The 130322-nt window shown below is 45.2% G+C and overlaps 2 protein-coding genes across 3 annotated transcripts; one reads left to right on the top strand and one right to left on the bottom strand.

Moving 5' to 3' along the window:
• Positions 1–27271: 27271 nt before the first annotated feature.
• On the bottom strand, positions 27272–62290 carry SRD5A1 (steroid 5 alpha-reductase 1). Its single transcript, XM_069492770.1, has 5 exons — positions 62004–62290; positions 45340–45506; positions 41899–42000; positions 34298–34448; positions 27272–27338 (listed from the first exon to the last, which is right to left on the bottom strand). The coding sequence occupies exons 1-5, from the start codon at positions 62288–62290 to the stop codon at positions 27272–27274; spliced, it is 774 nt and encodes a 257-aa protein (XP_069348871.1).
• Positions 62291–62829: 539 nt separating this feature from the next.
• NSUN2 (NOP2/Sun RNA methyltransferase 2) lies at positions 62830–90476 on the top strand. 2 transcript variants are annotated; one of them, XM_069492822.1, is made up of 19 exons: positions 62830–62966; positions 63090–63247; positions 63835–63939; positions 68692–68797; positions 71238–71309; positions 72179–72263; positions 73773–73965; positions 76064–76138; positions 77079–77209; positions 79707–79780; positions 80402–80532; positions 80920–81016; positions 82842–83026; positions 83359–83451; positions 84250–84385; positions 85250–85330; positions 85559–85697; positions 86892–86931; positions 89527–90476. In XM_069492822.1, the coding sequence occupies exons 1-19, from the start codon at positions 62871–62873 to the stop codon at positions 89867–89869; spliced, it is 2340 nt and encodes a 779-aa protein (XP_069348923.1). In that variant the 5' UTR covers positions 62830–62870; the 3' UTR covers positions 89870–90476. The 2 variants fall into 2 exon arrangements, with proteins under 2 accessions (XP_069348923.1, XP_069348924.1); XM_069492823.1 differs by lacking the exon at positions 63835–63939.
• The last annotated feature ends 39846 nt before the right edge of the window (positions 90477–130322 follow it).

The following is a 130322-nucleotide window of genomic DNA, read 5'->3' as shown; positions in this document are numbered from 1 at the left end:
CCCTGAGGGAGGCTGGAAAGTGTGGTCCAGCTGACCTCACAGAACAAAATGGAGCTGGGTCTGGCAAACACACAGCGCTGACTCTGCCACAAAATGTTTAGGAGGTAAAATCATCGGGACTCTATAATTGATTCAGCGTGGAGGAAGGAGTGAGGAAAGACTTCAGGGCTTCCAGGTTTCCACCGAGGAGGCTGGGACAGGATGCCTTAGATGGCAAACACAGGAGCCACTGCCTTAGCAAGTAAGATGATGGGTTTATGTTAAAAGCACCACAGAACACTTAACATTTACCACCTGTTCGACTATGTGACCTGCAATCCATTTATCAGAGAAATTTATTAGTATGTATTTTTTTAAATGGATATAATTTACAATGTAAAAGGACAAATAATGTGAAACAGAAAAATCCTTGTTTTTCAATATTTCTTTCTCACCTAGTAAGTTTTCAATATTCCTTTCTCACCTCCCTTCTTTAGTTCTCCTTGCTCTGTGGCTTTGGCCTAAAGCAACAAGCAGCAGTAGTTGCTGAGTGTTCCTGTTGCACAGCAGACTCTGCAGGCATCGCCACCCCTGGACACTCCCTGTGGCTTCAGTCGTCCTGAGTTTGCCAGCTGAGGTCATTGGCACCCCAGTACCAAACCTTACTGCCACCAGCACAAGGAGTTAGTAAGCTGGGTCTCCGTACAGGGAAGCAGTCCCAGGTAAATAAACCCAGAATGTCCATCTCAGGGAAAGTTTGCTGAACTTTCCCTCTGTTTTAAGAGCCTTTCAACAGGGCACGCAGCCCATTCTCAAATTTAGATCGTTTTTTTTTTTTTTTTTAAGAACAGGGTCTGTGGAGCCAACTTGCCTGACTTCGCAGTCATTCTGCCATTTCCTGGTATGACCTTGGGCGAGCTGATTAGTCCTGCTGGCCTCAGTCCCCCATCTGCAGAAAGGGGACAGTAGGTGTAACTCGTGCTTAGGATTATGAGAGGATGAAAAGAATTCACATCCATGGTGTGCTTACAAGAGTGACCAGCTCATCGTACCCATCCTATGTGTGTGTTAGCAGCTGTTACTTCCCTGTGGTTCTTCAAGAAGCTGGAGTTTTCTTCAGTCTTCTTGCCTTCTCCTTTTTGCTGCTTCTAACTGAGGAGAAGAGCAGTCAGTGGCATCTGCTCTCGATTTAGACCCCAACTTCCCCATTAATGGAAGAGAATAGCTTTCCAGCTCCCCAGCTCTAATGAACTAATTAATTTTTCTATTTCTCTGGCTGTTCTCTGTTCCCTGCCAAGCCCTGTGGGTATCTGTTTTGTTCATTTGTTCAAGCTGGGACTTTGAGAGGTAGGCTGGGGGCAGCTCTATTTCCAGTAATTGCTAAAGCACACACTGGAGGCTTTAGCATCCGTACGTGATGTCTACCGACCAGAGACAACAGCAGCCTCCCAGGACACCGAAGGGAAACCACCACAGACCTGTGCGCCTGCTCCCCAGGCCAGGCCTCCGTGTCCCCACAGTAGGAAGGTGAAGACCTGGAGATTTGTGGGTCTGGTGATCAAGATTACTCTGTGTTTGTGTGGCAAGGTCAGTCACCGGGTGGGGGCCGAGTCGGGGTGGGGACTGGGTTAGGAAGCTCTGGCAGGAGGAGGTGGGAGCTGGGGTTGGGTGGCCAGTAGGAGTCAGGTTCAGCACAGATTTTGAAGTAGAGCCATCGGGACCAACTGAGGAATGGGCAGAGTGTCCACTGGGTCAGTGGCCTGAGGTGGGGGACGCTGGGAGGAGCAGGAAGCATCTCTTTAGGGAATGTTAGTTCTGAGGCATCCCTTGTGTCCCTGGGGAGATGTCCAGGGGACGGCTGGACACACAGGTCTGCATGTAGGAGAGGAGCTGGTCTGGAACGGCCCGTCAGGGAGCGAGCCCTGCACGGCTGGCATGTGGCTGGCATTTAGCGGGACCGCACTGGCTGAGCTCACAGGGGCGGGGGGAGGGGTGTGGACAGTGCAGGGGGTGGGGGAGCTTGTCATTTGTCTCTGTGAATTAGCTGTGTGACAATTTAAACCTGTTTAAAGTTCCGAGTAGGTCTGAGGCATGTGTTGTACTTTTTCAAGGCCCTATTCAATAAAATATTTGAGTAATTACCACACTCGGGAAACTGGCCCAAGTCCACTAGGGCCTAAAAATAGCAAGTTTACAGACCTGTGGATTCTTTTCTCATGACAGCAAGGCCTAGCACACCCGCCGGGCAGCCCGGGAGGCTCAGGCCCCCCCTTAGAGACACAGACAGAGGCTGGACACGGGGCCTTGCTGGCCGAGACCTTTCCAGTGAATTCTGCGCTGCCAGGAGGACAGAAGTAGGCGATGACTGGTGCTCCACTGGTCCGCCAACGGGCTCCTTGTTGAGAAAAATGCTCCTGGTAATTTCACTTTCCTTCTGAATTTCAACCGTTACACCAACGACGGCTAGAGACACCCATCACAGAGGGCACAACGGTACAAACAGATGGCAGGTGCAAGAGGCAGGTTCTAGACCCAGGGGGCCGCCCTGAAAATGAGTGACCAAGGGAATCCTTTCCTGAGGTTTCGAGTCCTGTGAACGATGCCTCCGTACATCCCTCGCCAATCACTGGCTGTGGAAAGGGAGTGCCACCACCAGCAGAGAAATGGTCACAAGTACCCATACTTAGGAAAAGACTATAGGCAAGGACATTGTTCACTGCTGTTGTCCATTCATTTATTTCCTTGAATTGCAGGAGTGTTTAATTTTAGCTGTGAAATGTCTCCATGCAGCTGAGAGAAGGTGGTTTATTCCGTGGGAGTTTGAGGGCCTCCACTCTGGGTGCAGACTCTGGTTTACAATTGTGTTTCAGGATTTTGGTATTCAGAGGAGAGAGGCCAGGAAAACAAATTCTACACAGGGGAGCTTGCCGGAGGTTTCTTACTGCCCTGGACTCGCCATGTTGCACTCGTTTCTGCTCGAGCACACACGTGGAAGGAGGACAGTGCCTTTGGGGTGGGACTGAGGCCACCCATCTAGCATCACAGTAAGCCCCACCAGCCTTTCTGGAAGGTGGGAGGGTGGCCACCACATTTGAAAGAACACCGCAGCCCAAGGCATGCTTTGCTTGGCCTACACTATGTTGTTTAAAAATGTTACGTATGAAACTCTTTATCAGTCAGCTCTTGCTCATTTATGCCGCAGTAACAAACAGCCCCCACATCTCAGTGTCCTATAGGAATGACACAGTACACATCCTCAGTGGCCCTTCTCCCTGGCGATACTCCATATCCTGTCATCTTTACTGCAGGACCCAGGCTGGAGTAGCAGCCCATCTCAGTCCCATGCAGTGGCCCTCAAGACTCTGCGGGGATATGACGATGTCTCAAAGTGTGTCTCACCAGCCGAAGCAATGCCCGGAGCCCTGTGAGCCTCGTGGTGGAGGGTGGGCTGTGTGGTCCTCTGACAGGTCAGACACAGAACAAACGGGAATAACTGGGGGACTCTCATATCATCTTCCACAATTCCTCTGCATAAAGGATGCCTCTCCCGGGGACATGCCTTGTCCCTGCGACTCTGTCTCACCACTGGCCCAGACCACACATAATGGTCTGAGTTGACACCTGAGTTTGCAGCCCCTGAACTAAAAAATTCAGTGCTGCCTGCTGCTTCAGTTTGGCTAACTTTTCCACACAGCCACTAACAAGTCCATTGCTTTTTATCATAAAATGTTTAAGAATAGGCTGGGCTCATGCCTGTAATCCTAGCACTCTGGGAGGCTGGGGCGGGAGGATCACTTGAGGTCAGGAGTTTGAGACCAGCCTGAGCAAGAGTGGGACCGCATCTCTACTGAAAATGGAAAAATTAGCCGGGCATAGTAGCATGTACCTAGCTACTCTAGAGACTGAGGTAGGAGGATTACTTGAGCCCAGGAGTTTGAGGTTGCAGTGAGCTATGATGATGCCACTGCAGTCTAGCCCAGTCAACAGAATGAGACTGTCTCAAAAAAAAGAAAGAAAGGAAAAAAAGAATGGTGGATATTCTGATTTCAAGATATCTGGAAAGAAGAACAAAAACATTTCAAAACTGTCAAAATGTTGCCTTGTCTTTGTGGCTGACTCTGTTCTTAGATGGATACATACATCCACTCATGTATTTATTATTCAGTTATTTGACAAATCTATGTGGAGTTCTTCCCACATGTTGGGTGAAGGATGGATGGCAATAAACAGAAACCCACCTGAGTGTGCCTCCCCTCCTGAATGAGGACTTGGGGTCACTCACCCCAGTCCCCAACATCGTTCTTGTACCTATGAGTAGGCACAAAGGCAAGTTGTTCAGAGCAGGTGGTAAATGTTCTGTGTAAAAACTTTCAGCGTTAGCAACATTGCATGCCACGGCTAGAGAGCGAGCCAACAGCGGGGACATGGACTTTGTGTTTGTCATCAGTTCTCTAGGAAAGGGTTCCTAAAGAGTAGGGACAGCAGAGAGACGCACCATTGGCACAGACTGCCGTTCACACTGTGCAAGCGACTGTTTTTCATTCAGGGTGTGTTCTCCACGGCCCCTTCCTCGCCGCCTGCAGTCCGGCCCCTGACTACAGACCTCCGTGGGTCTCTTTGTCAGTGTTCCACTCTCTCCTCCTCTGCTTTCCTCTCCAGGTCCCGGTTTTGCCCCCACCTCACTGGCACTCTACCCACAGCCACCTGAGCCCCTTCAGAGCCTTGGCTGCACCTGCTCCCATGCTGCAGGGCTGAGCCCTGTCCTCTCTGCCCCGGGAAAGCTGTCTGTGAGCCGCTCAGCAACCTCACTCCCAGTCACCCCTGAGATCTGGCTCAGCCATGCTCTGGGAAGCCTCTCTTCTGTCCCTGGTCCTTTGACACATGATCAGGTCACTGTGGATTTACTCACTTATGTTCGTGCATTAGCTGCCCATCCCTGGGGACAGGGACAATGCCAACCCCTGGCCACTCTTGTATGGCAGAGCTCAGCAGAGGGCTGGCAGAGAGCCACGTACATAGTGATTGACTGAATAAAAGAGCTGACACTCGAGATCCTCCCCAGCCGGACCTCAGCCTCCAGACCAGCCCTATGTTCAGCCACTCACCGCGTGCTGAAGCCTGTGATCTATCAGGATCGGTTTGCTCACGGCCCCTCCAAGAGCTTTCTTGTCTCTGACCTATGGCTCAGGTGCGCCACTTGCCGGAGGCTCCCTCCCAGGACAGCCCAAGCCTTCCAGGCCCAGGTCGGACCAAAGCTGCTGTAAAGCTTCCCTGGCCTCGTGAACCCAAAGGGATGGAATTAGGAGGTAGAGATTTACAGTAATTGTGGAAATCACTGTGGTGATTTTGAAAATGAATGATAGGGCTTCTCTTATTGCTTGGAATTATGTTCTCTTACATTTTTTAATTTTTCACTCTTTTGCTCAATGTCCAAAATGAAGTATAGGCTTCATCACCATAGGAGCCTTGCCTCTCAGAATGTAAGCCCTCTCCTGGACCAGCTCTGTGCCCTGCAGGCAGGAGACGGTGGTTTAACATGTGCTGGCGGGGCTGGGGTTTGCCTGCCTGCCTCTCCACTCCCTGTAATTCACAGGTGGGGCGAAAGTCCTCGGGGGTTGCAGCAGGGTCCCTGACACCACAGAGGAGAGACGTTCCAGCAGCGATTGGGTCTTTAAAACAACTGTGAGAACTAGTTAGTCCCAAACTAAATGAGAGGGACATTATTCACCTCCACATACTCCAAACAATAAAAGGATGAGGCTGAGGATAAGAAAAGCTTTCAAGACTGTAAATATTTAAGGAGCAATCACTCAATGCCCACTCTGGGCCAGCCCACTTTCAGGAAAAGATCAACCTAGAGCACAAGAGACAAAGGTTTTTCACACCTGTGAAATGTAAGCATTATTAAATAAAAATCAAAAGATTGAAATGGGCTGCTTAAGTAGGAAAGCCATACTCACGAGCTTAAGACTTCCAAAGAAACTCATGTAATATACAAGATATATTCCATTTACTTTATTTTCATCTTCAGCTCAATCGCATAACTTTTCAAAAATTCACTCCCCTTCCTTTTGAAGTGGAACATGTGCTTTTCTACTGGAATGATACTTTTCATCATAAAGTTAGAGAGAATGTCTTGGCTCAGTTTTTTTTTTTTTCCAGAGAAGTTGACTCTTTGCAAGACGAGGCACTCAACATATTTTAGAGACACAGATCATAGCATGTGTTTTCCAGAAGGCACACAGCTCTTGGAGGGAGGCCACAGAAACTTTCACCTCTTTCTTTCCCACTAATTTCTAGAGATGAGATGGTGAAGTCTGGAGTGTCATAGGAGACATGTGCATAAATGCTGTAATGATATTGTTAATAAAGGCTCCTTTAGTGACAGATGAATCAATTTCAAGTCTAACACATTGATGGCCACACTAGAAAAAACAATTCTTTTCCTTGGGGCCACAGTGTTTTATTACGAAAATAGAATAAAAACTTTGAAAACAAAATGGCCCTATGTAATTTAATGAAAAATTTGTTATTTTTTATTTTTTTCTGTGTGTGAGTTATATGCAGCTTGAAAAATAGTTCATGTGGGTCCCAAGGTAAAGAGACAGTGAGTTACGCATGCTTCACGAGGTCCCGGGCTCAAAACTAGTGTGAGTTAAATAGAACCCACATGGCAGTTAATGGGCTAAACAATATAATGACAAACCATGGGGGGGTGGTTCTCAAATTATTTCAGGGGGAGATAGAAAGCTCTATTCCAATAGTATTGCATTTGCAAAATGCCTAAAGCAAACAAGACAGGCTGCCCAGAGAAAGGCATTTCCAGAATTCAGATTTTTAAAATAGCTATGAACAATTATTGCCAACACTAGCACATTATTTATATTCTGCTAAAGTTTTTTAAAACTACACAAGTTTAAATTCAAATTGCAACCTGTTAGGACCTAAAGTTTCCTGATATCTAAACTGTGACTTGCAATTTCATAGAAGAGAAATATTATATTTATGGTAAACTTAAGCCCATTACTGGAAAAATCTTTTAAATCTGTCAGTTTTTTATGAGAGAATAATTTGAAGGCAAAATGTGTATACTGTTTTCAACTAGTGGATCATGAAACATAAGACAATGGTTCAATTGGTTAGTATGATATTTTAAGAATAATGATCAACCAAAGTGAAGGGAAGAGCTATTCATAGAATGCTTTATCTGACTGTGAGTCATACTTAGAATTTCCTCACCGGATCAAATATATATATTCATTTCTATTCCTGTGTTTATATTTTACATTTAAAACTTTAATGCATTTGAATTCTTTTTTTTTGTATAAAACATGAGGTAGGAAATCTAATTTATTTTTTCTAAATAATTAATCATTCCAATATATTTCTCCAATTATTGGGGTGATGACATAAGAAATTATTATAAACACTTGAGTATGTTTCTAAAGCTTCTATTCTGTTCTAGTGATTTGTCCAGTCCTTGAACAGAAAAATACTGTTTTAATTATTAGATTATAAATTGGTATGTTTACTATCTAGTAAGGTGGGAGAGGTGCCCCTCCTCCAAAATTAAATGTTATTTTACCAAAAAAAATCATCTGTATATTCCAGCAAGTTCCAGCATTGTTCCAGACTGATCTTAGAATAACTCTAGTAAGTTAAAAAAACAAAAATCCAGTAGAGTTCTTTAAATTTAAATATATTGTATTGTCTTCTTAGATTCTACAAATTAATTTTATCAAATTGTAGCAAATATATAGAAGAATTAATACAAGTCTCCTATCTAGAAGAATTCTATCTTCACTTATTCAAAAATTTTCTGTCTTGAAGTAAAGTGCTAATTACTTCACAGTGACTCTGCACATTTTTTAAGTTTATTGCCAGTAACTTTATACTTTTTTATTGAAAATATGTAGATTTTTTAGCTAGTTATTGTGGCTATGCTGGAAAGATATTGATTTCTGTGTATGGGATTGCTAACCAACCATCCAATTAGAATTTATTATTAATTCAAGTCGTTTTAATCAATTGATTCCCTTCGGTTTTTCAGCTAGATAATCAAATCACCTGTAAAGACAAATAATATAGTCTCCTACTTTGCTGTATGCAGCTTCACGGTTTTCTCATCCTATTTCATTGCCTAAAATCATTAGACAATGCAAATGCAAATCAATGAGGAACTATAGCAGGGATAGTTGGCATTTTCTCTTGTTCTTGATTTTAATGGGAGTACCCACATTTTTTATTGTTATATATACTTTAGTTGCTGGTTTCCAGCAGATTATTAGATTATTAAGAAGATGACATTCTATTCCTAGTTCTAGAAGCTTTTTAAAATTCAGAAATGAATATTATCAAATACCTTTTTTATATTTATCAAAATATCCTATAGCCTTTCTCCCTTGACTTATTTATTTATTCAAGAATTATAGAACAGCTACATTTATGTTGAATGACCTTCGCATTCAAGAAATAAAATCTGCTTGGGCATGGTATATTATTACTAGAATCTACTACTAGACAATACACATTAATATTTTATTAAAGTTTTCACATCTATAAGTGATACTCTTAGGAAGTTTAAATAGTGTCATTTGTTCCTTGAAGATTGCATGATAATAATTTATAAAATTATCTGACAACTGCCAACCCCCAAAACTCTGAAGATAGATTTTGGATAAATTTGAAATTTTCAAGAGCTCTTTCCTGGTATTTTTCATCAGATCCATTTATATTATTTGCATCTGTCTAACAAAACATCCATTTCCTCAGGGTTTTCAAGTTTATACAGCATAAAGTTCTATTTCTGTCTATTTTATTTGTATTTCTAAACAGCTTTTGCCTTTTGTTTTGAAGCAATCTTTTTTTGGTAACTGAAGACTCATTACAATTATGTATTAATTATGAACCGCACAATTTAACAATATAAAATGTTCTTCTCTGCTCTATTTGCTCTCTTTGCCTTATGTGCCAGTCAGAGTTCTGTCGGAAACACAGAGCCATTATTAGAATTAAGGAAACACAGGACTTATTCTAGAAAGTCCAGCTCACAGGTGCGGGAGGAGCTAATGGAGGGAAGGTCTGGAAAGGGAGGCGAAGGGACAGAGAGACAGTCACTCGCCTGCTGGACTGAAGCAGGAGAGCAGGTGAACCAGTGGGAGCTTCACATCCGCCAGAGAAGTGGAACCCAAAGGGCAAGCACATGGTGAGCTCTAGGGAAACTGATGCCTCTGGGGGATGTTGCCTCCGAGTGACTGCCACCTGTGCATGTCCACAGCCACATGTCTGGTGGTGGCCTGGGGACACAGTTGGTCAGCAGGGCCAGCAGTAAGGTGAGTTGGATTCAGAGAGGGGCAAATGAAGACAAGCTAGGGTCTGCCAATTTTCTCTGCATTTGTCTATCATCATATCTGACCAGAACAACCTAAGATAGTGACTTTTTCCTTCTAAGGCTAATGACTTCCACCTTCCAAACTATGTACACTTCTCCTTTGGTCAACTATAGCCAGCACTATACAGAAAAGGGTGTTCTAGGAAAATGATATAGTTCTCAGTCTTCACCAAACACATAACACAAACCACATTGAGTCAAATTTTGTCTGATGCCAAATACACATTGAGTCATATTTTGTCGGATGTCAATTTGTAATTGCTAGTTTCATTTTGATGTTTTCCCAATATGCCTTGGAGCATATTTTGATACTGCTTAAATAGATTTTTTTCTGGTTTTAAAATAATAAGTTATCTAGATAGTCACTAATAGAAGAATGTACAACCAACATATTAATTTAAAAAAATAAAATGCTGCAAATATTTGACTAATCTATAAGAAGTCATGAAAAGATAAAAGAGGAACACAAAGCAGGTGGATCAAATAGAAATCAAACAGTAACACGGTAGATACAAACACAGCTTTATAAGTAATTACATTAAACATTAATGGTCTAAATACTCCAAGAAAAAGATTAGAAATGTCAGTTGAGGCTTTAAAGACGCAACTGTATGCTGCTTGCAAGAGACAGACTTTATAAATATCAGAACACAGAAAGGTTTGAATGTAAAAGGGTAAAATAAAATATGCCAGAAAAACCAAACCAACAGAAAACTATTATAGTGTACCTAAGCTAATACCAGACAAAGTTGACTTTAAGGCAAGAAGTGTTAATAGAGACAAATATTTGAAAATGTTAAAGGGATAAGTCCACTAAGAAGATATCATAAATCTTAATCTGTATGAATCTAATAACAGAACTTCAAAATATCTTAAAGTAAAATTGACAAAACATGAAGGACAGCCGGGCATGGTGGCTCATGCCTGTAATCCTAGCACTCTGGGAGGCTGAGGTGGGAGGATCACATTAGGTCAGGAGTTCAAGACCAGCCAGAGCAAGAGCCAGATCCCCATCTCTACTAAAAATAGAAAAAATTAACTGGGCGTGGTGGCACACACATGTAGTCCCAGCTACTCAGGAGGCTGAGGTTGCAGTGAGAAATGATGATGTCGCGGCACTCTAGCCCAGGTGACAGACCAAGACACTGTCCCAAAAATAAATAGAAGCAAAAAAAAACATGAAGGATAAATAGATGAATTCACATCCATAATGGTAGATTTTAACACATTAATTTCAAAGCAGATATAACAAGTAGACAATTTAAAGAGCACAATTAGCAAACTTGGCCTAATTACTATATATAAAATACTGCACTCTAAACCCACAATATATACATTTCTTTGTAATTGCATTTGAAGCATTTACCAAAAGTGATCATGGCTGGTCAATAAAGCAAGCCTCAAAAATTTCAAAACATTTAAATAACAAAGAGAATATTCTCTGAACATAGAGAAAGTAAGCTACAGGAAAAAAGAAACTGGAACATCCCTGGATATTCAAAAATTAAGCTATACAATTCTAACAAACCTATAGATAGAAGAAATCAGAAAGGGAATTAGAGAATATTTGGAACTAAATTATAATGACTATATGACATATCTAAATCTGATAAAGATTTTAAGTCATGCTTAAAAGGAAATTTCCTAAATATGAAATTCATATATTACAAAGAAAGAAAAGCTGAAAGTGAATTTGTTTTCTTCATAATCTCAAGATACTGGAAAAAGAATATCAAATCTAAAAAATAGAAGAATGCAATAAAAGTAAGAGCAGAAAGCAATGAAATAGAAAACAAATGTACAATAGAGATAATCAGCAAAGCAAAATGCTCATTTTTTGAAAACATTCATAAAATTGATTGATAAAAAGAAAAAAGAAAGGATAGATATAACCAATATCAGGAATGGAAACAGGGAAAATACTATACAACTTACAGCTGTCAATCTTACACAAACTCTTCTAGGGAATGAGGAAGAGGGGAGAGCTCCCAGGTCACTTTTGAGTTCAGCATAACCTTGTTACCAAAATCCATCAGAAATGCTACAAGAAAGGAAAATTATGGGCCAATCTCTCTTATGAATGTAGATGCAAAAATCCTAGATAAGACATTAGCTAAATCTAGCAATACACAAAGATAATAATACATCCGGTCTAATTTGAGTTTATTACAAGATTGGTTTAATGTTTGAAAGTCAATTTCTGTAACATAAAAAGTAGAAAATTATATGATCATCTGGAGAGAGGCATAAAAAAATAATCTTGTATTTAGTGAATTAATAAGCAGATAAAGAACTGAAACAGACCCAGGCAGATGTGGAATCTAGTAGATGAAAAGGGGTAGTATTTCAAATACCTGGGGAAAAGACAAACTATTGGCTCTTCTTTAAGGAAAAAAAAAAGTTATATTCCTATTTCTCAACACATACAAAAATTTCAAATGTACCAGAGATTAAAATATTGTTAAATGATACTATAAGGTTTAGATGTAATTATAGGGTATTTATTAGGCAATCTTTTTCTGATTGACTTCTGGGTTTAAAAAAGCCTTTCCTACCGCTAAGACATAAAAACATTTTCTTGGCAAAAGATACTAGGAAAATGTTAAAAGACAAACACAAAGAGGGAAAATATTTGCAACTTATCTGACATATAAGTAATATACTTAATATATAAAGAATCTATATCAATAAGAAAAAAGGGTGAACATTTCCAGTAGAAGAAAATGGGCAGAGAATGATGCTAACATTGTTGGTAGGGTGTGGGGAGGAGCTTGCTCTCTTGTGCTGCAATGAGTGTGGAGTGCGTCTGACAGCATCTACCAAACCGAGGCTGGTGGTCTCTCCTACAGACACCCAGCCACAAGGGGGCACAGTGACACAGATGTGGGTATTCCTTGCAACATCAGTTCGAACAGTGGAAATACAAAGAGAATAAGTATGCATACGTTGAGAGTAGACTAAATATAATATGTTCACCCATACAAAGAAATGCCATAAAGCCCTTTAAAAAGAAAATAATGCTAGAGGAATTAATATCAATGATATTCAGAAGATACAGAAAAACAATACTTTGTATGTTTTGTACAAATACATACTTTGAACCCATTTGTGTAAAAAAGAAACATACACACATGTGGTATAGAAAAATATTGGGTATATTGTTATTCTATTGCTGCTGAAACAAATTACCACAAACGTAGTGATTTAAAACCACATAAAATTATATCTTACAGTTTGGGAGGTCAGAAGTCCAAAGTAAGTTTCGCAGGGCTGAAGTCAGGTGTTGGTAAGGCTGCTTTGTCCCGGAGGCTCTGCAGAGAGAATCCCTTTGTCTTTTCCAGGTCCTAGTGGTCTGCACCCGTGGGCTTGTGGCCCCTTCCTCCACCTTCAAAGTGTGTCAGTCCCTCCCCTGCCTGCATCGTCACGTGGCCTTCTCTGAGTCTGACTCGCCTGCCTCCCTTATGGGACTGTGGTGACCACATTAGGCCCACCTAGATGATCCAGAACTGTCCTGTCTCAAGGTCCTTAACACAATCACATCTACAGGATCCCTTTGGCCACGGACGGTGACTTTCACAGGTTCCAGAGATGAGGAAGGGACATGTCTGAGGACATTACTCCACTGACCACAGTTAGGAAGAACTGTATAAACAAACCAGTGGCTATCTCAGAGGTGGGAGATTTGAAGTTGGGGGAGGTGCTTTAAACCCTCTCGTCGGGTTCTCTCTCTCCCTCTTCCTCCACCCTCAATGAGCACGCGTCATTTTTCTATAAAAAATATAAAACTCAAAAATATAAAAGGAATAGGAAACAGTAATGTAGCCCAGAGGCAGAGGTCTCGCAAATTTTCCAAACATCAGTGCAGAGAGCTCTTGGGTCGCTGAGAGGCAGAAGAGTTGGAGGAACAGCTGTTGGTCACCTAAGCGCGCTGTGAGCATGTGAGGGTGTGAGAGTGTGAGTGTGGGTGTGATCGAGTGTGAGCACGTGTGAATGTGGGTGTGTGGGTGTGAGCGTTTGCCTGTGTATGTTGCGGGGGGGGGGGTGTGAAGAAGAGGAGGAAATAGCTCCATTTAAGGAGCATCTTATTTTTCAAAAGCTAAAGTGAAAGTGATGGAGGGAGCATGATTACGTAATTAAGCGGTCCGGAAACAATGAGAAGCTTCTGCTGAGGCTTTTACACACTGTGCTCCTCGGTGACTCCAGATGGAAGGAGCATCCGCATTTCACAGGCAAGAATTGTGAGGCTCCGGCGGTTAAACGCTCTTCCCAAGATTTCAGATGTGAGCTCAAAGCCAGCCTCCTGCTACTCTGCAGCCCCCTCCATGCTGAGCATTTGCCCCGCTCCAGCCTCAAGGTCAGCTGCTCAGCTGTGCTGCATGTGCAGATGAAAGCTATCCACAGAGATGGGCACTTAAAACCTTAACAGACACACTTTTATCTCTTCTCTAAATTTCAGTTGTTAGCCTGTGTGATCTATTTTTGAATGTGTTCACATATGATAGCAATTCTCTTGAATTTGGTGTTTCTGCACCTGTCTTGCTGAAATGCTTTGTAGAATCCATAATGCTGTTTTATTAGGGAGCCTATACTGGTGGAAGACCCAGTGGCGCTGTCCATGGTGTTAAAACACCTTTCAGCTTACAATTTGGGAGTCACAGAAAAGACAATGCCTATTCTTCTAGAAAAAATCTGGTCATTTGCTGGCATAAATGTTGGTTGACCTTGACTCTTCACTTTGGACACCTAATGGCCTGAGCAGGGCAGGTGGGGCTAGGACAGCCCAGAAACGAAGGTTTGGGTGGGGCCCTGGCCTTGTAGAAAGACATTTCAGCATCCATGATGATTCTGCCGCAGAGCCAGTGTCAAGAACCACAAGCCCCAGGACCGAGGTTTTCTCGCCTCTGTCAACACACAGGCCTGGCTGTACCACTGGCCGAGAGCAAGAAATAGAAGCACCAGAAAGACAGCGTGCTCTTCCCAGATGAGAAATTTGATGTCACTGGGAAAGTTGGGCCCAGGCTGTTGAGTGCACCCGTCTGCTGACCTGGCCTTGGAGGTAACGGGAGGAGGGACACAGCTGGCTGACCCTGAGGACAGAAAGGACCTCCCATCACAATTGCTTGACCACAAAAACCTCCCAGGTATCCAACCCTGGACACCACACATGATAGCAAGTATCTACCAGAAAGTAAGAAAAACTTCTGGGTCAAAACTGTACTGATCTTCCCTTCAGTTCCATCAAGCTCGACCCGAACCCCTCAGTGTGGTCCCACTGGTCTGGCCCAGCCCCTCGCCAGCCGTCCACTCCAGAGGGCCAGGCTCCTCTTGCCTGGAGCACCCACTATTTCCCTTCTGGAAGCCCCACCAGGGTGGCTCCAGGCTGTCCTGCCTGTCCTGCCTTTGCCGTAATGTCGCCTTCTCGGAGAGGTCTTCTCTGACACTCTGTGCTACCCTCGTCTCAGTAAGTCCTCATGATCCCCGCTCTGCACCCTGTAATCACACATGTTTTCCCGGGTCCCAGCTCACTAGCTTCCCCCTCTAAGAGCTGCGTGTGAATAGGAACCTCTGCCGCTGACTCAGCAAAGAGGTCACGCAATCACTGGCGGTGGCCCGATTGGGAGGCAGCTTCCTTCAGGCATAAAGGCTCAGACGGTAAATGTACACCCAGCATGTCCCCGCTGCTTTAGTCAGTTTTCTGGTTCCTAAACATGCCTGAACTGATTTTTCAAAGCCCCTCAGCTAATTTAGAAGGTGTCTGACCTGCTCGCACCTGTAGTGGTGACTTTCCTCCTTTTCAGAAATGTTCAATGCCGTTGTTACTTGTTTGACTTTTAATAATTTTCTCCTAACTTGCTCAACGTCAAGCTGGATCCCAGGAGGAAAATGATTCCTGTAATGAAGGCACAGCATTGTCTCTGCCACTGGCCACCCTTCTGGTCACCAAATCCTTTATTTTTCTTCCCAAATAATAAAACATGTTCCTCCTCTGCCCAAGGGAGAGAATACAGGTGCCCATTCGGTCCCAGCATGCAGCTCCAGCCCAGGGTCTCTGAACTGCTCAGGTCTCTCCATGAGAAACAGATCAGCTCTCTTTGGTCTCGGCTGCTATGTCTCAGAGATACATTTTTGGCCACCCTGCTTCCCCAGTTTCCAGTGCTGGGCCAAGGATGGAACTGCATGAAGTCCCATGTTTGGAAAACAGAAGAATGAGAGTCTCACATCCATCTCTAGCCCATAGCTGCACTTGAGTCCTCTAGGACTGAGGTCCCCAACCCCCAGGCCATGGACTGGTACCAGTCTGTGGCCTGTTAGGGACCGGACCATAAAGCTCCGTGGCTCACCATCCCCTACACCCATCCATGGAAAAATTGTCATCCATGAAACTTAGGAACTGGGGGGCTGCACAGCAGGAGGTGACTGGCGGGTGAGCGAGTGAAGCTTCATCTGTACTTACAGCCACTCCCCATCACTCACATCACCACCTGAGCTCCGCCTCCTCCCACCCCTCCTGTCCATGGAAAAATTGCCTTCTATGAAACCAGTCCCTGCTGCCAAAAAGGTTAGGGACCACTGGTCTAGGGCAGGCAGGACAAGGTGTCCCTGCTGTGGACACTGGGGAAAATGAATAAACCCTGCACCTGCTCTGTGGGACCCTGTTGTTGAGGCCCCAGACTTCACCCTCTGGGGCCTTTTTCTTCCTTATTACTATCCCTGGTCACATAAGAATAGACATGGGGTAATGTGTTCTCCTTGGGGCAGTGAAGCTTTTGGAACTCACTTCCTGTTCAGGAAAGATTAAGTACTCAAAGATTGTTTTTAACTCCCAAGCAATCAAAGGATTTTTTTGTCCCAGACTCATGGTATTTTTGGCAGTACAATTGTCTCGGAAATTTAGTGACTTCTGATCGATTTGCTTCTAGTCAATTCCATGTATCAGTAACCATATCCAAAAACCTTTCCTGGACATTGCTATCTAATCTCCTTTGATTCCCTGTCTCCCTACCATTGTGTTCTTCTCTCGAAACATAATGGCAGCCTCTTTGAAGTCATCAGGCTTGAATAAAAAGTCTACAATTAGCTCAGAAAGTTCACTAGATCTTTGTCAGCTCAAATATTTTTTTATTCCCATATTTTACTCTCTGGGGACTAGAAGCAGTTACCCCTTGCAATCCTATAAGGCCCTAAATTTCTGGACTCTCCACTACCTTTGGCTTTCTGTTTACAAAATAGCCAATTATTTCTGAGCTCATCTCTTTCTTATATTTCTTGCCTTTCCAAACAGAATCAATTCCAATTAAGGCTGGGTGCATTGGTTCATGCCTCTAATCCTATCACTCTGGGAGGCTAAGGCAGGAGGATTGCTTGAGCTCAGGAGTTTGAGATCAGCCCAAGCAGGAGTGAGACTTCATCTCTACTACAAATAGAAAAATTAGCCAGGCATGGTGGTGCATGTCTGTAGTCCCAGCTACTTGGGAGGCTGAGGCAGGGGGATTGCTTGAGCCTAGGAGTGAGGTTGCATCGAGCTACGATGATGCCACTGCACTCTTCCTGGGGCAACAGACGGAGATTCTGTCTAAAAAAAAAATTCTAAAAAAACATGCTTCTAACATTCCATTTTCCAACAACCCCACCATGATCGTATTGTGATGCAATCTGCCTTCCAAGTCTCTGCAAGTGACCATTTTGCCAAATGTTTTGTCACTATATAACATAGATGCTCAGTCATCCAGCACACTATGTTTCTTGCCCAACTGCTAAGAAAATGACCACATATTTTTGTTACAGCAGGAACCTGCTTCAGAATACCAGTTTCTATAGTATTAAATAAATCATACTAGTTGTTGCAAATAACCCTCACAGTTTGTTGACTCAACAAAATAAAAGTTTATTTCTCACCCATCTGATGTCCAATGAGGATGTTCCAGTTAGGGTACCTCTTCCAGGCAGTGACACAGAGATCCAGGCTCCTCCTATCTTACTGCCATCCACAGCAAGTGACTCCAAATTTGCCACAGGAGGAGAAAGGATTAGGTGTGAGAGAGATTTTATGGGCTAGTCTGGAAATATAATGCATCACATTTGCCTACATTCCATCTTGGTCAGAATGAGTTTCATATACCTCTGTCGGGTACAGAGGGCTGATAACTGTCATCCTCCTGGGTGCCCAGGGAGAGAACTAACTGTTTGGCAATAATTAGAATTATTTGTGCCGGAACGATCAGTCTGAAGTGTCACTTGATTTCTTTGAAACTCCCAGGTAGAATCAGGCATGTTGTCCACATAATTTGTATCATGGCACCTACCACGCTGTAGTAGTGATTATTTTATTGTCTATGGGCCCATCAGGCACTGAGTCCATGAAGGTTAGGAACCGTCCGTCTTCATCTCTGTGGCAGCGGTGCAAGGCCCGTGCTGAGCGCTGAGCCCGTGCGTGTGGAGGCAACGCTGAGGTGGGAGAAAGGCCAGGCTTAGCGTGGATCTGGAGAGATTGTCCTCCTTGCAGAGTAGGATGAGGTTTCTTAATTAGCAAGGGAAAAATTAGAGGGTTTTAAATGACATGTTTTCTAATAAAAATGAAAGCACCATTACTCTCTTTTTCATTTATCCAAACGGGAAACGTTCCTCCTTCCAGCCCACATGCTTGGCATTCGCGTGGTAGTCTGGCATTTCCCAATGCACTATTTGCAACACAAAGAAAGTTCTCCGTAGAGGCTATTATTTATATATCTTTGAATAACATCTCTTGTCCTGAATGAAATTGTTACTTTTAATAGGAAAAAAAAAAGCCCCTAAAATACGGGCATTGGAAATTCTCAGGATCCAAGTTGCCATTCAGTCCTGGGAGGGTGACATGTGGGGTGTCTGTCCCCTGAAGATTTAGGATTGTGCTCCAAAGTTCCTCTATTCAAGGAGCCCAAGATAGAGCGCCTTCCTATTCAGGCAGAACTGTTTCCAATTAACTGATGGAAATATATAGAAATGAGGAACAATGGCCGTTTGTTTGCTATTACTCTAGGAAACAAAGGGCTCGTGAGGAGACTGCACTAAGGGATTCTGAACATCATCTGAGATGTCCCCTGGCTCCTAAGGACACTGCCTGTGGGTGTGGAGAAGGCTTCTTAGTGTCCTGGTCTGTCCTAGAGAACTGAGGGGACCGGCCACCAGGAGGCCAGATGTGCCACCTGCTGACAGGTGGAGGGGGACGTGCCACACCTGGAGGTGCCACCAGAGGTAAAGACATAAAGGTTTGTAGTTATCTAGACAGTTTTCTAGCATATGAAAGTGACTTATCTGAAAAATCCGAACACTGTGACAACTTTCTCATAGGTAGATGTAAAGTGTCTTGAAGCAGAATAACTTTTCATGGTTTGCCCCAAGGTGCCACCTGAGCTGGCTGCAGCTCTGAGGGCAGGCCCCTCTCACTAGTCCTCACTTTCTCCTCTGGTGGGGCCCAGATTTGGGGTGGGAGGGGATTAAATCATGAGGAGGGGTGGTTCATGTGGACTAAAACCTGCTTCCTGGGAACTTGAGCACTGGTTGCAGTCGACACACCTGCCTTGAGGAATCCATCCTACACAAAGGGACTGAGTAGCAGCTCACTGAGCTATTGGCCACCTTTACCAGGAGGCCGTGGAGCACAACCCGGGAAAACCAGAGTGTTGGAGGGTGAGGACCTCAGCAGCAGCACAACCCGGGAAAACCATAGCGTTGGAGGGTGGGGACCTCAGCAGCAAGGCTGCCAGAGCCTCCTTCCCCAGGTCTGTGGGCTGCAGGCTGAGTCCATCACACCAATGGAACTGGTTCTCAGTTGATTCATAGTGTTGATTAGAGTCCATCACCCTATGGGAACGGTTCTAGAAGTTCAGAAAAACTATTTTGCTGATTTATCAGTTTCATTTATTTTCTTCTGACAAGTTGGATTTTGAAATGACCTAAAGCAGCTAGGATAATGTGACCAGAGCACTCTATCGCCACGGGTTTAGAATAAACAGACAAAAGGCAGCCTTGTAATAAAAGTGGTCTGGTTCTTTGTGAGGGAAAATTGATGTCCTGACACATGGATATTTGTCTTGGCTGTTTTGAAAAGTTCTCTGTCCCCAGTCAATTGTGGTTTTCAAACAAAGCAATGCATTATACTCTTTATCATTGTATCGGTTATCTGTGGCTGCATAACAGCAGTACCACAAACGTAGAGCTGTAAAACAACATAACCTTGTTATCTCACAGGTTCTGTAGGTCAGGAGTCTGGCACAGCTCAGTTGAGTCCTCTGTTCAGGGTCTCAGCAGGCTTCAGTGAGGGTGTCAGCGGGGCTGTGCTCTCATCAGGGCTCGACCGGGGAAGGGGCTGCTTCCTCACCCTCATGTGGCCGTTGGCAGCCTTCAGCTCCTGTGGCTGTAGGAGTGGGGCCTCAGTTTCTTGCTGGGTCCACTGGAGACCACCCTGAGCTCCTTGCTGCACGGCCCTCTCCACAGGGAAGCTCAGAGTATGGCAGCTGGCTTCTAAGGAGCATCTCCTTGCAAGGTGGGTGTCACGGTCACAGTCATATGTGTCGTAATCACATACATCCTGTCACCTTTGCCAGGAGGAGGGAATCACAAAATTATGAATACCAGGAGTGGGGGACCACAGAGGCCACCATAGTTTCATTCTGCCGCAATAATACATCTTATAAAGATATTATATCTTTTACTTATCTGCAGAGAAATGTCACTCTAAGAGCATAAGATAAGTAGATGAAGGTGCTCATGGACTAAAAGCAAAATCCATGAGTGAAGACCATTTGGTAGCAGAGTATCTTTCTCATAAGTGGGTGATTTTAGTAGTATATGAGTGGAATTGAATGCATAATATTGGTACGTTCAATATGAGGGTGGAATGCACCAAGAATGCAAATATTATTTTTTAACATTTGTTAAGTATATCCATGCACAAAACAGTATCTGAGAACTTTCCAAATGTTATTCACTTAATGCTCACAACTGCCCCAGGTGGTCAATGCTATTATTATTCTTGTTTTGCAAATGAGGAAACTGAAACACAGAACATTTAGGTGACTTGTTCAAGGATGCACAGATATGAAACGGTGGAGCCAGGATTCAGGCCAGTGCTTTTAACTGCTCTGCATGTCATATCCCCCTACACTAAGTTGGGAGCTGAGGCCAGGGCTGTGAGAGGTGGGGGAGAGGTCTTCTCTAATTAATGGTTAATTCACATCCCCTGAAACTCAGAATCACTGGGCAGGTTGAGACATGAGGGAAGAACAAGGCAGTGATCTCACGGCAGGGGAAACGTTATATCAGGGCTGAGAGACTGTTCAGTTGCAGCAAGGAACAGCATGAAGATGTGTGGGCAGCGTGCCAGGTTCCCAGACATCTGGAGACAGAATGGCTCTGTTAGAACGAGACGTCTGTGCTATCCATGGGACAGAGGGGCCAGTTATCCGAGTGCTTAATCATGAGAACTTCAGCCACATGCCCAGGTTAAGATGGCATGGCACATTTTCTTGGGATGAATTTGGCTAAAGGCACTGAGAGGTGTGGCCTCAGAGGGCCAGCTCACCAGGGTCTTTCAAAACAGCCCCCAAAGGTCTTCAGAAAAAAAGCAAGATGTGCATTTAGCTCTTATGAATTCACCTTTTTATTTGCATCATATTTGATGTCTTCTCCCCCCAACCCAGTTGTTCTAAAATATACTTGAGTTTCTATACTACTGAATTTGATTGCTTTTGGAATCTGAATTGTGTAAAGGCTGGGTTCAAGTGAGTTTTTTTTGAGCTGAAAGTCTTTTTTCTGGCTCACGTTGGTGACTGCAAATCTCAGAGCACAGGTTGCACGTGGGCACCAGGGATGGGCTTGATCAGTAGGAACCGCCACGTCCACCACAAGGCTGGGTGGGGGACTGAGACCCTTCCGACATCCAGCCCTTAGCATTTCTCTTCTCTGATCCATAATGTTGAGAGGCTGTTACCCAGCACCACAGGAGGTCCTAGAGATGGGTTCAGTGGGGTAGAGTGATCCAACCTGCAGTCCCTAGATCCAGGGCAGAATTCCACCCCGGATCCACTGGAAGTGGAAGCCACCGGAGGAGTTTGGAAGGGAGGCACCATGATGAAGCCTGTGCTTGCTGCAAACAAGCAAGGGGGAAGCAGCTCCTTATGTCCTTGAGAGGCTGGAGGGCCGGGAATGTGTTGATCCATATCTGAAGAGGGGAGGCAAGCTTTGGTCATTATGATTGCCTGTGGTAGCAGTTATGGCTGTGTCAGATACCAGTGGGGACACAGTCCCTTCCCTTTGCCTTCTTTTTGTTTTTGTAATTTTCTTCCTACCTGACGTTATTTAAGTTGCTTATTTGTTTCTTACCTGTCACTCTACCTGGGCTGAGCCAATTTTGTCCTCCCATCTGCCCCCAGCACCCGGGACTGTGCTTGGCACATAGTAAGTGCACGAACCATGGGCCCTGGGGCTCTTGCTTTAAGGAGGAGATGGGTACAACAGTAAGCTCTTTGCCTTGCTGGGTTTTGGCTTTGGCTGCTGGCCGGGCTCTTCCTGCAGGTAGCAGAAGATGGGGCTAGAAGGAAGGAGAGAAATGGGCTGTTGGCTTCCAAGTGTTGTAGGTTTCGGGTAGCTGAGGGCGTGCACAGTGGCTTCTTCGAGGGAGGGGTCTGACAAGGAGGTGGTGTGAGTGGAAAGCAGGTCAAATGTGGGAAGAGAGGTGATGCTTGGCATCCCTGTAGTCCCCGCCAGGGAGAGGGCCAACTGCTACCAAGTCAAACCCCAGGAGGCTTTAGAATTGATCCTGAGGGCTATTGAAGGGGATTTTGAGTCAATAAAGGAAGGGGACCACCAGGGCTGATGGGAACGTGCTTGGTTTAAAACAAGGAAGGCGACTGGCAGTGGTAGCATGATTACTGTTTCGGACATACTGCCCGGTTCAGCCCACCATCGAGGCTTAACCACAAGGTTGAAGTTGGACATCAGAAAGAAGTCCAGCTAGGCAAGAGAGGCCCAACAGAGACGCCTGCCCTCGGAGCCCTGGGGTACAGTGGGGAGAGGGAGGAAGCTGGGGGGAGACCCTGGCCCAGGGTGGGGAAGAGTGTCAGACAGGCCAGGGGGCACAGTGGGGCAGGACTTTCGCCTCCATCACAGCCTGGAGCAGCCACCTCCCTCCCTGGCATGCCAGGCAGGATGGGGTCCGGGCTGTGAGGAAGCAGCAGGCCCACAAGTACTCACAGATGCCTGGGGACAGCTCGGAGGGAAGCTGAATTGTGGTATAGAGGCCAGTGACTCACCACGCCAGGCCAAGGACTGTGGGCTGGGACCCTGGGTGCGACAAGTTCCCAGAGAGCCCCAAGCCACGAGCGGGGGCTATAGAGGGGCACAGCGGGCCAGGAGCCAGCAGCCCTGACCATTTAGAGAGAGGCCAGACCCCGGTTCCCTGAGGAACAGCCTGAGGGCCTTTCCATGTGGAGCAGCCTCCTGCCCGGGACTGGCGTGTGATGGTGGACGGTGCCAGGGTCCCCAAGTTGAATTCCCTAGAGCTGGCCAAAAACCACAAAAAAAATTCCCAATAAGCTTTTTTTTTTTTTTTTTTTAAAGAAGTCTCCTTTCCAAATCACTGTAGATAGTAAACAAAAGAAGTTGCAAAAAACCAAATAATAAAAATAGAAAACATGATAAAAGAACATTTCAATGTAGTAGTAATCAGTAAAAGAATTTGAGCTCCCTTATTAAATGGCAAAGTCCATTTATTATGTTGTTAAAGACAACAAAGCAAATGACATTTAAAAACTTCAAATAGGAGATAGGCAAGGAAATACCAGATGACTTTAGCGAGAAAAAAAAGCAGTAAGACAATCTTCTTATCAAAGTAGAATTCAAGTCACGAAGCATTAAACAGGAAGATTATTTTATCTTGATAACAGGTATAGACTATGGGGTGGAAAGTTTTGCAAAGCAGCAATAGCAAAACATAAGGCAAAAACTATTAAGAGGAAAATTAGCTATGGAAGAAAAATAAGATTGTAGAGAATTTTAACACTATAATTAATATGTTTGAATTAGCAAAGAACAAACAGCATAAACCTTAAAAGGTAGTCTTGTTATTATTACAAAAGGTGATCAATCTTTCTTCAGGCTACAAAAGAAAACTCAAAATCCACACAGGAGAAACTTCACAGAAAATAATTTTTACTATATCCATACATGGGGAAAAAACCAAAAAATTTTAAATAAAAACCCTCCAAATGGATGAAAAGTAAAAAGCACCATCCTAAATGAAAATTATTTTCTTAAAAATATTTAGATCAAAGAAAACCTATGCAGTACAACTGGAAGTTATTTAGAATAACAACTATAGGAACATTATTAAGCATAACGAAATGTGGTCAGTGTTACTTAGAAAAAATATGCAGCCTCAAAACCTAAAAACTCTAGGTGAGGTGGTGCATGCCTGCAGTCCCAGCTACTTGGGAGGCTGAGGCAAGAGGATCTCAAGTTCAAGCCTACCCTGGGCAAAACAGTGAGACCCCCATCTCAATAAAATAAAATAAAATACAAAGAACAGAAAAAAGAAAGAAAGAAAAAGAAAAAATATCCTAAAACTGTGCTTGCTAAGAAAATAAACAAATGCAGTACTCCTTCTAAACAGTTATGAACAGCACAAAAATATCTACCCCAAATTAGAATAGATAGTAAGATAAAAGCAGAAATTAAAATATTAGGAAATACAAAGGACATTACAGTAGTCCCCCTTCATCTGAAGAAGAATCATTCCCAAACCCCCAGTGAATGTGTGAAACGCAGACAGTACCAAACCCTATATAGTCTATGTTTCTAAATTAGACACAGTAACAGATTTAATCACCTCTACTATTCAATATTGTTCTCAAAGTGTTTGCTAAGATAAGAAGCAAACAACAGCAAAACAAAAGTAACAGCTTCAATGTTGCAAAACATAACTTTAGGATATTTGCAAATAATTATGACCGCAAAGTTAGAAATCCTAAGAATAACAAAAAAAAAGTTGGAATCCATAAAATAATTTTAGAGCATAGCTGGAAACAACAAATACACAAACATGAACAGCTTTGGTCTCTCCTAGTTAAAAAATGTATCAGGGAACAAATTCTCATTCACAACAAACAAAACATCAAATATCCAAAAAAAACCTTAACAGAAATGTACAAGATTTATATAAAGAGATAGGAAGAGATCTGAAAGAGTATGTGAGACCGAAGATACAGGGAAGCAGATGTGAGGGCTGAAGACAATGGGATTGTGCAACGTTTGAGAGTGAAATGTTGATTCAGTACATTAACACCAATCATACACAACACGACTGAACTTTTAACTGTGATGTTATTAATTCCTTAATTATGCTAATTAACATAATTGAGTTATAGCTTTGAGGAAACAGAGGGCAGGCGGACCTAAGACAGACCAGGATTTCCTTCTATGTTAGTCATTCACTGGTTGTATTCTGGCAAAGCAGCGGGGGTGCATCCAGGCCTGAGTTAACCCGGACTTGTGCGCATGTGAGTTGTTCCAGCAAAAACGGGGCAGGGACAGAAGTCAGATTCACAGCGAGCATCTCTGGGGCTGAGATGAGGACCTCTACCTTCCTTCCCGCCAGGTCTGCCTTCCAGACCACAGGATCCCAAATCCATCAAGATTGGCTGTAACTTTTGAGGTTTTCTGAGGTGACCCAAACTATTATTTATTGCCTTAGTGTTTCAAGCAATTATTTGGTCAGAAAAAGGGCCCAAGTTCATATAAGAACAAACTGCAAAAGCATTGTTTTTCATTAAAGTGACATGCAGCCACACCACAAGAGGTTCTCTGTGCCAATTCTAAAACTGTAAGAGACTCTAAAAACCACAAATACACGCAATACAGTTTCCGTACGAAAACCACCAAGGGGAGGAGGGGGCTCCCGCAGGCTCTGGTCGGGGAGCTGAGCCGGGGAAGGGACAGGGAGGGCGGGAGACCTGAGGGGAGCTCTGGAGGTCCCGATGCAGATCACGAGGCACACCTGGGCTCCCCAAGTCCTCTCTTCTTTGTTTCCAGCCCCCACTTAAGAGTGGCGGGAACAGAGACAGCAACCGGGCAGCTGGCCCAGGTGGGAAGGGGCCTTTCCGACGTGTTAGATTTTCACAGTGGCCACGAGAGTCAGTGTCCTAGTTGGAGGTTTCTCCTCAGTGTCTTTACTTACGTAAGTAGCAAATTTTATTACTGCCACTTCTCTCCACGGGATGGCCAAACGACACAAAATCACAGGAGTTCATCACAAGATGCCGGGGGAAAATACACAGATGAGTCCAGAGAAAATTTAGAAACCTTTTCAAATAACCAGGTGAAAGAGTGAAAGGGGAAGGAGAGCAAAGGACAAAGCAGAAGTGACCATAAAGGCGCAGAAGGCAGGCGGGCCACCGAGAAGGGTCTTCCAGAGGGGTCCGAGAGCTTTGGTTTGAGTCCCTGCTCCGCTAAGGCGCTCACTGAAGCTGCAAGGATTTTCCCTAAGAGTGGCGAGGGCGGCCTCTTGATTCCATTTAGAACTTCCAAAGTGCCCACTGAAAAAGGCTTCCCACAGTCTCTGGGAGGTTATTTTCTGTTCTAATTGTGCTCGCAGACAGGCAAGTTTGAGACCCCAATTTGGCCAACTGGTTTTAAGATGATCCTGGTAATTTCTGTCCAGAGACCTAGGCAATTACAACTCCTCGGACCATAGGTTTTGCTCACAAAGCCCAGCTGGAGTGCCCGCAGGAACGAACTGAACGCACGTGCCCGCTGCGCTGCCCTGCTGACTCGGTGCCCCTCGAGGGAGCAGCACCTCAAAACCCTACAGACGGCTGAGTCCAGCCGGGAAGGCCTCCCACCCCAAGCCTGGGGCCGAAAGGAAGGTCCCCTGGGGCTTCTGAGTGAAGGGGGCCTACGAGGAAGGAATAAAGTCTCCGAGACCTCAACTAAAGTGTAGGAGAGTCGGAACTGGAAAGAACTTACTCTAGCTGCACTCCCCCCCAACCCCCCGACACACAGCGCTGAGCATACAGCTGAGATCAAGCGCCTCTTGTATGCACTCATGCTTTGGGCCGGGGGGGTGCTGGGAGGAAGGTTGGGTGTTGCTTCGAATCCGGCTTCTGACACCAAGGACGTAAACAAAAGTTCTCTGGAAAGGAATTGGGAGGAAAGACTATTCCAGTGAACAGTTTGCAAAGTGGGGACCTGTAGCCTGCGGTGTAAAATGAAGATGCATTCCACGGAACAAAGGCAGAGTTTGGCTTTTATAGAGAAACCTCCCATCCAGGTTCCCAATCAAGTCCACTGATGTGAACAAAGGATTCAAACGTGCTTAGCTCTGATGGATCGATACAGCTGAATCCTGGTTGGTAGATACAGCTGAAACTGAGCTCTCATTGGTCCCTACAGCTGAGTTCTGGACGTTCCAAAGTTGAACTAAGGTGAGAGTTTTGGGGGAACTCAGAGCACATGTGTGACTGCTAGGGAGCAAACAGCCGCTTTGCTCTATTTTAAATTTAGGCCCAGTTAGACGCTTGGGATCCATCTTGAAGGACGGGCTGTTTCAGGTTCACATTTGTTCATCCCATGGATGTCTGAAGTGCCGTCTTGTACACACTTAGCGATACGTAGCCAACAGAGGTAAATCTGACGTTAGACAAGTTATCAGCAGTAATCACCCAGAGCTACAAATCCCTGACCTGTTCAGCTGATTCCAGTCTGATTAGCCTATTATGTAGCTTACACATTTACTAGGAAAAAAAATTCCTAGAGCACATCTTGAAAACAATGAAGTGGCAGGAAAATTACAAAGATATAATTTATATAGACCCCAGAGAAACATCACTGAAAAGCTTCAAGTTGAAGATAATTTCATTGACAATGCACTTAAAACAAAAATGGAATTAAAATTTTTCTGAACTTTGGGTAATCTTCAAACTTCTTAAGGTACCACCTAAAATAAGAAAAAAAAAAATTTAAAAAGGAATAATTTCAGTACTTAGCCATTTAACAAATGCTAACAAAAGTGACAATATTTTTCATAATAAAAGGATACTGGGTTATTTTAAAAAGTAGTAATTTAAAACTTTAGTGCTTCATATAGTTTCATTTTGTCTATATCGTCAATAGTTAAATATATCTCATCATAAGTATGATTCAGAAGAAGGCCCCCATATAACTCATCTTTCTGTTGGGAAGGGAAATCACCGAAATTTGATAAAATGCTGATGCGCACGCTGTGGAGCGACCTTCCCAGACCCTGGCAGGTATGCGGACCAGAGGGAGGGCAGGACCACCTGGGTGTTTCTTGCTTATCGTCTGGTGGCCAAGAGTTTTCTCCAGGCCCCAGTGGAGAACCACCGGCCCAGCCCAGGGTCTGCAGAGGGGGCACCCGGTCACGTGTCAGGGGCTATCAAGCAGGGCTTAATGAGGATTCAGGAAAACCCGGGAAAATGCAGTCTGGCATCGTGCGTGATTTAGCCCTGAGCTCAAAACAAACAGGAACTTCAGTTTTGATATAAATTCCATCAACACGGGCACACTCACTCTCTGTGGGGTAACAGCCACCTGCTGTTCTCAGGCAAGTTTAACACTGTAATCCTCAAATAGAGAATCAGAACATGCTAGACTGCCAGGTTCACTTCATGTGCGGCTCTGTGCACCCCAAAAGGCATGCAATAACAATTCAGGACCTCTGGGTCAAGCGTCACCTCCCCTGGCCCAAGGCCCAGTGACAGCCCTGTGGCTCAGTGATGCGCGTGGAGATCACGAGGAACCGACGGCTAACAGCCCAAGTGGCGTGTGAAAGCGTGTCACAAACGTGTTCGTCTGTTAGTCACTGAAAGTGTTTACAGCCTTCTAGGGACCAGCACATCCGTCACATGCAAGCTCCCGAGAGCTTCCCGGTGAGTTGGCAGCGCTGGGTACCGCCAAAGGAGTTAGGAGATGAGCTGCTCTCTCCTAGAAACTGCCCACGGAAGGCGGACATGCTGGCCCCAGGAAGCGAGGGCGGAGCAAACGACAGCAGGAGTGCTTAGGATCAGCACACCCAAGACAGCAGGCAGAGACGGGAGGTAGGCCGGGTCGGGGACACTGTGAAGACTCCTCCCAAAGTGCTGGGCCGCAGGGCTGGGCTCCTCATCACATTTGAAAGGTCAGAGTGCTCTCACCCAATAAAGGTATATTCACCAAAGAGGTTAAATTTATTTCACAGAAACTGTTCTACAGGAATAAAATACACGTTAAATGACTAGAGTAAAATTTTCTTATTTAATCACTGAGATCACAGATTCACCTCAAGAAATTATATTTCACAATTTATAAATATGTATGTATAGATTTTTTTAAAAAAAGGGCAAACAGCATGAATTCTATTATTTGTCTCATTTATTTTTCTATACCTAGAATTAAAGCTGTCACTTGTGTGATCCTGAACAAGGTTGGGCATTGATTTTTTTTGCCTTGATTTTATTACTTCTGAGCCTGAACTGATGTCCCACAGCCTTTTTGTGGAAAGTCACATGACCCCTAATCATAGGACCTCACTTCCTGGCATCCAGGACATGCCAAGGCTGAGGGAACTATCCAAAGTGTTCTTCAGATTGGTTATTGCTTTTGTGACTCACAGACAGCTTAGTGTTCCCAGTTCCTCCAATGTCAAGTCTTCCTTGGGTGCACTTGTCATTGCTGTCATTGAACGGGCATTGACAAATCATGCTTTTGTATTTAAGTCTGATGAGTGGAGGACCATGAGAATAAGGAGGCATTTCATAAATACTCTTGCATGTCCTTATTTTTCTAAATCATTACACCATCAATCATGTCTTGAAGACACACTGAATTTGTTTTTAAAGTGACATAAGGGCCGGGTGCGGTGGCTCACGCCTGTAATCCTAGCACTCTGGGAGGCTGAGGCGGGCGGATCGTTTGAGCTCAGGAGTTCCAGACCAGCCTGAGCAAGAGCAAGACCCCGTCTCTACTACAAATACAAAGAAATTATATGGACAACTAAAAATATATAGAAAAAATTAGCCAGGCATGGTGGCACATGCCTGTAGTCCCAGCTACTAGGGAGGCAGAGGCAGGAGGATCGCTTGAGCCCAGGACTTTGAGGTTGCTGTGAGCTAGGCTGACACCACGGCACTCTAGCCCAGGCAACAGAGTGAGACTCTGTCTCAGAAAAAAACAAAAATAAAAACAAAAACAGTCTATGATTCTAAATCACATTATATAAAATTAAAAAGTGACATAAACTTAACAAACAGGTAGGCATTGCAATACTTTCTTATTTCAATGGAGGCTACCTTCAAATGCGGTCCTTATAGTTGGCCTCCAAGTTCAAGTACTTAGGCATGAACAAGCACATGTCTGTACCCAGACTCATTTCACAAAGCTTGTGCCATTGGTACATGGTTCTATTAAGTGAGCCTGGCCACTGGAAGCTGGTGAGGAAGAAAACATTCCTCTTAGAATTCCTTTAAATTCCACCCTTGAAAGAGAACATTTGTTAGTGATCCTGCACCGTTGATCCAATGTTCCCCAACTAGAGTTTAAACTGTCAATACAATCATTTAGGAATTTAAATACTAGTTATTCTAGAAAGAATTTCACTGTAGTACATTATTGTTTTTAGAACATTATAACAAGTCAAATATAGTGCAAAGAACAGCTCTGTGGAGTTTCTTTCACAATCAATTTATTTGATGGTTTAATTAGTTGGGTTCACGGAATTATTTTTTTAAAAAGAGTAGTTTTTTTATTTTGCCCTCAGCTTGTAAGTCCAGCATTTCTGAACACACTTCCATGAAACAAAATTGATTAATTCTTCGGGATTTAAAATTGTTTTCAATTTAAACAGCAAATGCCTGACAAAGAGCCCTTTCAACTCATAAATTCTTCTACAAAGAGTACCTTTGGGTTTTCATTAACAGAGACTTTCATTTAGAAAATGCAGTTATTTATTTTCCATTTCTATACATTTCATAATCAAATAGGAGAATTTTCCTATTTTCATTTGAGAAAACATCTTTACAACTGACTTAGTGTGCTCTTTTCCATCTTACTCTGATCCAATTTTTAAAAGTGTCAGTGTTATCTCATTTGTTTTTATTCCTGGAAATGAGCCATTATTAGCTTCTTCTCATCAAATATTAACAATGTAAATTAACAACATCTTCCCCCAAAGATGGTGACAGGCACACGAAGGTGGCCCTGGGTCCCTGTGCACTGGGCTGCCTAGGGCTGGCACAGTGCTGGGAGGAGGAGGAGGAAGAAGAAGAGGAGGAGGAGGAGGAGGAGGAAGGTTACCCAGGCACACGGACACAGGCGGGGCCGAGGTCAGCTGGTTCCTGCAGCCATTGCTATGGCATGAAACCTGCTTCTGTTTGAATTATTAGGTTGGTGCAAAAGTAATCGCAGTTTCAGACCGTGAATTTTAAATCATTATAACTAGGCTCAAATACATCTTTATTAATTGAAATAGAAACCATTACAATCAGCACATTTTTGCCAATGAAAAATAAGTTTGTTTATTACTGTAGCATAAAAATCCATGCTTCGGGATTCATCGAACTTTTTGAAAGCATTTTCTGCATCCTGCTGGTTGTAGAAGCGTTTTCCCTGCAAAAGGTTGTCGAGATGCTTGGAGAAGTGGTAGTTGCTTGGCGAGAGGTCAGGTGAATATGGCGGATGTGGTGAAACTTCACAGCCCAATTCATTCAACTTTTGAAGTGTTGGTTGTGCGACGTGTGGTCGGGTGTTGTCATGGAGAAGAATTGGGGCTTTTCTGCTGACCAATGCCAGCTGCAGGTGTTGTAGTTTTCGGCGCATCTCATTGATCTGCTGAGCAGACTTCTCAGAAGGAACGGTTTCGCTGGGATTCAGACAGCTGTGGTGGATCAGACCGGCAGCAGACCACCAAACAGTGACCATGACCTTTATTTGGTACAAGTTTGGCTTTGGGACGTGCTTTGGAGCTGCTTCTTGATCCAACCACTGAGCTGGTCGTTGCTGGTTGTCGTATAAAATCCACTTTGCATCACATCACAATCCGATCATGAAATGGTTCTTTGTTGTTGCGTATAAGAAGAGAAGACGACACTTCAAAAGGACGACTTTTTTGATTTTTGATCAGCTCATGAGGCATCCACTTATTGAGCTTCCTCACCTTTCCAAATTGCTTCAAATGCCAAAGAATGGGAGAATGGTGGCCCTTGAGTTCTTCGGCAACTTCTCATGTAGTTGTAAGAGGATCAGCTTTGATGATGCTCTCAGTTGGTCGTTGTCAACTTCTGATGGCCGCCACTGCACTCCTCATCTTCAAGGCTCTCGTCTCCTTTGCAAAACTCCTTGAGCCACCCCTGCACTGCACGTTCGTTGGCAGTTCCTGGGCCAAATGCGTTGTTGATGTGGCGAGTTGTCTCTGCTGCTTTACGACCCATTTTGAACTGGAATAAGAAAATCGCTTGAATTTGCTTTTTGTCTAACATCATTTCCATAGTCTAAAATAACCACAAAATAAACAGCAAGTAATAAGTCATTAGCAAAAAACCACAAAGTGAGAAATGTGTACTAAAATGATGTATAACATAACCTCATTTATTTAGGAATGTATTCTAATATCAAACAACAAATTTCAACGATGCTAAAACTACAATTACTTTTGCACCAAGCTTAATATTTTCTCAGCCTTTTTTATGTGTATTTAGTTTAAAGTGATAGCATATTATTTCGTCCAAGCCTGTGACAATGTCACCTAGCAGCGGAGAAAGTGGAAGGCTTCAGAAATCATGTGCGCTGCCTTTATTTCCTAAGATCCCATTTAAAATGGCTGGAAGCTGGTGGTCAGTTTCCTGCACCTGTGGGAACAAAGTACTGCCAGCAGGGTGGCTTAAAACCAGAGCCATTTATCCTCTCACGGTTCTGGAGGGCATAAGTCTGAAATCCAGATGGCACCAGGACCACGCTCCCCTGAAGGACGTTACACTTCTGTTTCTTCCAGCTCTGGTGGCTCCAGGTGTTCCTTGGCTTGTGGCAGCGTCACTCCAATCTCTGCCTCCATCTTCACGTGGCCTTCTCCCCCTGTGTCTTCACATGGCATTCTCCTCTGTGTGTGTCAGTGTCCAAATTTCCCCTTCTTATGAAGACTCCGGTCACATTGGAGTAGGTCCACCCTACTCCAGTACGACCTCACCCTGACTAATTAGCTCTGCAACAACCCCATGCCCTCCTAAGGTCCCACTCACAGGTACCTGAGCTAGGACTTCCACACATCCTTTTGGTGGGCACAGTTCAACCCAGAACAGCAAAGTCGTTCCTGACCTCTAGCGTCTCCTGCCGCCCTTGGGGTCATAACCCCTTTTCTGAGACCCTCTTTGCCTTTAGACCCCTCTGTCTTTTTCAGCAGCTTTGAGATTTAGACAGGTCGTGCTCTCTGGTCTAGCAATCTCCTCACTGCCTACGTGTAAAAATACCGAGCTCCCTGGCACAATGGAGTGTCTCAAAAAAGTGTAGGGCGTTTCTCTTAGGGATCTCGTTGGCTCTCACCCTTACACTATAATTTCTTCAAATATTGGCCAAACAGACATTCCAGATCTGGCCTTTCTCCTCCATTATCTCCAGCAACAATCCTTTGCATCTTCAAATCCATGGTGAGGCTGGGAAGTACACCTAGGTATTCTGCCTTGAAAAAGTCTGTACTTTTCCCACTATACCATGATATCAATCTATTCTTTTAGTTTTTTATCTCTGTCCTTGTTCCCAGAGGAGATGATAAACTCCACAAAGTAGGGCAGCGCTACACACTTCTGCACAGCTCATAGCATCAGCAGCACTGGAGATTTCCGCGAAACATCTCGAGTGGATGATCCCAGGAACGGGTGCGGTGCCCTCTAGTTCAGAGAACAGAAGCGATAAATGTGCACTCAAGGTCAACCTGGTTGCAAAGCCAAATTTCCATCGCTTGGCATCACGAGCACGTGCCAGCGTTAGGGCGGGTGAAGGACCGTGCCCACTTGCTGAGCTCTCTCCCTTCTCGATGGGATGTGCCTCCCAAGTGGTCTCACTTTGTTCCCAAACCTCAGTTTCCTCATCTATTGGATTAGAAAGATGTTCTGTAAATTTATTTCAGCTTTGACATCCTTTGATTTCTTTTATGAGTCTGTTGGTCAAATGGATCATAAGCTCTTTTGGGGCTCAGATAAAAGCTGAGCACCCCCTTTCTGGAAAACTGTGTTATTTCAGGGGGCACACAAAGCCTCTGTAGCCCATCAGGGACCCCAGCTCCAGAGCTGTGCCCAAGCCACCACACGGCCAGAGATCTCTTGCATGCGTGAGTGCCGGGAGCGACCTGACACTGGGATTTGCCTCCCGTTCCGGGACTCTGCTAACGGCGGCGTCCACAATTCCGCTCTCGCTCAGCCAGTGTTCTCAGTTTTAGCCAGCAATTTCCAACCCAGACCCCCAAATCCCCTGCTTGGTATTTAACTTGACCACTGACTCCAGCAGCATAAATCCAGAGAGGCTGAGGATGTGGCAGGGAAAACAACTGCGCCGATGTGGATGGGAAGATTCCCTACAGCTGGGTTATTCTACACACATTTGCTGGGTGCTGTACTTGTCCAGGGGAGGGGAACCTGCAGCCCTGGGGCCACATGTGGCCTTCTGGATCCTTGAGTGTGGCCTTTTGACCGGGTTCAAATTTTACAGAACAAACCCTTTGAACAAAGGGAATCGTTCTGCGAAGTTTGGATTTGGTCGAGGGACCACATGCGTCCCTGAGGCCACAGGTTTCCCACCTCTGACTGGGATTCAAAAATTTAAATTAATATTAGCATTTCAAAAATCTAACCTGAAAATTGTTATTACAAAGTCAAAGAACAAATTAAAAACATCAAAAGTATTTTTAGAACTTACTGGTGATGCTTCTGTGCTATGGGCAATAAAATACAAAACGTGAACAGAGCGAAAGCCCCGCCTTGGAGAGACCAGCTGGCGAGCGCATAGCCGCACCACTCCACGATCTCCCCAAAATAGTTGGCTGTAGTTACATATTCAAACAATCCTCCTGGAAGAAAACATAGACCAAAGTGGTGCATTTACTACAAAATGATACCTGGTGAAATAATGACTTAACAGATGCTAGTGAATGCTTACTAGGAGAACATAAATTCAGCTATGGAAAAATATAACCTTTATAGAATATTAATCAATGAGACATATTCAACATTACAAGTTTTACTACTCCATATCAAAAGTTCTGACAGCCCATTATACATTTATATTGCTACCTATTTATCTGAATACACAAACCTACAGTTACAGTGGAGGACTTTAACACGCCACTTCACCAGTTAACAGATCGTGCTGACAAAACCTAAGCAAGCACGCAGAATACAGAACGACTAACAAGGAGCCAGCTCAGTAAAACGGAGCTATATAGAACCCTAAAGCAACAATTCAAGAAAATGTTAATTTTCAAGCACAGATTTACTTGTTCATTCATTAAATCTTCACAAATGCATTGAGTCTGCATTATAGACTAGGCCCTGCCTAGGCACCTGGACAGACCTCCTCCCCACATCTAGAACCATAAATCCCAGCGCCATGAACAAGGAAGGCACAGAGCATGTGGAGGATGAGGGGGCAGGGCAGGGGTGGGGGAGGTCACCGTCACAGACAGAGTGGCTGGGAACGGCCCTCACTGCGCAGGTGAGGGTGGATCCAAGGCTGGCAGGTGAGGGTCGGCCAGCAGGTGTTGGGGGCAGGAGCACTCCAGGCAGGGAAAGGGCCACAGCAAAGGCCAGGACACTGCAAGGAGCAGGGGAGGGGCGGGAGGGGGCCCCTGGCAGAGAGGGAGGACAGGAGGCCCATCTTTGGGGGTCACCCTCAGGCTGTGGCTTTGGGGCTGGTGAAGGGTGTTGCTCAAGGGTGTTCTAGAGAGGCCTGGTGTGACCTGCTCCAGGTCCTAATGTGCCTCTCTGTCTGCCAAGCTGAGAATATTCTGTAGGCATATAAGGACGGAACTTTTTTTTTTTAAGTGATTACATAAAACCAATTTCAACAAATACTCCAGCACAGCACAGAGACTGCATCTCTAAACACACAGCAGGAGGGCTCTGGCTGGAGCTGAGCTGGTCTTCTTAGAAAGAAAGAAGATGGTTCTGCTGAGCCCAAGACAGCAAAGTACTTTTTCTTTTCATCTGAGGAAGGTACGGTACGTGGATGTTGGTGATAATCGAGTTCTCTACTTTACTGTAAGCTTGAAATAATTCACAGTTGCAAAATAATGCCAATATTCGCTGGTAAGTAAACTTTTTTATGATAAGATAAAATGTAAAAATATAAAACTTAATGCCAAATAAAGATAATGTCATTCATGTAGAATGTGTGGTCACTGTGCACCTGCAGAAACATCCACAAGGATGTGCCCCAAAGCATTCAATGCAGTGTTCCTTCTGAGCCGCGGGATTTAATCAGTCACACTTTGTTAGTTACTTGTTTCTGTAACTTTCTCAGTATTCTACAGAATTATGTCTTCATCATCTGTATCTCATCAGGACCTGGGCAGCTGCATCCCACAAGGGGAAAGACCTTTGCACTCTGCCATGCAAATGCCATGTTACCCCAAGACAGACGGCCTCGGGGCAGGGCTGGGGGTGGAGGCTGGGACAGCTGCCGCCTGGCTGCATCCTGCGCGGTGACCTTCCCTTCAGATGCCCGGCACGGAAAGCCTGTTATCTGGTGGAACCACAAGGGAGGGCTGGTGAGCACGTTATTAGTTAAGAAAACCTGCAGATGCCAATCTACTAAAAGATGTCCCCTTAACACATGGTTGGCTAAGAACAGCATATTACAAAACGAGGAAGCATAGTTGTCACACACAGGCCACAGCACTTGTCCTGTACCCCAGTTCAGCCTGCGTGTCCTGACAATCGGGCATCTTAACTCCCCATCTCTTTATTTCCACATCCATTCATGTTGTCACCTCCCTCCTTTATTTCTGAAAGACACCGCACGGCTGCGGGACTTAGACGGCAACCTGGGTGTGAGGAACCCTGAACCTGCCGAGGGAAAATGCCCCCTAAGATGAAGCTGCTTACAGCGCCGCCCTGAGCAGGGTCCTCTCAGAGCTCAGCAGCCACGTTCCCGCGCCACGGATGAATTCGGGCGAGGGACGTCAGGGATAGGTAACATTTTGGGCTTCCGTGTTCCTCGGGCATCTCACGGTGCTGGCCGTCGGGCCCTGGCACTGACTGGTGCCGCCAAGAATCTGACGAACTTTCCCTTCACAGTCACCAGCTGCACGGAGGAGTCTCATCACGGAGTGTCTCCCGGCGCACGGTGGGCTTTCAGTTGGTGGACCTGAGTCTTGTTTTACTTCACAAAAGCTTTCTTGAACTAGTTTTTAACGTATGTTCTGTCCCAATGCTTTGGGTTTCTTCTCCACCAACTTCCACGTGCACACGATGGGCCTCCCTACCCTGCCTTCTCCAGTCCAGCCATCGCTAAAGAATCTCTCGGGTTTCATTCTCTAACATGCTTTCTGTAGTGTCTCTCTTTTTCTCTCTCTCTTTTTTTCTTTTCTTTTCTTTTTTTTTTTTTTTTTTGGCCTTGAGTGCTTTTTGATTTAATGAGTGGAAACAAAGAATTTTTGAAGCAATTTCTTCCCTCAGGCTTATGAATTCCCATCTCGTCTTTACCCCAAGTCTGGCACCCTGTCCTACTGTCTGGGAGTCCCAGGCAAACTTCTGCACTTCACTGGGTTTGTCCTCAGACCTGCCGTGACACCCACGGCCAGAGAGGACCAGGGACATGCCCACGGGCAAGGAAGCTGGGTTCGTCCCTCGCTGCAGGAAGGAGGCTGCACACCGTGAGGAGCCCTGGTGGGGAGGAGGTCTCTCTACTGCGCAGCAAAAAGCTAAGTCGTGGTCTGCAGGTTCTTTCCGGGTGCTTTTTAGCTAATGGGCACAGACCCTGCAATCGCTTCATTCACATTTTAAAATTCATGTTGGAGTTTTGATTACAATTTTCCTCTGCTTTGTGTCACACGTTTTGCTGCTGTTTTGTCTTTCCCTGTAGGATGTCTGCACAGATGTTGTCATCATACCTTTTTTGTTCTTCAGGTTTGGAGAATACGTTGGATTAGAACAGAGAGCAGCCACTGACAGCAGGAAATGGAGGGAAAGGCCCCTCCAGTTCGGGTGCCCCTGATCTCTCTGCCACAGCCTGGTTTGGGAGGGCTCTCCTGCTGGGATCCTGCTTCTCAGGGGGTGCCCTCCCTTTTGCAAATGGTGTTTCTCAAATCTGCCACTCTCTCAGCTTCTGGCATTTTTGTATCTTTGCATCCTGCCTCCCCCGGGCTCGTGCCCTGTTCCTTCTCCGTCTGGCTCTCGACAGCTCCTCCATGGTCAGGATGTTCATTCCCAGAGGAGAGGCTGGGGTGGCGTGTGTGGACGCGCAAGGGTCTGTCCGCTGCACCACACGAGGGTGCCAGTCGGGAGGCGGGAGCCCTCAGCCAGCTCACGCTGGCTCTCTCCTTCTCATAACCACACGTGGGCAGTTTGCACTCAGCCCGCCACTGAGGAGGGCTTCTGTACCCGCCTGCTGGGGGTGAGGGTTTCCTGAAGGCTGCCCGGGCCTCCACTCTACTTTCTCTTCTCCACGTATCCTACTGCCGTGACTTCTGGAGGGTGTTCTGCTGACTCTAGGTTCTAAGTCCTAGTTTCAGTGATTTGAGATTTGCAGGGTTTTTGTTCATTTGTTTACTTTTGTTGCTATTCTCGTATGGTTTCTAGGAACATGAGAGGAAGGGTTCAAACTAACTGCCATGCACTTTCTCCATTGAAGTTTTAGATTTATCTGCCATATTTTCTTTAGATTTATCTACTGTATTTTTAGAAGCTCTATTGGTTTCTATTTTATATCTGCTTAGTGCTATGTATAGTATATTACTCCTTTGCTCATAATTGCAATACCTTCCTTTATAAAAGCATTTAAAGTACTCACTTTATAACCTGTTTCTATTAATTCTAAGATCGGAAATCTTTCAGAGTTAATTACGTTCTTACTCATGGTGCCATATTTCCTCGTGGGCTGCGTAACTCTGAGTGTGCCTCTTGTGTGGAGCATGGTCCACTGGATTCTGTGAGGCGCAAGGTGAAGACCAGGGATCTAGGCTTTCACTGGCCAGGTCAGTCCACCACCCCCTGGGCCCACGTGGAAATTAATTCATGGCTCCAGAGTGTTCAAACCACCCAAGTGGTACAGATTTGGGTTATAAGCCAGCATGAGGGTTGGCTGTTGGTCACCAATTCTCACCAGATGCTCTCTGTAGTGCACCACTCACTTAGATTTTTGTTCTCTGATGATTATTTCCTTTCTCGATAGTATGATGATGCATTTAAAAACATTTTCAAGAAATTTCATCCAACAGTTTAAATTGCTTTCAGAGGGAGGGTCAGCTAAGGCATGTATTCCAGATTACAGAAAGAGAACTATCAGATACTCCTCATAAACTATAAATTCTTCTTCATTCTCTCTTTCCAAACACAGATATAACTAGGGTTTCCACTTTGTTTAATAACCACTCAGCCAGAATTGGTTCTTTTATTATTCTAATAGAATGATGACAAGAGTGACTGCTATAAATAACTGTGACTTGGAGGGGGCAAGATGGCCAAGTACAACCCTCCAGCGATTGTCCCCCACAGGAACACCAAACCGAATAACTGTCCACGCAAGGAAGCACCTTTGTAAGAATCAAAAATCAGGTAAGTGATCACAGTACCTGGTTTTAACATTCTATCAAGGACAGAGGCGCGGCGGAGGGCAGGAGGGACAGTCTTGCATGGCCTATTCTACCCCTCCTCCCCTCCCAACAGTGACACCCCAACCCCCCAATCCCACCTCATGGAGAGAGAATCTCTGTGTGCCTGGGGAGGGAGAGAGAAGTGATTATGGGACTTTGTGCTGGAATTCAGGGTCACCATGCTGCAGGGGAACACAACACAGGGAAGAACTTTGCCCATGCAGGGAGCACTGAGACCAGCCCTGGCCAGAGGGGAATCCTCCACCCCAGTGGTAGGAACCTGAGTTCCTGCTAGCTCCAACACTGGCTGACTGAACTGGCCAGGGGCCCAGAATAAATTTGAAAGATAGGCCATAAGGACTGAAGTCCTAGGGCAAGTCCTTCTGCTGTGCTGGGTTGGGAGCCAGTGGACTTGGGGTGCAACACAGTGAGAGGCCAGCTGGGCAGCCAAGTGAGTGCCTGTGTCACCGCTCCCGCAACTCCAGGCAGTACGGCCTGGGGAGAGACTCCTTCTGCTTGGGGAAAGGAAAGGGAAGAGTATAGAGAACACTGTCTTGCAACTGGGGTACCAGCTCAGCCACAGTAAACTAAAGCACCAAGCAGACTCCTGAAGCCCCTGATTCTAGGCCTTAGCTCCTGGATGACATTTCTAGACCCACCCTGGGCCAGAAGGGAACCTGCTGTCCTACAGGGAAGGACCGAGTCCTGGATGAACCACATGCTGAGTAAAGAGTCCTTGGGCCTTGAATAAACACCAGCAGTAGCCAGGTACTAGTTGTCACCAGCCTTGGGCAAGACCTAGGACTGTGCTGGCTTCAGGTGTGACCCGGAGCAGTCCCAGCTGTGGTGACCATGGGAACTTGCATCACCCCTCGCCCAACTCCAGGCAGCCCAGCACAGAGAGTGAGACCCCCTCTATTTGGAGGACAGTGAGGGAACGAAATGAGAGACTTTGCCTGGTCATCCAGGGAATTCTCCTGGATCTTACCCAAGCCCACAAAGGTGGTCCCTCCAAATGTCTGCAAGGGCTACAGCATTACTGGGCCATGGTGCCCCCCGGGGCTGATATGCCTGAAGAGACCAGAGATTTAGGTCACAATGCTCCATTCTTTTTGAGGAAAGCCCCCTGAGGAAGGACAGGTGCAAACAAGCCCACACTGGGAAGGTCAGAGTAAGCACCAAACCTTCCGGCGCCCAGGCACAGGCATCAGGACATCCAGGACAACAAGACCTCGCCAGAGGAACTAAGTAAGGCACCAGCGACCAACTCCAGAGTGACGAGACACGAAACTTTCAGACAGAGAATTCAAAATAGCTATTTTCAGGAAGCTCAAAGAAATTCAAGATAACACAGAGAAGGATTCAGAATCATGTCAGAGAAATTTAACAAAGATTGAAATAGCAAAAAACAAACAAACAAATAAAAAAAACACAAGCAGAAATTCTAGAGGTGAAAAATTCAGCAGACAAACTGATAAATGCAGCTGTCTTTCAACAGCAGAATTGATCAAGCAGACAAAAGAATTAGTGAGCTTAAAGATAGGCTATATGAAAACACACAGAGGAGAATAAAGAAAAGAAAAAAAGAATGAAACACGCTTATATGACCTAGAAAATAGCCTCAAAAGGGTAAATCTAAGAATTATTGGCCTTAAAGAGGAGGTAGAGAGATTGGGGTAGAAAGTTTATTCAAAGAAATAATGACAGGGACCTTCCCAAACTTAGAGAAAAATATCAGTATACATGTACAAAAAGTTCATAGAACAGCAAGCAGATTTAATCCAAGTAAGACTACCTCTAGGTAATCTTATAATAAGCAAACTCCCAAAGGTCACAGATAAAGAAAAGATCCTAAAAGCAGCAAGAGAAAAGAAACAAATAACATGTAAAGAAGCTCTAATACATCTGGCAGCAGACTTCTCAGTGGAAACTTTATATGAGACGGTGGCATGACATGTTCAAAGTGTTGAATGAAAAAAACTTTCATCCCAGAATATTAAATACAGCAAAAACATCCTTAAAATATGAAGGAGAACTAAAGACTTTCCCAGATCAAAAAAAAAAAAAAAAACTGAGGAATTTTGTCAATGCCATACCTATCCTACAAGAAATCCTAAAGGGAGTTTTTTCAATCCAAAAGAAAAGGATATTAACAAACAGTAAGAAATCATCTAAAGATATAAAACTCACTGGTAACAGTAAGTATATAGATAAATACAGAATACTCTAACGCTGTAATCTCAGTGTGTAAACTATTCATATCTTGAATAGGAAGACTAAAAGAAAAACTTATCAAAAATAATAACAACTATTGAAGAGATATATAGTATAAAAAGATATAAACAGAAACAACAAAAAGTCAAAAAGTTGGGAAGGGGGATGGGATTAAAGTGTAGAGTTTTTTTAGTTTTCTCTGTCGGTTTTTTGTAATCAGAGTTAAGTTGTCATCAACTTATTATAAAATGATCGGTTATAAGATGTTATTTGCAAGCCTCATGGTAACCTCAAGTCAAAAATCCTACAAAAGATACACAAAAAGTAAAATGCAAGAAATCATATTACCAAAGAAAATCACTTTTACATAAAGGAAACTGAAAATTGGCAATAAATAAATACTATAATGCTATTTATTAGAGGTTGCAAAACTAAAATAGCAAGGCACCATGCAATGCAACTTTAAAATAAATTCTTCAATTTCAGTACATACCCCTGGGTATTTTGTATCCAGTCTCCCCTGGTTTTCTGAGATTCCTTAGGATATGATCTGAATGGATGTTTATCAGCATGCCTATTAACCACAAGACAAAACCTAAAGAAAAAAATACAAGATTGTTATGCTTAATGAATTACAAAATTTTAAGAGCCCAAGCCTGATGGAATAGTATTATTGTAATCCTTCAGATTCTAATTATCAGTACAACATATTAGCCATAACTGGTAGTAAAAATCATTAAGCACTGCTGTCAGGTGTGCCAAATAGGGCTTTGTTTTTCTAATAATACTAATAAATTATCTACTCCATTCAAAATACTTTAACCGGATGGCCACCGTCTGTTTTTAGGATGACAGGTATGAACAGAAATATGTCTTATGACTGGCACAAGGCTCCTTTCCCGGAGAGGTGTTGGCAGCCTCAGGGAGTCAGCACACCAGGTAGACTTTTCTCACAACAGCTGCACGAGGCAATGCTACCATCTCCACCTCTCAGGCAAGGAGAGGCACGGTACTAGTACTAGCTGCACACAGGCCCCTTGAGGGGCAGTAGCTGGTCTTCTTCTTTCATTCCAAGCTCGTTTGAACAAATTAATGCATGTCCATGCCTTCCCCACCACGGATCTCCTGGGATTTCGTCAATCAGCATTCCTTGGTCAGTTCTTCCTCCCCAGCTCCTGACAAGAATCTGTCACTGCCAGCTGCAGGGCTTCCCAGTCCCACAGCGCCCCAGTGGTTTCTCTCCCAGCCTCACAAACATTCAGGGGGTTTTCATCACTTAAAGCAGACTTCTAGGTATCACATCAATTAATTCCAACAAGAAAAGGCAAAACGCCACCACAGTGTTTTATAAAAGGAGGTTAATTTGATCATTTGTGAAAAGCAGATGGTGCTTAATGGTGGCATTCAATTCAATATCAAAGAAATGTAGTTTTAGGGTATCATTATTATTAATGATTCATCACTTATCCCAGTGACACTGAATAATTTTTCAGTTAGAGCAAGGGACAAGGACATGGAAAGCCTTCTGGCCTGCAGACAGGGTTTCAAGATTTTTTATTTTCCTGATTTCACCACTGCAAGCAGCTTTTTTTCCTAAGCAGTTCATATCAAATTTCATAAGCCACTTATTGGGTCCATAAATTTATCATTGATTTGCTACCTTTTTGGATTTCAGTATGTCCCCTTTAGGTGATATGGCTTCCAATATGAGGTTCTAGAAAGAATCATGTCTGAATAACATGCTTACTTTATTTTTCTTCTAGGGGACAAGTTCCCTTTACTGACTGGGTTGGAAGAAAGCCAGTATTTGTGTTTATCTAAGCTAAACATTTAATTCCATTTGTAGGGCTCTTAAAATCTTTGTATAAACTCTTTTAGATTAACCACTTTTACTGTTATAAAAATCTTTTGTTAGAATTTTATTATTATTTGCTTAGCTCTTCATGGTAATTATATAAATATAATTAATTACTCATGTGAGTGCATGTTTGTTTCCTCACGAAAACAATAAACTCTATGAAATAAATTTAACACAAAAAGGTAACCTAGTTTGTTTCCCAACTGGCATATTTTCATTTTCAAATCCTTCTGTTTAATTGCAGAGAAGCCAAGATGTGTGTATAAAATTTGTTGGTGTCTTGAGTTTTCGACCAGTTTCAAAGGCATCTCTAGGTGATGAGGTAGGTATGTCTGCAGAGCTGCTCTGAATGACATTTAAGTTCACAGACCAAAAGGATTCTGCTGCTGTTCATCTTAGAAATGATTCCTGTGAGAATCTGAAACCTTGAAAACCTATATCTTTTAGTTAAAAAAAAAAAAGAAAAGAAATTCCCCATCCTTTGATTCTCTGCCGCCCACCTTTGGGCACTCAGCTTGGAGAAGTGGTTGAAATCACCACTCTGTCGTTTCCTACATTTAGATCTGGGGACAGGTGTTTGACCCCTCTGACCTTTCATGTCTCATCTGAAAAGCATCATTTCTGCCCCAGAGAAAGTGGGGAGGCAAAAAGCGTGTGTTCTTCACAGGAACTGGAAAGCATGTTCTTTCTCTTCTTCTGATAGGTGAGGTGGAAGAAAATGAGGAAGTCAAAAAGCAGGTAAATCAACAAGATTTTGGGGGTACCATATGCTAAAAATAATTCAGTCTAGCATTTCACAGAGGCACAGATTTCTGGGGATAGAAAAGGTTCTTGAAACACTTTCTCAGACAACCTTCATTTCAGAGAGCAGGAACAGATTTCTCACTGTACCCATGCTCAGTTATGACGAGGGCACTGCTGCTGGAATACAATTTTAATTCACTGAAAAAATATGACTGAGAAATGTGAAAGTTTATAAATTCGTACACATAGAGAAAAAGCAAAATGAAATGTAAGGTCAATTTATGTAGCTTAAGGCGAAGCATTGCAGGGTAGTTTGAAAATTGGACAGACCAATTTCAGACTCTGAAAATGCTACCACGGGTGTGAGCTCCATCTGAATATGCTCTAATTTCTAAATGCTGGAAGGACTAAATAAATACAGAAGAGCCTACCTTAAAATTCCTCAGATTATGAATTTTTTTTTTTTTTTTTTTGACAGAGTCTCACTTTGTTGCCCAGGCTAGAGTGAGTGCCGTGGCGTCAGCCTAGCTCACAGCAACCTCAAACTCCTGGGCTCAAGCGATCCTCCTATCTCAGCCTCCCAAGTAGCTGGGACTACAGGCATGTGCCACTATGCCCGGCTAATTTTTCTATATATATATATTTTAGTTGTCCATATAATTTCTTTCTATTTTTAGTAGAGACGGGGTCTCGCTCTTGCTCAGGCTGGAGATTATGAATTTTTAACGCTCTCGCAAATATTTTCGACTGCTAATGTTTTATTTTCAATATTGCTCAGAACTTGTAAGGTTATAATTACTAGTTGAAAATGTACATTAATTCACATTAATTGACACAAGTAAAAAAAATTCAAAATCTTCACAAAACTAAAAGTTTATTCAAGTTCATATAATCGTAGAAACCTAATTGCATTGTTGGAAGATCACCCAGTCTGGCTTTTTCTCACGCCACAGAAGAAACTGCAGGAGATTCAGGGCGCGTCTTAGGCTATGTGGTCAGCGAGGCCCAAGTCTCCTGGGTCTTATTAAGAGTCACTGTTCCTTCTCCTGGAGCTTGTGGCTATTTTTAGGTTTTCAGTCTGAATAGGCATCTGTGCCTCAGGCCAGAGTGGGCGAAGGTGTCCTGCACCTGCATCGCCTCCCTGCCCCCACCCTGCCCTGCTGTGGGGCAGGACAGCCTGGCCCTCCTGCGGCTCTCTCCTCTGGGGAGCTTACAGACCGTCACAGACTCTGTTTGCTCAAGAAGTTTGAGCTTCCTACCTAGAAACTACTGGGACGTGAAGACAAAAGCGATGATTTGAATGTGGTGGAGTTTGTAGCCGTGGACACTCACCTATTAGGAAACGGGGGTCTGTCACCCAGTCATCAGCATACACTGCATATTGGCTCAAGTATCTGCTTTGCAAGTAGCCATTATAGGCGCAGAAAAAAAATGCTACTACACACGAATACAGCGGTGTCGGTTTTCCTCCTCGAATCAGAAATGGGAAGATCAATGACCTTCGGAAACAAGAAACAGAAACAAATTAAAAAAAAAAAAAAAGACTATCATTTCTGTAATTCTATTTTAAATGTCTTGGGGTTTTAGTCTTGCTTTCTTATACAAACGTCATCCTCAGGAACACTCGCGCTGATTTACTGTATCTTTGCTAAAAGCAGATTTCTAGATAAAGAATTAACCAGGTTTCAATAATGTACACCACGGCGCACAAACTCACGATTCTATTTACACAGAATACGAAACGGTACACTGAGCTACAGGAAACTGAAGGCTTCAAGAAGCTCTCACAGCTCCTACTATCCTAAACCCATCAACTGGCCCTAGTCTGAGCACTGCGATTTGGAGCACGCCATCGCACCATCCGTCGTCACCACCACCACCACGGCTCCCACTCCCTGAGCGCCGTCGCCGGAAAGGCCTCCCAGCTGCCTGGGCAGGAGGCGGTGTCACCCACATTAGACAGAGGATGAAATTAGGTCTCCATCTGAGTGGCTAAGTAAGCTACTCAATCTCACAGGGCCAGTGAGTGGCTGAGTTTAAATGTAAATCTGGGTAATACAAAGACCATGTTCTTTTCTTATACCACACTGGCTTAGATGTACCCTACTAACACCTAAAGAGAGAAAATAAAAGGACAAGAAATTAGAAACTTATAAAGAAAAAAGAATGCAAAATTTTATTTTGTGTTTGAATTTTTTTAATATCAATGTGGAATACATTGAAAGAGACTATAAATTCTACAAACCTTAAGAGGATAATAGGGAACCATCCTGAATAACTGTATGCCAATAAATTTGACAACTTGATGAAATAGGCAAAGTCCTTGAAAGATACAGATGAACAAAACCGACCCAAGAAGAGACAGACAACTTGAGTAGCACTGTATCAATGAAAGAAACTGAATTCAGACTTACGCAATCTAGAAGACGCAAAACTAGACTCGGAGGAGGGGATTAACTGCAAAGCTGCATGAAGGAGCCTTTTAGGGGAATATTACGCTGTTCTATATTTTGTTTGTAAAGTTGAAGGCCAGGCATGGTGGCTCATACCTGTAATCCCAGCACTTTGGGAAGTTGAGGTGGGAGGATTGCTTAAGGCCAGGAGTTTGAGACCAGCCTGAGCAACACAGCGAGATTCCATCTCTACAAAAACCTTAAGAAAATTAGCCAGGCACAGTAGTATGTGCCTATATAGTCCCAGCTATTCAGGAGGCTGAGGCAAGAGGATCCCTTGAGCACAGGAGTTTGAGGTTGCAGTGAGCTATCATGATACCACTGCTCTCCAGCCCAGGCAACAGAGTGAGACCTTGTATCCAAAAGACAAACAAAAACAAAAAAACAAAAAAGAAAATTGAACTTAGACTTATGAAATCCAGAAAAAGCAAAAATAGAGTCAGGAGAAGGGACTGGCCACAGAGCCACAGGGGAATTTTTTAGAGGAATACAGCTGTTCCGTATCTTGAGTTTGGTGATGATTACACAACTGTACATAATGACCAAATTCATCAAATTATAGACTTAAAATGAGTGAATTTTATTATTTGTAAATTATACTTCAATACCACATGAAAAATTTAAAAGCTTATTATTTGTTTTCATTCTAGCCATCTACTCCAGGGTCAAGCCATAATTGGTCATCAGTTGCTAATGTAACAGGAATAATAGTAGCACAATAATAGTAACACAATGTTGGCTATATATCCTCAATGTATTCTGTCATCAACAGCATCACTCAACTCCTTGGAAAACATTCACACGAATCAAAAGCAGTCTTCAAGGTTCCCACTGTGTTCAGGCCAGGTCCCCAAAGATGACTTCGTACAGGTGTAGAGCAAAGCACTTGTTGGACATTAAAGCATCCATTTGGCTGTTGTGTCATCAGTGAGGCAGTTATTGGCCGGGAAGCTGTAACGTTGGCAAACACCTGAGAAAGCACAAAGAACCCCAGCCGTTTTTCTCCGCATCTTGGAAACATGATTCAGACCAGGACAAGTAGTTGGAACAGTGAGCTGACATCTGGGATGCAGGCGCTCTGCAAATGTTTATACTGTCAACGTTTCCTGTGCAACAACTAGAATTTGGTCTTCACAAAAACAAGTGCGTGTTTCTTGGTCCAGTGTGGGCTCCTTAAAAATAGACCGAGACGTGACCTGTGGTGTTCAGGCAATGGTGTTCCCCTCGCCTCCCCTGGCATCTCAACCAGGACGGAAGAACTTGAGTTAGACCCAGAAGAAACAGAATTCAGGGCAGAGGATAGCAGGGTTTGTACTCTAAGTCCGAGTGTAGAGACTTGAGAAATATCAAGAGTAAATACTCCTGAAGTCAGCTTAGGGGGAAAGGGCATCAGTGTGAGAAAATTGAGAAAAGATTTCCCTGGGAGTTATAGTGCCAAGGAATTTTCCAGTAGGCAAACTACAGGACAGAGCTGAGAAAGTGTTAGAGTTCTCACTTTAAAGAAACACAGAAAAAAGAACAGGAAGTAAGAATTGTGGGGGATGCAAGGCCTGGATTTGGTTTGGAAAGATGTCTGCTAAAATATATAGTACTCAGTTCATAAGAGGTTGGGGCTGTTCACCTGAACAAAATCCATCCCAAATTCGATGCACGATAATAGGAAGGCAAAGTCAAAGAGAGGAAGGAAAAAATTAGGAAGCTTGGAATACACAGAATAGACACTAGAACAAGGTGGTCTAAGAAAGACTTCTGCACTGAATGTCACAGATTTTAAATAATTGACAAGTGAAGTGTCAAAGAAGTACTCTGAGGAAGCATCCTGTGTACGTGGTAGACTTTCCCTCCAGGATATGAGACCTCACTCTTTTGATCCATGTCCCCCGATTCAATTCCCACTTCTGGGCTGAATCTTGAACTGGTAAATGTTAGCTGGCACCTTGTAAAGGGGAAACCCAAACCTCTCTCTCGCTTTGTCTTTTTTTTTTCTTTTTTTTTGAGACAGAGTGTCGCTCTGTCGCCCAGGCTAGAGAGCTGTGCCATCAGCCTAGCTCACAGCAACCTCAAACTCCTGGGCTCAAGTGATCTTCCTGTGTCAGCCTCCCGAGTAGCTGGGACTACAGGAGTGCACCACCACACCTCGCTAATTTTTTCTATTTTCAGTAGAGACAGGGTTTCGCTCTTTTGCTAGCTGGTCTCCAACTCCTGAGCTCAGGCAATCCTCCCGCCTCGGCCTCCCAGAGTGCCAGCATTACAGGCGTGAGCCACCGCGCCCGGCCTCTCACTTTGCCTTCACATTCCTTTTCCTCGTCGGTCACTAATGTTCTGGGTCTGCGATGGCAATGTGAATCTAGATCGCCTGTTGGCAAACTGTGGCCCATGGGCCAAATCCAGTTTAACACCGGCTTTGATGTGAGCTAAGAATGGTTTTTATATTTTTAAATATTTGAAAAAAATCAAAATAGTATACTTTATAACACATGTAAATAACGTGAAATTCAAATTTCAGTGTCCATAAATACAGTCTTATTGGAACACAGCCATGGCGGTTTCTTCACGTGTTGTCTGTGGCTGCTCTCGTGCTGTGACAGCAGATCGCTGCAGGGGAGCCTGTGCGGGGCGTCAGTGACCGTCACTGCACCACCCATCTTACTGAATTTTATTATCAGTGCATACCCATCACGTCAAAACAAGAAAAGCGGACTTTGAAGCCACAGTGTAATATGGGTTATTTTGTTACTGAATCAAACGGCAAAGTATTCCTTAGTGTGCAATGACACTAGAGCTGTGTCCATAGAAAACAGAGGTTGCTATTAGGAGACTCAGCACCCGTCACAATATTCCCAACTCACAGGAAAGTGATGGGAAGAAAAATTAGAAAATTTAAAACAGAGGCTCATCACAGCAGAATTCCTTCACAGAAGAAATGAAAATGAAGCTGCAACCCAAGTGAGTTGTCAAGTGGCTCATTTGTTAGTGAAGCAAGGAAAGCTGTACATCAATAGTGAGTTAATTAACTGCAGCAGCCTAAGAGGCATGTCCAGAGGATATAAACTTAAGATGATCAGCCTTTCAGTGATAACAGTTGCTTGAAGAGTTAAAGGCACTGGGAGCAGTATCAACAGTCAATTAAGAAACAAGGCAAATTTTGCCTTGCAAAGCAGTCCTTGGCTCTTGGTGAGTCTAGGCATGTCAGTTGTTTATTCAAGGAGTCAAATGAAAGAAGGTTGAAGTGGCTGAAGAAATTAGGCTCTCTCAATAGTCTGTGTGGAACAACTACAGGTGAGAATGTTTTCAAAGAAGTTGAGAAAACACTAATTTAGTAGAATCCAAAGTGGAACCTACTAAGATGTTACAATTGATAGTGGTAAAAATGGATGGAACAGAAAAACCAAAAAATTACAAATTTACAAAGCTTGTGGAAATGTAAGGTGTTAAAAGCTATTTCTTGCATCAGAAAGTCCTTCCCAGAAAATCTACCATGTGTGATTGAGCCAATAGTGCCAACAGTGAATGTGACGGTCCCTCTCTTGGACTTAACTATTATCAGTTTTGCAACTTTTTGTCAGGAATAAGCTGACTATCCCGATTTGTCCTACCACGAAGCAGTTTGAGGGCTTGGTACAGTTTTCTTGCATTATTTTGAGCTCAGAGCTGAGATTTAAACTTTTCTGAACAAGAACTGCCCTCAACCACTATTACTGACTTCTGAAGGGCTTTGGAAAGTAGCTTTTGTCACAGACTTGATAATGCAGCCTAATAAATTCAACCTAAAATTAGAAGGCAAAACAGCACTTATGTGCAAAACTTATACTGTGTTAAAGTCATTTCAAATGACAACTAATATTGTTTGAATCAAAAGTCATGTCAAATTGCTTTAAACTTTCCATGCTGTTAAAATTTTAAAAAATGAGCTCTCCATTCTCACATACATTTGCAGTGGAAATAATTTCTAAGCTCAAACTAAAGCCCTAATGGTGTTTGTGAACCTGGATTTCCATACTTCAAAATCCATTTAACTGTGTAATTGAGAAGTTGTCACCTAATAGTGAATAGGAAGATGCTAATCTGCAATGTAATGACATACTGGAAAGCAAATACCCAGAGTAGAATCTAACAGAATCCCATGGCTACCTTCCATGTGATGCATATGCTCAATTAAAACCATATACTTATGGACTGATATCAACATTTGCATTTTCAAGGTAAAAAATACATAAAATCTCATTACAGAGAGGCACTAAGAGATGAGCATTTACAACAGATTTTGATGACAGGGAACATTGACTTTGAATCCCAATGAGTAGAGTGTTATTCCTTACCAAAAAAAGAATTCTATTCTTCTCATTAGACCTGTATTACAAAACTTGCACTAAGAATTATATTTTGAATTTAGTGACTGAAATTTTCGTGAAAATTTGTTCGCTCCTTACAAATACCTACACAGTGTCTTGGCTCACAAAGCTTAAGACATGCACTACATGGCTCTTTCCGGAAAAGGTCTGCTGACCGCTGGTCTGGGTTCAAACAGGTGTGTTGATTCTGGAGGCATCACTCTGACTTCCCCAGAGAGTGTCCTTGTGTGAGGCGCTGGCACCCGATCGCAGGCCGCTGCTGCAGACGGGGCTTGGCTGTGCTCTGGGGCGAAGGACGTGCTTCCGTGTGTCCACACTTACAGGAACACCCCTGCTTCTGCATATGCCATGGGGGAAACTGGAAGGTGTTCCCAAGGGACCTTGGGAGAAGGTTGGTCCCTCTCTGCGGTCTCACGAGAATGCTAGAAAAGTGGCGAGGCTGGAAGCTGGGCCCTACGCAGACCGAAACCCGTCTCTTCTGTTGCTCTCTGATCCCCGCCGTGAAGCAGGCAGCAGTGACCTGACGTCCTGCTGCCTGTGCCCCAAGACCTCGGTGGGGGGGGGAGGGTAAGGTCCTCCTTCCCCTCACTCCTTCCTGAGGGCTCTGACTTGGACCCAGCCTGCCATCGGCTCTGAGGACACACTGGCCTCCCAGCGGGGGGCGCTCTGCTCCCTTTTGGCAGCTTTTAGATGGTCTTTCTCCTTCTGGGTCAGTCCCTTTAGCGTCACTTCTCCTTGCTTGGAATCCACGGAACCGTGGTCAGCACAGGCTTTCCTGTGACTGGGGCCAACTGGAACCAGAATGGGGACGGGGAAGGCGGTTTCTAGGAATGGCTCTTATCGGAGTTTTCATCTAGACTTGTTAGGGTGTGAAGTCCACACTCGGGGGGCAGAAAGAATTCTCAGACAGTGATTAGGACACATAGAAGTAAAAGTTTATTTATTTTTCTGAGAAAGAGAGAGAGGCCACGGCACAGAGAGGGAGGAAAGTTGCTTGGTGCTTTTAAAGGGTAAATATGGCTTTTTTCCCTCTGCTCCAGCAGACTGATGACGAAACAGCTGTGTTGGGTTTTTCTGTTTCTCATGGAGCAGATTCATAGCAGATATTAGTTTCTTCTTTCTTCCTGATAGCGGGAGGCATCTGGTACTGTCTCTTCTCGAGGAGGCAGGGGAAGTTCGCACTCCTACTGTCCACTCAGAACTCTCTGAAGGCTGCTTAAACAATACTCAAAAACCTTTTTATACGCAGTGAATTTTTGATGATGGTCCATCAGATAGTCTACCCTTTCCTCCCCCTCCCAGAAACTTTCTTTCCTTTTGGAATGTGAATTGACCAGCTAGGATGAATGTTAATGAAGATTTTTATCTTCTTTTGTCTGTTCAGCTTCTTTTAATTGCTAGGTAGACATCTCTGTAGGAGAGGTATTTATGCTACTAACCTCAGAGGCAGGGTTTGTGCTACTCTAAGTGGCTGCCAGTTATAAATTTATTTTCTTGTTAGCCAGTTAGCGAGACTGTTCTTTCAAGATTCTAGAGGGACAACAGCACTTTACAGACCACAGTGGATCAGGCAGTTTATGAGAGTAAACTGATAGGGTCTCACTTAGGACACGGGGGCAGTCTCAACAGAAAAGGAGGTGGGCACACTGGCCTGGACACAAACCACTCATGGCCTACACTGCACAAGGGCCCAGGGTCCAGGCCACCGCAGTTACGACGGACACAGGTGTGCACAAGCCTTTTCTCCTACATTGTCTCATTCACACTAAAAATCACCCTTCCATATAGGAACTGTTGGAAATGACTGTTAACCCTCTTTGACAAAAGGTATTGAACCAGAAGTTGAAAATCTCTTAAGATGGAAACCATCTTTAAGAGAAACTAGGAAACACTGGGACTAAAAAGTACTTTACCAGGTAATGTGTTATATAAATCTATTTCTGTTCTGATAATGAGCTAAGGGATACAAAACAGTCAGGTCCCAGGGAGCTACACAGGAATTCTATTTGCCAACTAATCAGATGACATATAAAACTGAAATTGACACTTTGTTCTGCTGTGTTACAATTTTCGTATTTTATTTTCTTTCCATTCCATGTAAAGAAACAAGACTTATTTCATCGAGTTGTTCTTATTATCCATTGAAACTGCAAACCTTGGTGTCTGTAAGGCAACCAGGAATGTGGGACCTGTTTGATGATGGAGCTGAACCAAGAGTGTTAAGAAGCCAGAGTTTCTTTGGTGCTTTGACAGCCAAGACAATGGGCTGTCTCCTTCTGGTTGAGCTTACAAGCATAGACATAGCACAAAAGTGCTTCTGATACAGTGCCTGATAAAAGTGTTTCTCATAATCCTTAACCCTACACTAAATGCCTTTTTTTATACTTCAAAACTGTTGTCATTTTCCCAATTTTACAGATCAGAACATGGAGGCTCAGGGCGGGATGTGGCTGGTGGAGAGATCACACGTGAGGCAGTGGCGGGGAGTCAATGCCACCTTCCCAGGTGCCCCCACCACCACCACACCACGAGGACCCAGGGAGAAGTAGGAAGGCCTGGTCCATGGCATATTAAATAGTTGCTTGAAGTCTTTTGTATTAGGTGTTTCTATTATATGAGAAAAATATTGATGCTATTAAGTGCCAAAGTAAGTTACAAGATATCGTGTTTTTGTGTATCTTTATGCTTAGAAAAAGTTATCAAAAACTTATTAAGAACAATGAAAGAGATGGGGAAAAGATATACCAAAATATTGTCAACATTATCTCTAAGTGATGGAATTACAGGCAATTTTTATCTTCTTCCTTCGGTTCCTCTGTATTTTCCAAATTTTCTACAAGGAGCATGTATTTCAACTCTAAGTTCGTTTGCATGCCATACCGACATGCATCTTAAGTCCTGGCAGCTAACACATTCAGAACAGACTTGAAGCATGATTTGGAGAAATCAGATTTCCCGGGTTGATGACCTGTCACTGCTGATTGAAAAGGCTCAGCGATAATTGGGCAACATTAATAAACAGGCAAACACGGATCACGGATCATCCATCTAAGGAAAAAGAAAGCATCCTGAAGCACATAGGAAGAAAAATGGGTTACCGGAGGAGCTGTTGCTTTTGGATTTTCTTTTGTTTAGATAGTGACACGCCCAGTTTAATCTCTGAAACAGTAGGGGGTACTTGTGGGTGGGACTCGACCACACCCTGTATGATGAGTCAGTAGATGCAGTAAAAGGGTGTGCATACTGACTTCCCTGTCAGTTGGTGGCTCTTGCCCAGAAGGAACAAGCTGCAATGTGGTTTTTGGGTCCTGTGACCAGCTCTAGTTCCTCAGGAGAAGCACTCTAATGCCCCAGGTGGCAGGTGGGGCCCCGGAACTTCCAGGTGTGTCCTTATCTCCACCTCAGCAGGGGTGGTGGGGGAGTGAGGCCGGGCGGGTGGGGCTGGGTTGGGTGAGCCTGCCCTCAAGCTCCACAGATGCTTTTTGCAGGGGTCAAAGGTCTGTTCCCCACCTCTGGGCAAAGGTGCTAAAGAGGGGCTGAAGTGGCTCCACTCAACCAGAAAGTCTGCAGTGTGGAGGCAGTCTGGAGCAGGCCTCCTTCCTTTCCACCCTCCCCTATTCCTCGGTTTCTCCCAGGCCTTTGCCAGCAGTCAGGCCCTCAAGCCAGCTGAGCTCCCCCACGGCTGTGATGCAGGCCAGAGGTTCCCTGCCAGGATTCCAGCCTGAGAGGGGAGTGTGGCCCTCCTGTGGAAGGAGGGGTGCTCCACGAGCACACCACAGCTAGGACCCACACTGATCTGCCCCTGAAGGCACACACACCCCCAGACTAGTTCACAAATATTCCCTGTGTGCCTGCTGGGCAATGCAATTGAGACCTGGGGGTACAGGATCTGGCCAGTGGGCCCATCCCCAGGGCCTGGGAGATCAATCCCTGACCATGCCAGGGAGAAGCATGCTGGTCCCCAGCTAAAAAGTGGGCAAAAGACATGTACAGAAACTTTTCAAAAGAAGATAGACTAATGGCCAACAAACACGAAAAAATCCTCAACATCTCTAATCAGGGAAATGCAAATCAAAACCACAATGAGATATCACTTAACTCCAGTGAGAATGGCTTTTATCAAAAAGTCCCAAAACAACAAATGCTGGCATGGATGTGGAAAGACAGGAATACTCATTCACTGCTGGTGGGGCTGCAAACTTGTACACCCTCTATGGAAAGTAGTATGGAGACACTTCAAAGAGCTACAGGTAGAACTACCATATTTGACCCAGCAATCCCACTACTGGGTATTTACCCAAAGGAAAAAAAGACATTCTACATAAAAGACATCTACACACAAATGTTTATAGCAGCACAATTCACAATTGCAAAGATGTGGAAACAACCCAAGTGCCCATCAATATATGAGTGGATTAATAAAATGTGGTATATGTATACCATGGAGTTCTGCTCAGTCATTAAAAAAAATGGTGAACTAGCACCTCTTGTATTATCCTGGATGGAGCTGGAGACCATTCTTCTAAGTGAAGTATCACAGAATGGAAAAACAAGCACCACATGTACTCACCATTAAATTGGAAATAATCGATCAACACTTATGTGCACATACGGAAGTAACATTCATGGGAAATCAAACAGGTGGGAGTGGGGAAGAGGGGATGGGTAAATTCACACCTAAAGGGTACAACATACACTATCTGAGTGATGGGCACACTAATAACTTTGACTCAAATGGTACAAAAACTATCTATGTAACCAAAACATTTATACCCCGGTAATATTCTGAAATAAAAAAAAGTATGTCATAAAAAGAAAAAAATCTGAACTAAAAGTATGTTATTGACTTTCTAATGCATTAAATCATAACCACTTAATCACCCCCCCCCCAAAAAAAAGAGAAATGGATTACCAAGAAGAACAAAATCACCAGGGCTAGCCTACATGTCTGTTCTCACTTTCCGTGAAGTCTTTGGAGTGACCACAACAGAAAGACACCACAGACAGCTCTGAGCTTTTCACACTCCTAAGCAGCACTTGTGATTTCAAACCAGCAGGATAATTGCCGATACAGTATTAAACTCAATTAATTGGTAAATAACTGTTCATGTCCATCTGCTGGATGTCATCTGTTCAAAAGAGGAAAGACTCAAGGTAAAGTATTAATTCCAGAGAATCAAAATGCAAGCAATCACTTGGAATGACTACTCTTTAAACACTTAAAGTAAGATTTTTGGGTTTTGCGATTTTAGAAGCAAGATTTAATTCATATAGTAAACTAAAAAATTACCTCTTGAAATATCTTACCAACAAACTGGAATAACAATGCCTCAGTTTTCTTGCCATCACAAATAAGGCAATCATTCAGCAAATGGCTTGACTTGAAAAATAAAAGCAATTGGATATCATCTCTCAGGACAATCTATAGTGATGCACCCCTAAGTTAGGGAACAATTAAATATCTAATTTGGTAATTTAGGAGTAATTTAGGCCATGGGAAATTTAATTACATTTAAATGGTTAAAACTGAGTTGTTTTTTTTTCAAGGTCTCACTCCAGCCCAGGCTGGAGTGCAGCATTGTCATTATAGCTCACTGTAACCTCAAACTCTTGGAGCTCAAGCAATCCTCTTGCCTCAGCCTCCCAAGTAGCTGAGACTGCAGGCATGTGTGACTAGGCCTGGCTAATACTTTTATTTTTTGTAGAGACGGGGTCTCGCTATGTTGCCCAGGCTGGTCTTGAACTTCTGAACTCAAGTGATCCTCTTGCCTTGGCCTCCCAAAGTGCTGGGATTACAGGTGTGAGCCACTGCGACCAGCCTGGAGAGCAGTTAAGTTAAATAATTGACTTTATTACTTTTTCTCAACAATTTGAGACCACTGAAATCTATAGCACTTCCTAGATTTGGATGTATTCCTCTTGCTTGTCTTTCCTTCTGTAGAAGACTCTTTTGCAGTGATGACTAAATCACACAGATGCCAACAAAGCTGCATGCTTAAATAAGCACTTTGCTTTTTTAAAGCAACATTATGGTCACAATGAATTTTCACTTTTCATCATTCTACACTTTTGCATAGTTTTTCTTTTCTCAGATTATTTGAACCCACAAAGCAAGGGCCAAGGATCCAGTGCACCCTCCTTAAAAAAAATTAATTGGAAGGCCATTAGGCTGAGATGGTGCTTTGGGTCCTACATAAGCAAAACAAAACCCAACTCAGTGTAAACAGTAAAAGGAAACTTAGGCATAACCAATTAGAAACCACCAACTAACTTCCAACTAGAGATTTTACCAATCAGAAACTGCCAACTAACCTCCAACTAGAGATTTACCAATCAGAAACAACCAACTAACCTCCAACTGGAGACTTACCAATCAGAAACCGCAAACTAACCTCCAACTGGAGACTTACCAATCAGAAACCATGAACTAACCTCTATATCTGGGGACTTCCACTCTAACCAATCAAATATTTGTCTTCCTTGTGCAAACATCTTACAAAATAAGCTGTCCCCTCCAGGGAGCCAACACCTTTGTGGTTTGGCACTGATTCATGAATCTGTTTCCTCAAGTAAACTCCCTAAAATTTTAATGTGGCTAATTTTTATTTTTTAACATCCTTCATCCTCTCAGTTCCCTGCTATGTTTTGAACATGTCACATGACACATTTAAAAGTGAGGCTGGGCCAGGCCTCGCCCAAGAGACCATTGATAGAATTATGCAAGAGGAATGATGAATCAGAAGTAGGTGAGGGTCTCTGAGGCATCGTAATCAGGGATAACCACAGAAGCAAAACTGCACAGGCCACAGCTCTGGCTGAGCACAAACCTCGGGGCAGACGTTAGGAAGAGGGGGCCTTGTGGGCATCTGACGGCAGCACTCTGGGGCCACCTGGCAACTGGTCATAACAAAATGACCACTGAAGGCTCCCAGGGCAAGAAGTGCCTGGGGCTCTGGCCCTTTGTCTGTTAAATCAGTGGTCCCCAACCTTTTTGGCACCAGGGACTGGTTTCATGGAAGACAATTTTTCCACGGCCTGAGGGGGTGTGGCGGTTTCAGGATGATTCAAGTGCATTACATTTATTGTGCACTTTATTTCTATTATTACATTGTTAACTTCTCTGCTAATGATCATCTGTATTTGCAGCTGCCTCCCAGCGCTAGCCTCAGCCCCATCTCAGACCATCAGGCATTAGATTCCCATAAGAAGCGTGCTACCTACAATCCTCGCATGGGCAGTTTACGGTAGGAGTCACGCTCCTATGAGAATCTAATGCTACCGCTGATCTGACAGGAGGGGGAGACAGCTGGCGATGTGAGAGAAGAGAAGCGGCTGTAAATACAGATGAACTTCGCTCCGCCACTCACCTCCTGCTACGCAGCCCAGTTCTTAACAGGCCAGCCATGGACTGGTACCCGTCTGCAGCCCAGGGGCTGGGGTCTACAGTGTTAAATGGACCAGTGATGAAGAAATAACCCCCTGACTAATGAAGTCACTGCTGTGAGAGGGAAGGCATGATCTGTGAGCAAAGGCAATCCAGGAAATACTGGAACAGCCTGCTTGGCCAGAGAGAAAGCAGGGCATGAGGGCAGATGGTTGGCAGCCTGGAGAGCCCCACGGAGGGCCTCTGCCACACACATGCAGTCCTGAACTGATGCTGGTGACAACAGGAGCCTGCTGCCATGTCTAGCAAAGCAGAATTTAAAGGTGAGGGTAGGGAAAGAGCGTGGGGGCCAGGGGGAAGGGTGAGGAAGCCCAATAGGAACCAAAACCGGTGACTAGGACCAGCCCAGGGAGACAGAACAGAGGGCCAGGGAACACGATGAACACAGGTGAGGCAGAGGAGGGAGCATCACTGTGACCACAGTGTCAGACCTGGGTAACGAGGAGAGCAGAGAGCAAAGGTTGTAGGACAGAGTAAAGCACAAGCTTAGGCGGGCCCTTGGATGAGAAGGTGGGAGGCTAGGTAAGAGGCAGGAGAACGCACCTGCCTCAGGTAGCTGGCACCAAGCCAGATGATCTCCACGCTCAGGAAGACTGGGAACTGAGTGAGGAGACACTGCCTCTGCCCCCAAGACCCCACAGACTCCGGGACTAAAAGGAAGAGGCTTTAGCGCAGAAAGAAGGCAGGCAACTCCTATCCCTGCTCTGGGCCCTAAAGACATTCCTGAAAATGTCCTTTACCCTCCTTGGGGGAAACAGACAGGGCTGGGGCTTGCTCTGCATCAAGCTTTGCCCCGTTCCCCTCCCAGTGAGGCCGCCCTCCCCTCCCTGGCACTTTTGCCCCAAAGATCCTGCAGATTCCCCCGTAACCTTTTGCTCCTCCACTGATAGGGAATATCGTGTCTCTGTGTGCCCCGTACTACAGCAGGGCCATAAGTCAGTCCTCAGTGAATGTTTGCTGGACAAATACATAAAAACGTGCAGGTCTCCTCTATCTCACATGCAAACACAGCCTTCCTTTCCTTTTCCTTCCTCCTTGAGCTGACTGTTCCATCCTCATCATCCCCTGAACTGTCAGTTGCTCTGGGAACAGCTGAAGTCCTGCTGTCTTTGGGCCTCACTGTCTGTGGCAAACCCCTGGGGCTGGTCTGGTCCTCACTGCTCCCACGAGGGGCTCACACTCCTCAGGACAGGGCCCTGCCTCACTCCTTCTCAAGCCCGTGGCTCTGCATGCAGCAGGGGCTCTGTGGACACCTCTCAAGTTCGGCAAGGTACTACCCACTCGGCCTTGCCAGCACCTCCCCAAGCTCAGCTTTCTCCTGCCTCCCGCACAACTCCGGCTTGTGTTCACGCAGCCTTCTCTCTCGCTAGGTCTTGTATCATCTGCAGCTCCCCATGCTAACATGGGGCCCCACGCCATTCACAGGCCCTGCTGGGATGGTTTATCGCCAGCGGTAAATGCTGTTTCCACTCCGCTTCTCCTCCAAGTGCTCTAGGACTTAGGTCAAATGACTGTTTAATAAATTAGTTGCTTGAGTAGAATGGAAAATGTTTATCTTTTCTATTTAGAAAACTTAAATAGCCCCAAACCACACAGACTATGTGTACAGGAACATGTACAACTTAAAAAGCCCACCAGTTTTAAAAACTATACCTGACCTGGCAAACCATTCTGGAGTAGTTTTTAAGACCACTAGTCTGGGAATCAGTCTAGCCCCAGCAATCCCCCGTCCAACAGCCTTGGGTAGAACACCCACCTGCTGTGTCTCAGTGCTCTCACATGTACAAAATGATCTACTCAAGTTCTGTCACACCAGAGGTGCCTTTGGCCCTGTGGGAGGCTGCATTTGTTCTCCCACAAGTGAACCTGGGTACAATTAAACACGACGTGTTAAGTTTGAAAGTTTCAACTCAGGTTTTCAGACAAAACATTGTTTCCAATGCCACATCTTCATTGGCTTGGAGGGCTGGCGGCAGTGTCCACGGATGACCCACAAAGTACATGCATGGCTACGCACGCACAGCAGTGGAGAACGGTGCATTATTTATTGAGCATTCAGATGTGCCAGCACCATGCAAGCATTTAGGGAGTTGCCTTTGCTTAAAATGCATGCCAGACCCACAGGGTGGTACCATCACTATGCCCATTTTACAGGTGGGGAATGCCTGGTGCAGAGCAGCTTGGTTAACTTATCTGAGGTTGTGAGCGATGGAGTTGGGATGGCACCTAACGGTCTGACCCCAGAGCTTGCTTCTAGTCATTAGAAAAACAGACAGACACAGCTTCTGGATTATTGATGGAAAAATATATACAGATAGAAAGGTCTGAATGATATTCAAATGTCGGCAATGTTTGATCATCTTACAAAAAAAAAAAAATCCAGCACGCTGACTATTCCTTAAAGGTAAAGAGTTTCAGGTACACAGCATTCACTAAGCCTTTGTAAAGTGCCCACATAAAAGCAGAATGAGAACACTGACTACATCAGGTAGGTATAAGGTGCCAGTATCCAGGCAACTTATGTACTGAGAACTGGACTGGGTCCCAGACACCTGTTCTGGCACTGGAGCTGGGAAACCTGTTCTTTCTCCTTACTGGAATGTAAGATACAAGGAGAAAGAAGAGAGGCTTATAAACACACAATGAATCCTTCCTATGTCTCTAGAAAGTATGTGTTTTAAGGTGGTTCAACTTTCTCTGCTGCAGAGAGATGGTTTTTAAAACAGAACAAAAACAAAAGATTTAGAAGTCATCTTTAGGACTTCATTTGTTAAGGTTTAAGGTAGTTCCTTGGAAAGGCATTATGCAAGCCCTGGGGCTCCCTGCATTTTGTGGAGGTGAAAGACCCTGAAAGTGATCAAGCTTGCAGTGGGGAAACCACAAAGTAGGTTTAGGACACCAGGCTTCCAAGTTGCAGCTGAATCACTCCACCAGGAGAAAACAGCTCCACCAGTTCCACCACCAAAGATGCCGAAAGGAGCAAGGACAGAAAAGGAGCAATAATACACGATTGCAAGGCCCCACGCGGTGGCTCACGCCTGTAATCCCAGCACTCTGGGAGGCTGAAGCGCGCCGATGACTCGAGATCAGGAGTTAGAGACCAGCCTGAGCAAGAGCGAGACCCCGTCTCTACTAAAACATAGAAAGAAATGATCTGGACAGCTAAAAATATACAGAAAAAATTAGCGGGGCATGGTGGCACATGCCTGTACTCCCAGCTACTCGGGAGGCTGAAGCAGGAGGATTGCTTGAGCCCAGGAGTGTGAGGTTGCTGTGAGCTAGGCTGACGCCATGGCACTCTAGCCCGGGCAACAGAGTGAGACTCTGTCTCAAAAAAAAAAAAAAAAAAAAAAAATACACGATGGATAAGGTGATGTGAAACCAGCAGCATTCTACTTTGGACCCTGCAGTTTTGATCTGCCGAAACAAAACCAAGGTTTATTGTACAGCTAATACTTTCAAGATCAAAGTTTCACAAATTTCCTATCACTCCCTTTCAATCCTTTCTAACCGTCTCCCGCTTTTTCCCAGACTAATCCCTATTCATTTCTCAACTGAATCCCTGAGGGGGCACAGGGACAGCACACCCAGCCAGCGAGAGAAAAGGACCAGCAGAGAGGACGCCAAGGGGGGCGGGCAGGGGCGCAGGGCAGGAGGTGACCCCTGGGACAGGGCGCGGGGACCCTGGCGGGAGGCAAGCAGGGGACCAGGGCCAGGGCTGGGGGAGATGCGGGCGGCCGGCGTTACCGGTGCACGTAGTGGGCGATGAACATGGCCAGCAGGACGCGGTTGGGCGCGCTTCGCAGGCGCTCGGGCGACGCGCGGGCGCACTCGTACAGCGGCACGGCCAGCGAGGGCAGCTCCTGCACGGCCCAGGCGGCCCGCGCCGGCACACGGGGGCCAGAGCTCGGCGAGGAGTAGCGGCCGTAGGGCGAGCCCACGATCGAGAGGCTCGCGAAGCCCAGCAGGGCCAGCAGGCACTCCAGGTAGGCGAGCGCGTCCAGCGGGCGCTCCTGTTCCAGCGCCATCGCCATCGCCGCGGAGGGACGGCTCGCTCCATGCCCCGGTGCCCGCGACGGCCCACATATAGGGCGGCGGCGAGGGGCGGAGGCGCGGCTCCCTGATGCCCGCGAGCCTGCGACGCTCTAGCACCGCGCCGCGCCCAGACCCAGCCGGCCGGCCCTAGCATCGCGCGGGGCTGGGTGGGGCCGGACACCTGCGCGGGCGGGGCAGAGGCGGGGCCTGCCGCGAGCCCGCCCCCACCCGGCAGCCGGAGCCCCGCCCCGCGCCGCTCTGCGCACGCGCCGACCTCAGGCTGCCCGCAGAGTTGCCTGAGCCCGCGTGCGAGACCGGGTCGCTTAGCGCGGGGACGCCCTTGGGGCTGTTCCCTGGAGCTTTTTCCCCCCTCAGGGGTGTCCGCAATTTTCTGTCGCACGTTGTCTTCTGGGAGGGCGGATTGCGGTGCTTTTGGCTTAGTTCTCGAGGGTCCCTGCAGGCTCCTGAAAGGACCGGGCCCAGACGCGTGGGGGGCCTCGCGTTCCGGCCGGAAGTGGCGCACGCTGCCGGGCAGTGGCGGGCAGGTGTCTGCGAGCGGTCTGCGCGGCCGCGTGGGCCATGGGGCGGCGGTCGCGGGGTCGGCGGCTCCCGCAGCAGCAGCGGCCCGAGGGCACGGAGGACGGCCCCGAGGGCGGCGGGAAACGCGGCGAGGCGGTAGGAGCCGGGGGCGGCGGGCGGGCAGGGGACCCGCGTGTGCCTCCCCGACCCCGGGCCTGCGGGGCTGCGGCTGGGGGCAGCTCCTCGGGCCTCGGGGTACAACCCCCTTTTCTTCCTCAGGGCTGGGAAGGCGGGTATCCTGAGATCGTCAAGGAGAACAAGCTGTTCGAGCACTACTACCAGGAGCTCAAGATCGTGCCCGAGGGCGAGTGGGACCAGTTCATGGGCGCACTCAGGGAGCCCCTCCCGGCCACTTTAAGAATTACTGGTTATAAAAGGTAAGGGGGCTGTGCTTTCATTTTCTTGGGAATTAGGGCTAGGATGCCCCAGGTCAAAAGCGAGGTGGTTTTCTCCCAAGTTTTATAGTGCCAGTGAACCGTTGCATTTCAGCGATGTCGACTCAGCATTGAAGAGGGAGCACAGAAATCCTATGACATAGAGAAATATTGCAGGTGAAAGGTTAGAATCAGAAATGGAAATGCAATCAAAGAAAGGTTTGGATTCTGATTTTTAGTGAGCTGAGGATTTTACAAGAGAATTTGTAGAGCATTTATGACATCGAACGTGGATGAAATCGTCTGGTCTTTTTTTTCGGTCTTTATAGTTAAATTTTTGCAAATGAGTTGCAAGAAAGAATGAAACCGTAGGTATATTTAGAAGGGAAGAAATGCAGTTTTGTTTTTCTGGATCAAACAATGAAGATTCTTTAAATTTTGAAGTGATACAGTAAAAAGACAGTGACTAAAGAATGTCTTCGCTCTATGCAAAGTTGGATCTAGTTTTAAAACATTTGCAGTCTTAAAAAAGATACAGTGTATTAAATTAGCTTTTTAGATTAGTTTGAAACTTTCTTATTTTTTAATAGCCATGCAAAAGAGATTCTCCATTGCTTAAAGAACAAGTATTTCAAGGAATTGGAGGACTTGGAAGTGGACGGTCAGAAAGTTGAAGTTCCACAGCCACTGAGTTGGTACGTACCACCACACTTAATCATGTTGGGTTCCTTTTTTCCTTCTTTAAAAAAAAAAAAATTTTTATTTGATTTCACAAATAGATGCTGACAGACATGTTGGGTATTTCTTTGGAATATTAATCTCTGTCACATGAATATATTCCTTGTTACTGCATTTGCTGTTAACACAAAAGAGCCTGAATGTATTTCCAGATATCCTAATGTTCTTTTACCCAATGCTTTTATGGACATTACGATGGTATGCAAATTTTCATAGATATTTTACAGCTCTCTATTTGAGACACTAAGTTCAGTTAACTGTTCCCAGTAGATCCAGCCTCTTTCTCTCCTTGATATTACCACTTCTACCATCACCATGTTACAGCCTTTGTTTTCTCCCATCAAAACTTTTGCAGAATGTGTTCTCTACCTTCAGGAAAAGGACAGACTTAACCTGAGGAAAGATTGCCACAGTCTGCTGTCAGGTAGTCTCCTGGTAGTCTCAGTGCAGACTGGGCTGGTCCATGCAGTCTCCCACCACCTTAGCACCCAAGCACATTGCTGCTCTCAGTGCTGCCCTTTCTTTACCTGTCCCAGAGGTGTCCTCTGGGCTACCTGTTCCTCCTGGCCCAGTTCACCTGTCAGTTGTGTGAAGGTGATCCCTTGTGCCGGCAGCATAGGTGTCTTGTAAAGTAACTGGAGTACTCTGGAGGTGCCAAGCCCTGGGTTAATTTATACTTGTAGAAGTTGTTAAAACAAAAATTGTTATGGTTTCATATTTCAAAGTGCCAACGTTGAAGTATTGAGTTTTCAGAGTAAAAAATAAATGTTTTAAGTAACTTTTATAAAAAGATGAATTAAGCATTTTGCATTAACCCTTGAGGTTTTGGCCATTCAAGTGCATGGTGTTTGTTGTCTTACCTTTTTGTTTTATTTTTGCTGTTGTTGTTTTGAGACAGAGTCTCACTCTGTGCCCTGGGTAAAGTACAATGGCATCATTGTAGCTCACTGCAACCTCAAACTACTGGGCTGAAGCCCTCCTGAGCAGCTGGGACTGCAGGCGCTGGCCACCATGCCCAGCTAATTTTTCTATTTTTAGTAGAGACGGGGTCACACTCTTGCTTAGGCTGGTTTCAAGCTCCGGGCCTCAAGTTATCCTCCTGCCTCGGCCTCCATTACAGGTGTGAGCCATGACACCTAGCTTGTTATCTTACCTTTTTAGATGCCCTTTAGTGATTACAAACCAAGGTCAGGTTTTCATTAATCATGGATTACAGATTTGCTTGCTTTTTTTTCATTGGCCTTTTGGACTTTCAGTGTCCATATCACAGACCTGCATATGCACGGCACACATATTTTGAATAAGTGCTGACTGGCCAAGCACTAAATTGATACTCAGCCAAGATCAAAGCCAAATGTACCAAATTAATTTGTTTCTGGGATAAATTTGCAATTCTATTCCAAAAAAAAAAAAAATTCAATGATGGTTTTTTTTATGGCATATTCTAGTCAGATTTTGAAAGCTTGAAGGGTACAGTACAGGAAAGTAATTCAGGTGCTGGGGTTGCTGTCGGTGGTTACTAATTGTGTGTCTGCGGTAGTGAGGTCAGTGGGAAAGGAAGATGTTCAGCCTTTGGTTATGGAATTGCTGAGGTGAAGTGACCTTTACAGGATCAAGCTTTTCTTCTGAATAGTAATAACTAGGTTATAGACTTTGAAGATTTTGTTGATTGTACTGATGCTTGTGCACTGCTTAGAGTAGAGGCCATCTGGCATTGCCAAAAACAGGGTTATAGTTGTCCTTGGGTAACTTCTATTTTGTAGTTTAGCATATATTTGCTGCTTCACACAATCCCCTGAAAACATTTTTTCCTAATACCTTGTGTCTGTGCAGTGATGGGGTAAGAAAGACTTTCAAAATGAGATGTCTTTTTCCTCTGGTCTCAGCCAATAGGAGCATTTCAGCACACATCTGTAGGGCGGAGGTGCCCTCTCAAGGCCTGTCATTGAGATCATTTTCGTCTGCACGTTCCAGCAAACTATGAGAAACCATGGGTTGCTAATGAGTCTTGCTATTTTGTTGTTCTGCAAACTGCAGTTAAACTTTTTGGTTAGCCCTTTTTAACATATAACAGCTGCTTTTTCCATCTTGTTTGTTGAACATTATGTATGGGTACATGAGGAGGTGAGAGTCCTAAACCTCTTAGAAAGGCCCTGCAGATTGTCTTAGTTGAAGAATGAAAGTGAATCATTCTCTGCCGTCAGCCAGCATCTCTTATGCTATTTTTTGCTTTAATTTTCTGAACACACAGCTGAAGGAAATGAACAAAAACGTATGATTTGGGTTCCTGGCTTTTACCATTATCAATGATAGTTTCTTGACAGCTTTGTGCTATAAACATTTATTCATTCAAATTCACTTGTCAGTTGTGGGATACTCATAAATCTTTCAGCAAGCAAGTAAAGCAGAAACTTTCCAAGACTTCTAGTGGTTTTCTGTATTGTTCAAAATACAGAAATAGATCATGTAACATTCTTCCTAATCCTTTTGTATATAGTAGAACATAATTTGGGAAAGTATGTTTTGGAACTGCATTTTCTAGAAGAAATGTTATACTGTAGGACTATAGCTTGGGCAGATGTAATTTTTTCTTTCTTTCTATCCACTCAGAACACTAAGCTATTATCCTAAAGCACTTTTATTGATTTGACAAATCAATTGGTCAGAACACACCTTACTGACATTCTGTTCATGTGTTTTTTAATGTCTGGGTAGGTGATTTGTCATAGATCTTGTGTATGTTTACAAAGTTTTTATCCCCTTGAGAATTTTTGATACACAAAGGTGACAATGGTGCTTTTAATTTATCATCAAATAACTCCACATAGGACTTTTTCTTAAGACTCATGAGGTAAATTTGAATTCAATACCAAAAAATTAAATACAATTCTTCAAGATTGTTTTATTTGTTGTTAAAATCTACAGAGATTTTGCTAAACATTTATTGGCTCAAAAAAGATGAAGCTGTTCCTAAAGCTATATAAGAAACATCCTTTTTATTTAACTGTTAGTCTCTGTAGTTAACTATTTGAAAGTTATTAAATGTTTTTATTCATAAAATTAACATCTTTCACAATTATAAATACAGTAGGATTTTAATCCCATAGTAAATTTACATTTTAACTATTAGAAATTCATTCTGTAAGGCACATACGGAGATATTTGTTATATCTAGACTGCTTATGAAAATTCAGCTCTTTACAATAAGTCTATATGGCATGTTCATATTTGATAATATTTTTGGTGGTATGAGAAGGTGGTAACTTATGTGAAATCCTACTGTCATTGATCACAGAGAAGTTCAGGATTGCCAGAAATTATGTAAGAGCGAGCATTTGCTATTCACAGATAGTGGTTGCAGTGGCACGGCAGATTTTGCTCAATACTACCGTGAAAGCCAAATTTGAGTACATCCTACTGTTTGGCCCTAGCGAGGCCAAAAGGGTATTTCAAACTAAATTCTTTTTTATATGATTTTCTTTTGGCTTTATATTTTTCAAACAAGTTAAACATTGAAGAAAGAACCAGGAGTAGAAAATAGAATCAAAGCACTGGGACATTTAAAGAGTGACTATGAACAGATTCAGCCAGTTTAATCTTCATTATTTGGTAGAAAATACTTTTCAAATGTATCTTATAACATTATGACTCTTGAGCAGTGTCTTCAGTTCTTAAGGCCTAAGTTTGTTTCTGTCAAGTAATCACTCAAAAGTTTTAAAGCAGTCAAATGTATTTGTATTTCCCAAACATTCCAGTTTAATTTTCATCTATCCCACTCCAGCTACAATTTGATGCATGGAAACACTGTAACCTTCTTTGTTAAATTGAGCTTATTTTTATACCTCAGACTTAGTGCTAAAACTGCAGTAGGATTTATGGCCATGTGATGTGTTATGCTTAGCTTGTCGTTGGGTTAATTGGGCATAGTGCTGTGTGTCACATCGTATTCACTTGTGCAGGTGCAGGTTAGTGGATAAGTGCAGGCCAAGTTTGAAAACACATCCTTCCCAATCAAGGACATCATCATTTATAGAAAGTTCAAATATTAATATGTTCACAGAAGTGGCAGGAGATACTTTGTTCTTAGGTATATGTAGGTAACCATTAACCTAGGGGCTCAAATTAATGTATTAGTGGTTCCCAAGGTGGTTTTCTTGTTTGTTTTGGTATATAAAACCTTTTAGTACATTATTGAACTGGTTTGTTTTTAGTAATAGTGAAAAGTATGTTTTTTAAAAACTAATCAAATGTTTGTCAAGCACCCTGACAACTGTCCTCCTGCATCATGTTGATTCTGTGCAACCTGTATTTCCTTAACATTTAAGTGACTCATCATTTTACATCTTTTTTTTTTTTGTGATGACCTCTACACCATTGTTAACATACCATAGTGAAGAGCAGAGGAGTCTCTGCTTTTTCGTCTGATCGTGAACATTTCATCATTATAATTCTACAGTAATATCCTGTGCATGTGTCTCTTATAATCACTGTGGCTCTCCTGTCTCTGACTGGGCCCAGTGCAGTTAGAACCAAGCTCCTTTTCCCCCAAGGACATCACCGAGTGTTGCTGACTGTACTTGAGGATTGTGAATATGAGCGAGGAGAATCAATTTGAATGTCTCATTTGGTATATGACCTGTATAAGCAAGAAATTGTCAAGAGACCACTTTATATATAATCCAAACATGTTTTACTTTCTTATTGGTCAGGTATCCTGAAGAACTTGCCTGGCACACAAATTTAAGTCGAAAAATCTTAAGAAAATCTCCTCAGTTGGAAAAGTTTCATCAGTTTCTAGTTAGCGAAACGGAATCTGTAAGTAGATTTCTTTGGGTTTGTTGGTTTCCTTAAAGCTTTTCAGGCACAGAAGCATTGTGGTTGTCTTTTTATCGTACTTGTCACTGGACTGATGGGTAGACAAAACACACAGAAAAGACGAGTGTTCGCACCACCTTTAATTTCTGATCATTTGTATTACGTATCCGATATCTTGTTTGGCTTGTCTAATCATGCAGTTTATTAAGGGTATCAGTCACAATTGTCTGTCTGATCTATTGTTTCCTCTTACCGGTGGATTTGGGTGGCCGTAGAATTGGGGTGAGCACTGCACTTCGTTGGCAGGACATCGTTCAGGACAGCTACTTAGTCCGCTTTCATTTCCTCCTCAGGTGCACCTCCCAGGTGCCTGTCCTGCAGATAAAGTATTTATGTTTTTAAGGCCATGTTGGTGGATTATGGGATTTTTGTTTGTTTTTAATATATTTTATTAAAAGTGAGACTTGTGATTTTACTTTTTATCATCTCTGTTTTTTCTTGCCACGCGTTGCACCTGTACTTTGACAAAAAAACAGCACCCAGGCACAACTTTGATTCTCATGCGGCATCTGTTGTCACCGTCTCGGTTTCTTTGCCACCCCACATTTCTTCAGTGCAGTTCAGGTGCTGAACTTCTTACCTTTAACATCAAACCATCCCTAACAAAATAGCTATTTGCTCATATAATGAATATTTAAGTGAATGCCCATAGAGTTTGGATATTGTAAGCTTTTTCTTTGGAGCTCTTAATCTCACATTTAAAATCAGAGGTTTCCTCCTTCCTACTTTCTTATCTGTTAATACTTTCTAGGCAAGTAAACCTCTATGTGTCACCAGTTTATGGTTTTTTTTCTTTTCGCTCTGAACTTACAGAAATACTGTGCTTCCCATGTTTTTTCACCGAAGCCTTTAACTAATTTGGAAGTCGTTCCCCTCAGTGCTAATCTCAATTCTAAGCTCTTCCCAACCTGCAGCTGTTTCTTACCGCTGTGGCTTTCTGTGCGTTTCGGTAGCCTTTTAAACTGGGCTTCTGTTTGCCTAGCCTTTCCTTCCTGAACAGTAATAAGAACCAAGAACTAAGCCCTGCCACATACTCTGTACTTTGGCCAGCACAGGAAGAGATTCTCTTGCTCAGCTTTTAATCTAGATGGAAGGTCAAGTAAGGATAAACAAACTGTTAGAACAATTCAGGTTTGCACTTTGAATAGAGGAGAGGGTTTATGAGGGATAGTGTGATACACAGTGGGGGATCGGTTTGAAGAGCCAGGTTTTGGCACCTTGAAAGGGTGGAGGTGACGGGAATTTAGTGTGGATAGCAGTTGTAGGAAACCAATCTAGGTTTTTGATCAGGAGTCAGCATGATGAGAGCTTTCAAGATTAATGGTGACACCCTCTGGGTTATTCAAAGCTGGCTGCAAAACCTCTTCAGAGAGTGTTTGTAATCCGGTGACTAATTGCTGGAATGTCTAGGGCCTGACTTCCCCATCCTGCTTAATGCTTTAATTGAAAACTTGCATGGAAACCGAAGGCAAGCATATCAGAATCACATTATAACCCAAAAGCTTGGAGTCAGTGTGCCTAGTGAGTGACTCAAGATTCAAGTAGTCACTGTAGACTCGTTGCTGGCCAGAAACCCATGAAGTGAAACCTAGCAGAGATAAATGTAAAAGTCTGACTGTTAGATGCCTAAGTTTAAGGTGTGTCACGGCTGCTCAAGTACAAAAGGCTGGGGTTGTAGGGTCCTAATGGAGCAGAAGCCTCAGGCTTTGAGGCTGTTAGAATAGAGCTGTGATCCTGGCAAGTGCTGGGCCAGATCAGGAGAATTTTGTCTACCTCTGAACAGTTGTACCTTTTAACAGATGCCCTGGCCTGCTAGAGAAAATGTAGAGGACGGTTGATTGGTGAGGAATTCTAGGCAATGATGATCTGAAGAAGGAAATATGGGAGCACTGATTGATGTCTTTGTCTCTTTGAAAAGGCAGTTATGAGGAATAGAAAGTGGACGTGGGCTGTTTCTGAAAACAGAGGATGACTAAGAAATAGGTGCTAGAATTTTAGTCCAGGGAAAAACCACCTGGCGGTAACTTTCTGTCCTGTGCTAAGCTGATGCTCCCTGTTGCTGAAGGTGTTTAGACAGCCGTCTGCCTTGGAGAGGTGCTCATCCAGCTTCTGTGCGCTTACGATGGGGACTTGGGACTGTGCAAGTGTAAAATCCCTTTTCTTTTATAAAAGTCAGTGCCTGCAGTACGGTTTGATATTACTGGTTATGCTTGATTAGCCTTCAGATTGCTTTATCCATTAATACAAAATCTATCCTCATTTAATACAGTAGGAATTCTTTTGTTCCGTGTAAGATTATCTGGTCTTTTTCTGTTGCATTTGAAACAATGCTCAATATTAAAATTTTCTGGTTTTTTTATTGTTAATTTTTTTCCCCAAGGGAAATATCAGCCGTCAAGAAGCGGTTAGCATGATCCCACCGCTGCTGCTCAATGTCCAGCCTCATCACAAGGTAGCAAACTTTAACTAGAAACATGGGGTATATCAAGCAGAGTCCATAAGGAAAAGAAACATGGGGGTGGATAGTTTGTTAATCAGTTTTTGTTGGAACCATTTTTTCTTAATATAGTTAATCCTTTTTTTCCTTTTCACTTTGGATGAAGAATGATTTATGTTTTAGGTTCTTTTTTGCATTTTTATCCTACTTAATTTTTACAGTTTAGATAACTATTTTGTCCCTTTTTTTTTTCTCATCATACTTCCACTGTCTATAATATTTTGTCCCTTCTTAAAGTCTATTTATTTATTTACTATACAGATTATCTTCAGTGATTTTGATTGGCTAAATTAGCTTGACAATCATAGTGAACATCTGTTGAGAGCTTATTGTATTCCAAGCATTGTTCTTTGTTCTTTACGTTAATTAATTCATTTTATCATCTGCATAACGCTCTTAGGGTAGATACTGTCACCATCTCTATTTTTCCAGATGAGGAGAAGGAAGCAAAGAGAAGTGAAATAACTGACCCCGAGTTTCAGAGCTAAGAAGGGGCTGAGGTTTTGGCCCAGGTAGCTCTGTCCCATAGCATTATAACAATTCTTATTCATCTCTGAGTTTACTGTTTTCACTGGTTTCTAGTGCTATTCTGTTCCCATCTTCTTTGGAGACTGTACCTTTATCATTCTGTGATTTCAGGGACATTATATTAGGGAATCCCTAAAAGTAAAATATGTCATACAGTATAGATATATTCTATAAAGAAATGTATTTAGGTCTTAGACTAGAAATCAAAAGATTAGAATGACTCGTAAAATTTTTAAATTAAATGTAGAATATTTGATTTAAAAAAAACGTTAAATGTTTTCTTGCTTTATGAATAGATCCTAGATATGTGTGCAGCACCTGGCTCAAAGACCACACAATTAATTGAAATGCTACATGCCGACATGAACGTCCCTTTTCCAGGTATGCATTGGACTTGTTTTTAGAAGGGTAGGAATATTATTACTTTGGTTAGTTGTAGGCAAGCAAAAGATCCTAACATTGCCTGCTAATTGGGCCCTGAAGTCTCGTATGACAAGCAGATAGCTTTTCTGTCTACCACTAGTAGAACTAGATGTTTTTGTACACCATCATCAGTAGTTCTCAAACCAACACATTCGTACTTGCAGGGGTGGGGAAGCTATATTTTGTAATTATATTTTCTATAAAAGCAAATAATGTTTCCTTATCAAGCATACTTATAGAAGATAGACTTTGCAGCTTGAATTTTTAGTAGTAATAGTTCACTCCTTTCCCCCACCCTTTTTTCTTTTTTGGATTACTTACTGCCTTATGTGAGAAGCAGTAGAGCATAGTTTCTAAAAGGTGCTGTCAGAGTTCCTGGGTTCAGATCCCACCACCATTTAATAGGCACGTTATATGATGGTTTAAGACATCACATAAGGAATGGGATATCCGTGCTTAGCTTACAGGGATATAAGAGAGAAAATTGCTCAGAAAGTGGCAGCTGTTATTTTAATATCATCCATGTCCCTTTATAGGAATTCTTGAATTCCTGTCCTTAAGTGATCCTCAAGCTAGGACTACCGGCCTGAGCCACTGCATCCAGCTGTAGTGATTCTTTTAAGAAGTGGATACAAATACTCTCCATGGTGTTTTAGAGTCAGCCGTTAATTTCATCCTACTTTCTTTGTTCAAGCTGTCTGCTCTAGTTCTGTTTTAATGGACATAGTTGTTAGCTGTGTTTTTTAAAGCCCTCCTTTTTACATCATTCCAAGATAATGCCTTTGCTAGAAAGTCTTCTTTATTCTTCCCTGTTTTTAATTATTGTCTCTAGATTGGTGGTAAAGAGCCTTGATATCCAGCAGGAGTGATTTCTCCTCTTTATATTATTGGTGCTTTGCATTTCATGTTGTTTGGAAGCGTGACTTTGATCATCAATGTTGTAGGCATGTTTGCCTTTGTGCTGGGCGTGTGAGAGGAACCAGAAGAACAGAAATAGCACCCAGTGAACTTCCCAGCAGCAATTCTTAGCCTGGGAAGAGTCCCAGGGACAGCTTATACTTTTAGGTGCTGAGACCCCACCCCAGGAGTCTGATTCACAGATTGCAGCCCCAGCCCATGCTCAGTATTTTGAAACACTTGTCAGATGATTCTCTTTTCTGTGCCTTTCTCTCCTCACCCTCCTTTGTAATGAATAGTTACCAATAATAGAAGACATTTTGGGCACAGTATGAATAATTGTTGAACAAATGAATTTTGAGGTTTTGAAGTTTAAGTGTCCATAAAATCTATGCAGAGCTACCTAGTTCCTTTTTTTTTGAACTACTTAATGTATTTCTAGAAAATCTTGACCTTGGGTCTTAACTTTGGAGGATTTCTGTTTCTCACCTGCTGACTTAGAGGTTATATTTCAGGAAATGACTCCACTTATGCTGCATTTCACCTAACGGTACAATTTTATGTTCCCAGAGGGATTTGTTATCGCTAATGATGTGGACAACAAGCGCTGTTATCTGCTCGTTCATCAAGCCAAACGGTTAAGCAGTCCCTGCATCATGGTAGTAAACCATGACGCATCCAGTATACCCAGACTCCTGATAGATGTGGACGGAAGGAAAGAGATTCTCTTCTATGATCGAATTTTATGCGATGTCCCTTGCAGGTATTTATATTTTTAAGGGTTCAGAAAGCCAAAAATCCATTAAGGAAATCAAATCAAAATGAAGCTGCCTGTGAAAACGCATGCAATTGTACATATGAGTCTTGTGGCCACAGGTGTGGAGAAAGGTACTGAAGCCTAAACCACAGGATGCACACTCAGAGTTTTAGTAATAAACAGATCGGACATTGAGTACAGAACAAAGAGATTAAAAAATGGATGGTTTTTATAGTCTTGAGAAAGATAAAAGAAAATACCTGAGAGGAAGATAAAATCATAAACTCTCATTGTGGTGTATTTCAGGATATTATTGGTTGGAACAATTTGTGCATCCCAAGAATTTCTATTTGTTTTTCTAATAAGTACAGTACGTAAAACACTTTGTCATAGTATAAACATAAACACATTGAGTTTCACATTGTTTATAGTACAATGAACAAAATTCAAGAGTTCAGAGCTTTGAGAAACTTAGTTTACCTGTATTTTTATACCTTTCTTCAAATTTTACATGTAAGTTTTAGATATTTAGAGTTTATATATGAAAGAATTCCATGGTATGACTGAGTAACAGTTTTTCCAAAGAGAAAAGAAAAAACATAACTAAAGGCATCTATTCAGTTTCCAGACGTGGTGCATGGACGATGATGATCTCAGGTGTTAATACCTTTTGAACAGTATAAATTTGTTGAGACCAGAGTTCAAAAACTGCCACAAAACTTGTTAGCAATGAACACAAGGTTTAAATATGATACCTCATTATGGAAGAATTCCATTTTTTTTTTTTTTAAACAAGTGGCAGGTAGATTTACTGCTTGTAGCAGGACTCAGGTTGAAAATTTTAGCTGGTTGCACTGAATATGCCTTTGTTTAAAATACCCGAAAAATTCCTCTTTAAAGTAATATTTAAAATAGGCCAGGTAAGTTCTTTTTCCCCCCTAGGTTGCAATTTTCTTTTTTTTCTTCTTCTTCTTCTTCTTTTTTTTTTTTTTTTTGAGATAAGGTCTCTCTCTATTGCCCAAGGCCAGGGCCAATATGCAGTGCCATCATCATTGCTTGCTGCAACCTCAGACTCCTGGGCTCCAGTGATCCTCCTTGCCTTAGCCTCCCAAATTGCTGGGACTACAGACTCCAGCCACCACTCCCAGCTAATTTTTCTATTTTTGGTAGAGATGGGATCTCTCTTGTGCTTAGGCTGTAGGTTGCAATTTTCTGATTTTCCCTAAGGACCAATATTTTCCCACTCCTGTTTTCCTGTGATCAGAAAGATAACTCATTTTGTACGCCTGAGAATGGAATGACCTAGTGAGCAGTTCCTTGCAAGCTGAGGAAATTTCTCAAATTATGGTGTAGTTTCCCACCATATAAGCCTCTGGCATATAGCCAGGGACATCATTTAAAAGCAGGCATCATATCTCATAGGACGTTTCCATCCTGCTGACCTTGTACCTTAAGCACATGTGACTATGACCACCAAAGAAAATTAAACTTTACAGAGAAAGACAGAGGTTATCCCTGGAAAAACTGGGTAGATAAAATTAGACAAGGACAGAAGATTAACAATTTTAATCTTTATTATAAAATGTATAAGGAAATAGTTTCCATTAATAAAAACATGAGAATAACTTTCATTAAATAAAAGTAGAAAGTCAGAAATGTTTAATTATAGGAAAACTTTAGTAAAGAAATTAAATTAGCTTAATTGAATTTGCTGTGGAAAATTCTTTGAGTGTAAATTTATCATTATTCACATAGTTTTGATTAAAATGTCTTTGTTGATGAGGTTCTGTGCTCTAGTTCTGCAAATAAGTTTTGTAAGTATTTTTCCCAAGAGGAAGCAGATTAATATCTCTTTAGATGTTGAATGAGGTTTCTTGTTCATTGTTTTCTTTTTGACTGAAAATTGAAATATAATTAAAAAATATAAGGTGTTAGATTGTTCCTAAACTAGAAAGTTGATTGTGGTTTGTGAAAATTTAGATTATTTTCTAATTGATATTTATAATAATACCTGTTTTGTAATTTAGCTTACATATGACACATCTATTAAAATTGAATTGTCTACCTGTATAGAATTTTAAGTTCTTGAGTACTTACTTTCTAGTGGAGATGGCACTATGAGGAAAAACATTGATGTTTGGAAGAAGTGGACCACCTTGAATAGCTTGCAGCTACATGGGTAAGTCAAACTTTGTGACTGGTAACACTGCATGACAAGTAGATTAGTAAAGATTTATTGTTAGATTATGTAACTAAGCATTCAGATCTTCCAAGGCTCTGAACATCAGGGAGTGATAGTAAATGGCCACCTTCAGGGGTTTGCTTATATATCGGAAGTTGTTTTTAAAACTTTTCAAGAGTAGTAACTGCAAATTGTATTCATTTCAGATACACATTTATTAAAAATACTTTTTATGAAAATTTCTTGTAACATTTCAAATGTTTTTTTCATGAAATAATTCCTTAATGTCTTATTTATCTTTTTTCTTTGCAATTTTGTGCTTTTGTGTTCTTTGCCGAACATTTTGATTTCTTCTTAGAAATATTTTTTGATTGGCTTTTTTTATGATGGGGAAAACTTTGTAAGAAAATTTGGAAAATTCTTAAATGAAAAGAAAATCTCAAAATGGTGAAACTTCTATTAATGTTTTGTGTATTATGGCGTTTTTCTGTGTATAGGGATTTTTAAAATACTTTTTTTAAATAGATTTGATTGTTCTGTCGATAGAATTTTGTATTTTTGTTTTCATTTGACATGAAAAGTTGCAAGTTCTTGCAAGCAGGACTGTGCGTGATGTAAAGTGTGCAAGTATGGAAATTTTTAATAGTGAAATTCATCTAAAACGTTGAATTTAGTAATCAACTTTCTGCTTTGCTTGGTGACATATTGGGAGAGGTTAACCGAACTGTAAAGACAATTGTTTAAATAGATCCTTTTTTATTAACACAAAACACCTTATATAAGTTTACTCTAATTTCACTTAGAATCTGAAGCTTTTTTTATTATAAGTGTCATAAAAACTTGAAATACATAAGTGACATAATTTATAAGTAGGTGCTTCTAATATGTGTGCTTTGTGGACTAGTTCAGTCTTCTGTGACCTAACGTCAACCCTTAGCTTACAGCTACGTATTGCAACTCGAGGTGCTGAGCAGTTGGCAGAAGGTGGGAGGATGGTGTATTCCACATGTTCACTGAACCCCATTGAGGATGAAGCAGTCATAGCATCGTTGCTGGAAAAAAGTGAAGGTAAGCACACTGAATGCATCTCTTAATAAAAGTGTATGCTTTTCAAAAATGTTTTTTGCTAAGGAACGGTGTGTATTCCTATAGGCCTTTTCCTGGGCATTTGCTTATATGATATATAATATAAAGTTTACCATCTTAATCATTTTTAAGTCTGCAGTTTGGCAGTGTTAGGTATGTTCACATTGTTGTGCAACCATCTCCATCAACATCTGTGTCCAGAACTCTTGATCTTGCAAAACTGAAACTCTTGGATCTATAAACAGTAGCTCCCCATGTCTCCCTCTCCTTCAGTAACCACCATTCTTTTTTTGGTCCCTGATTTTGACTAGTCTAGGTACCTCATCTAAGTGAAATCATGTAGTATTTGTCTTTCTGTGGCTGGCTTATTTTGCTTGGTACTGTGTCCTCAAAGTTCATCCAAGTTGTAGCGTGTGTCAGAATTTTATTCCTTTTTAAGGCTAAATAACATCCCATTGTACATGTAAACCACATTTTTGTTTATCCATTTATTCAATGGACAGTGGGTTTCTTCCATCTTTCGGCTGTTGTGAATAATGCTGCTGGGAACATAGTGTACAAATATCTCTTCGAGACCCTGGTTATAATTCTTTTGAATACATAGCTAAAAGTGGAATTGCTGGATCATACGGTAATTCTGTTTTTAGCTTTTTGAGGATCCCCCTCATAGTGTTTTCTGTATCGGCTGCATCATTTTACGTTCCCGCCCACAGTGCACAGGGGTTCCAATTTCTGTACATCTTTACCAACACGTCCTACTTTCTGGGGTTTTTTGTTGTTGCTAGTAGCCATCCTAATGGGTGTGAGGTGTTATCACACCATTTTCTACTACAGACATGTAGTGTAAAATGTTCTGAAAGAGCAGTTTTCCTAATGTTTTTATATAAAATATTTCTGTTTTTGTTTTGCTGAAATCTTAACTTTTCCCATCATATTCTCGCTAAAGCAAATAAGGAGAAATTTCAGACTTACACCATGTTTCCAGAGTAGAGCACTACCGAGTTCACTGTGCCCATGTGTGTGAAGTAGTTGAAATGTTACTGGTGAAATGTGTGTGCGTTTCCTGAGCAGTGGCCACGCCTGCCGCCCTTTCAGCTGGGTTCTTACCGGTGGCCGGGCCGGGCTGGGCTGCAGCCCTCTGATAGGTCATGCCTTTAGAGACCTTTATACTGGAATTTAATGGGTTTATTTTGTTTTCCTGTACTTAACGTAGACCTACATAGAAATGTGATTTCTGAGTGATGCATGGTCATAATCTCCGTGGTTTTGGTGGTACTTTATTTCAGAAGGAGTGTAAGGAGGACAGTGGCAGATATAATTTCCTAGTTAGTTTATCCATAGTAAAATCATACCCAGAAGTATGACTTTGGGTCAGTTGTGAGAGCTGTTGAATCCTGCTCAGATATGTCTCTTTAGCTAGGAATTTTAGAGAATTGTTTGTTGTTCCGTGTAGCTTGAACCACACGAATACCTCATATATGCCCCTTGCCACAGTCTGGTCTCAGATCTCGGAGAAACAGAAAATTGACATTTGTTATGTCCATGCCCAGTTGCTGTTTACTCTGCTCAAGCCCGAAGGGTAGTTTCAGTACTTGTGGGTTCTCAAACTGCTTTCTTAAAACTGACTTCCTCTGGTTTCTTGGTGAGGGGTTTTCTTGACTTGGAGTGGTAGTCACAGCCCCATCTTGTGCTGCTTAGTAAGGTTTTTATAGATCCTTTAAGCATTCATTCGATTACCTCTGCTAAGTCTCTGTTGCCTAATTAAGAACTCTATGTATTCCTTTTTGTTCCTTTTCCTCTTTTAAACGTGTAGCTGGGACCAAAAGCCAGGTCTCCTGCTGATTTAGGAGAGAGCAGGCGCTTGTCTCCACTAAGCTAGTCTTCCCTCGTGGTGGGTGGCATAAAACTGAATGTTTAAAAATTTCCACAGTTCATTTTAAATGTTGCTTTTTGATTCTGGGATGTTTGTTAGACATAAAGCCATGAAGACCCAAATCATCTAACTGGTGTGTTTCTAGAACAGAGAGATGGACCAGGCACTCTGAATCCCAGCCTCGTGTCACATACCAGGCTGCCTTCTAAGCAGAGTTAGTCTTTGCATTCGTGGTTGGACTCTGCAACGCCTTTTCATTTGAACAGCTTTTTTGCACTATAATTTCCATATTGTAACATTCATTTTAAGTGTACAGTTCAATGATTTTTAATAATTTTATTGAGTTCAATACCCCTTACCAGGGTCTAGTTTTAGACATTTCCTTCATCCCCAGAAGGTCCCTCATGCCCATTAGCATTCACTTCCTGTTCCCATCCCAGCCTGGGCGGCCACTGATCTACTTTTTATCAATGGAACGTCCTTTCCTGGACATTTCCTGTAAATGGAATCGTACAATGTGAGATCTTCTGTGTCTCGTTTCTTTCACTGGGCATAATGTACCACACCTTTCTAAAAAATAGATATATATTCTTTTTTGCTACATAGGGGCTTTGGAGCTGGCTGATGTGTCTTCTGAATTACCAGGGCTGAAATGGATGCCTGGAATCACGCAGTGGAAGGTAATCTTTCTTCAAGGACTTCAGTTCAAAAGAGTAGGTTCAGCTTAACAGACTTAGAGTCATAAAAGTTTTAAAGTATGCATTTTTGGGTAACTTGAATAAATACTACATCAGGTTATGTAGTTGAATCAAAATTTCAAAATTATATTTAATGACAAATGATACAATTATACAAATGTGGAAAAGCTTTCTTGCCCTTATTTCACCTATAGGAATCAGCTTTGTTACTCTTCTCCCCATAAGGTAACTTTGCTTTTTTAATGGTCTGGGATTCAACTTACATTTCCAGTATGAAACAATTGACTTTACAGTTTAGGCCAGAGTCAGTTTTGAGGATTTAAACAGCAACAATAAAAAAACTACATGGAAAATGTTGTCTTATAATTGTTGTCCTGGTTTTTTGGAATGAAAGTATTTCATCTTTGTTTTTAACAGATTTTATGTAATTTGGGGATTTTCTGTAAAGATTGGTTTGTTTTTATCTTGGCAGATAATCTTCCTGTCTTTGGAGAGAGTGCGGTTCACCATCTGTCACATTTGAGAGCACTTGAACTGTTACTCTGTGATTTCTTATTATTAGCTAGTGCCGATAATCCAGAAATGTACCTTCCCATGTTGCAGGTAATGACAAAAGATGGGCAGTGGTTTACGGATTGGGATGACGTCCCTCACAGCAGACATACCCAGATTCGACCCACCATGTTCCCACCAAAGGACCTGGAAAAGTTACAGGCGATGCACCTAGAGCGGTGGTAAGTGTGTGAGGCTCTCTGGGTTTGGGGAGGGTGAGGAAGGTCCAGTCCTCTGGGGAGCTGATACGGTTTGTTGGGATGAGTTAGAGGCAGCAGGGTGACAACCTCAGAGGTGTGAACTTCCCAGTGGGTACGACATTCTCAATGACTGTCAGTCTCTGGCAATGGCATTTATAAATAGGGAAATTGGTAAGAGCCTAAATGGTAATACTTTGAATACTTCGTGAACCTTTACGTATTACATACTGGCCATTCTATGAGTGAGGTTTGCCTAAGTATCTGCAGTAAGACATGACTTCTCTCACATCATCTTTGTAACATTTGTCTTAACACTAAAAGGATGCATTTTGGATCAGTTAAAAAGCATGAATTACCTTTTTTTTTTAGCCTTAGGATATTACCACATCATCAGAATACTGGAGGGTTCTTTGTGGCAGTATTAGTGAAAAAATCATCAATGCCGTGGAATAAACGTCAACAAAAGGTAAGTTTTTTTTTTTCTTTTTCCCAAAATAATATTTCATCAAGTGCTTTTAAGACAAAACCTATTGGGAGTTTAGTGGGAGACATGCAGAGATGAAGAGGAGTTGGATGGGCTGCAGCAGAGGGTGGAGCCTGAACAAGGGGAAATTCATGTAAATTTCTAGTTTCCGAAACACACATTTCTTAGGGGATAGGTAAGTGGAACGAGAGTGTAATGCTCTGTGCCTCGAGTCGGAAGCCTCCCAGCTTCTGTTCCGGTTCCCGGTGGTTGCGGAGCCCCTGCTGGCCTCAGGCAGGCCTGGCTTCAGCGTGGCTGTACAGAAAGATGAAAGACTTGGTCCAGGCCTGGCTAAAAATGTACGTCCTGACCTGTTGTAATGAATGTAAAAACCCACCTGCCGGTTCCTTCCTGAGGCAGATCAGGAAGCCGAGAGGTGAGGAAAGAGCAGCCTTCCTGGTCTAGGCACGGTGCTCCACACCTTGTGTATTGGCCTTTTCTACGTAACAGGTTTTCACTTTTCCTTCATTTTGCGTCTGATACATTGTCTTACTTTTTAAAACAACGTGGTTGTCATTTGCTCATTTAAATATTAATACTTCTCCCCTTTCGGTTATGTTGGTTTCTTTTTTTTTTTTTTCCTATGACTCAGAACTGGTGATTTTTTTTTTTCTATATTTCTTTCTTTTTTTTTTTTTTTGTTTTTTTTTTTTTATGTCTGTTTCTTATTCATTTAGTTCAACACGTGTTTTGGTTGTCTCCCCTGTACGTTCGCACAACTTGTGCTGCTGGGGGCCTGCGGGTCACTCCAGTAGTGTCAGTGGGCAGCACGCCCTAGTCTAGTTGAGGTGACGAGGCATGTAAACACACAGCTGGAACACAAGCCAGGGAATTCGGTCGTGGAGGTAGCACAGAGAGAGGGTGGTGGAGAAGGGGCCATTTGAGCCAGCCTCTGAGCAAGGCGCCATTGCCAGCGGGGGCAGAAGGCTGTCCCTGACCTGGTTCCGAGGCTTGGAGTTTGTCTGTCTGTTTTCTACGTGGAAATAAAAGGCTCTCTCTGGGAGGCAGTGTTGCATAGCGTTAGGAGCACAGAATCTCAGACTCCAGCTCCTCCACTGAATACCTTTGTGACCTTGGAGAAAATGTGGAACTTGCCTGTTTAGAGGCATCTTAATTTGTAAATGTCATTGGGACTAGGAATTCCTACTTTTACCAGTCTTGTGACTTGTTAGAAGGAACACTACACGTATTTTTAAAGATTTTTTGATAGAAGTAAAACATTTTGCTCATCCTCAAAGCCAAACGTAAATTATACTATTGCCCTAATTCAGAAGTTTATTCTTCAGCGTGTGTATCCGTAGTGCCTGGAGATGTGCTCTTTTTCCTAATTCCCACAGCGGTTTGTCCATAGGCCCTGGAACAGTTCTCGCTTTTTTTCTTATTGTTATACATGTACTTTTTGCCCTCGCCTGATGTTTTAGGAATCATGTTTACTCATTGTTTGTGTCCTTCCTTGTGTCTTACACAGAGCAGATGCACAATAAGCATTTTTAGGTGGAAACAAGCTGGTCTGATATGTCCTAAGGCTATATATGCTTTTTGTGGGAGTAAGGTATAATCAGCTCTAACACCAAAGCAATGGTGTCCATGAATTTCATTTATAATAGCAAACATTTAAAATGACACTTTAATAAAATTCTCTTGTTTTTCTGCATGTAATGCTGTACAAAAATGTAACTAGTTTTGTGAACTTAGTATTTTTAGTTTTCTTGTAGCATTGCAAAGCATGCTGCTCTGTGTGTGTAAATGAACTTTTCCCCTCGGACAGCTGCAGGGTAAGTCTTCAGAGAGCAGAGAAACCACACAGTTGAGCCCCTCGGATCCCACAGAAGGGAAACCCACCGACCCCTCCAAGCTGGAAAGCCAGTCGATCACAGGAACTGGTGACACAGAAATAATTCAAACAACTGAGAATTTAGAGAATAATGGCAATAAGAGAGATGGCGTGTGTGGGTAAGAGAAAGGGTTATGTCTTGATAATTATCTAGTATTTTCTCAGCCCCCTTGTATTAAATGGGATCCTGCAGCTGCACCTGTTGGGGGTTGCACGGGTGGGTTTGAGAGCACAGCACATGTGTGGTATTGACACACGCGTGTGAGTGCTATGCTCCACGTGTGGAGGCTAGAAGGTGTGGACATCTGCTTCCTGGTACAGGACACGTGCAGAAAACCCCATGCTGCACAGAACGGGGTGAGCACTGGTGGGAGAGGAAGGGTGAGCTTTAGGTATTTAACTTATCTCAAAGATCACAGATTTATTCGTCTTATCCTAATTCCTTTTTTAGTCCTCCTCCTTCAAAGAAAATGAAGTTATTTGGATTTAAAGAAGATCCATTTGTGTTTATTCCTGAGGATGACCCACTCCTTCCCCCTATCGAGTAAGGGTTAATGTGGTCTTTTTTAATTTTTAATTCTTCATTTAAAGAAATTTACTGTCGAGTAATAAATGCACACTGACCACATTTAGCCATTGTTTTGTATTTAGTGCTGTATGGCTTTTTTTTTAAATTGCGTGTTAGAGTAGGATGACACTTTAGAGGTTGTTTACTCGACTTTTCAATGTAAGGCAAAAGAGAAAGCTTCACGCACAAAGAACGTGTAAAGATGATGGATGAGAAAACTGGACCGTGATCCTGAGCGTGATTGCAGAGTTCAGTTGAGAGTCCGGTGGCCAAGGCTGCACGGTCAGCTCCTGCTGCAGAAACGAAGAAGGGGCGGCGTGGGTGTAAGTGGGGATAATGTAGGCAGAACATAGAGGAAAAGTGCTCAGGGCAGCAGTCACAGACTCATGTGTTTCTTATTCATTAAATTTTAGCATATGTATGTCAGAGTAGCCACTCAGGTTTTCTTTATAACTGGTCCTTTGCATACATTTGTAAAAATCTTTTCTTAAAAATTAAGTTTCAAAAGTAGTGTTTTCAGGTCCTTGTCACTGGAGTAGCAGCTGATGGGAAGCTGCCCTTGTTAATGTAGGCCCCTGGTTCAGCTCTGCCCCAAATACTGCCTGGAGGTTTCAGGTGGGAGGAGACGAAGCTTGGACGGTGGGGTGCAGAGCAGGGCCCAGCGCCCTCACGCCGCACTGCAGCTTTGGACATTCCAGTCTGTAGGAGAATGAGGTGTTCGGAAACAGTCTACCAGAATTGAAACTAGTATAAACAGCACTATTTTGTTTCCAGGAAATTTTATGCTTTGGATCCTTCCTTCCCCAAGATGAACTTGTTAACTCGGACTACAGAAGGGAAGAAACGGCAGCTCTACATGGTTTCCAAGGAGCTGCGAAACGTGCTGCTGAACAACAGCGAGAGGATGAAGGTACCGCCACCGGGCGCGGACGGGTGTGGCTTTTCACTTCTTTGCGAGGACAGGTTTGATTTGGGTGGAGCAAATCCCGGCACCTGCCTTCCCCGTCTTCAGCATTGGCTGAGGGGAAGCCTGCCCTGTGGCTTCAGAGCTGTTGGCCAGCACAGGGCTGAGGGGTCCCCACCAGAGTCCTCCTGACTCTGGTGGCCTGTGTCCTGTGCCACTGTCCTCGCAGCTGGACAAGCCTTGGTGTGGTCCTCATGGCTTGGCCTCCTGGGAGAGAGAGCACAGAGGGTTTGGGGGCTACGACTGCTGCTGCTCTTGTGGCCCTTTGATTTGTCCTTTCAGAATTTTCCTTAGAACTTTGCCAGTTTTAGGCCCCCCGTTCATCTGCATTACTGTTTATTCTCTGGGGGCATTCCCCCCTTGTCTGTCTGTTTAATGCAGCAGGTCACCAAGTGCTTTGGGGCCTCCACGGAGTCAGAACTATTTCCGTAACAACAGTAAGACGAGGTCTGCTTTTTCACTCCTCTCCTGGGGGTTGCCAGGCCAGGTGACTTGTGACAGCATCCTTGCCCTTAGCGGCCACTGGAATGTGTGCTGACATATTCTTGTGTTTTCAGAGTTTCCCAGTTTTAATTTCTACGGTGGTAGGTATTCGTGCCCTTGAGCCCACGTACACAGAAGCTGTTAGTCGATTGTTGAGAACCGAGTTAGAGGCAGGTGGCTTCTCGGTGGTTTTCTGTTTCTTCTTCCCTCTCCCCTTTGCAGGAGCTGCTTCCTTCCATACAGCCTTGCCTCCTTTCAGCAGAGGGGTTGTTGTTACTGATTATCCTGAGTTTGTGTGTGTATTTCAGCCAGTTTTTTCATTTACAGGTTATTAACACAGGGATAAAAGTCTGGTGTCGAAATAACAGTGGTGAAGAGTTTGATTGTGCTTTCCGGCTGGCACAGGAGGTAATTTTGGGACGAGACTTGAGTAACACGAGCCCTGAATCCCTGGGAAGCAGTTGGGAGGACACCGGGCTTTCTAGCCGGCAGGACACGCCTGCAGCAGGTCATCCAGCTTCCTCCTCTGGGGAGGCCGTAGTGAGGCCAGGACATCATGCACAGAATGTCCCTTAGAGCCTGTGATCGCTGTCATTCATGAATGGCATCCTGGTGATCTATCTCTTATTTCCACAGGGAATATATACATTGTACCCATTTATTAATTCAAGAATTATTACTGTGTCAATGGAAGATGTCAAGACACTATTGACCCAGGAAAATCCATTTTTTAGAAAACTCAGCAGTGAGACATACAGTCAAGCCAAGGACCTGGGTAAGCAGTTTGAATCGCATGGAGGCTTAATTTGTATTATCTTTATAAGGGCAGGGAAAATACAAGTGTTTCTTTTTCTGGCATATTTATTAATCATATTTTTCAGTATATTGTAGCTTTATTTTTACTGATTATATCAGTTTTCAGAGGGTTTTTGTGGAAGCCTAATTGATAGAATGTTCAGGATCGAAGGCACCTCTTGGGGGTTGCTGTACTTCCCTGGGCCCTGGGAGAGCCCCTGGTGTCGCCCAGCAGCCCACGGTGAGGCTGTGTGAGTAGCCCCAGCCAGAGCTGCTGCCCAGCTGCCTGTTGGCAGGTCCCTGGTGCTTGGGTTCATCTGTTACTAATGCAATGAACACAGGTAGACAAGACCAGTTAACATGAGGCATCTGGTTGGTTTGGTGTTTTAGCCACCTTTGTTGAAGCAAAATAATACAGTCTCGCCAGCAGTTGTTACTGTTCTGCTGGCCAGCCAGGATAATTATTGGTTGCATTATTGTTTTCATATTTCATAAACTTCCACTTCACATCACTCTAGTGACCTTTTCCCCTAAGCGTGAAAATAATTTCACCAAGCCATTCTAATTTTGTTCTTCTTTTGTGTTCATTCTTATTTTTTATAACTTACTGTTCAATGTTTCTGACTCAGTTTGATGAAAACCACACAAATCAGTTACTGCAGTTATGTAACCATACCTCTTACCTGTTCCTGCTATTGTTTCCTCGGGTGAAAACCACAATTTAAAGTAGAGATTATTTTAAAGAATAAGGGAACTGTACTTGTTTTCTTGTAATCCTGCGTTTAGGTGATTACAGTATCATTTTTTATAATTCTTGTGTATTTCATGCTGTTTCTAGGAGTTGGTGCTATAATTTATTTAATCTTGAATTTTGAGGATTAACCAGTAGTTACTTCCCAGCCTCCCTGCTTCTTTGAGTGACTGGTCAAGTCACTTCACTTTAAATCCCTTGCTTCGTTCCCCGTCGAGATTGTCCTCACTGCCTTGCTCAACTTGGCTTCAAGTTCAGAGGCCTCTTTTTTCCATCCAGATCTTTGAGACAAAGAGTATGTATTATTAATATCTGTTCACTTTCTTCAAGATCCGTTCACACAGCACTAGGCAGCTAAACATGCTCGTTGTACGTGCCCACTACCTGGAAAACTTGGCAAACGTGCGTCTGTTTCTCTTCCAGCAAAGGGAAGCATCGTGCTGAAGTACGAACCAGATTCTGCGTAAGTTGGTACACACCTTGTCATTAGATGTACATGCCTCATAGCCTTGTAGTGATCCCATTGGGGAGGGAAGGGTTATGGGAGGGTGGGACCTTCGTGACTCAGAAGCCTTTTATGAGTGTTCCCCTGAAGGTAGTATCATGAGAACTTCAGAACTGAAATATTCTTGTGGGTCATCATGAAGATACTTTTTTATAGAACGCTTAGGCCGAATAAATGGGTTTTTATTTATAGAGAATAAAATGTGTAGTACTTATTCTTTAAGCATTAGAAATTAAGTCGAATTTATGTCTAGTGCAGAATAAATGTAAAGACAGGACAGTTAGGCGAGGTGGAGTTCTTGTGTCTTCATCATCGGTTCAGACGATGTGTGTAGGTCACCTGCATGCATCAGGTGTTGTTGTAGGGGTGGGGCGTGAGGTGCGTGATGCTCACGGTCACCAGCATGGTCTCCCCGGATCTTCATGGAGTCCTCGGAGCAGCAGGTCCTGGTGTCGGCAGCACTTGTCGGATGAGGACAGCAGGACACAGAGTTGGGTGGCTTGCCCGAGTGCCTCAGCTTGAGTGGCAGGGTCAGATCTCACCTGTGACAGCCGCCTCTTTGTAAAATAAAGCACCATTTTGAAGAGGAGGAAATAAAACGGGGTGCAGGGCTGAGCGGGATTTGGGGGGTGGTTAGGTAGAGCCACAGTGTAGGTTCTTTGGGAAGTTGGCATTTGACCCCCGGTCTGAGGGATGAGAAGGAACTGCCCGGGGACACACCCTGAGGCAGGGACGGGCTGGAGGGCCATGCGGGGAGGCTTAGGGATCAGCCTAGGAGGGAAGGAGACCTGCGCCCCTGCGTGGCCAAGGGGCTCTTGTGTCCTTGGGAGTGAACTGTAGAGAGTGGGTGGGCACAGACCAGCTGGGGGGGCGGCTGTGGTGCGGACATTCAGGGGGCCGTAGGTATGTGTCCGAGGTGGGTTGTATGTGGGCAGTGACAGGGAGGAGCACCCAACGTAGGCTTCTGGGTTTTGAGTTGAGCAAATGTCATCTCCCAAAGTGTGAAGAAAAGGAACTAACATACTAAGTTTGAAATGCTTGAATAGACATGAGAGTAGACATTAGGGTAGGCAGCTGGATAGAAGTATTAGGAATTCAGAGGAAAGAAAGCCCCAGCTAGGAACATTTGGGATTTATGAGCGTCTAGATCCAGTATAAAGCTGTGAGGCTTGTGAGATAACTTAGAAAGATGGCGTCGGTGGACAGAGAAGGCGTTGGTCCGCCTGGGGTCTGCCATCACTAGAGGGGGCAAAGGCAGAAGCAGGAGTGGCCAGGAGGCTGCAGCAAAGCCACGCGTGGACAGTGCAGCAGCCGGGGGACGGTTCTGGGAGGCTGCAGTGGGGAACTGTGTCCCACGCAGAGGTGGCGAAGGCAGGTGGCATTGGCAGTGGGTGCAGTGGCAGCTGATGGGAGAGGGCAGAGCAGTGCAGAACTGGTGTGGCCGGCTCCTAAGTGTTGGCTGTGGGCGCCGGTGGTAGGGTTTGTGGGGTGAGGGCGGTGGGTCACGGGGAGGTTTCAGGTGGGAGATGCTGGGCGTGCTTGTCTGCTGGCTCGCAAAGGCATGGCGCTTTTCCAAAGCGGTTTGGATAAGGGCCCAGAAATGGTTTTTCAAACCGTGCGGCCCACGAAGAAAACGCTGGGCTATCTTAAGATAAGGATTCACTTTTCCACATGTAAACAGTTTTTACTAGTTGAAGTACACAGGTGAAAAGACAGCTTCAGGAATAATTATTAGATCTTTTCTTTTAAAAGGTGGCAGTTTGGGAATTTCTTGTATTTTCCTCTCAGTATCCATGCTTTACACTAGGAAAATGGAAAGATAATTAAGTAGGGCTTCTAGGAGCCCAAAAACTAGAGCAGAGGCGGTATGGGAGAAGTTAACTAACAATGCGCAAAGCAGTTGCGAAGGGCAGCCTGCGAGGTCCACGCCGCCTGCCCTCTGCTGAGGGCCACGGGCTGGAGGCCGGGACGCTTCGGCACAGAGTGCTGCACGCTGGGAGCGGGAGCGGCCCGGCTGGGCAGGGCTCAGCTTGCGATGTGGGGTCACTAGACACCGGGTTAGGCAAAGCACTGAGTGTCGAAAGGATGGTCCTGGGTCCCACACCTGGTTCTGCCATCTGCCCGCTGGCATCGTTACTTCGGGCAAGTCACCCAGGCTCTAAGGAGCCTCAGTCCCTTCGGTCATGGAGATGTGAGGGCAGCTGTGAGGAGCACGGAGAGAAATGGCTCTCGGTCTTCGGGCGGGGAGCATGGGTGGGACTTCGCACTTGAGGAGGAAGCAGGCAGAAATTCTAGCATTGGAATTGGGTGTGAAATCTGAAGATTTGGGGCTGCTCCATTGTGAACTCTCAGAAGGAAAGGCCGACCCGAGGGTGTTGATCTTACTCGGGACATGAAGAAGGACCCTAGGATCGCAGCGTAAAATGTCCTTCCAGTAGTTTTGGCGGTTTTGTGGGTATTTTTTTGTTTTTTGAGAGGTTGCATATTAATAATATCTCTTTAGATGCAATTGTGAGAATGTTTACATTTACACGAAGCCATTTTTATTTGTAGGAACCCCGATGCCCTTCAGTGTCCCATTGTGATGTGTGGGTGGCGGGGAAAGGCCTCCATCCGAACGTTCGTGCCCAAGAATGAACGGCTTCATTATCTCAGGATGATGGGGCTGGAGGTGTCGCCAGAGAAGAAGAAAGAAGGGGCTGTTCTAGCGGGCGGGAGCGCAGGCGAGAGCGCAGGCGGTGCCGGGCAGCCAGAGGACGAGGTGAGTGAGGAGCAGAGAGCAGGGGCGGCCGGCAGCCCAGTCTCGGAATCGGGCTGTGACCTGGACACAGAAGTGGGCTGTGACTCCGACGGGGCAGCAGGCTGTGACCCGCTGGGGGCCGAGCTGCCCCGGTGAGCAGGCCCAGGCAGGCCTCCCCCTTGGTCATCATCGACTGAAACCAAATCCAGAACTGACTCCGACCACTTTTAAAGATGCAGACTGACGGGCGATGGGAGCGGCCCGAGTGGTCAGCACTGCTTTCCTGTGCTTAGAAAGGTATTCTTTGGGCATCTTGGGGGTTGCTCATTTTACTTTGTTTCTCTGGCCAAGCTGTGTCCGGTGTGTCTGCTGAGGTCGTAGACTCTCACTGTAACAGGCGTACTTCTATCTAGAAGTAAAACTACCCTTGCAGAAATTTCAGGTCCCTTTTGTTAAGCCTATATTGATTGGTCTTAAGGTCCGGTATTTTTTTAAGTATTATTTATAGAAAGAATGTATAACTATATAAATTGTTGGGAAACTGTACTATAAGCTTTAATAATTGAGTTGCACATTAGCAGTGTGACCTTCATATGCAGTGGGGTTAATATCTGAGGCCTCGGATGACTTCTGTGCCTTTTGTAATAAAGGATAAAATAAGATGTTTCTCAGAGCAAGAGCTGTATTGTGAATTGTGATACTAATTATGAGGGAATTTTATGTGCTTTTATTGAATGAAGTGCTTTGCAATTTTTATTTTTAAATGGGGCTTGGGATCCTTGGAATATTTAAATAAAGTTATTAATGATAATATGTATTTCGTATGACTCTTGTTTGTTTTTTGCTCTCGTGAGGCAGAAAGAACAAAGTTTTTTCTTTTTTGGCTAAATGGAAATGTTAGAATTGCAGCCCTCTTTTTCATCTAGTGAAAGCTGTTTCACCTCGAAGGCTGCTGTCGAGGGAAGTCAGCCGTCCGGCGAGCAGCGCTGCACTGAGGCGCTTTGCTGTGGTCGGCCCTCTTCTGCCTGGAGGGTGCAGGCTGGGGGCACTGAGGGAGGTCTCCAGGCCTGCGGTGGCTTCCTTCGGGCTCGGGCTCATGGACCTGTCCATGAGGCTCATGGGCAGGAGCTGCCTGGCCACCTCAGTCCATCACGCTCACTGCCGGGTTCTGGGGCTGATGACACCTTATCAAGACGATTTCAAAACCTCAACACCCTGCAGCAGGGCGGTGGGTGGGCCTCAGGCCTGCACCTGGCCTCAGCAGTCGCCAGCACAGTCTTCGGTTGTCGGGCTGCGCAAACTCAGACCGCACATTTGCATTGGGTTGATTGGTCTCCTGAGTGTGTTTTGAAAAACTTTCTAACTCGTTGGTGTGTGGAGCTCCTGTTTGCCCTTCACCTGAATTCCCTAGTTAACGTTTTCCACATTTGCACGAGCATCTCTGTGTGTACGTAACTCAGTTTTTTCTGAACCATTTGATAGCCAATGCAGACATGTTCCAGTACCCCTTACTACTTGGGTGTATCTTTCCTAAGAAGAAAGGCCCTCTCACCTACTCCAAGCGAGAGCATCAGCAGGAATGCTTGATACAAGTCACCAGCTAACCAGCGAGCTCGCCAAAAGTGCCATGGGCCCAGCAGTGTCTCCTTTGCACCTTGCCTTTGCTGTCTTGTCTCTTGAGTCCACTCCCATCTGGAATAGTGCCCAGTCTCACTGCTGTGGTCTGGACAGTTTGCAGGGTACAGATCAATTACTCTGTAGAATGTTCTTCAGTTCTGGTTTTTTGTCTAATGTGTCCCCACGATTGATGCATTTCTGGCAAGGATAGCACAGTTCTTTTCACGGCAGCCTATCGGGAGGCTCACGATGTTGGTTTTTCTCCTTGTATTGATATTAAGTTTCATTCAAGGTGGTGTCTGCCTGCCGTGTTTCTCCACATGGAAAGTTAGTATTTTGCAAGGAGATATTTCAAGACTGTATATTACTTTTCCTCATCAAACTTTTAACTATCAACTTTAGCATGTCTTGATAATTTTTGTCTTAACCAATTTTTATCATGATAGCTGCAAAATAATGATTTTCTACTTTATTATCCCTTCTCCATTATTACTTTTCATTCTATATTAAGCACCCTTTCTCCTGTTTATTTCCTTATTCATTTATTTATATCAGTATGGATTCAAGGATTCTACTTTATTTAGTCAGCTCTAATCTGTTAACTGTCATTTATTCTGATGCTCAAATTGTCCCTGAATGGCCAGTGGGAGCTGCTTCTAGTTGCTTCCAGTGTCCTGCATGCCCCTGTCATCTTTTCTGGCACAACGAGAGATCCCTGGCTCTTTTTAGTGTGGCCTTGTAGTTAGACACCAAGATCTAGTAGCAGGTGTGTTCTCTGCTACTGAGGTATCATTTCTTACAGACCCTCAGCAGACATAACTGGGAAATAAACGTATTTGTGTGTACACACGCATGCACACATATATGTATATGTATTCTTTTTTTGAAGACAAAGTCTCTGTTGGCCAGGCTAGAGTGCAGTGGCGTCATCGTAGCTCACTACAGCCTCAGACTCCTGGGCTTAAGCGATCCTCCCACCTCAGCCTCCCAAAGTGCTAGGATTACAGGTGTGAGCCACCATGCTGGCTTCTTTCTCTAATTTTAATCAACACTTTGGCAGGGATCTGATCCCTGAAGAGTGCATTGCAGAAGAAAAGACATTGGCTGAAGAAGGATTTCTCAGGCCTACCCAGACAGGCCTGTCTGTGACCAGGGCCTCTCTGAAGTCACCCCATGGATCTGGAATAGCAGCTGCCTCATTGCGGGTGGGGTGTAAATGGGAGACAGACTTTTCACTTAAATCCCTTTGTTCCCTCTGAACTTTGAAATACTTATTGAGAAGATGAATAAAATAAATTTCCTAAAAAAGAATGACAAGCATAACATTGGCCCAACAAGTTAGCTTCTCACAGCTGCAGGTGTGTTAATGTGTCTGCAGTGTCATTCGATGCAACGTGATTTACAGCAGCAGAAAACCGGGAAGCCCCTGGTGTCCATGACTAGGGCACTGGGACATAGATGGAGCAGCACCACTGACGGGAACGCCGCAGCCACCAAAGGGGTTGACGCGGCTTTCTGTGTCCTGGAGTCAAATGACCACGGAAGGCAAGTGCAGGGAAGAGTCTGTTCTGCAGCCGTCTGTGTGAAGGCGGAGACACTGGCTCCTAGACAGACAGATGCACTTTCGAAGTTGCATAAAACGAGGGACATAGAAGTTGACAATATTGTTTGCCTCTGGGGAGGGGATCTACTGTGGCCCCAGGCCAAGGTTAGGAAAGAGATTTTAAATACAGATGCTCCTCGACTTAATGACAGGTTATGTTCTGAGTTGACAATGGAATTAATACACCTACCGAACGTCGTAACTGGCCTGTCCTAGCTTAAACATGCTCAGAACACTTTCATCAGCCTACAGTCGGGAAAATGCCTGGCAACGCAGTCCGCCGTAGCAGTCCACTGTGGCCTTGTGGCCACATGCATGACCAGGGGCTGCTGCTCACGGCTGCTGCCAGCGTCACGAGACAGTATCCTCAGCGATCGCTAGCCAGGAAAAGATCAAAATTCGAAGTCAGTTCCTACTACATGCACACACTTCCGCACTGTCACAAAGTTGAAAAATCGTAAGTCAAACCATCATAAGTTGGGGACCATCTGTACTGAACCATGGGAATCTTAGACCTATTTAATAAATAAGTGAATGATGAGTGAATGAATCAGTGATGTAAGAGGTTTCTGTGCATATGTGAGTCCAGAGGGCAAAATTCTTAAAGGACAGCCACGGCCTCTGTATATATTTACATATATATTTTTTCACATTCATAAAATGTTTATATGTGTTTATGTATGTATTTCACATTAGTAAATGGAACTCCATTCTCAGAGCACTTCTCAGGAAATGGGACACTGGGCTGTGTCTGTCGCTCACTTTGGCCAACGCTGAGCAGCCTGGTGTGGAGGGCCAGAGCCTCAGCTCCTGGCTCTGCCCCGGTGGCCTGTGTGCCTGTGGGACGGCCCCAGGACCCCCGCTCCAGGATTCATGCCCGTGTGTGTTTCTCTCTAGCTGCACACGTGGGCTGCACCTAGCGGCTGGCTTCTAATGCATAGAATGACAACAGTGATGGGGTGTCACTTCCAAATGAGGCGAGAGAAGACTGTGACTTCCATCTTGCTGGTGGCACTCTCTCTCGTGCAGTGCCAGGGGTCCCCAAGATCACCTCTGGGTTTGATGGTTTGCTAGGACTCACTCCCAGGACTCACATACGGTCCTACTCACGGCTGGGATCTGTTACAGCGAGAGGCTCGTGAACGCAGCAGAGGGAAGAGGCACACAGGTGACACCCAGAAGAAACCAGGTGCGAGCTTCCAAGAGTCCTCTCCCAGGGGAGCCACGCAGGACACAGTTCATCCAGTGAGTCGTGACAGCACGTGCAAAGTGTTGTCTACTAGGGCAGCTCATCAGAGACTCGGTGCCCAGGGTTCCTGCTGGGGTCACGTGGCACCTCTGTCTGGCACGTCCCACATTCCAGACTCCCACAGGGAAGCAGGTGTTCAGCACGTTGTTTGCATAAACAACTTAGGCACAGTGAACTGCTCTCCTCAGTCGGGGTGGTGGCAACGCTCCCGAGATCCAAGCGTCCGGACGCCAGCGAAGGGAACGCTGCGTTCAGGCCTGCTGTGTACACGCTGCTGCACACCTGCCTTCCCGTGAGGAAACCTGCAGACGCAAGGAAGCGAGGCCCTGAGGCCAACGACTCACTTGGCACTGAATCCTGCCCACAACCCTGTGCGTGAGCTTGGAAGTGGATCCTTCCCTAGCTGAGCTTGAGATGACGACCCTGTTGAGAGACCTTGAAGCAGAAGACCCAGCTAAGCCAGGCCAGCATTCCTGACCTTCAGAAACGGAGATATTAGCTGCTGCTTCGAGCCACTAAGTTCTGGGGTAATTTGTTACAAAGCCATAGATAACTGACACAGTTGCTTAATTCCTGACTGTGTGACCCTAGGCAAGTTTCCTAACATCTCTGGGCCTCCCTTCCTCATCCGCAGAATGGGCACAGTGGTGGTACCCTCCTGACAGGGTGTGCTGAGGACTGAATCAGTGAATAGATCATCGCACCGAGAACAGCACCTCATAGCCAGGGTTTCAAGGCGGAGGCTGATTGGGGTTAGGGGTGCTAAGACTATGTTTACTGACAATCACTGCTTTCTCCTTTTGCCAGTGAATAAAACCTTTTGATTGGGGGAACCGAAGATGACGTGGGTGAGGTGCATGGAGCTTAAGTCATTGTCATTGCTCACGTGTTCTGCTGCTACAAAGTCTGCGACACTGGCAGGGACTAGTGTAGTCCGTCATTGAATCAAAGCCCCTGAGAATCAAGCAGCATCACATGGTCCATATATTCTTGCGCTGTCGTGTCGGTTTGGGAAGGAGAGGACCCGCGCACTTCTGCTGGGCTGGCAGCCGCGCAGGAGCCCGGGAGCCAGTCATGGCAGGAAGCGTAGAATTGTGTCACTGACCACTCTTTCATTTCAAACACTGATTTTTACCACCTGCCTCTCCCTTCCTCAAAAGACAAACTTTAGTATCGAAGATTATTCTAAACTAGTGAATGGAAAACTAATAAAAACTGGAAAACATTGGCCCTGCATTAAAACTATCCAAGTCCCTGGGAATTGACACAAATTTGTGTTCTCGTGAGGTTATTTATAAGATTGTTGCTGGCGTTAGGGGAACGACTTTGCTTTTTATAATAAAAACAAATACCTGTAGTTTATCCAGGTGGATTTTGGTTACAACAAATATCATTTCCCAAAATCAAGATCTCTAAAAATTTCAACCAATTTTAAAGAACGACAACGATTATACAAGCAACATAAAGGGTCCAGAGAGGTACGAAGAGGGCATAGCCAGACCAGCACACAGATATGCGTTTTCGTGACGGATCACCTTTCACGATTAGCACTGTGCATTGGCGTATTATGGTGCATGTTAGACCTTGTCAGACGAATCCATCTTTGGAAGCCAGATTCCCTGGGGAACAGACTCTGCGCTGAGGATGTGCACGCGGGAAGCGAAGGACGAGTGAAGGACTTAGGGAGCCGGGGACTGTGTCGCAGGCATGACAAAGCCCCCAGGTCCCCACGGGGGCTGTGGAGCTGGACGGCTTGGCAGAGCTGGGTGAGGGACCAGGCCTTCCCACACCTCCACACTTCAACCGGTGGTTAGATGCTGGATGTGGGCTGCCCTGCGAGAGGAGCGAGGCCTGGGCAAGGAGACGTTCTCCAGCTGCCAGGGCGGCTCCCGCAGAGCGCTGCGGCTGACAGCCAGCAGCTGCCGGAACTCCCCGCTGCTGGGGACAGGACGGAGTCAGACCTGGACACCTCAGCATCCACACCACCACTTCGTGATGTCTGTTCACCTGGTAGAATAATGATTAGAAACACAGAAATAGGAAGTATAACCTCCAAGCCACTAGAGGAAAAAGTTACACAATTGCATCAATTTAAGGAGAGAAAACAGGTTAAAAAAAAAAAAAGGATAGAAAAAGCTAGAAAACATAGTAAATAGAAAAGGTAAAACAGCTTCAAAAAATGGAAACAAGACTGATATAGGCAAATGCTAATACAAGATGCAGGTGTGGATATTTAATTTTAATTGTGTTTTGAATAAATATTCAAGGAGTTCAGTATTTAAAAGATTCCAATCAGTGAAACGCCTCACTCCCACCCCTGGCCCCAGACACCATCCTTCACGGCGGCAGCCGCGGGGACAATTTCCTGTCTCTCCTTCCGGAGATACGCCAGGCGGACACGGGACCCAGGAGATATGAGTCCCTGGTTATACAAATATTGACATCTATACAGATCGTTCTGTTCCTAGAATTTGTTTTTGTTTAATAACAGGTCTCAGAGATCGTTTCCTGTCAGTGACAGGGGAGCTTCGTCCTTTCTGGACCGGCAGAGGACGCCCGTTTAACCAGACCTGGCGACTAGACGTCTGGGCTGCCTCCAGCCCTTTGTCACCACCCCAGAAGCCTGCCATGAATAGCGTTGTGCCTTTCATTTCAAACATTCACACGTGTGGGTCAGAATAAATTCTATACGTAAGATTTATTGGTCAAGGTGTATGTGCATTTTAAATCATAGGTATTAGGTGTGTCAATATTAATATCACATAAAATAGAATTTATGGCAAGACACAGTAAATGGGAAAAATAGAGAAACCGTACGTATTTTATATTTATAAAAGGAATAACCCACCAAGAACATGTGGCAGCCTTTAACCTTAAAGCGTCTTACATGAAATACTAAAAAAAGAAAAAAATGTTACCAATATAAGAAGAAAGGGACAAATCTATGATTACATTAAGAAATTTTTATAATAGCATCTGACATAAATTGACAAGTAAAATAGAATACAGGGATTTGAGCATCAGTTAACAAGCTTGAGTAAACGCACAGTAGGGAGATGGAGTATATACTCAGTAGGGGTGATCAGTAATTCAAAAGCTTACTCTTTTGAAAAGACCAATAAAATAGACAAATCATCCATAACTGCTCAAGTAAAAAAGAGAAAGAGAGAAGGTCGTTACCCACTGAAGAGACTATTAAGCTCGCACGAATATGCTAAACCTACTTTCACACAAACCGATTTGAAGGTGTAGGAGAAATAAAAGTATCCCGATAAGCGCAAGGTACCAGCGTTGTTCCGAGAAGGGGAAAACCTGGGTAGGAGTAATAACCACAGGGAGAAAGGGGCAGGTGCTTGGAGACCTGGCCTCTTCCGCATCCCTCCCCCCAAAAGGGAAGCAGCAGGCCCAGGGAGGTTTCCAGTCCAGTTTCACCAAATTTTCAAGAAACATCTTTCCTGTGCTAAACTCATTTTATAAAAAAGGTTGGAAAGTTTCCCCAATCATTGGACGCCGTGAGTCTCTGTGAAGTGGGTCCCCGCGTGCTGCCTGGAGCTTGCTACCTACAGCCGACACGCAAGCGCGCGCTGGCTCTGCCCTCCAAGTCAGCACGAATTTGCGGTTGGTGACCCATGGTTCTTCCAAACCCAATGTCTGCGAGCAAACAGGCACCAGTCGGGGGAGCCGCAGAAAGGAAAGATGCCCACGCAGCAAAGGTGTGTGCAGAGCCCGGGGCGGTCTCCGTCCCGTCTGCGGAGACCCCTGCCAGTCCCTGCGTCTGCGCATCTCGTCCCCACCGCCAGCGCGTCTCCGCGGAGCGGGCAGCAGGGGCGCGCGCGGACTCCGCCTGTACCCAGGGCGGCTGGGGATGGGTCGGGGCGCCCAGGTCCCTCTGCTGCCTGCCGCTTGAGAGACGCGATACATACCTGATATATTAATTTTAGAATTAGTTTGGTTACCCAGTGAGCCAGGCGCCGGCTGCTGCCCTCTGAGTCCTGGACTTGCAGAAGTTACAGTGTCCATAGAGCGGAAGGACACATGGATCTATCTGAGATCATGTACACAGAGAGCGCTGCTCTTTGATTTAGAGACATTAGGAAGTGAATTGTCCCCATGGGATGGGTAATGAAGCACTCCATTTTGTAGAGGAAGAAAGAAAAACTCGCTACCAAATCAGTCACCTTCCAACTCCAGCCACGGGGGCATTTCCTAGACCAAAGGTAGGTGATTGATGGTCTGGACAGCAGTGAACTGCAAACAAGCAGTAATTAATCCTTGGTGTCCCCAAAGAGCCTTAATGGTCGCCATCCCTCCACCCCCCACCCCTGTCCAAGGGCTGGTCAGGCATCTGGGCACCTTCCGCTGGGCTCTCCTGCAGGGCCATGTGTGTGGGCCCGGGGTGGCTCCTCTCTTTTCTGAGCTCTTAATCCCGTATTGTTCTACGTGTCATTCTCCCGGGGAAAGCCAAATCCAGCATGAGCTTCCTCCAGAACGTGTTTTTCTATTGCCCTGAAAAGCTATTGGCAGAAACAGTGTTTCTCCTCTTTGCTCCCTGGAATTTTAAAATTCCTGCCAAGGCCCACAGTCTCAGGCATTGCATTATTTAACAATCGACTGAATTTCAACTAGAAGTGGAATGTGAACAGTATAAAGTGGAAGTGACTCTGCCCCTCTTCCCCTGGGTTCCCCAGAGAGACCGGACATGGAGGTGATTTTGGCGAAGATAAAGGCTGGGTTCCCTGGGGCCGGTGGCTGGGTGACCTCAGGTGATAACAGTTATCCCGTGGCGGCTCAGTTCCCTCACTGCTGAAACAGGCAGGTGGGACCTATTGATCCTCCATATCCCTTCCAGATCAGAAGATCTGTAATTCTGTGGATAGGTATTGATAACCCACAGGTCACATTGGACGGGCTTCCAAATTAATGCCTGGGGAAGGCCTTATGGTTCATGGCTCCATCTTGTCCCTAAGTAAAGAATCTTATCATGAGTGCCTCAAATCTCATCCTGAGTTCCTCAAGCTGCTGCCATACTAATTAATTTATAACCTACTGATATTGACAAGGACACTGCTTTGTCTGAATCGTGACGTTTTGCTGATTCTCTTGCACATGGAACATTTCAGTCTCTATTTTGCGATCTGTAGCCAATGATCCTGACCTCTGTATTGTACCCTCCAATGAAAAGAACAAGTCTCTTAAACGTTCTTATAAAAGCCTTCTAACTTGTAACAGGCTTTGGAATACACTCAACTTTGTTGATGTGTCTTCTTGGGTGGATCCTCACATTTGGCTTCCAATAAACCTTTATCAAATTATTTCTGCCTCAAGAGCCCTAATTTCGGTATTAAGCAATTTAACTGCAGTAGAGTTAAATTTTATACATGTTTGGGAGGATGGGGGAGGTGGGGGATTTAAAGTCAACTGATTTTTACAATCTTGGAGTAGGGAAGGCTTTTAAAAATATGACCCCAAACCCAGAATCATGAAAGATAAAATTCATAAATTCAACTACACAAAAATCTCCTGTATGGAAAACAAATCCTACAAAATAGTCATGATAAAAAACAAATTGAAAGCCATGCCAAATCAAAGGGCTAATTTCTTTAATAAATGAAGAGTGCCTCCAAATCAAACAGAAAGACATCAAAACAGAGAAAGAGGTAAAATATATAAATACTAATAGCCAATAAACGTGAAAATACACTCAGTCTCATAAGAGAGTGCAAATTGAAACTATGAGCTGTCCCCTGCAACTCTAGATTTGCCAGTCACCCTCAGATGTTTCTCATGGAGTACACATTGATTAAACCTCTCTGCGTGGTGATTTGATAATAATTGTCAAATTAAAAATGACCATGCATTTTGATTTAGGAATTACACATCCAGGAACTTGCCCAACACATCTTTTGGTAAGTGTGGGAGGGCAGATGTACAAAGTTAATCACTGCAGCATTGCAAGAGCAAAGAATTGGAACCCACCTGCTAATAGGAAATTGATTAAATAAATTATCAGCTATCACAGAATGGAATGATACTGTGCGATTACTAAAGGAGTAAGGCAACTCTGTCTTTCCTGGTGTGTATCTCTAGCATATACCAGTGAGTGCAAAAAAGCAAAGTGCAGAGTGGTGCAGAGAGCCCGAGGGTATCTGCTCAATTTACACAGCTCTCTCTGGAAGGACACAGGGACCTTGTTACAGGGCTTGTCTCTGGAAAGGAGTCTGGGTATGTGATGAATAGGAATTGGAGGGGGATGCCTTGTATGCCTTTACTTTGTTCCACGTCCATGTATTACTTGTTAAAAGTAAATACGGCATTTAAGAATGGTAAAGTTAACTCACGGTAAAACATATCATGTGGTCAAAATGAAGGCGCCACGGCTTTAGCACCTGCGCTGGAACAGATCACGCATTCTCCAGCCGAGCTCAGGTGAAGGAGGCAGCTTGCGGTTAAGGAAACGTGAGTTCAAACTCTAGGTGGGAACTGAGACTGCTGGTGGCTGCAGCCCGCGCCACGCCTGCTCACAAGTCCTGTGGTGGCCCAAATTGCCGGCTCTGTCCGCCTGCTTTCTGTGCTTTTTGGAGGGACATTGAATGTACATGGCGAATTTGTGTCATATGCACCCATGATGCCCATGGGTGCACCCATCTGGGCCTTGCCAGCTTGCCTGAGGAGCCGACACCCCACCCACCTGGGCCTGGCCTGCAGCGGGGCTGCCTGGACAACCTCAGGCCTCGCTCAGGGCTCATCTGTGGCCCCCACACAGCCCCAGCTGGAGGTGTTGTCCCACTAAAGCAGAGGTGGCCCCTGCCCACAGAGACTGCAGACTGGTAACAGACGACACCGAAGAGAAAAATATGCTTGGAGGCCACTGAAGAGGCGTCAGAACCTGCAGACCCCAGAGCCAAGGTCACACTCCCACTGGCCGCCCTCTGGGGCGCCCCTTCTGCCTCAGCGATGCCCACAGGCCTCACAGCGGCGATCACCACCAGCTCTTGTACGTACTTGTACCGGTATGCACGAGGGACCTCTGTTTGGGTTTTGCTGAAATTTGTGTTCCTTCTAAGGATGAAGAGATGCTGACGTTCCAAAAGCTTCCAAGACACACGTGGACTTCTAAGAGGACTCATTTCTTTGGAAGTAAGTGGGGCTGGTTTTGAGAAGTGCTTGCACACATTTGGAACGCTCTCCCCAAGTCACCCCACCTCTGCATCGTGATTGTGGTGACACAGAGGTGACTTGGAGGGGGTGTGACTTTGAGGCCTTTCTTCCTCCAGCCCTTCCCTCCCTCTGCACCCTCAGAACGTTGCCGTAGGGAGCACAGACAGCAGGAAACTCAGACGGGCCCTCCTGACAGTAGCAAAAGCTCTCTTACCCAGGTGACAAGGACAAATGAGGGCACAGACACCACAGGCGTTTTGCTGTAATGCGTTTCTAGAAACTGCTTTGGAAAGCAGGCAGCACTTTCCCAGAGGAAGGGTGGGAGTAATAGATGGTTGGAATGATTGGGGATGGCCGGGCATACGAGGGACGTGGCAGCAAATGAATCACGGCTAAAAGCAAAGAGATGTCATGGAAAGGAAAATACAACAACCGAAAACTTCTGCAATCACAGGAGACAATGTCATTATCCACAAAGACGGGATTTTAGGGCTCAGTTAGCCACCCCTGCTCATTTTGGAGGTGGGGAAACGGCATTCTGGGTAGAGGAGGCCGTCCGTCCTGAGTCACGGAGCTGGGCTGCAGGCAGGAGCCTGCGTGCGGGTCTTCTCCTTCCAAGACAGAGAGGTTTCCACGTGGTGCCTGGCTTTCCAGTGACGGGTAGGGCGCAAAAGGGCAGTGGGGCCTGCGTGCCCTGCCCCTGCGCATCCCACACACACCCACGGCAACGCCGCGCCTGAGGATCACGAATCCCAACTTGTCTGAAATCCGTGCCCTTGCCGAAGTAGAGAGCATGAGACTGACGGAAGGGACTCTTTGTGGCGATAAGATGCCAAATTATAAATAAAACCTCAGGCCGTGCCAGGCGAGGGTTAAGTCACACACCCCCATGCTTAAGCGCCACAGAGTTTTTCCTTTTTCTCCAGCAGCTAAACCAGCACTGGCCTCGAGATAAGCACTATTGAAACAATTGAAACCCACCAACCGCCGGGCACTTACTGCTGACCCCTCATTCCACAAGCCATAACTGCGGCTTTGATGGGACAAGAGACTGATTTCAGTAACTTTCTCCTGACAAGAGGGACCACTGACCATGGACTAATTCTGGCCAGTTGACAGAGGCTGGGTACTGTGTCTTAGTGTCCCTGCTTCACCTTTTGATGTACAGGAACTAATTTTAATGCATTTAAATGTTCAGCCTTCACCCCAAAGTGAACATGGGATGCATGTAACATGTATGTTTGCTTAGTATGCATGTGCATGGCTCCCCTTCATGAATATTCATAGCTCCTCCTGTAACCTGTTGAATATGTATGCTTGGCCAACCTGGTCAGCATCAATTCCTGTCGCATCTTTCTCCTGTGAAGTGCCTGCTCTAGGCTCTGCCAGAGGCTCTGCTTCCCAGCCTGCAGGATGGCCACCTTGCAGCCTGCAACTCTTTATAAGAAGTAGTCTCCTCTCCAAATTTATGAACCTCGGGATTTTTTTGTTGACACTATCATTTTAATTGATCGTTTTGCTTGCATTTCGGTGTGGAAGGGTTTTGAGGCGGAAGGACTTGGAGAATTATTTGGATAATCCTAATCTCTTCAAATTTAACCAGGATAAAGAGGAACTGATGGCTTGATACAGGTTGCATATGTGTAGTACATGCCCCAGGGTTTCCAATAAAATACGTTATGTGGGCTGGTAACTAGTCCTGCATCTGCCACCACCTCTGCCTCCATTTCTCAACTATGCATGGGGGTTGGACATGGCGGTTGGGCAGGGAACTAGAAGAGCTGCACATTCAGAGGGGCCCTGTAGGTGGCCGAGGGCCTGCTGTGTGTCCTGCTGTCTGGGGGCAACTTGAACACTGGGGCCCTGTGCCTCTCTGGGTGCCAGTCAGCAACACCAGCCTGGGCAGCCCAGATGGTGAGGAGAATGACACACACTCAACTCAAGAGGTTAATTCTTTTTTTATTTTTTTTGGATTTTTTTTTTTTTTTTTTTGAGACAAGGTCTTGCTCTGTGGCCCAAGCTAGAGTGCAGTGGCATCATAAAAGCTCACTGCAGTCTCAAACTCCTGGGCTCAAGCAATTGGGAGGTTAATTCTATAGTGTTTGTGACTGTCATTTGTATGTGTTGCCTTGGCTAAGCAATCATATCCAGTGATTTGATCAAATGCGAGTCCAGGTGCTACTGTGTGGCTATTTTGTAGCTGTGATTAACATCTACAATCAAGTGACTTTAAGTGGAGATGGTTACCCTCCATAGTGCAGGTGGGCCTCGTCTAATCAGTCAAAGACCTTAAGAGTAAAACAGGTTTCCTTGAGAAAGAAGAGATTCTTCCTCAAGACCACGGCACCAGCTCCTGCCCCAGAGTTTCCAGCCTGCCTTCTGGATGGCCTGACCACAGATTTGGAAGTTGCCAGCCTTGATGATAATCAGGTATGCCCATTCCTTTAAGTCAAGCTCTAGGTCTCTTGCTCTGTCTCTGCCTCTCTCTGTCTCTGTGTGTGTCTATCCTACAGGCTGTCTTCTGTTCCTCTGCTGGAACCCTGGGGCATAGAGTGCTCCCGAGCTCGTGAGTGTTCAATTTTCATTTGTAATTCAGGGTACATCCTATTTCTTTCTTTCTTTCCTTTTTCTCGGAGACAGAATCTCATTCTGTCACCCCGGGCTAGAGTGCAGTGGCATCATCATAGCTCACTGCAACCTCAGTTCCAGGGCTCAAGCGATCCTCCTGCCTCAGCCTTCAGAGTAGCTGGGGTTACAGGTGTGTGGCACCACATCCAGCTAAGTTTTTTTATTTTTGGTAGAGACAGGGTCTTTCTCTTGCTCAGGCTGGCCTCCAACTCCTGGGCTCAAGCGATCCTCCTGCCTCAGCCTCCCAGAGTGCTAGGATTACAGGCGGGAGCCACCGCGCCCGGCCCCTATTTATTTCTGATAATGTTTTTCCACTCTAGGCAGGCCTTGGAATCCACTTAGGAGGAAAGAGGTACAGAAAGGGGAAATGTTTTTTCCTTTTCTTCTTGAGGTGACTCAGAAAAAACTTGCACGAGGTGGAAGTGACTGGAGAGAAAAAGAAACATTTCAGGGAATACCCCGGCCTTTGAAGGATGCCGGGGTTGGAGAGATGGAGTGACGGTGAAGCTTTGGGAAGAAACTATACTTTTTAATGTCGGGTGGCTAAGATCTGTGAAAAAACGGGGCTTTCCTGGAATACTGTTGGGCTCTAATAGTTTTGAGGGACAACACAAGTTTGCTTCTAGGAATTCTGCAATAGACTTTCCCTCACAGCTGGGTCTTGGAGCTCCCCTGTCCACATGCTGTGCTGTTCAGGGAGGCTCCGGGTGGGGCCTGAGCCCAGGTCTCCTGAGTCCGCTGCTTTCTCCATGTTCCTTAGCACTCCAGACAACCATCTCGCTTCCCCCCACAATGGGTCCTCACTGGAGGTGCTGCTGGGGGCCACATCCGTCCCCTTTCACATTAGGTTACCTGGGAGGACCTTCTGCAATGACCACTCCCCAGAATAGCTCTGACTCCTCTGGGTGTGAGAGATATGGAAATGGCACGTCACCAGATGTGCAGACGCCCCTCATCAGCCTGCTGCTGGCGCCGGTGGGAGCCAAAGTGCACGACCACCTGCTGCTGGAGTGCCGGCTCCAAGGCGTCCGCTCCCACAGGCCTTTTCTTTTCTTAAAAAAAAAAACACTGTTGGTATTTGAGGGCAAGACAAATATTAGTCTATAGATGAATCATAATGTCAGACCTTTACTGAATGTGGTTGTTGTTTTTAAACATGGCTTGATCTGCAGTGTTTATAAAACTTGGTAAACACAAGCATACCGTCATGGGATCTGAGAATGATTTAAAAAATTCAAACCTGGTGCTCAGACAATAGTGAGCATCAGCACATAGTGAGTGTAGGTCAGTGGGCCATTGAAGATTCACTTAACTCAGTGATGAGGGGAGCAGCAGGCTGGTGAAGCTGGTAGAATGGGCACTTGAGGAACAGATTCGTACAGCAGGTTGGGAAAGAGTGCAGGACCATCTCTGCCATGGAGGTGTGAAATTGGGCCATCACCTGCAGGGCAGTAATGACATGGTCTCTGGGGTCATCTTCTCTACTGGACAAATGTCATTTGCAGTTTATCAAGTTAATAGCTGGCATCACGGAATGTGGGCTCTAATCAAATCAAAGCATTCCCTGAGCACAAAAACCACCTTTGGCAGGTGTGTTGAACAATGCTCTGGCAAGTCCACGCTCAGAGTCATTCTCAGCAGGGTCCTGCCTGCCTCACGTACTCCCAGCATGCAGCCCTCGCTGCGTCAGGTTGGGAGGGGAGAGTGTTTGCTGTCTGTGATTCGCTCAGTCTGCCGCACAAGGGGAGAACTGAGCAGACGGTGTGGCAAGAGCGTGGGGCCAGCCCTGCTGTGAGCCCTCAGTTTCCACAAGTGCAACATGGGACAATGTGGCCACACAATATTGTTATGAGCATCTGGTTCATGAGCCTTGTGTGATGATGTGAGTCTTAAGCACATCTTTGCAATTGTGACTGACTTGCACTGCGATAAACATTTGACTGCAGGTGTCTTTTTGATTAAATGACTTCATTTCCTTTGGGTAGATACCCAGCAGTGAGATTGCTGGATCAAATAGGTCTACATTTATTTCTTTAAGGAAACTCCATACTGTCTGCCATAGAGGTTGCACTAATTTGCAGTCTCATCAACAGTGGATAAGCATTCCTTTCTTTCTGCATCTGTGCCAGCATCCGTTGTTTTTTTGGCTTTTTAATAATGGCTACTATGATAGGGGTAAGGTGGTATCTCATTGTAGTTTTAATTTGCATTTCCTTAATGATTAGTGATGTTGATCATTTTTTCATATGTTTGTTGGCTATTTGTCTATCTTCTTTTGAAAAACTTTTGTTCAAGTCATTTTCTCACTTTTTGTTTTAGTTTTTTTTCCCTGCTGATTTGTTTGAATCCTTTATAGATTCTGGATATCAGCCCTTTGTTGGATGTATAGTTTGCGAATATCTTCTCCCATTCTGTAGGTTGTCTATTCACTCTTTTGATTGTTTCCTTTGCTGTGCAGAAGCATTTTAATTTAACTAAGTCCCATTTATTTATTTTTATTGTTGCTATATTTGCCTTTGGGGGTCTTAGTCATAAATTCTTTGCCTATGCTGATGTGTAAAAGAGTTTTTCCTACATTTTATTCTAGAATTCTTATGGTTTCATGTCTTACATTTAAGTCTTTAATCCATCTTGAATTAATTTTTGTATATGGTGAGAGAGAGGGGTCATGTTTCAGTCTTCTACATGTGGCTATCCAGTTTGCCCAGCACCATTTATTGAATAGGGCTTCTTTTCCCCATCTATAACCTGTAAGGTCCCACTTTGAGATGTTCTGCCTTTTTAGGCAAAACCAATATATACCTTCCATGTATTGATTTCTGATTTTATCTGCAATTCCTTTCTTCCTGAAATGTATAAAACCAAACTGTAAACTGGCCACCTTGGGCACACTTTCTAAGGAACTCTTGAGATTGTGTAGCCCCTGGCCACGATCACTCAAATTGGCTCAGAATAAACCTTTTAAAATTGTTTTACAGAGTTTGGTTTGTTGCTGCTAACAAACCTTATCTTAGTTGAGCTGCCACATGTCGAGAAGCTCAGGAGCAAATGATGCAGTGTTTATAAATCTCCTGATTTGGTCTCACTTTCAAAATCCGTCTTCCACGATTGACAGCCACTCTTGATTCAAGGAATATGTTGTAAAGAATTTAAAGTTCTCACCACATAATGCTATAAATGTCTTTTAAAACAACCTTGATTATCCCAGCCCCAAACAAATACACCTTTTGTTCTGTGCTACTCCTGAATCTAGATACAGAGTCTGGATGGAGCCATCATGCAGCTCTCAAAAACTTCCTTGAAACTGTTTTGGTTTTGCCTTTCTGGCAATAGGAAGGAGTCTTGCATTCTCAAGGGCTTGGTAGAGTTGAGGGCCAGAGTTTGTGCTCTGTAGTGCTCGCTGTTTGAAGAATTGCTGGTGGCATGCAAGGGGCTTCCTTTCCATATAATTAGACTGCCTCTGCCTGTTCTTCGCTCTTGGCTGACACATTCTAACCCTCTTTAAGGAGTTTTGAGGCAATTGACTTTTCTTGCCATGCAAACATCAACCTGCTTGGCATCAGGGGGTCTTTCCCCACAGCAGTGCTATTACTTTAATTTTTATTCATGCATGGGTGTTTCACTCTGACTTATATTTTATATTGAAATTATTTAATGATCAATTATTAAAGCAACCCTGTTCATGCTCAAATATTGGGTCTTGAGCAAACAGTTTTATGTTGCTCAAAGAAAGAACCTGGCAGAAAATACTGTATTAATGAACGAACTGTATAAACTCACTCAGGTATTTATTATGAGTGGCCTTTAGGGCATGCTTTGCAAATGGACACTTTAAAATTTAAAGACCCTTCAAAGGATCTAGCTTCTTTCTGCTCTGGCACACAATGTTGGTGATGCCTAGTGGTGTCTCTCAAAAGAGATTCAAAGTGATAAAAAAAAAAAAAGAGTAATGTGGTTTTGCTGAGAAGAGGTACAACCTATTTGTATTATTAGTAGGCTTATTCTAAGACAGACAGGTGATGAACTGTTATTTCAGTTTCAACAACACTCATTAGTCTACCATCTGTTCTAGTTATTATTGCTGAATATCTAGTTACTACAAGCCTTGGTGGCTTAAAAGCAAAAATAATTTTATCATTATTTTATTCATCATTCATATTATTCCTCCTTCTCCTCCTCCTCTTTCTCCTCCTTTAGGAGTCTACTAGGTTTGGTGGATGGTCCTTGCTTGGGATCTCTTGCATGAGTGCAGTCAGATGGTGACTGGGGAGGAGCTGTCTCAGTGGTGTCCTCACTGACAGGTCTGGTGGTTGATGTGGGCTATTAGTGGGGACCTCAGCTGGAGCTATCACCAGAGCCCCTCCATGTGGCCTCTCTGTTTGGTCTGGGCTTCCTCACAGCATGGCGGCTGGGTAAGAGCAAGTACAGGATATAGGAGCTTCCTCTTTCTTCAGGCTGGGCTTGGGGCACCAGGGTCATGCTGTGGCTCCATGACAAGCTGTGAACGGGGAAGGGAGGAAGCAGGTGCACTCCAGGGAAGGAGGCATTTCCGCAAGGGCTCTGGATGGGGAGCAGCTTTGAAGGTGGCAGTGGGTAGGGGACACTGCTTCTATCAGTGACTTGAATGCCTGGCAGGGAGGGGAGTCAGCTGCAACAACTGCTCCTTTTGAGGCTGGTTCCTAGTCGGCTTCTCTCTGGAGGTGGCAACTCACCTCCTGTGGAGAAGCCCCCATCTGACACTGGGAACAAGGTGGCTATCACACAATAGGGTTGGGTGGTCGGTTAAGACAATGACCCAAACGGAAAGTAGCCATCAAACACTTTATTCACTGACTCTCTCTCATAGGCACTGGCACCCCAGGATCCCATGTCTTTCCCCACTGGCACCAGGTGAGGGTCAGGTGGACCAGCACAGTGGGGGAATTGTCTGGCAGGAACCCCAAACTCAGCGCTCCTCCCTCTTTGTGGACCTGGTGGGGATGGGAGAGGGAAGGGGAGGGGTGGAAAAGCACTGAGTCCGGCTGCCTAAGGAGGCACCTGGGGTGGGGGGAGGCGCTGATCCTGGACTGCGATTCCCTGCAGGAGCTGCCAAGCGCTTGCTGAGCACCGCGTCCCCTGGGACGGGCAGAGGGTGCCCTGAGGCCCGCTGAAGCCTTGGGGCTGCCTGTGGTTGGGCCTGGAAGATAGCACACGGGGTTTTGTCCTGGAGCTGGACTCCTCGGGGACCAGAACAAGTCCCACAAAGCTGGGCCGTCATGGAGGAGAGCCTGGGCACAGGGCGATGCGATGTGGCAGCACTCTCCCCTACCCTACCTCGGGAGGGAAGTGGGGGCTGGCAGGCGACACTGAGGTCCCCCTGGCCCCCCGCGGTGCTCCAAGATCCAGCTCAAGTGCTGGGAATGCTTGCCACCAAGTTACGCTCTCCCCAAGCCCCTCAGACAACTGTTTGCGGCTCCCGCCCGTCACCACGTTCTGGGTTCCCACTTCCCCAGGGGCCTGGGGCGCTCATTCCCCAGCTGGGGCAGCCTGGCGCCACTGTCCCCCTGCAGGGTCACCCGGTCCCATCTCCTTCTCAGGGGCCTTTTCCCGGTTGGGGCAAAAGGTGGCTGTGCTGGGTCCACTGTCCCTTCATGACCAGTCGACTCCCGACTTCCTCCTAGGCGACACTGTGTCTGGTGAAACTTCGCTTCCAGCGTCGGAGACCCCCGCAGCGGGGTGGGACGGGTGCGCAGCCGCAGCCGGTGGGGGGCGACAGGCCAGGCGGGCGGTTCCCGCAGCTCCCGAGCTTCTGCCCGCGGTCCCTGAACGTCCTCGTCTGGGCCGCCACACGGGTCACGGAGAAGTCTGGCGACCAGCCAGGTTTCACCTGTTCCACTGATTGCCGCGACTGTCGCAGCCAAGGTTTCCAGGGAAACCCAGCTTCCGCAGGCGACGTTGCTGGCGGGAAGCCCTGGGAAGTGAGTTTCTAAAGTCAGTTGCTTTTCAGAGCCCGACCTGTGCTGCAGAAAGACCGTACTTTTTCATCCCTGCCAAGAAAGCCACAAGCTCCTTTGGAAAAACAATTTCTGAGAGGCTCGTCTTGGCCAGAGCCCCGGTGTCTAGACGGCCGGCCTGCCAAGACCCTGAGCCCGCGCTGCGAAGGAGGAGAGGGCAGAGCTGGTCTAGGAGCTGACTCACTCCCGAAACTCTCCGGCCGGGGAAAAGAGCAAACAATAATTAAAAATAAGTACTTAGGAAATGAGATTGAAGCAATGAGATCAAGAACATTGGCCCTTACGCTTAATGGGAGTAGGGCGTTTGCTACCGTTACAGATACCATTAAAGGACAGGCTGTGAGGTTGCCTTAACAGGAAAACCCAAGACACTCAAAACCTTTTGAGATGCAGGGATGAGCAGAAAGATGCTTGGAATGCCAGCTGGAAAAAAGCAGCAGTGACAACATTAATATCTCATGAATAACCCAGATATTAAACTTTACGTTAAAAATGTTACACATGTAAAGATAAACACTAAGTGTTATGTAAAGATAAAAGCTTTAATTGATGACATGATATAATAATGCATTTGCATGTACCGAACAATATAGCAGAAATACATAAAGCCAGGACTCTTCGAGATGCAAAAAGAATCTTATGAAAAAATACGAGAGTGGGGGATTTCCATTTATCTTTCTCAGAATTAGATCTAATAGATAACAAAAATAAACAAGATACTCAAGATTTGAAAAATGCAATTAGTAAACTTGATGTACTAGATTTAAAAAAGAGCTATAGACCTGTTGAAAGGCAATGTACATTATTCCTCTTCCTGGGTCCCAGGAACACAAAAACAGTATTTTGCCAGAAAGAAAATCCTAATCCATCCCAAAAGTTAAAGTTTACAGGTTGCACTCTCTGATCGTAAACCAAGGAAGTTGGAAATAAGCGGTGATAAACTTAAGATACTTGGGAATAAGAAGCACATTTCTTGATACCTCTTGGGTCAGAACACAACTAAAGGGAAAATTGCTATGTGGAAACCACAAAAAGGAGAACAATTCTTGCTAAAACCAGGGGACCCAACAAGAAGAGCACTTCCAGGAAACGTGTAGTCTCCAACGCCTTCATGATTAAAGAAGGAAGAGGAAAAATAAGGATATTCAGAACTCACTTTATGAATTTTTCCAAATAACAAAATAGACCACAAGAAACACACAGAGAGAATTAATATCAAACTGAAATGAACGAAGCGGAGAGCAAGGAGGATAAATCATTCCCAAAGCTGAGATTCCAAGGAGACCAATAAAGCAGATGTGTCTAGAGAAGGACTAAGGAGAAAACATCTGCACAGATGTGGGAGGGGAAGGAGCCGGGTTAGTGAGCAGGGCCCTGGGCACAGCACAGGCATCGGAGGGAACAGCAGAAGCAGCAGAAAAACGTGAATATCCAAGTCCACATGGGAGAGATTTGACTGATGGAAAAGGTTCCAGGACCTTTTGGCTTCTCAGCTGAGTTTTATAAAAGCTTTGAGGGCTAAAAATTTCCCTTATTGTATCTAGGCCATACAAAAAGATGAATATTTTTCCTATTCATTTTATAACCTAAATACCAATAATTTAATATGATAGTTATAGTCTCTCTCCTCCCTCTCCCTCAACTATCTAACCAATTTCAGCAACAGTGGTTAAGAATCTAGATGTCTATCAAAATATATAATTCATTCTATCAATCCATTACAGGTGAAAAATCATATGATAAATCAAGACACTCAATGCATCTGATGGCATTTATTTGCCATTTCTAATAAGAGCGTTCAGTGAAAAATGACAGAAAAGGAACAGTTTAACTACAATAAATGCTACTTATTAAAAATCACTGGCTGTATTATCTTAAATGGCAAAATATCTTCACCATTTTAATTAAAACCAAGAATTAAAAATGCCTGCTTTTTTCATTTTTATTTAACATAGTCTATGAGGTTCTAAAAATACAGTAAGAAAATAAAATAAAATAATTGGCATAAACATTAGGCAAAAAGTGATAAAATAATCTCTTTTTGCTGAAGATATTGTATATTTAGAAAACCCAAGAGACTATTAGAATTAACATGAGATTTTGTATATAATATAAAACTGCAATTATCAATAGTGTTTCTCTACTTTAGCAGTATGTTCCTAGAAATGGAAATAATGACAAAAACTATAATTAGTGAAGAAAATGATAAAATCTTATTAAAATACATAAAGCAAGATAAGAATAATAGGAAAGGCCTATTTCAATTTTGGATGGGATGGCTTAATATCATAAAAGTATCAAATTTTCAAAATTATTATTATACATTTAATTCAATTGCAATTAGTGCCCCAACAGGGTTTCATGAACTTGATTCATCTTGAAATTTTAGGGAAGGATGAAAGATGGAAAAAAGCTAGGATGTCAAAGAGCCCCAAAGGAGAATTGCCCAGTGGATGTTGGATTTCGATATGAAGATCAATCAATGTGCATCAGCATCATCTTCACCGTCATCATTGTTAGCAGCAGCATTCTTTTTTTTTTTGTCTTTTAAAAAAATTATTGACCTATTATACTTGTACATATTTTTGGGTACACAGGATATTTTGATACACGTGTATGATGTGTAATGATCGAATCTGGACCATTGAGATATCCATCACCTAAAGCATTTACCTTTTCTTCGTGTTGGGAACATTCTAGCTGCTTTGGAATGTACTATAAATTATTATTAACTATAATTTCTCTACTGCACTGTCGAATACTAGAGCTTATCTCTTCTACCTAATGCATGCTTGTCTCGCTTAACCACCTTCTCTTCCTCCCTCCGCGTTCCTTTCCCAGCCTCTGCTAGCCGCCATTCCACTCTCTAGCTCCATGAAATCCACTTTTTAGCTCCCACACGTGAGTGAGGACCTGCAGTATTTGTCTTTCTGCACTTGGCTTATTTCATATAACACAATGACCTCCGGTTCCATCCATGTTGCTGCAAATGATGGGATTTCATTCTTTTTAGTGGCTGAATAATATCCCATTGTGTGTATGCACATTTCCTTTATCCGTTCATCAGCTGGTGGGCACTTGGGTTGATTCCGTACCTGGGCTACTGTCAATCATGCTGAGTAAACACGGGAGTGCAGATATCTCTGTGATACACGGATTTCCTTTCTTTTAGATACATACCTGGCAGTGGGATTGCTGGATCACATAGTGGTTTTATTTGTAGTTTTCTGAGGAACTTCCGTACTATTCTCCATAGTGGTTGTGCTGATTTACATTCCACCAACAGTGGACGACAAGTGTTCCCTTTTCTCTAAACCCTTGCCAGCACTTGCTCTTTTTTGTCTTTTTGATAATAGCCATTCTAACTGGGGTAAGGTGATATCTCATTGTGGTTTTGATTTGCATTTCCCTGATGATTAGTGATGTTATTTCATTCATGTATCTACTGGCCATTTGTATGTCTTCTTTTGAGAAATGTCTACTCATGCTTTTGCCCGTTTTTAATTGGATTATTTATATTTTGTCTATTGAATTGAGTTCCTTATATACTCCGATTATTGATCTCTTACCAGACGGATGGTTTGCAGATGTTGTCCCTTCACTCTGTGGCTTGTCTCCTTTGCCGCGGTGGTGCAGCAGCGCCCTTCCCTAGCTCAGGGCAAGGCAGCCCTGGTCGTGCCTCCACCTACCTGCGCTGGGGAGTGGAATGAGGTTGATCTTCCTGTAACAGAACCAGCCCTTTTGTGCGGATTCTTGTGCCCACCTCAAAGTCCCACCCCACTGCTACACTGTGATGCTCCTGCTTCCAGGTCTGTCTCATCCTTGGAATGTTCCACACCTGCTCTGCTCCCCCTTCCTTGAGGCCCTATCTGCTGTGCTCTGGAGCCTTGGGGCCCCCGGGGGACTCCTCTCCAAGCCCGGGAGCAGGGGTGGGGATGCAGGATGGCAGCCACCCAGCTGCGGCCATGCCCCCTTTCTCCAGGGCTCCACCTTCTCCCACACCCATAGCCCTCCAGGCACTTTTTCATTTATTCACATTAAATGAGTTATTGAGTTACCGGTTATTATTATAACTTTAGAAAGTTTGTATAATTATCATTTATCATTGACTTAATTTTTTTGGCAATTCCTTTAAAATTTGATCATTAGGCCCATAGTTAGAAATAACATATCATTTCTATGAGATAATATTCGACTTATATCAGTGCATAACCCTTAGACAATATTCTGCATAATTACGCACATGTTACATGGCTATAATTTAATTGTTCAGAAAGTTTGCCCCCAAGACAAAGCACTGCAATTTTTAAAAATTATTTTTTAGAGACAGGGTCTCACTTGCTTGACTCCTGGGCTCAAGTGATCCTCCCGACTCAGTCTCCTGAGTAGCTGGATCTACAGGTGAGATCCACCATGCCTGGCCCAGGTGCCCCAATTTAATTGTAGCTACATAGAGAGTTGCCAGTATCTAATGTTGCACATCTGCTCACTGGCCCTGTGCAGTGTCTGGGTCTCAGTCCCTTCCTGGGGCCTGAAGGGTTTGAGTTGTGCAGGTAGCTTCCGGTAATGAAGGTTTGCCACAGGATGCAGGTGCCAGGTGAGTTCCTGGTGCCTGGCCCAGGTGGGCCCCTGAGTAATGTTTGAATAGATGGATGGATGGTTCGCCAAGTGGGGCTGGGACACGCTTTCCTGAGGGAGCCTGGAGAGGCTCTCCCACCGCTCTTGCTGGTGGGAGAAGGAGCTGGGCCTGGATCCCAGCTCAAGAGACCATGGGGACTTGGCAGAGGTGCCTGGCGTGGGTTCCTTATCTGCTCGTGTCCTGCGAAGGGCCGAGGAGTCTGTGCTGCTGCGGTGCAGACAGAAACTGCTCCTCCTTCGGCCTGGAGGAGGGCCACGCCCAGCCCCAGAGCTGTCCCTGCAGGGAGACTCACACACTGTCAGCGGGTGAATTATGTGTTGCAGCCCTGTAAGGTTACACACGCACGCGCGCACACACACACACACACACACACACACTCACTCACTGTCTCCAGTAGTTATAACGTGATCATATTTATAAGTCAGTATAAAATCACACAAACCTGTGTGCAGACAGAGAATAAAACTTGGCAGAGGAGGAGGGAGGAAGGTACCTGGATCGGGCCTGCACACCTCCCTGTTATCCCAGCCTTCCTCCCGTCTCCTCCCCACCCCAGGTCCTCCCCCCTCACTTCCTTCTGCCCTCATCCTTTCCCCTCCCTCATCTGTCGTCCTTCCAGCAGTATGACAAGTCACTCAGCCCAAGAGTCTCAGGGAGATGAACACCCCTCCTGGCATTTTTGCCAAGCTCTAGGGAACAAGTGCAGTTTCTCTGGCAGGGGCGGAGCCGAGAGCTGCTCAGGTGTTCAGCGGCTGATGCAGAGGTGACACTATGGGCTGCTGCACTGGCCAGGTCACCCTGCACAGTTTCCTACCCTCCGGCCGGGCCTCTGCTAGGCATGGAGAAGGTGTCAGGAGCCGACCCCGAAGGCCGGAGTTCGCCCCGCAGGTGCTGCAGGCACAGGGCTCTGCGCACAGGAGATGGTGAATAAATATTTGTTGAATAAACACATTTACTGATTTCTCTCTCTTGCCAGACAAGATCAGCTATTTGGGGAGCACGTTTATTCTTCTAGATAGAAAATTTAGAAGAGCATCTAACTATGGAGCTAGAGGAGTGTAGAGCCCATCTGGCCTGTGGTCCTCCACCCAGGCTGCACGCCCAGGAAGCCTCTAATTGCTGATGGCCAGGTATTGCCCAGGTCCTCTAAGCAAGGTTCTCTGGGGTGAGGCATGTTCACAAGCTCCCCAGGTGGTGACACTGAGCAGCGGTCCTTGTTCAGATGGAGAATCCAGGCTCAGACCCTGGGGCGGGGCTCCTGTCCCTGACTCCCAGGCCAGGGCTGAGTGGCACGGAGTCTGCACACCTCCCCTCCAGGGCCAGGGGACTTTGTAGATTCCACCCCAGGGGCAGTGGCCCACGACCTGCCCTTCCTTCTCATCCTCCCCAGCCTCTGCCACAGGAGGTACCAAAAGGGGGCCAGCCTGAAGGTGACTGTCCTAGTTAGTTGGGGGTGTCGTAACAAAATACCATAGACCAGGTGGCTTGTGAACAACAGACATGTATTTTTCACAATTCTGGAGGCTACAAGAGCAAGATCAAGGTGCCGGCAGGTCCCATGTCTGTGAGGGCTGCTTCCTGGTTCACAGAGGTGCCTTCTTGCTGTGCCCTTACATGGGCGAGGCGACTCTGGGCCTCTTTTATGATGGCACTAATCGCGTCGTGAGGGCCCCACCCTCATGACATTGTCACCCCGAAGGGTCCCCTCCTAACACTATCACCTCGGGGGTCAGGATTTCAATGTGTGGATTTTGGGGGCACAGACATTCAGTCCATCACAGTGGCTGAGACCTCGGCTCCCCCAGCCATTGGGGCCTCTGCAAAGGAGCCACAGCTCACAGCAGCGTGCAGGTGCATAAACCCAACCTGCAGCATCTCGGCGTCCCAGAGCATTGGGTGGACACAGGTGTCTCACGTGCAGCCTGGGGACAGGTGGGTGCAAGAGCCTTGCTCTGCCAGGACGACAAAGCCAGCATGTCAGACAAAAACAGTATCTCCAGCCTTGGCTTCCTTCCATCCCCACTGCGGAATGCCTATTTTTAACCAGTGATTAAATAAAAATGCATTGTGGACCCAGAGCTGGAAAATGGCCCAGAGCTCTAAACAATTGCAATTGGATGATGTTGGCTGGGACCAGAATGAAGACCGGAGATGGCTTCACGAGGCCTTTGCCTTTTTTATTTTTTATGCTTTCCCTGACTTTGTGAACAAGGAGGCAGGTGGCAGAGACCAGCAGAGTGGGGGGTGGAGGCCTGCCTGGCTTTGAGTCCGGGCTTTACTGCCTGCTTGTTGTGTGACCTGCTCAAATGTCTAAACCCCTCTGGGCCTTATTTGTAAAAGGAGACTAGGATGAAGGCTGCATAGGGTTATTGCACATGCTGAGTAAGTTAATCTGTTCCACGTGTGAAGCAGCTGGCCCGTGGCATGTCCCTGTGACTAGCTAGGGGCCGTGGCCATGTGCCAATGCTGGTGTAGGGGCGGCAGGATGACAGTGCTGTTGGTGACATGCGCTGCAGGGAAGACACCAAGCCCAGAGTAGCAGAGCTGTTATCGTAATCATGAGGCTGGAGGACCTCGTCTTGGACAGTGGCAAGCGGAATGAGTATTTGGAGCAATTAAAAGTCATTTCATGGAGACCTGAGAATCCTCATACACTGCCGCTGGGAATATAAAGTAGCGCAGCCACTTGGAAACCATCTGGTAGTTCCTTCAACGATTAAGCGGTTATCACATGATGGAGCGATTCCACTCCCACATAAAAGCCCAAAAGAAATGAAAGTATATATCCACACAAAAGCACGCACCTAAATGCTCACAGTAGCATCATTCATAACAGCCAAAAGGTAGAAACAACCCAAATGTCTGCCAGCTGATGACAGTATAAACAAAATGTGGTGTATCCATGCCATGGAATGTTATTTGGCCATAAAATATGAAGTACTGACACGTGCTACGATACGGACAAGCCTTGAAAACATTATGCTAAGTGAAATAAGTCAGTCACCAAAGGACAAATATTGTATGGTTCCATTTGTAGAAGGCGTCCAGAATTGGGAAATCTACAGAGACGAAAGTAAATTAGGGGTTGCTTAGGGCTCATGGTCTGGGGGACTGGGGTGCCGGGGAGTACAGGGCCAATAGCTAAAGTATGGAGTTTCCCTTGTGAGGTGATGAAATATTCTAAAATTGATAGTGTTTGTACATCTCTGAATATACTAAAAACTATTGAATTGTACATTTTAAATGTGGGAGGTGTACAGTATGTGAATTATGTCTCAATAAAGCTGTTTTAAAAAGGTCGTTTCATGGTTTCAAGGAACCACTGGCAGAACTTTTGGGCAGACGGGACATGGAAGGAGAGAAGAGAAATCCCGCTGGCTGCAGGTGTAGCGTGCGGTGTGGGGACGCACCTGCTCCCGTTCCAGCTCCCCCCACACTCATTGCGCCTCGTCGCCCAAGGGCTCCAGAGCAAGTCAGGGTGCGCAGGCAACAGGGGAGAGCGAGCTGGCCGCACCCCAACCGCGCCGCCAGGGCGGGAAACGCTGAGCTGCACATTCGTGAACTGCTGAAAGGACTCGTGAGACGCGGGCTCTGGAAGCAGGATGGAGGGAAGACTGCTTCCTCGGCTGTGTTGCTCACGTCCACGTCTCGGTCTTCCCCGTCAGTCTGAGGTGTTTTCCAGATCTGGGCAGGAACACACTTTGAAAGCGGCAGGTAGATTTAAGAGCCTGGTGGGGACAGAGCCCAGGTCCAGCTTTGTTGCTGCTTTGTGAGTTGGATCAAGCCGTTTCATCTTCCACCCGTCGTCCTCAGCCGTCCGTGGGAGGTCCCGGACATCGCAGATTTCTTCCGAAACTCGTTTGTGCTTAGCATGCAATAAAAAAGTTGTTGCAAAGTCTATCTGTCAAGTCTTTGGAAAATGCTGAGCGCTGGTAAAATGGCTGTGTCAAGGTTATGGAAGTCCCTCTCCCACGACACATTGTACAGGACAGCCGCAGAAAGGAGAGAATATTTTTATTAAAAGCCAAATACTTGAAGGAACAGGCAGGCAATTTCCCCCCAACATTTTCCAAATTGCAATTTTTCTTTTTTTATTGCTGCTATGAATAAAGCTGCGTAAGTCAAGGTCTTTCTTCCTGAGGAAAAAGAGCTTCCTTTAAATATTATCTTATTTTTCTAACATCTCCTTTGAGGTTGGGGGGAGGCGAAAGTGCCTGAAGGTGATCAATACGTTCGCTGACTCCCGCCCGCGGACAGGAGTTCCGTGGGGAAGAGAAAAGGAGAAAGCGCATCCGTCTCCGTCTCCTGCGCTCACACCCAGGAGCAGGGCGGCAGTCGGCGGGGTGGTGACCGCCCCAGGCCTTGCTGGGGGCCGCTCCTCATCTATCTCCCGCATGCCAAGCGAACACAGAGAGGAGACGGAAGATTTCCTTCATCCCCATCAGCCCCGGCAGGGAGATTTAGAGAAGAGAATGAGAACTCCACGTTGCCACCCAAAAAAACACTGCAGCTCATTCTAGGGCCAAAATGGATTTACCTGTTCTGATATTTCATATAAGGGATTCATGACCTTTTGGGTCTGGCTTCTTTCATTTATTCGTAGGATGATGTTCTTGAGGTTCATCCACAGTGCAGCGTGTACGGGCATTTCCTTCGTTTTTATGGCTGAATAATATTCCATGCAACTTGCTTCCCCATTTATGCACTGGCGGTGTTTGCGCTCCTCCCCCTTCTGCCCATTGCGAATAGTGTCACTGAGAACACGTACGTCCCCCCGAGACGTGCTTGCCGGTCCTGATTGGAGGGGATGCGCTGCGGCAGCCAGCGGGGTAGAGGCCGGCGGCGCCGCCAACGCCCTACAGCCCACGGCGGAGCCTCGCACAAATAAGAATTTCCCAGTCCTAAATGTACAGTGCCGAGGTGGGAAACAGGTCCTGGCATCTCCACACAAAGGTTATAACTTACTGGACCCCAAATTTGTGTTTTCAAGAAAGTCACTTTTATTGAGATTTGTATCCTAAAGTCTTCTTTGTCTCCATTGGCAAATCCTGTTGACTCTCCCTTCAAGAATGTCCACAATCCCACTGTCCCTCCACTTCCCACTTCCCACCACATCTAATCTTCCATCATCTCTTGTCTGGACGCAGCAAGGGCCTCATTCCTGGTCCCCCATTTGCATTTGCCCCCACACTCATGCCATCACGGGGACAGGTATTTGCACATGGCTGTCCCGTGGTGGCCCAAGTCCCTGCGTGGGTCCTGAAGGCCAACATGGCCTGGCCACTCTGCTTCTGCATTCCTTCCCCCACCCTGATCTCCCCACTCATTCTGCTCCAGCTGCACGGGCCGTCTTCACGGTCCTGGAACACGCTGCGGCATCCCAGGGTGGGCCCTTCACTCCTGTTTGCGTGGCCGTGAAGGCTCTTCCCACACATATTCGCACGGGCTGTTCAATCGCTTGCGTCAGTGCACTCTCTGCTGACGTGCCGCCTCTCAGAGCTCTCCCGTCCGGGCCTCTCTCTTCCCCGATGCTCTTCATTGTTATTCAGGGCACTTATTGCCACCTGGTCATATATGATGGTTGTTATGTTCTTTTGTTCACATTTCACTCTTTTTGTTATCCTCCCTGCTAGAATGAAAGCTCCATGGTGCTGGGACTTTGTCTCTGCAGTGCTCCCAGCTCCTAGAATAGTGTCTGCCACATAAACACTCAATGAATGTTTGTAGAATGAACAAATGATTATATTTTGTGAATGAGCTCAGGCTCCCTGAAACATGACGCTTTCAGGGATTATGGTCATTTGAAATATAGTATCAGATTCAAAGGCATGTGGAAAAAATCCCAAGCAAGCACACTAGAGGTCACAGTGTCCACTGGCTAATGCTCATTTGTGTGTGTGTCTGTGTATTTTTAGCATAGTAGAGTCTCTGGCTCTTACTCTGAGCCTGTTTAAGACCTTGACTTTTGGTAAATCTCCAATACACGTTGCAAACTTCTTTTCCAGGCTGCCATAGGCTGGATGCAGGACATCAGAATGGAGCAGAGAAGGTAGACTCAGACCCCAGGCTGCAGCCAGAGATGAGAGCCCCAAATCATCCAGCACAGACCAAGAACTCAAAAACTCACAGCCACTTAAGAGTTGAGGAATTACCCAGCACAGCCTCACCTCGCTGAGGGTGGGGTTGGGCAGCGCAAGGACCACGCACATTCCTAAGATGCACGTTGAGTCACCACAGTGTTAAACTAAGGCAGAATTCTCTGTTCAGAAGTATGGCTCTGTGCATCTGTGTTTGAGTGCTTTCATCAGAGATGAATAAAACCCACAAAGTTCTGTCTAATCTTTTAAGATTTTTGTGGCCTGGAAACCCCCCTCCGTGCATCAGCACAGTCTGCAAGGATGCTGGAAAACAGAAGGTCACCAAAAGTGAGCTCATGGCTGGTAGAGCAGGATAAATCCAAGGCTCACCCTGACCAATACTCTTGCTACTGGAGAAGTCCAAGATCAGGTCCCTCGGGACTAGCTTCTCATGGGCAGGAGGGGCAGGGAAATCCCAGGAAAACACAGCTGTGGGCAAGCCCTTTTCCCAGCCAGGCTGACTCAGAAGGTCTACACCATGAGCTCCAAATTCTGTGCTCACTTGGTTAGGATTGAGAATACACTGGAACTGGCCCAGGTCCAGTCTCTGTCTGCCACTTCCCCATCCTCACTTTGTGCTGCAAACCTGGGCACTCGTGCGAGTGTACAGCAGCACATGTGCATGCCAGTCACAGTGCCATTGGCAGGTACCAACCAGATCTACTGCAGATCCCAGACCATGAATGTGAAAGATCAGAGTGCGAGAACAGAGACAAGAACAGGGATGCAGTAACCAGATTCACTGAGCCACTCCTCCGTCCATCTTTGACGTTTCCTCTTCTGCGAATTGCCTTTTTGGGCCATCTTTTTCACTGGAGGGTCCAATACACCCATTACAATCATTGACTGCAGATTATAACAGACAGGCCACGATGCTTTCTGTGCAAGACAGTCAGTAGCAGGTCATGACTCAGAAACATGTCAGCGTCCTTTTCAATGTTATGTATCAGTCAGCATGTCAACAGCTGGAGGGAATCAGGGTTAGGTTCTTTACTCAGAGACGGTGCCTCACCGTGAATCCCAAGACCCCCCGGGTGGGGTAATTTGGAAGCCTGGTGATCCTGTAGCTTATCAAGAGAATCAACATATGATTACAAGAAAAAGAAAATTTAGCAGTGTTGATAGATGTCTGATCCATTAAGAACATCAACAGTTTTTTTCTACACCAGAAATAACCAGCTAAGAAATATAATAATAATAATTAAGATTATCCCTCCTAATAATAACACAACACATGAAGTATCAGGAATCACCTAAGACTATATGAAACTTTTGTGGGGATATTTAAAACTTTAGAGATGGACATCGAAGTTGGTATGAATAAATAGAAAATAATCCCTGCTCCGGGTGGGATGACAATATTGTAAAGAAGGCTGTTCTTAAATTGAGTGATAAATCCAATGTAAACCCAATCACAGGTCTAGCTGGATTTTTCTTGAGGAACTTGATAAACTTACTATAAAATTTGTTTGGAATCTAAAAAGATTCTGAAAAAGAAGAGTAAGGTGGGGGGCTTGACCTACTAGATCCCGGGACATTCTGTAGAGCTGCAGTCATGGAAAGAACACGGTAATTCCGAAGGAAAGAAAGGGCCAGTGAAACCGAAGACAGAGCTCAGGGGAGACTCCAGCACACCTGGGAACGTAATGTACGGCATGGGTGCCACCTCCTTCAAGTGACAGGTGATGATGGAAATGATATCTTTGTACTCTAGAGGTGAAGAAAGACTTATTTGCATCTCAAAATACCATAACAGAGAAGACTATTGATGAATTTAATATTAATAATACCATGATAAAGATTTCTGCTCAATGCTGATTGGGAGACGATATCCATAATGTCTAAAACCAGTAAGTGAGAAAAAAGTTGACTATATAAGGAAACATTGAAATTCATAAGGAAAGGGTAAGAACCTCAACAGAAAAATGAGCAAAAGGGCACAAAAAGACAATTTACGGAAGAGGAAACTTCAAAGACTTATGAAAAGAGAAGGCTGTTTAAACCCACTAGTAATTAAAGAATTGCAAATTGAAAGACACTATCACTTTACACCCATTAAAACTCACTTTATGTGTTAGACCTGCAAATGTTTGCTGGCTGGATAAGGCCCCTAGTGCCAGAGAGAACCTCCCCACACCCTCCGGGAGGAGCATAGACCGGTGTAGTCGTTCCTTAGAGCAATGCATGAGAATTAGCAACCTGCCTGGGGAGTTCCTGGCAGTGCTCTTACGTGGGTGGGGGGTGGAGGCTGTGGGGGTGTCTGTCCCCAGATAGAATGTGGCACAGGAGCATGGAAACGGTCAGTTTCTCTGTCCACTTGGTGGGGTCCAGTCCCCAGTTATTCAACCAAGCACCCGCCTAGGTGTTGCTGTGAAGGAATTTTGTAGGTGAGACCAAGGTCAATAATCAGGTCACTTCATGTAAGGGAGACCATGCAGGATATTGGGAGTGGGCCCAGGCAATCATTGGAAAGGCCGTCGGACCAAAACTGAGGCTTCCCTGAAGAAAAAGAAATTCTGCCTGTGGACCGAGTTCCAGCTGCCCCGAGTGACCCAGGAGCAGGTCTGCGTCAGCAGCTTGAAGGAGCAGGGGTGCGCCAGAGGGAGCGGGTGGGGAAAGACGGCAGATGGGGCAGTGCAGGGGTGGGGGCAGCCGGGAGGCTGGGGCTGTGAAATGAGGCAGCGGTGTGAGCGAGTGAGCACGCACATGCACACACACACACACACACACACACACAAACACACATGCATGCACGCACATTCTGCCTGACCTCCCACCATGGGGCTGTGTCCAGATGGGAGACATATGTCCCCTGAGCCCTGCCCAGGGCTGGTTGAGTGCATCCTTCCTCATATGGGTATCTAACCAAACTACCTGGAGCTCTCATTTTTTTTTTAAATACAACAAGACCCTTATGTGTAAACTACAAGTGGCATCTATCTGAGGGTTCTGCATCTGCAGATCCAACCAACCATGGATAGAAAAATACATGAGAAAAACATGCAAACAATAAAAAATAACAATACAACAATAAAAAATAATACAAATTAGAAAAAACACAATATAACAACAATTTACATAGCACTTACATTGCATTAGTTATTATGAGTAATCTAGACATGGTTTAAAGTATGTAGGAGGATGTGCGTAGGTTATATCAAATACTATACACCATTTTTGAACTTTGGTATCTGGGGGTGAGGGGTGGGGGGTGGTCCTGGAACCAATCCCCCATGGGTACCGAGGGACAATTGCACTTCATTTTAGTGTTCAGTTGGAGAAAAGTGCCGTGGTGTGGTTACAGTAACTGACCCCAGTTTTGTTTGGGGCATAAATAAAAGACAAACATTTCCACCTCTTTTGGAGTCAGCTTCTAGCTAATAAGATGCAAGTTGAAGTGTTGTGTGAAGTGCCTAGGAACTATCTTTAAAAGACAGAAAGCATAACCTTCTTTCCTCCAGTCCTCTTTCCTGTTGTCTGAAATGTGGATGTGATGACTGGAGTTTCTGCAGTTGTTTTGCGCTCTCAGGACAGGCGATGTACTCAGGACAGCAAGGAGATAGATGGACGTGGCCTGGCCCCTGACACCCACGGGGTCACTCACTATACCCGTCTCCCAGATAAACCTCTGGTGTGAAGGCTCCAGACATTAACGTCAGAGAATAAGTCAGGACTTTTGCCTGAGATTAAAACTCTGAGTTTATTTCACGTGAGGTAATGAATCCTTATGTTTTAATTTCTGTTGTTTGGAGGGTTTCTGTTATATGTAGCTGAACCAGATCCTAATGCACTCGGGGAAGGGAAATTAGGACTAATGGATTGTACATCCTGGTAGCAGCACACGACCCGGGTCTGGATGAGTAATTGTGCAGGAGATGGAGGGGAAGGGAGGCTGAGACGACACTCGGGTCTTATGCTCGAGTGCTGCACTGCAGAGCTGAGGACAGTGGGAGGAGGACGTTAGGGAACATAATGAGTTCAGTTCGGGGCAGACGACACTCTATTGGAAACGGAGACTGGGGAATTAACGGTGGGCCTGGGGTCAAGGTCACAGCACAGTAATAGGTAGAGCAATTAGTGAGATCGCCCAGAGAGTGCGGAGAGAAAGGGTAGGAGGGGGTCGGTTATAGCTAGCAGGCACGGAGAGGCCTAAAAGGGGTGGGCGGTGAGGTAGGATGTGCAGGGGCAATGGGACAGGGAGTGGGGCAGGCTCCCAAGACGCAGAGACTGGGCTCATGGGGTGTGTGTGTGTGTTTTTTGGAGACCTCTGTGGGAGAATGGCCTTGAAGGTGATGACTCAGTGGGCAGGCGGGACATCTGCCCGGGGCGAGCCTGCTGGCTGTGGCCCTCCAGGAGGTCTGAGCCGAAGCCCTTGGGTGAGTGCCCAGCACAGACTGAGCCCTCCAGGAGCGCTGCTGGGGTCTCCACTCCTGTCCCACAGCCCGTCCTCCTGGGAAGTCCCTGGCAGTGCCCAGCAGGTGGGACAATCAAGGGGAGCAAACCAGCCTGTTGGCTTCCGCAGCCTCCAGCAGGGGGACTGCAGTCAGAGGTCTCAATCGGGTTCTTTAAAATTACAGAAAGGGTGGAGCACTTAACCTAGTTGAATAATCCTGTGACAACTGTGACAGGGGGACCTTGGAGACACGTGGGAGCCTGCGGCACACGCAAGGCTGGTTTCTCATGGCGGCGACAGGCCCTGCAAAGCCCGTCCGTCTCTCATGCTCCGTGTCACGGCGGTGCCGCCTCGGCCGGTTTAGTCTCTGGGAACCAACTCCTTCCTGCTCAGGGCTGGGCGGGCATCGTTTACCTGGAGCCATTTCCCAGGAGAATTAAAACCCAAACGTCCCAGGCTTCAGTCTCTGACTCGGTGGTGGGATCTTTGCAGGGAAAGCCCCGAGACCAGAGACCAGAGGACCGTGTCTCCCTGTGCTTGGGGAGCGGAACACAGGGCTGTTACTAGCCATCTGTCACTGCATAATGAATTGCTCCAAAACTTAGCTGCTTATAACAACACATGTTTATTCTGTCACATTCTGTGGGCCAGGAATCAGCCGGCTTTGCTGGGTCTTCTGCGGCCATCAAGGTGTCAGCGGGGGCCTCAGTCACGTTGAGGCTCAACTGCGAAAGGATTGGCTTTGAAGCCCCTCGTGGGGGTGGCAGGACACAGTTCCTTGTGGCTCTTGGCCCCGGGGCCACCCCCAGCTCCTTGCCACATGAGTCTGTCTGTCACAGCCTCTTGCTCCATCAAAGCCAGCAAGAGTCTGCCAGCAAGACCAACATCACCGTCCTTCGTACCCGGATCTTGGAAGCGACATCCCCCAGTGTTGTCATGGGGCTCAGGGCAGTGCCGCCCAACAGAGACACACTGTGGGCCTTAGATACGTGATTGTAAATCTCCAGCCACGTTAAAATATAGGAGTAAACCAGTAAAATGTAATAATATATTTTATTTAATCAAAGGTATCACAAATAAAAATTTAAACATGCAATCAATATAAAAATTATTAAAGAGGTATTTTACATTCTTCTTTTCCTACTTGATCTTTGAAATCTGTTGCCTACCACACACTCACACCACGTCTCAGTTTGGACGGGCCAATCTCCAGTGTTCGACGGCTGCGGGGGCGAATGGCAGCCACTCTTGGCGCTCAGTCTAGAATGAGCTTCACGGGGCATTCGGTGGGCCAGTGCGGGCCTGAGCGGGGACCTGGGAGGCCGAGTGACACCTGGGAGGCTGGGGTGAGGCCCCTGGGCTCACTGATGAGGGAAGGCTGCCCGGGTCCTCAGTCCCCGAGGGGGGTGCCCCGCCGACTCCCTTCTGATCCCTGCCAGTCCCGGGACCTGGACTCACTAGCAGGTGCTCGCGTTCTGTCCCTACGTCCGGCATCTGGCTCCTGGGTGCCCGGATAGCTGTCTAATGTTTGCACTTTGCTTGCCGGTGGCCCTGTGTGTTTGGGCTGCCAACTTGGAAGGTGAGTCCTTTTGGGTGCCCAGTGCAAAATGACGTCTGGGTGACTTTGGGACCCTAGAAGAGGGGCTGACTTTTGCTTGCAAACTTGTTTGGAAAAATAAATAGGACCCAAATCAATGTGCACATACTCAATGCGTCATCTGCTAAGCGAGAAGTACTTGGGCCAAGGCTACACTCAAATCCTGACCCGTTTGCCTTTCAAGAGCAGGCGTCACATAGTTCCTACTCAAAACACCGAGGCAGTTCCGATGGAGGCCCAGGGAACCTGCGTGTCCAAAGCCTGTCACTCTTCCCTTCTCGCTTTGCGGGAGCCAGCTGCCCCGGCAGGATCAGGCCACACCTGGCCGGGCTGTCCTGCCGCGGGAGGCTCTGCCCTGCTGGCTGGCACCTGCTCCCCCCGGCAAACACTGGCTCCTGCACTGACGCTCACTGTTGTCGCTTGGGTTTGGCAAATGCTTCCCACAATATTTACCCCGGCATTCCTCTCTCTGGGAGAGTCTTAGTACACATCCCTCCAGGGAGGATCTCAGAGCTCTTGTAATAAACAAACCTGCCTTCTGCGGTTTAACCAGCACATCCGAGGTGACTCAACCAGGAGTCCTTTCTCGAAGGATCTGGGGGACCCGATCCTGTCTGGCTCTGACTGGCTCTTTCTGCCCCTGGCAGCCCGACCAGCCATGAACTTACCCCAAATTCTTTCTTACTCAACACCCTGTCTACACTGATTCTTTTGGCTGCATAAGAGAATAATGCAACATTCAAGCCTCAGAGCAAAGGCTGCAAAAGAGCAGCTATTTTGGGCCTACGAGAGCAAATCCGCCATCCTAAAGGTGCATCAGGACCTAGAACATTCTGGGGTCTCACGAACCCTATTGAGAGCGAACTTTGGGGGAAAGTACACCTCTCTAAGAGTCCAGCTGTGTCCTTGTTTTAGTAATGTAAAATAATCTTTTTCTAGTTTTCTTAGAATGTCACTATATGCTGCTAGCTCAGTGGATTGTCATATTGTGCAAACTTAGCCGGTTTTCTGTTTGACTATTTGAGTGCAGTGAGTGGCTTGGCTGGTTTCCCGGGGGAGCTGACTGGGGCGGTTTGTTTGTAGCTGACACACCCCAGTCCTCACGCCGTCCCTCCCTAGCTCCCGCGCGCTGCCCCTGGCGGTGACGTCTGGTCCTGAGTACAGATGCCCACTGGCTCCAACACGTTTCTCTTCCTAAAACCTTCAATTACATGGGTGCAATTGGGATTTTCATCATCACTTAATACCACGTCTCAGTGACAATTACAGAACAATGAAGACAGATCAAAACTTGTCAGTAGATGTACATTTCAGAGGGAAAAACCCCTTTCAATACTTTGAAAGAAAAATAAATGGGACCCAAACCAATGTGTCATCTGCTAAGAGAGATGTATTTGGGGCAAGGTTACACTCCAATCCAAAGTTCATAAATGCTCTCAGGGAAAGCAAGTGACGCTCTGGGTGGCAGGGGCTGGGGGTAGGGTGCTGACTGGCAAGATGGCGCCAAGGGCCAATGGTGCCCTGAGGTTCCTCACCCTCCGTGGTCCCTGAACTCTCTGATCCGCGTCTGGGGTACCCAGGGAGGTGTCCCCACACCACCCACACACAGATGGGCATGTCGTCAGGGTTCTCCAGAGAAACGGAGCCAATAGGCTGGAAACTCAGGGAAGAGTCAGCGTTACTGTCTGAAGTCTAAATCCTGCTGGGCAGCAGGCTGGGAAGTCAGGCAGGGGTTCTATGTGGCCATCTTGGGGACAATTCCTTCTTCTTTGGGAAACCTCAGTCTTTGCTCTTAAGGCCTTTGACTGATTAAACGAGGCCCACCACATCACGGAGCATCAGCTGCTTTACTCAAAGTCTACAGATTTAGATGTTGATCACATCTGAAAAATACCTTCACAGCAGCACCCAGACTAGAGTTTGACCACACGACTGGGCGCCACAGCTCCTGATTCTGGAAACTTGCCAATGGTGACCCTGAGTGGGCATGGTGGGCTCTCGGAGGGGGCTCAGGGGCTGCGGCTGCCTTTCCCTGCTGACTTGCGATGGGCGAGGCGTCCCCTCCTGGCCCGGGTGGGCAGCCCCCTCTCCTCCCCAGCCTGCGTGCTGTGCTGGGAGGCGCAGGCCTCTGCTGTCAGGCGGCAGCCGGCGCTGACCTGGAGCCACCACTGTGGCTTGTGCGCAGCCGCTGAGCAAGGACACTCCATGTTGTCACAGCACTACCCAGGGTCTTGCCTCTGCGGATCACCCAGGATGCTCTGGGGTACAGGTGAATAGATTGCCCGACAAAACACAGGATGTGCAGTTCAACTGGAATTTCAGGTAAAAACCAAAGTTTTAGAATAAGTACGTCTCATACCATATTTGAGACATACTTACACTAAAAAATCATTTGGTATTTGCCTGAAATTTAACTTTAAAACTGGGCGTTCTGTATTTTTAATTGTTGAATCTGGCAGCCCTCCGGGGGCAGGACACATGTCCCTGCAGGGAGACGATTCAATACTTCAGGAATCCTTCTCTTTTCCAGGCTGCCATGGGACCAGCCCTTTCCAAGGCCCCCTCAGAGTCTCTGGGAGTTTGTTCCTTCAGTTTCCATTCCTTCTTGAGACAGATGTTTTTGGAACACCTGGGCTCTGGTTAGGGTGTTGGGCTCTGGTTAGGGCCTAACCCTAACGCCAAGATTACAAACCGTATCTAGCAACGACTGACGCTGGTGAAATCAGAGCTCGCCAAGCGCTTGTCAGACGCTGCCAGAGCCAGCGAACTCTCTTTCAAAACGACCTGCGTAACCTCCTCTTTCCCCAACAGTCCCTCACCTTTTCATTGTCCTCTGCACATACTTGGGCCACCCTGGTCTGTACGTGTGTATGGATTGCAGTCCTGCTTGTATATCGTTCCAAATACAATCTTTTTATTTAGAGATTCACCACCCTACACTTTTCATGGTGATATAATCTGGTGTCAGAAGTGGGGTTTGAAGCAGATTCACCTGGAAAGGTCAATGCCCCCCAGAACTATTGCTGTGGCCCCGCACTCAGGCTGCCTGAGCCCCTGCTTGCAGGGGTCACCCCCGCCCGGTCATGAGTCTTTCTTGCATAGAACTCTCAGTTTTCTTTTGGTTGAGTTCTCCGGTTTTATTTGGGATTTGTTTTGAGGGGTCTCTTTCCTCCTCCTGTTTATGAGAGGCCTTTAGCTCGTGAGGAGCTTCCTCCCTCCGGAAGGAGGTCTCCTGCTGAGAGGGCCTTTCCCCCTCCTAGTGTCTGAGAGAACTTTTCCTCCTGTTAAAGGAGGCTTTGTGGTCCTTCCTGGTGAGCGCATACGTTACTTTTTGGTTTCCTTTTGCACACCTGATATTTTGGCTTTTGCATGTTAGACCTTAGCGCTAACTTGCCTAGATAAATGTATTTACAAGATGGGCTATCAAAGTTCAAAGGCAAGACTGGGACCCCAGCTGGTGACACATGCAAACATTACGGGGACAGTTGGATAGTTTGTTCTTCTTAGAACTAAACTAAGAGACCACAGCTGTAAAGCACACAGTCCGTGTAGAATGCATATCTCAATTTGCAGCTCAAGGCTCCCAAATGCACGC

Source organism: Eulemur rufifrons, chromosome 17 (assembly GCF_041146395.1).
Source record: "Eulemur rufifrons isolate Redbay chromosome 17, OSU_ERuf_1, whole genome shotgun sequence".
NCBI classification, from domain to species: Eukaryota; Metazoa; Chordata; class Mammalia; order Primates; family Lemuridae; genus Eulemur; species Eulemur rufifrons.
The sequence above is the reverse complement of the archived record's forward strand: the minus strand, read 5'-3'. Positions and strand labels throughout refer to the sequence as shown.

Coding starts and splice junctions, on each gene's coding strand:
- SRD5A1 (XM_069492770.1), bottom strand. CDS start 62,290: ATGGCGATGGCGCTGGAACAGGAGCGCCCGCTGGACGCGCTCGCCTAC. Junction 45,507..62,003: donor ATCGCCCACTACGTGCACCG/GTAACGCCGGCC, acceptor TTGTTTCCGAAG/GTCATTGATCTTCCCATTTC. Junction 27,339..34,297: donor ATAGCACAGAAGCATCACCA/GTAAGTTCTAAA, acceptor TTCTTATTTTAG/GTGGTACCTTAAGAAGTTTG.
- NSUN2 (XM_069492822.1), top strand. CDS start 62,871: ATGGGGCGGCGGTCGCGGGGTCGGCGGCTCCCGCAGCAGCAGCGGCCC. Junction 71,310..72,178: donor ATGTCCAGCCTCATCACAAG/GTAGCAAACTTT, acceptor CTTTATGAATAG/ATCCTAGATATGTGTGCAGC. Junction 73,966..76,063: donor TTATGCGATGTCCCTTGCAG/GTATTTATATTT, acceptor CTTACTTTCTAG/TGGAGATGGCACTATGAGGA.